Source organism: Solea solea, chromosome 8 (assembly GCF_958295425.1).
Source record: "Solea solea chromosome 8, fSolSol10.1, whole genome shotgun sequence".
Lineage (NCBI taxonomy): Eukaryota > Metazoa > Chordata > Actinopteri > Pleuronectiformes > Soleidae > Solea > Solea solea.
The window spans coordinates 14954856-15099034 of NC_081141.1; the positions used below are offsets into that span (position 1 = coordinate 14954856).

Genomic DNA, 144179 nt, shown 5'->3' on the forward strand with positions numbered 1-144179 from the left:
AAAAGGAATATGAGTATAGACACGTGTAATCATCCTAAACTCAACAGTTTATTTTCAGAATAAGGTCAATGGTCATGTGCCAGATATGTTGTGACTTATAACATAGATGTTGTATTAAACTACACGAGTTGGAGCTGTGTGTATATTTACAGTCATGAAGCCCCCTCAGGTGAAACCACTTCAGACAACTCTTGTCCTCACTCTCACAGAAATGGCGGTTATGCACCTAAACGTAAACTCTTACCTGCCGTAAAACAGAAAAGAGGAAGAACATCCAACTCTATCATTACACAGCAGCGCCACCGCGTGGACTAGGTGGGGCATCGCACAGTACAGTGACACAGCAGGAGGCGGAGGGGGGCAGAGAGCCAGACCGGATACTTCATGAGGGAAGAGGCCAGGGACAGACAGCCAGCCCCGGCTTCTCTTCTCTTCACCCAGATTATCCCTTATTCCAAGCCCCGGAGCCCGAGCAGGGTGTTGCGTCAGTGTTCGTAGGATGTCCCGACATGAAGGTAAGAATACAGCGGATCGCAGCAGACGTGAGCAGCTCGAGATTAGGGATGGAAACGTTGGTAGAGCACCGCCGGCTAACATTAAGCTAGCCGAGAATTTCTTGTTTTGCAGCCCCTGCTAGGTAGCGTTAGCACCGAGGCTGTTGTGTACGTTAATGCCGCGTGTGTGTGCGGACTAAGTTATAGCTGTTGCATATGTGTGTGTGCGACGCACGCAGTGGACGTGCGTGATCCAGAAAATGACCAGATCTACCTGACGTTGGCTAACTGTGCTAACTAGCCTGTAAGCTAACGTGATAAGATAGGTTTCATAGGTGAACGCGAGCGAGCAAGGTAAGGGGGTGGTGCCGGGGACAGGCGAACACAAGAGTGGAGCGGAGTCCGGATGGAGCTGTCATGTCGTCAATACTAATGTCAGACAGTTTTAGCTTGTTTTCGGATAAAAGTTGGCCCTCGGATCCGAGTTTCTTAAGCTAACAACTGACAAACCCAACATTAACCTCGTCCTTGTGGCCAACCTTGTTGGGCTTGAGGTTCACTGCTCGAGTGGGAGACAGTTACGGTTCAGCTCGTTGTCCCTTGGACAGTTAGGTGAGTTAGTCCTCAGCTGCTGACTAATTCGTCAGCTAGTAGTTAATCTCATAGTAGTTGGTTTACTGATTGGTTTGGCTAACAGCGAAGGTTAGTCAGGCCTGGACGGCCTTTATTTCTCATGCTTGTGTTGTTGACAACTTTGCTGCGAGTAGTGATCGAGCTGGTTGTTGCTTTGAGGTTGTTCCTGTTGTTGCTGTCATTAACATGACTGCAGCCAGTCTTTACCCGCTGCACATCAGGGTCTGATTTGGCTTTGAGACTTCACTGCCCGTAGCTATGAATGGATATACGGGGAAGTTAAAACAGCCTGGTGTCATGCAATACACCGAGGCAGCACGACTGTCCTCGTCAATCAAGAAAAGCATGGGCTTGAAAACAGAGGGACAAGTGGACTCTATATGGGACACTTGAGGTGAAACCTGCCATTCATAGCTGTGGGGGGACTTTAGTGAGGAGGATGGCCTCAGGCATGATTGTGTTTGAATGAAAATGGAAAGTTGGCAGCAACCTGTTCTATATAAGTCTGACAGCCAATCCTTAGTTGAATTATAGCTACAGGAGATGTATACACTAATATGCATGAACACTGTGGTATGCATATTTATCATAAGACTGATATGCCGTACCTTTTGAGGAAAACTTTCATCATGTACTCCTAGTAGAATATTTACTTTACACTTCCTGTTCACCACCACTTCTCTTTTTGACATACTTCTAATTTTAAGTATAAATTCATTTGTAAATTGTATTAGTGTTGTGTTGAGTTAAAGCCGTAATCTTTTATTTGACATATCACATAATGAATTTCTTGCTTACATTTTTTTTGTAAAATTGGTCTGATTTAATTATGTAAACCCTCATTGTTAACTTGTGTTGTAATGTTTACAGCGGACACTGCTGTAAATGATTAGGTCAAGGGATCTGTATGTTTATTCATAAAATATTCTGCAATAGAGGTTGGTCAAAATATTGATTCAGTGATGAATTGTCGTTCCTTGCTTGTGCAATATGATCATCGTAACACCAGGGCAAATATTGACATTTTGATTAACAAATTAAGACGCTCTAAAGTAAACAGTCTCTTCCCGTTTCAATGGGCGTCACTCGTTCATGTCTCCTCATGGTGGCGCTGAGGGAAACGTGGGTGAAAATTACATGGCCAAAGAAGTGGGAGTTTATGGCAGAGAAAGCTACATTAAGTGATGCCCCAGCCACGTTCATTATTGGTATCATGGACCATTTATCGTGTACCGCATTGTATCGCGAGGTACCCTGTGAGTCCCACCATGTGACATTTATGAAACACTGAATTGTGTATAATCTGTCAAACACACCCAGTCAAGCAAACCATAATAAGTCCACATGAACATTAAACATCTAACATTTCTTCTTCTCTTGCATGTTCACTTGTCCCTCAGGTGTGAGCTGCGATGCATGTTTAAAAGGCAACTTCAGAGGGCGACGATACAAATGTTTAATCTGCTACGACTATGATCTGTGTGCATCCTGTTACGAGAGTGGTGCGACGACGACGAGACACACCACAGAGCATCCCATGCAGTGTATATTAACACGAGTCGACTTCGGTAAGTACAGTGCCCATTCAGGTTGTGAATTGAAAAATAAAAAGGAGGAAAAACAGGATCAGATGTTTGTCATTCAATGTTTGTTGTCGCTGAGAGACAGATGTTCATATCCGACTGATAACCTGGCAAGAAAATACAGATGTTTTTGAGAACTTTGTATGAAGTCTTGCTGCATCTCTCATAGAACACTGAGTTTACACATTACACATAAAATGAAAACACATGCAAATCACTGTAAATCTTGTCGTTTCATAATTAAGCTGCGACCACTTGTGGTCTTTGGAAACCCTTCCCTCAGTGTCTTAATAAGTGTGAACAAGAAACAGTTGCAGTCAATCCTCTGCTCTCTGACAGAAGGGCTGCTCCCAACTGTCTGAGCAGTGATTCGACTTTAATCAGAGGAGATTTTGCAAGTGTGTTATTGTCTTTGCAGTTTTGGTTTATGAATACAGTGGCAGTGACAATGATTCAAATATACCAGCCCCTGTCGGACCACACTCACCATAAATTTGGTTCTATTAACTTTCGATCTGCTTGACAGAATGGTTTATTATGTCAGATAATATTTATGGCGGCGTGCATTGTGTTTATTTTTATGCATTGCTACTGTGAAATACGTCACTCTCCAAGCTTTCACACAGTGGACATACTGTTCTACAGTTTGTTGGGAAAACTGTTGTTGACGAAATCGCAACAGAAGGTGCAAGAAATTGTTAAATTTGGTGTGGGCTTTTTCCCAAGTTTGCTTGTTTCACTCACTGCAGTGTCTGCCTGCCACATTTGTTTACATCAATGTCAACTTCTTTACATTGGTTACATAATAGATCACAGGTATGGTTCTGTGGTAGTTTGATAAGCATCCTCGGTATGACGTCCTGTGTGCTGCAATCCCAGCATCTGAAATGAACTTGCTGGTAAAAAAAGAACTCTATTGTATGGCGACTGAATGTCCATCTGTTCTCCTCCAGACCTGTACTACGGCGGTGAAGCGTTCTCAGTGGAGCAGCCCCAGGCTTTTACATGTCCCTACTGTGGCAGGATGGGCTACACAGAGATCTCTCTGCAGGAGCATGTGGCTGCAGAGCACACAGAGACCTCTACAGAAGTGGTAGGTGGATGCTGAAGCCTCACACACAGACACTTATGAAGGTTGGAATATACAGTATGTTTGCGCAACTAATTCACACCTGGAAGCATTTATTTATGTTCTCATTTGGAGTAAATCGTATCTGAAGCGTCAGTATGTCGCAGTCAAAGCTTAGTTCTGATGTCAGCTTCTCACTGACAGAGGATTTTCATGCAGAAATTAATCACCGGAAAACCATTTTTTCTCCATGTTATGGAGTGTCTGCCATACAGTCTTTATGTGCCCCCCCCTGCTCAGAGCCGCAGTGATCATCACACTTACAGGCTGCCAATCAAATCATGCAAGAAGCAAAATTGCCAACCCAGACTTTGATTTGTATGCCCCCCCCTACCCCCCTCATCAAAAAATGAAGCAAAGGCAAGAGCTCATCAACTTGAATCGTGTTTTTTTTGCCTATTGTTTTGATTTGATTGCTCTTTTATGCAGCCCGGCTCCGTGGGCAGACAATGCGTTGTTTTCTACTTGGCATTTCCAAGTCAATTTTGAAACAATTGCAACACATTTCTGTGTGATTGGTTTCTATGTTGGGTAGCTCTACAGACAATCACGGACCCTGTTTGGCAGTGAGACGAACACTGGATGTCCCATTCCCGTTGATAAAAAATGATTTATTCTTGATTTAAATGCGCATCCAAAGTAAAAGATACAACATTGCAATGACTGTGACATTGTTACTGAGCTCCACTGTTTGTTGTTGTTGTTTTTTTTTCTCTCTGTTTATTGCTGGTGCTTGTGTGACGTCACAATTCACGCAGGGGTGAAAAAGACACCACAGGGCAGACCACTGGCACTAGTGTAACTATTGACACATGGAGTTTGATAGAGATTCACATTTAAATGGTGTTAAATAGGTATTTATATATTAGTATTTAATTAGTTTAATTAGAGTTATGTCTGACATTTCTACAAACATTTATCATTTACATAATAACAACTTGTCTTCTGTGGAAATCCTACAACAGACCATCATTTCAGATATCGTATGGGTTTGACACGTTATGGTAGTTAATCACTGTCCTTTGAATAATAACAAAGGGATTTTTGGCAAACACTTCCTGTTTTGATTCATCTCAGCTTTTTAAATAAAAAAAACAAGCAGTGGTTGTTTTTTCACTGTGTCCAGGCTACGACGGTACATCTCATGGCATTCTGCGTGGCAGCTCACAGCCTACTTCTTTAACATGTAAAAATCAATCTATGCCTTTTAGCGTTCCCTCACATCTGCTGGAGCTCAGACAGACACTGTCCTACGAGCTGCAGAGCTGGAATGTTTCTGAAATCGCAGTGCTCCGTGTGCAAACACAGCGTTTGTAGACTAGATATTTACCAATGTGGGTGTTTGCCAGTTGGAGCCGAGTCCTCTTGAACAAATGTTCAGTGTGCAGTGAAGTGTGTTGTAAATGACCTGTCCCCGCTGTCTCTTCCCGTTCTCCAGATCTGCCCCATATGTGCAGCGCTGCCAGGTGGTGACCCAAATCATGTGACGGATGACTTTGCTGCTCATCTCACACTTGAACACAGAGCACCCAGAGACTTGATATCCTTTTCAAGACTATAACCTGACTGAATAGAGAAACAACCTAAATACTGTGTGTGTTTCGAAAATGAAGCCCATATTTCAAGGTTTCTGTCTTAAAACGGCAGTATTGATTAGGTAATTCTATATTTTATAATAAAGTAGGCTTCACTCTGACTGTTCAGCTGCGTACACACTATTTGCTTGCAGTTGTTTTGTTTTCTTTAAACGTCAACAACTAAGAAATCCCAGGCCTCAGGGCGGTGTTGGCTCGATACATGGTGCTGACAGATACCACTAGTAAATTAAATTGGTGCGTGTGTTTTTTTGTTTTTTTTTATCTCTTGCCAACTGAAAGTGCAGTGACGTGACGCATATTTCTTCCAAATACAGAAGGCGGGAACAGTCGGGGTCACATTATGTAGTAATGTGCCAATGCAATGAGCGTGAAGGCTGCAAACTGTGTGAACCGCTCTGGTTAAAACAAAAACGGAATGTTATTCATCAGTTGATGTCGTTGAGTGATCGTCTGTCGACATAAATGAGAGAACTTCAAGTTATAAGGCAACTCGAGGTTTGAAATGGCATGATAATAATGCAAATAGACTCGGACGACTGATGGCTTATTATACGTTGTCTGTTTGAATACAGGTGGTGGAGAAAAAAAAACCAATATGCTAAATTGTAGTACAATGACTTAAGCTCCATAAAACGGTAACACAGTTCCTTAGTAACCAGTGCCCTGTAAGACCTGAACAAAAATGTAATAAATTAGGTGATCGGCAAAAATAGATTTACAATAGATACAAGCAAAAATCCAGGATACTGTGTTGTTTTCTGCTTCTAAATGGGAGCTTACACATTTACTGCATATTTTTGGTCGATTAACATTTTGACATTGTATTGATTTAACGTGTAATTATAGAAGATCAATTGTCAATCAATTGTGCTTCCGATATGTTCCTTAATGAGAAGCTTCACGACGAGTCCAGCGGGGTACGGCATGTGAGGAGGATGTTCCACCCGGGGCGCGGGCTGGGCGGTCCGCGAGCACGCAGGTCTAACATGCACTTCACCAGTAGCACCACAGGGGGGCTCTCCACCAGTCAGAGCTCCTCACAGAGCTCCAACTTCAGCAGAGAGGCCATGGATCCTATAGCAGGTCAGTCGCACAACACACACACACACGCAGAAGAACGTGGATAATACAGGACTCAGTCTCAGTCAGTGTGTCTCCATGATAACATCATCATTACAATGGTGCAAGATGTAATCACAGACCTTAAGTTGTGTAGTTAAGATGAAAGTGAAGGCCAAATGTCCCATTTTTCAGCGTGCACTTAAATCCCCCTCTGAATGAAGCAGCGGCGTGTGGGCAGAGTTGTTACCGAGGTATTCTTTCTGTTCATACTGTTCCCAGTTTTAATCTTGATGCAGTGCTTGGCATTGGCCACGTCCGCTCCAGCTGCGCTTTAATGAGGGTTTGTGTTCAGTGTTCCTCACAAACAGGCCACAAGCCTCCTCTTGAACGACCTGAATGATTCTAGCCGAGGCTGCCAACAATTCTACTGGTTGAGATTTAGCCTAAAAAGAAACCTCAGGGTCTGGTAACATTATGCACACGCGTGTCTTCACGTGCCACAGTTGCATTGTAGATCACAAGCGGTATAGCTGTCTTTTTTTTACTAAATTAATTGTTTGAAGCATTTTCTGATTGTTTCAGCTTCTTCAATGTGAATATTTTCTTGTTTCTTTGCTCCATAAAACAAAGAAATCATTAAAAAGTGAATCATTTTGTCAATATAGCATTGGCTTTTTGATCTGAAGCTCTTCTCCATGTCCTTTGTTGCAGAGCTTCTTTCCCAGTTGTCGGGGGTGCGGCGTTCAGCGGGCGGCCAGCTCAGCTCGGGCCCCTCGGCCTCTCAGCTCCAGCAGCTTCAGATGCAACTCCAGCTGGAGCGCCAGCAGGCCCAGGCTGCGCGTCAGCAGCTGGAGACGGCCCGGAACGCCAGCCGAGGCGGAGGCCGTGCCAACGCCATCCTGAACACGAATTCAGCCGCCGCCAACCCCAACCCGAGCAGCAACCACAATAGCAACGCTACTCCCAACCCGGGCCCACCTGAGTCTAACACACAGCACACTGCACATAGTTCTCAGTTTCTACTCAGCAGGTGGGACACTCACTTCTTCTTCTTTCTTTTTTTTTTTTTTTGCATGTACTTTAAATGAGACTGTGTCAATAAACTCTTTCAGATTTGAGCAGCTCTAGCTTTAAATGTCTGTATATCATATATCCAACAATTGTTTCTTGCTTTTCTTAAATTTCGCATTCTTTTGACAGGGTTAGGTTTCTCAGTACTTAAAAGGTGACTCAACTTTGTGAATTCAGTCACACAAAAGGTTTTTAAAACTGTCATAAAGTAGTTTTGTTTCGAGTATTTGAAATCTGGCGTCTCACTTCAGCCACCCTTTAAAAACTAGTGGATTTAAGGTATTTTAAGGTTTAAGTTAATTGATAATAATGTATGTTGTGGATGGTCGGCGTGTTATTTGAACTCTTCGCCCCCTTAATCTCTCTCCCGCAGGCTGAGCGAACCGCGGCTGTCCGAGGCCGAGCGGCAGCTGTGCGAGGCGCAGTGGGCCGACAGGAGCTTGTTTGTGACGGAGCTGCTGCTGTCCACGCTGCTGCCCAACCAGGACGCCGCCGGCGCCTCCTCCTCCGAGGACGAGGACGACTGTCACAGCTCGTTGCGGAACTTCGCTGACTTCGAGGCCATGGGCTGTGTTGAGGTCATGACCTTGGACGTGGCACTGGAGAACCTAAACCTCAAGGAGACAACCCCAGCGACCAAGACGACAAAAACCACGGCGAAAACGGCACCGGCGAAGAAAGAGCCTCCGGCGCCGCCTCTTTGATGACATGGCCACCTCCTCCTCCTTAAAGCACCATTGTTACTGGCTGACTGCTGAGTCAGTCCAACTGCCAATGGATGACAAAAAAGACTGCAGTTTTTTTTTCTCCTTCTTTTTTCTTTGGGCTTTGTTTTATTTTTATTTTTTCTCAGTGATTGTCATTTCAGCTCTGTCGCGCCCCCACTCAAACCCCCCCCCCACGCCATGTCTGTTAAGTTGTGTACATTGAATAAAATGAGTGAGACGAGAGAATGTGAGCGAAAGCGTGGTGGGTGTGTGCGCGTGAGAGAAAGAAACAAAAAAAAAAAACTATATAAATATATTATAGAAAAATCTATATGAACGTTGATAATCAAGTCCACATAACCCGTGTTTCCTCTAGCAGATGAGCAAAAGCGTAGTTAGCTGTCGTAGGAGACAAACACGTCACAACACTCACCCGGGGAGAGGAGGAGGAGGAGGAGGAGGAGGAGGAGGACGGAAACCTCTCCGGTTAAAAAAAAAACAAACGCTGCTGTGTATTTATAGTTATTAATTAAAGAAGTGCTTGGATGGTCTACCACAACTTAAGCATGAGCTTAAATCACCATGTGCCCATTTTTAACTGCACAGTCACCAGAAGGGGAGGCCTCGCTTTTCTTCAGACGCCCGAGAAACTGTAAATTATCGGTGCCGAGTGCCACTTCATTGGTATTTGTGTACCACACACACACACACACACACAGACAGACTGAGGACTGCAGTTTGGTTACATTCATGTCAAGTCTCACCCCCACCCGCCGCCGCCCCCTTATGTGACATCACATGTTTTGGGTCATGTGACCTTGCTTTATATCGACTGTGGACACTTTGAATTGCATATCCAGTGTCCCTTTGTGTACACTACAGTTGCTCTACATTAAGGCGAAACACAACTCGGAGACAAAAAAAAAAAGAGATGAAATCGTTTCTTCAAACGTGACCACGTTCAGGTTCTTTCTAACCTTGAAGAAACACAAACCCTGGTCTTCAGTCCTGACACGATTGTCTCGTTTTGTTTTTTTTCCCTTCTCTTTCTCTCTTTTAAGGAAGACCAGACGCTACTTTCTCAAGCTTCCCGTGTTCTGAAATTAATCTTCTCTCCATTACTCTTGAATGCAAAGAAAACTCACGTGACTTGAAGGAGAGAAACCTGTATTTCTCTTTTCATTGATTTCTCAGTCGAAAAAGATCTTTGTATGCCTCCACTGCTACCTGAAGAAATGCTATGTATGTTTTTGGCGCCAAATGACAGGGTAAACCTTTCAGTTTGGAGGACAATAAAAAATGTTTTGGATGGAAATCAACTAACCCAACCCTGCCCTCTGGTTTGTGTTTGTCCTGAATGCATGGTCACGTTCTCGGCTGCAGTGGGTTTGACGCACGCGCTCGAAGCACACGGACACGAGGGATGACGGGAGAATTTTAAACACGGTGGCTTGAGCTGTGGCGTCGCTCTTCTACAGAGCGATTGTTTTTAAATCGACGGGTAAAAAGCTGGTAAACTGAGCCTAAGCATCATTTTTAAGTCAACTCCAAGTTCACAACTGCTTTAACGGGGAGCTCATTTTGTGACTCTCAAAGGAAACAAGAGTCTCTGATGTGCAGAAGCAGGTATGAAGAATAAAAAAAAGGCACTTTTAATTTTAGCTGGACTTCAAAATCATCAGTCAAAACACGCTCTGAAGATGAATGCAAAAAAGCAGAAATAAAAACAAGCGTGAGCGATTTATCCAACGTGAAAAGGAAGTCATTTATCCCACGAGCTTGGTCGGCCACAGCGCTGGGAACGTTACGCGTTATCTGCGCTAACAAAAAAAACCTAAATAACAGCAGCCTGAAAGGATCTGACAGATTCTTTAAGGCTTTAAAGAGGTCGGTTGCCATAGGCAACCAAATGCATGCAGAGTGGGGGGAAAATGAGGCACGACATTAGATATCTAATGTTTCAAGGAAGCAACACTGAATGCATATAGCTTATCTACTTCTCATCTATAAAGTCTTTAGTACAGCAGATGATTGATACAGGACGCGTCAATAGGTTTGAATCAAATTTCTTTTTTTTCTTTAAACTGCAACCAAAACTATAATATATTATAATATAATATAATATATACTACCCCAACAATGTCCAGACTAAAGCTTTGACGACGGTCATTGCTGCAGATTTAGCTGAAAGAGATCTGCTCTCATTTTGAGACTTTTTTAACCAAACAGATCCTAGAGAGGGTAAAGGTCACGGTAACCCTTCAGAACAAACAAATCTCTATATTGCAACATATGCTATCATTACATTTTAAGCTGAACAATTATTTTTGACCCTTTTCTGATCTGACCACTTCAGCGGCCCCTCCTGACCAGAACAGTACCCCAGGTCATTGGAGTATGTGGTAGAGCTGTTCTACCACATACAAAAAAACCCTAAACAACTGCATAGAAAGAGCCACAACAAACACAAGACACATCACAGGTGAACATATGGAGTCTTTGTAATTTTAATTCCCATAATTTAGTTTAAATGCAGACATTTGTTTCACTAAAATCTTAAATAAAACATTACAGTACGATATATGCAAATCAGAAGAGCGTTAAAGATTTTTTTTTGTAGAAGCAGGCTACAGTTCCTAATGATTTTTTTTATTCATTCATTTCTTTAGTATTATTACTTTTAAATTCATCTATCATGGTTTTTTCTTTTTTTTTTCTTTTTGAAGGACTAGACAGCTGAACAGCAGTAAACAGTAAAAAGACAACACAGAGCTGTAAAACCTGCAGGGCCAGCCAAGGAGCACAGTCTATTAGAAAACAGCACGCCACACATCCAGATGAAGGTGTGAACTGATGCCACCTCCCCCCCTGCACCTCTGCCAGGAGAGGGCGCTATTACACGGGGGGGGCAGGTGGAGCTACATGACCACAGACTAAAGAGCAATGTAGTTGCACCTTCAGGTAAAACCCAGCTTGTGTTGCTCATTCAGGGAGAAAACAAATGGCTCGTCGTGTTTGTCTGGATTTTCTTGACATAACGGTTACGCAGTAGTTTCGTGATGACGTGGAAGAAGGAGGAAGAGAAGAAGAAGAAGCGTAGAAACTCCCTCAGTGGCAAGAACGCCACACCGCCCATTGATTTAAACACACTAGTTGAAGCTGACTGGTCTAAAAATGCTGTCCTTGCTCTACAGGGAGGGAAAGTGGCAGACTGCGCCATCTAGTGGCTGCGTTCATACGTAAATGTCATACAAGTCGTTGCAATTTCAGGCTGCCTTTGTTCTCGATACATGAATTAAAAATGCATAGAGGAATTTTACTTTAGTTCCGTTATCTATTATAGATAATAAGAGTCGACTCCTAAAACACCGTCTCTGCAAATACACTCTTTTTTCTTTTTTTAGATAAAGCTTAACGTATTGTAATTCAATTTCGTATAATTGCACATTTTTCATATTTGGGTTTTTTTGAGACTGCTCTTCACACTCTTCTTCCGTCCAAATGGAGAGAAGAGATGTGACCCCTAAATGTATTTAAGTGACAATATCAAAGACCTGCAGCTGCCGCTAGAGGGCGATGTTCACTTTCCCTTCCCCATCTTGAGCAGTGCATCCCCTTTGGCCTCTCAGGACTTGGAAAACATGGCAGAACAAAAAAAAATTTAAAAAATGACAGAGTTACAAAAAGGGCTCACAGAACAAGGCGATGATGCACAAACTTTATACTCACTGAAGACACAAACTGCACGAGCCTCGACTGAAACATGTGTCTGTCAGGGTTAAAATTGACGTCGATTTACTTGGAGCACGGTTTCTACTCGTGCTGAAGAGGAATTGATACCCGGCCCTCGTTGCTACAGTGGCTCCTGAGGGTCAATTAGATATTAGCAGTTATATTAAGTGTCATAATGACATCTGGGGGGAATTATGAGCCTTAAAGTTGAACCATTTCTCAATCATTCCCGTATAAAGCGTCTTCCTGTAAGAATTTGAGCGCGCCTGCTCTGTGTCGCCCCTCGTGTAACACACAGCCAACAGAGTCAAAGGATATGAGCATCAAGAGTCATCAAAATCTGCCAAAACAAGGACACACAAATGTCCACACAGTCCACACAGTTTTAATATCGACTTTGTCCACTACAAAGATTTCGCTTCCAGCGGTCCTGGTTTTAGCGAGACGCGAGTCCTGCTCTCACGGCCCATGATCAAAGCAGTGTAGGGAAACAAAATTACAAAGTGTTTTTCATCGAAAATTTGAAAAATAAAAATGGTAAAATTTTCAAAATCTGATCTACTCGCCACCCGACACTTCAATCTACATGTTACTGAGGACACACCGGGCACCGGCTCACCCCATTCCCCCACTCCCCCATCAAACCTCAGCGTGTCCTCCAAAGTGTCTGGAAGCTCATCCAGGTTAAAACTCAGATATGGTAGAAAAATATATATAGTCTTGATGAAATTTCTCTAGTTATTCTCTTCATTACTGAATTGCACCCATACATGTACGTAGTAGCAGTGTAAAGTGACGGGGATCATGATTCATACTACAAACAAAAACAATAACAGGTCACTGTGCACACTTGCTCTTTCTGGTTTTTTTTTTTTGCACTTAAAAATTCATGGTTAATAGATTTGTCTTTCATTGGCATCATTAGGCAACAGTTGTTTGTTTTTTTTTCTTCAGACACTACAATATGGTTACGATGTAAACACCACAGTATTCAATTATTATTTACCGTAACTGCACAAAAATAGAACACAATGTTACAAGGCAAGTGGTTACTTAAGCATAGATTCGTTCATGAGACGAAAAAAAACAAGAAAAAGTGAAATTAGGAAACGCACCACAAGAACAAAAAAAAAGTAACAATAATAACAATAATAATAAAAAAAAGCTTCATTTTGTTCATTTACAGGTCAGGTGACCCTGTTAAAAAGCTGGTGATGATCAGTACAATCCCGCCCCCACCGAAATACCAACTTATTCAAACATAATGATCCTAACTCAGAAGTTGTGTGATATTCTTGTGACGTGAGCAGCCTGAACAAAAACAACGAGTTCACTTGAACCTAAGACGCCACGAGTAACCGTTGTTTGAGGAGCTACAAGTGTGGCTGAGGTCGAATCCCCTGGTTCATCCATCACTTCTGCATAACTGGCTGAGTTTATAATACAAGCGTATTGTGTAGTGTTTTTGATACGACACCTTTGGAGGTCCATCAGTGACGGGGAGCCCTCAGTATGAGGAAATTACTCTTATACAGACGCAGATATGTGAACATTCTGGCATTTAATGGTTTTGTTTTTTTTTTATGTTTTGGCTTCTGCTGCACCTTGATATCGTTACTTGAAATTGGCAGGTTGGCATGGCAACGTCACGGCTTACTTTGGCATGGCGCGGCTCTCAAAAGAGCGACTCCGCGGCGCGGGAAACTTCCCGTCAACACTGTTCAATTTACTTGAATTGGGGAGGGAAAAAAAAAATAAAGAAAAAGTTATCTCCAGTTATTGTTTTAAATACTTTTTCCATTCACTATACATCTGCCAACTGCTGATATAACAGCCCGTCAAGTGTGTGTTAATGTGTGCGTGATAAACCATATTAATATGACATCATGACAAGTTAACGCACCCCCCCAAACACAACATTAAATACAATCCATGATCCCCTATTCCACCCCCAAACTCTTCAGGACAGTATTTACAGTACAAATTACAGTATAATACATCATTAAAAATATGAGATCCATCTCTAAAAACATAGGGGAGCTTCTGACAAAGGAAAAAAAAAAAAAAAAAAAAAAGAAGAATCTCGAGCAAATCAGGTTGCTACGGTAACGTGGAAAATAACTAAGTGGACCGACAGTGCCACCACCCCTTCTGAGGCATTGTTTCTTGTTATTTGGCCCCAGTTGTACCTGGTGAGCATTTGAAAGGTGAGATGTTGGATGGGTTGGTTGACCACACTCATCTTTTTTTTCCTTTTTCTTTTTGTTGTTTTTTTTTAAAGCAAGCTGCAATACAACAAATCACACGCAGTCAAATACGACGATATGTACAGTTGTTTTGTTTTTTTTCGGAATAATTATAAGCACTGGACCGACTATGCTAATGTTTGTCACTGGGTTTTGATCGTTTGTCGTGTGCAATCTGGATTTCTCATGATTTATCTATTATAAGAAGAAGAAATGGAGGGGGGGGGGGGGAATGGCTGCCACTGTTCCTCCAACAACTCTTTGTTAAACCGTTGTTGGAAATCTTGGTATATTTGCCTTATGTACAGCACGTTGAATGGTCCAGTGAACAGGATGGTTGCACATCCAAGAAGGAGAATGAATAGAATTGGATAAGTGAAACTCAAAAAAAGATCTCTGGACTATATAGAGCCAGGAAGCGTGTTAACCAACCCTCCTCACATCCACAGTACAACCAAGTCCACCTCAAACCTCTGCAGCTCCCTGCCTCTCTTCACCATCACTCTCACTTGTTTTAGTTTCCTCATTTCCTTCTCATCTGCACCAGCTACGATTTTTACTCAAGCCTCCCCCTCTCTCTCTCCCTCTCTCTGCCTGACTCACTTCCTTTCCTCCGGTGTTCTCCCTCCCAGCCACACGTCCTCAGACGTAGGGCAGGATTCCATATACAAACAGGGCCATGACGGCAGCGCTGAACAGGCCGGCCACAGGCACCGTGACGAACCACGCCAGGAAGATGTTCCGGAAGAGGCGCCAGTCCACTGCTTTCTTGGAGCGGATCCAGCCCACGGCCACGACCGAGCCCACCTGGACGCCACGGCCGGAGGAAAAGAAAGGAGAAACAATCAGCAGTGGAAATGTTTGAAGTGGTTAACTGACAGTGAAGAGCTGCAGGCATGTTCAGGCTTTCCTAATGACGGAGGGCAACTCACTGTGTTCCTGCTCGTGTTCTGTTTAAAAGGATCTTTTTTTATTCCTTTTAAATTAAAAACATGGTCATTTGACCCCATATTTGTCCCCCTTTATCGACTGTGTGCTTCCCACAGGAGAAGCGCCGTGTTACCGGATGGTATTACCCGTGTGTTTGGTCGGTAAACAGCGCGTTGGACAGAGGAGCTTTGTTGAAACGTTTACACAATCTCATGTCACGCGTTATTTTCCCTGCAAATCAGCCAGCGCGTGTTGCTGTCAAACGAGGACAGAGGCGCAGCAGTAATGAAATGTTTCAGGTACTTTGAGGGCAATCGTTATGTTTTCATCTGAACAGAAAAGCCTGTGCACAGCCTTCAGCTCCTCAAAACCAGCTCAGTCCAAAGTGACTGTTAGTTGGAGCAAGCAGGTTAGAGTAGTTACCGCTGCCGTGTTCAATCTGAGAGTGTGGAAGTCTGACCCTGGCAGCTCAGCTGGACTAAAAGTTAAAATACTTTGTGGAACAAATTCAATCGTTTTTAGTTTTTTTTTTCTAACCTGCAAATGTCAGACTTCCACAAATGCATTCTTCACTCACCTTTATAAAAAAGGAAAAAAAAATAAATCACAGTACAACCGAGTGACAATTACTCCTGGAGGACACATTTTTCATTCGTACATTGCAGACACGTCAAACACGTTGGAGTGGAATGTGCAGGGACTCGTTTCAGCTCTGACGACACCGCAGGTGGGTGGGAATTCAACTGGGTTCAATTTTCCTGTTACAACAGCCGGCAGAAAAAAACGCAAACACCTTCTCTCTCTCACGCTCACACGTACGTGTGACAGGTCAGGGGTGATGCGGTCATGTTTGTAGTTGAAAAGAATGACCGTGCCGTTAAAGGCGATCGCTGTAATTCAAAGACAAGTCTTCGTTAAGAACTATCCAACAAACAGAGCTGAAACGGCAGCGTGAGCTCAGTGTTTACGCTGCTCGCCGCCTGCAGAGCTTTTTGAAACAATGAGTCACTGTACACAATCAGACCATAGCGCTCCACATGGCGAGGCTGGGCATCATTTTGGTTTAACCTCCAAACAAGTTACAGGGGAAAAGAGAGAACATGTTGAAATGGTCACAGACGCTAAACCAAAATGGATGCCCATTACTTCTCACTCTTCTTACACACTCAGCCACAACGGAGTTGGCAGATGTTGTTGGACACGTTTAAAAACGTCAGTGCCACTTTTAGAAATTCCTTTCACTGAAAATCTCCTTTGCAAGTAGGAATGGGAAAACACTCGAAGTCCATGTAACTCAACAAATCTTAAAAAAGGTCAATTTCACTGTGTTATAGACACATTTTATGTGAACTTTTCATATTGTCCCATGTCCCTGATTACAGATGATCTTTTTGGTCGAACAACATCTGCCGCTTCCTCAGAAACACTAAATCAATCAAATTACCACGACATTAGATCTTTGATATCAGTACATTTAGCATTTGGGCAGAGCGGGTGATTATCCAAGGTTTTAGGGGGGAAAAAGAGAAAAGATTTTTGGAGGTGAGAAAGAAAATAATGTATGGATGGCAATGTTGATGTTTAGACAATTGATCATCAGCAATTAAAACACCAGTTTTGTGTCTTGTGCAGCCTCTCTTTGGACATCGTTCAGCTACAAAGTTAAACAAACTTAACGTTTAAAAAGGTATGTCACTTTTATTTTGAGCTATTATTCACACTTACATCTGACCTCAACCTTTCTCCTACCAGTCTCTGGTATAAGCTGCCTGTTTGGTAAAATTAGTGGCTGCTTGATTAAAGATTAAATATCTTCAAAGAGTTATTATTTTTGCTGTTTTTTACAGGTACACAAATTCATATATGATATATACATATAGATATATAAACGTACAGCACATTTACATATTTGATGTATCTCTAAACACCCTGCAGAGTGATTCTTTTTCTTATTTAAAAAAAATAAAAAAAAAATGAATAAGCTTTTTGGTAGATTTTCCCGCCACAGAAAAAACTGCACAAGAGGCAAAAACTTCGGGAGTTGGGATTGGCGATTGTCAGCGATTGTCAGCTACAGGTGAAGCGATGGAGTGGAGCTCATGGTGTGCTCCCTCTAGAACAGCTTCACTACCAAAGACTCCAATACCTTGCAGTGGGTGGAGCTTACTGGGATGCCCACATTTGATGCAACAAGCACCGTTAGCGCACTCATTACTTCAATGCAAAATCCGCTGTGAAGATAGATGAGTGGAGAGACACAGAGAAAGATGGAGGGGGGGAGGGAGGGAAGGGAGGGTGAAAAAAAAAACAGTAGAAAACAGGTGAGAAGGTTGGGTCAGGGGAAAAGGCTGTGTTTTCTGGCGGGGGGTGGGAGGGGGGTGGAGTCTGCTTACAGCCAAGCACAGGAGGGTGGAGGACCCACATACCAAACCATGCCAGTAGTGACAGGGCAACAAAAAATGGAAAAGAGTTGGTGAAATGAGGGAACAGAGGATGAGACATCATGTCGATGTTGACGCTGCTGCTGCTACGTCTTCCCGCCTGGATTCCGATGTTCCTGTAAAGAGCAGGGGAGAGGGGCTGCACGCTGCTGCTGATGCTGCTGCTGAGGGTGTGAGTTCTAGCGATTTTTACATGTTCAGATTATTCTGGGTTTGGTTTTTTTCCCCCTCACACTTTTGACGTTTCATATACTTTAAAAAGTCATTTCTAGTATCTGGGGAAAAACAAATCAACTGTGGCATTGCTCACTGAAACGCTTCTCTGCATTACTGACGCAATAACACACTCAAGGCCGCGCAGTTGCGCTGCACGGCAGCGCGGCCGTGATGTGGGCAGAGAAGATATCACAACCATGCGGATGTTCAGTACAGCAGCACGACCCTGAGTGTGATTTTGCTTTTTATACTTCCACTATGGCGTTTCATCCACAGACGCTTAGGGCAGCAGACTTAACCAGGAGCGCCGTCAGTGACAACTGTAAAATGTTCCACCGCAGAACCACATTCAGTCCACTTTAAAACTGATTTCACTTCAAAAAAGGTCAAGAACTGGCTGTAAACAATTGCAGCAACTTTTCATATACGCGGTCTCAATAAGGCCAGACTGTTTTAGAGCTTATGAGTTTTTATTTTTACTGTACACGTGTTATTCTTTATATCAGGAGATGTCCACTATGTCTCACTGCATTGTCCTCGATAAATAAAAATTGATTGATCAGTTTAATTAACTTTTTTTTTTCTCTAAAGCTGACAATAAGAAGCTACAACAGATAATTATAATATTTTGTTTTTTATTGAATCAAATATTTGGCTCTGCCAACAAAAATAGTTAAGCAACTGCACCGACTCCACCAGCATGTTGCCTAGCAACACAATAAGCATATAATCCTGCACACACAGCAGGTCATAGCTTGCTACTTTGATTCATGCATTTATTTGTCTGTTAAGAGTTGCTTTGGTGGTTTGTACGAATCCGTCTTATTTACAGCTGCTCTATCGTTTCTATCACATCTCTCAGTCAGTGGGCTCAGGTAACATTTTAGATCTGCAACATGTGTGTTCAAGGCACATCATAAACCAGCACGATCTCTGCATGTTTATATCTAATGTCCCGCTCTCCTGATGACCTTTTATTATTATTATTCAACTCCACTTTCAAGAAACAGGCCAATTATTTCATGTCCTTTTTTAAGAGTAATGCCACTATGTTGCCAGATCCCAGCAATGACATGATCATAAGTGAGGGGAATGCAAAGAGAGACAGAATTATTACAAATGGTGTAAAAGAGCCAGATTCAGAGGTGATTATAAACATGTGGATTAACGGACAAATCCACTGACATAATCTGAATGGGGAAACACAAAGATTTGTACTGAAGTATGTGTGAATGCGGCCCAGCGCCCTCAGAGGCAGTGTGAGCTCCCTGTCCCCTGGAGACGCCTGTGGGAAGGAAGTGAGAAACCAGCTGGAGGTCCACTCAGCCATACCTTGCAGTGTGTGGTACTGACAGGGATTCCGATATTGGAAGCCAACACGACTGTGAGTGCAGAAGCCAGTTCAATAGTGAATCCACTGTGGAGGAGGAAAGGGGGGGGGGGGAGTAGGGGGAGGGGGAGTGGGGGCAAAGAAACACCCTTCATTGTTATGTCTAGGAACGTGCAGCTGATGGCACGGTCTTCACCATATTCCATCCACATTAACCACAGTAAACAGGGTTAAATATGCTAAACGCACACGTACGCACACACACACACACACACACACACACACAAACACAAACACACAGTTTAAAGAGCATAGCTGTGTTATGTAAGCGAGTTTCTGCACTGCTTTGAGCTGACTCGGAGACACTTTGTCTAAGGCCGTGTCCCAATTCTAGAACATTATTCACACTTTGACACGGACCAGTGGGAACAGTGGAGGAGGGAAATCATTCCCACAGGGGAAAGAGTCACCGGTGGAAAGATAAATGGAGAGAAACTGGGTGAATGAGAAACAAGCGTGAGACTAAATCATTAGCTTCCACTGACATTACATACAAAATTATTTAAAAAAATAAAATAAAATAAAATAAACAAAAAATAAATGTGCGCCAGGTAGGTCGAGTAGGTAAAAGGTAAAAAAATATTACACACAACAGCACAATAATACAAGTAGGTTTCTTTACTTAATTCATGTCAGCTCTCAAATATCATCAAGTAAACATGCAAATACTTGGAAAAAAAAACCCTCATTGATTCAAAACCAGTCAGTCAAGTCTGGGATCTGTTTAATATTATGTGTAATCTGAAATTGGGAGTGGATTAAAATAGCCAAACTGGTATTTCAATCAGCCAGGAAGGAACAACAAACATCCCATGTGTATTTTATGAACTTTCTGTGTGAATGGATTACAAACATCACTGCCAGGAACTGAGAGAGGGCTGCTAATGTTACATTAGTTAAGACAAACAGTTTGGTTGTGACACCTTGTGAATGTTTAACTGGCGCCAGCTGGGTCTGGATCTGCCAATAGGGGTTTGAGTCCAGCATTTCTAGACTCTTCACGGATGCAAATTCTTTCAAATGTTAAATGGTCTTTGGTTGAGTCTGGGTGGGTTTGGGCACAGATATACGGACACATGTGTTAAGCTGTCGTCTTATTCTTCTGTGCCAAGATCAGCTCAAGTCTGGTCCGACTGACGATCCCATCAGCAGATCCCAGACAGTTAGATTCACAGCATCAATCCCTAATGTAGCTGAACATGAGAACTGCTCTAAATGATGAAGCTCTACATTTCAATTTAACTTTTTTACTGCTTTGATACACTGCGAGGAAACACAAGCGTTCCTATTCTTCCTGTACTTTGATTTATGGAAACAGACGCTGGAGAAAAGCAAAGCCTTTATAAAAGTGAAGCAGAGCTAATTTGTCTTAAAGTCCTGGCAGAAAAAAAAACCCAAAAACTAAGCTGGTGTCAGAGGAAGAGAAACTAAGAAAAGAAAGAAGGTGCACAGAGAGTAAAAGCGCACAAAAAGAGGAGAAATTAACAAAAAAAGCAGGGGAAGTAATTAGGGGTGAGTCTGACAACCACTGTGGGGGAAAGATTTAGAGGTGAGACACCTACAAACAAAAAAAGACACAGTGAGGAGAGAAAAACAGGAAAGACTGAAGAAAAGAAGAGGTGAGGAATGAAGAGGGTTAACCACAAAAAAAGGGAGATTTACAGAAGAGAGCAGGAAGGAATATAAAAAAGGAGGAGAAAGATGGATGGGAAAAAAAAGTGCAGACTGGTGTTGCTCTTTGTGGTTGGAGAGGAGAGGCCAGGATTCCCACTGTGGCTTTGTCCCTCCCTCCCTCTTCCCCTCTCTCACCCCTCCTGCTCTTTACCTCCCCAACCAGAACCCCAAACTACTTTGTGTAACCCTGTCTGATGTTTCTGCCAGGCAACACCACGCACGCACGCACACGCACATAAAAAAGTAGCTGGAACAATTAAGACTTTCTCATGCGTGCCAACTCCTTAACTGTACATTCACCACACAGAGAGCCTGATACGATACAAACATCCCAGAGGCACAAACACACACACACACACACTCTTCAGCAACGGTGTGGGAAGACGAGGACAACAGCACACAGAGAGACAGGCAGAGAAATATATCGATTTTAAGGACAAGGGAACAGCAGTAAGTGGCTAACCATGTGTGTGATGTTCATTGCTTAGGTTGTGGGTTAAAAAGAAGTTAAAACGACTTGGTTACGTGACGGGAATGTATTAAAATGACTTGTTATGCAAGCATGTAAAATGTGTTCATCTACAGATACAATAGTGTACACTGGGGTTATTATACAGAGGTCCAGAGAGAGGTCCAGATCAATGCTGCGACTGGTCAGAAAGCATTAATGTACCTGTGACAAAGCACTCCAGGCAACACGGCTGACACGGTAAAAGCGCTCCGTGTTGCCATCGATAGACGCCCTTCACTGTCGGCGCAGTGGGAAATGTCTGAGTGCAAATTGAATGGCAATTACTTGTTCAATAGTGTTTAACGGCAATATTAAATGAGCAGTGTGTGTGTGTGCGTGTCCTAGAACAGCTGGGTGCGCGCGAGCACTTACCGAGGAAGCTGGAGCAGCGGACGGACTTGTGTGTGTGTGTGTGTGTGTGTGTCAGCAAGTTGTGGCTCTTTGGAACAAGTGAAACTCTACATCTTGGAAGAGTTCACCTCTGACACAGTACAGAAGCCCCACTGTTCCACAACCACACACCCCCTCCCCCCCCCGCCCTCTCCCCCACGGAGACTCTCTCACCTTGAAGGAGTGATGGGAGTCAGGTCCTTGCCCATGGTCTGAATGACGCGGCGACCCCACACCCACAGCCCCAAGCAGATGCCCACGCCGCCGTAAAACAGCAGCCAGATGGGAGTGGTGGCATCCTGCATCACGCCGCCCTGTTCGTAGATCATCCACAGCGCCACCAGAGGCCCGATAGCGTTACTGCAAAGGTGAGAAAACAGATCTCAGCTCTACTCGAGTAGCTATACGATAGGAAATTAGATTAAAGAGCATGTTCAAGTCGTATGTTGCTACGGAATACAGATTAAATACAAAAATGGACAAAGTCTTCTGGTTGTGAAGTAAAGCCTATGTAGCAGTTAGCTTTAACTTAAATCCTGAGGAGTTGGTGTTCTAAATCACTAGTTTCAGTTAGGTACCATTCAAATCTTGACGCTTCTAAGCGGGTTTGTTTTGAAACCAGGATAACCATGTCCATTTTTATATCCATTCTGTGCTACTGACAAAATAATTGCATATGTATTTTAAATGGGACATGGAAGGGAAACAAGCAATGATTATTGAAATACACAGCATTTTAAACAGACCACTGTTCAATAATGGTGTTATCTGTGTTGCAAGCAGCAGGAGGCAGCACCTGACATCATTGCCTCCGTGAGCAAAGGACCCAAAGCAGGCAGTGAGGATCTGCAGGAAGTGGAAAAGCTGGAACACCTCAGGCTTGTCTTTCTCCTCCAGCTCCTCCTCTCCCAGGTCGTCCATGGGCTCTGGAGCCGGAGCCCCTTCTTCCTCCACCCCCTCCAGCTCTGTGGCCAGCTTCATCTCCACCCCTCCCTCCTCTGCCTCAATTTCTGCCTCGGCGACAGCGTTACAGTACGATGAGTAGCTATCATAGCGTATTCTCTTCTTGGAGTAGGACACGCTGTTGCTCCTGCCACCTCCCTCGCCCACCAGCTTTTCACTGTCGTCGCGTGACTCCGTGCGCAGGAGCGGCTGCACCGGCATACCGCATATCGCTGCCGTGTAGCAGGTGTAGCTGTTGTTGCGGCGCAGCAGGCGGTAGTTGTTGTCGCCGGGGCCGGAGCTGGAACCTGTGCGGTCGCTCTCATCCATGCGGCCCAGGTGTATTTTGTGAAGCAGGTCTTTATAGAGACCCGAGTCCTTATGTACTGTGTGGTAGACCTGGCCATCGCTGCGCATGGGGCCGTCGAAGCTGAAACTGCCATTTGAGACGGGTGACTTGAGGCAACCGTTGGTCATTGAGTGAGTCCGACCTGGGGGACAGAAAAGCAGACGTGAATTCAATTTCTGATGATAATCAAAGCAAAGGCACATTGATAGTCTCTTCTAATCAAGAGACATAAACGAGAGAAATCACAGAAGCTGCGTCCTAAAAAGAAAGATTTGAGCTAGGGGAGATTTTCAATTACATTTCTTGTTATAAAAGGAGGAAAATTGTATTTTATAATAACAAATGGAGAGATTAACTTATCTAGCTGTAGTAAATGTGGTCAAAGCTATGGGAAAGAAAAGGTTTTGAAAAAAATGGTTATGGTGATTTCAATTTTACCGTAAACCCGGCCGTTTGGCAGGATGGAGCTTCCATTAGCCAGGTTGTTGAGCTCTCCACTGGACTGACGGGTTCCGCCGCCCCCAGTGAGCGGCAACACGGCCTCATCTGTTCCCTTGGCTCCTGGAAGCTCCTTAAAGACGGGACTTTCCTCCTCCTCTTCAGGTATCTTGTCCAGGCTCTCGTCAGAGATCCGAGACAAAGCCTGCTCCTTCTTTAGACGACCTGAAGGAAAGCAAGGGATTTAATCTGTGTTTACCGAGTCCAATTATAGGCTGTAATTAAAAAAATGGAAGGAGTCTTATGGTTTTATCGGTACGGTCAACCAGGGGGCAACTTGCAAAAAGAATTGTGCGAAGGAAGCCTATGGCAACACAAGCCTTCTCTTCACTCAATTTATAAAGTCAGTAAACATTTTCCAGGGGAGTTAATGGTCTAAATCTCTAGTTTTCGCTCTTCAGTGAAATTTAAATTTGATATATTATGTTCCCATTTATATTGCACATATACAGTGCTATTATGTACATTCTAATTTCTTGTATGATAAAGTAGCATAAAGAAAAATGAGTAAGGCAAGACATTTTAGAATTTGGTGGAAATATATATAGAATTTGTTTTCATCATAGTGGTGTGTGGAACAATACTAAAATATTAATACTTTTGATGCCAGACATTTATGTTGTAGGATAGATTCTCATCTTTTAAATAATATATTTCAGTCATTTGGGGTAAATGTTCTAACTTTGTCTTTGGGTTGTCGCAGTAATGACAGGTTCTTGTTTATCCTCTAGACAGACTAACTGCTTTGCTCATGTCCATTGTTCGATCCACAGTGTATTTAATGTGTCATGTGCTTTATAGTGTTGTCTGCGTTGCTGCTGGCTTGTTTTTCCATTACAGAAACGATTCTTAACCTTGATCTGAGAGCTTTCCGCACTGCAGGCGATCACCCTAACCCCTTACATCTGGTCAAGCAGCTATATGACCAAAAATTCCAAGTGTCGCTGTGAACTCTGTATTGTGTTCCAGTTACTTTGCAGTTTTTTTTTTGTCTTTGTTTTTTTTTGGTTTTAGTGGCTCTGGCAGAGGCCAGTACGAAAACACATCCGTTGGCATCCAATGTTTGGTGTCAGAGCACAGAGTGTGCAAGCAGAGGCTGAAGCTCTGTTGTTGTGGGCCAGAAAGCTGGGCTTTGAGACGGCGTGAGAAAGACTTAACACACACACACATACACACTCACTCAGAGACAAAGACACACACACACACAAACACACACACAGGGAGAGGGAGAGATACGTACTTGCTATTTTCCTCCTCATCCAAGGACACACGACAAACCAGACCACAGCTGCACAGACCAGTGACCCGGCTAAAGTTATGAGAAAGATGGCCCACACTGGTAGCATCTCTATCCCGAGCACTGCAATTAATTAAAATTACACAGGGGTTTAAGACATTGATATATTTTAAAAGAAACACAAGAAAACATTTTATATCTTAAAATCCTTTTGATCCTCTTTTAACGGACTTAAAATACGGGAGAAGAGTGATTCTAACGTTCTCACTCTGCAATGTGAACCCTTTGGTAACTTTGGTGAGCAGGTATGAACACAGTGACAAGTGCAAGTCAGAGTCAAACAGCATGACCGTTGAACAGTGTGTTTCAAGGGCGAGCCAAATGAAGCTCTAGCATTAGGTTCTACTCTGTTGTATGCTTCAATCAGCGTTCCATTCTCATACTCCCCATTTTTATCTCCCTTTCAAGCATGCAAACCCCCAATAACTGTGTCAACAGCTGTTCTTATCTGTCCCCAAAGTGCTACAACGGATCTGCCTCATTCAGCAGGGCCGAACAATTCATTGCTTTAAAATTAAAAGTGCAATTTGTTTGCATGTACCTTTTACTGTGTGGTTTGCATCATGTTAAAAGACATGTCTGATGTAAAGTCCTGACCATGCTTTTCTCAATAAAAGAAAATGATCAACAATGCAATTAGCAAATTGCAGAGGCTGCAGTTTATGATATACCTTATGCAACACGGTTATAATGTGGACATTTTGACAGCTTCATGTGGTCACGCTCCATTATGTTTTTATTAGGCAGTACACAGCGATGATTAAGCTGAAGTAGGCCTTCAGCAATGAATCAACTGATTATTTATCAGTTACTAAATCAAATCGGCAACAATTTTGCTAATAGATGAAACAATTTGAGAGTTTCTGTAATTTCAGCTCCTTAAATACGACTTATATTCTGGTTTCTAGTTTGGGCGTGTGGTCATTTTAAGGTTTGAAAAACAATGACATGTTCCACCAAGCAACTAACTAAGCAACCAATTTATCGATTAATCAAAACAAGTAATGAGAGAGGAACTGATAATGAGAAACAATCTTTAGCTGTAGTCCTAAACAGAAGCTTGATTTAAAATTTTGTATCACAAATCAAATCGTAATCACAACAAAATATGTTTTATCCAAATCGTTCAGCCCATTAGATCATCTTGTTGCCATATTTTTAAATATGCCGCCTCCTTCAGCCTTAGTCCTTCTGCACAGCTGTTCCGCTCATCCTTCACCTCCCTAACACACTCTCTCTCTTCCAAGTCTCATCTGATCCATCATCAGTCTCACCAGGACTCTAACCACCATCACCATCTGGGATTTTCTAGTTTCTGCTCAGAAGATTTCATATCTTCCCCATGGTGTCACAGCTCCTAAAACTCTTAAAAAATGATTAGATTATTATTCCGTTTAATCTGAAATGAATTCATTTCTCATTCATTGGTCCCTCCTGGGCAAAAGTTACACAGTGCTCTTGTCACACCTTCAGACGGAATGTTGCGCAAGCAAATGTCATTAGCACCGTCACTGAGACCGAGATGATAATTTGATCATATGTCGGTGTCAGACTAAATAAACGTAGGCAACATCTGTCACGAAGAACTGCAGCTCAGCACTTACATGGGGCTCCAGTGTACATGATGGAAAACGTGTTGATCCCAATGGTGGTGGCATAGAAGAGGGGCAGCGCTCGCAGGCCATTAGGGACAGAGTCATCCTGAGGAGAAAATCACACATTCACTGCGTTACTAACACCTTAGTTATTTAAAACATTAAAAGAAAACTATAGGAGTGACGCCAGGATCTGTTGATACTCGACGTTGTGATATTAGTATGAAAAGAAAAAGGTATCAAGCCTTTACTACTCACACTACAATTTATTACAGAGGTTAGAAGTTAAGCTGAGGAGTAACGGAACTGTCAATGTTCATATGTTTTGTCTCCCATCTTTGTTGTTTTTTGTTGTCGTCATTGTTATTTTACATTGCTGTTTTGTGTTGCCATCAACCTGCCAAAGGAATGATGATGGAAATTAGGCACTGGCTATAATCTTGTATTTTTACATGAAAATGTCTCATAATGTGCCTGGTCCCTATTTCAAATAACTAAATAAATAATTCAAAAAAAGATATTTTTAGACAACGGTTGGTTTACAGGGGGCCTGGTGTAGAAACAGGACCAACCAACTCCGATACAAGAATCCAAACCAAACCGGTAATCTGAATTTCATTACGCAGCAAATGTCACCACAGTGCAGATACAGCATAATAAAATGATCAAGTATTCTGACTTGTAGCTATAAAGAGATTACAGAGTGACCGCAAAATCGTCCACCAAGTCATTAAAACAATAAACCTGCACTTGTGACCTCAGGATGATCCAGAACACTTTTCTCGTTTCCTGTTGTGTAGCAACAGATCTGCAAGTTATTGACCTTATCTGTGCTGAAGATCTCAGTGCGTACACAAGTACATGTGTGTTCTATTGTTTATAATGAGTCGCTCGGACACATTGATTCTGATTTTAAGCACAAAGGTCACATGATTGGACAAGAATGACAGGAGCTGGACGGGGAGCTCGTCTCTGCGAGTTCACCTTGCTGAGGATGAAGTGTCTGATGAGCAGGAAGAGGAGTCCAGACATGAGTCCAGAGAGCAGAGGGGAGATGAACCACGAAGCCACTGAGGAGGGAGGAGAAAATATAAAATCAGGAAATCATCAATCAGCATCACTTACCAACACACTCTCCTCGTGTGAACAATAGGTAGTGTGAGCGATGCGGCGGATCAGTGACAACACAGTCGCACACTGCACATGCATCCTCTGTGGCCCAGGCTTTCCTCTTCCACTTTATAGATAATATAAGCTGCATTTTCAGAGAGTGGCTAGAATTTAGGATGTGAAGTATGTAATGCAGCATATTTACCCAGTAAAAGGTGTCAATCCTTTTCATTAGAAATTATAATTAATGACAACTGATCACATGTGGTAATGCTTTAAAATGTTTCGAATCTACGGTGTTATAGAATATTGAACTGAAGCTCAACTTAAAAGTGATTATATTGCAAATCAAAGCACAATATCTGACAGAAAAATCATGTCTTAAAATGGCCAAGAAAGCGGACATGGCCAACTAAAACATTCTGCATCCAAACCCTACAGCAGGTGAACTGGGAATACCTCATTGTGCTTTTATTTAGTCTATTTACAATTGGAATATGTGTAATATTGTTCATATTCATATAAATAGTATGTAATGTAATGTCTAATACTGCATGTGTATGCTGTGGATGTACATTTGCAGAAATAGGGGTAGTAACACTGTAAATGCACACAAACTGGAATGGTTAGATTACCAATCTTTACAAGCTGCATCCACTGTACGCCCTTGGTGCCGATGGCCACCATGGAGAAACCGATGGTGGCGCCAACAATGCAGTGAGTCCCAGAGATTGGCAGTTTGAGGAAGGAGGCTATTAGCTGCCAGACAGCTGACCCTATGATCAAAAGACAGACAAAAAAAAACCCTCAGACATTTATCTTATTTAATTGGACACCGTTTCCCATGAGAAGAGCAGTTCTGGAATAAAAATACCACATGCATCATTAACTCGGTTTTTTCCTCAATTATGAGAAGCGGTGAGATGTTACTGTTTGTGCATTTTCTTCACAAGCAAGGCATCGTTAGAGAGGCTCTGAGATAATACTTCCACTTTACACCCTCATAAGACCTGGCACTAATTAACCTGTATTTGATGTCTTATGTAGGGCTGCAATAATAAAACAGGTTCTTAAACATAGATATTATTGTGTGTTTTTTTTTGCCCCTCTGACAATGATTTGCATATCTGTAGACATTTCAGGACGTCGTCCTTGTGGGTTAGGATTAACGAGTATTACAATCCCTGTTAGTTGCCGCCCTCTTCTAGAGTAATCTGAAAGCATACACCATCATCATCATCATCATCATCCTCAATCACCACAGACTAGCTCTCACTGGAGCTGTGGGTTTTAAACTTAATTATTGTGATATGGTAATTATGTTTTGGAATGAGGGATTTTACAACTCAACTCAACTCTGAGATGTCTGGTGTAAACAAAAAGAGAGCCGAGGACAGGTACCAACAACGACAAACAACAGAATCTTTTTCCCACCAGTGAATTCATTCTTTGCGTCTGTTATTTGAGTAAGTCCTCGGTGTCTCATTGTCAAAGCCCTGAATTAGACTCTGATTAGTGCATGATGGCTTGCACAGTGTTGTTTGTGCAACTATTGGACAAAATAATAACGTATTTCCCTGCTCTTATCATATTAAAAAACGAGAAATTCACTGGGTGATAAGTAAACACAGGTGGACTGGACTGGTTAGATGAAGAGCTAGAGATTATGAAAGGGACAGACATGTACAGTGACATAATGACCTCAGTGATCCGTCTTCTCTATAGACATAACAGAGTTGACAGCAGCGTGGACTCTGATCACGTCTGCACATGCACACCGTTGCACCAAAATGAACACTTACATTTCAATTTGTGTACTTGATAGCAGTGTGAATGGTAAACTAAGGATTATTTTCCTAATCGATTAATCTGTCGATTATTTTTTCAATTAATAAAAAAAATTAATGATTTCTTTGTCATCTAGAGCAAAGAAATGAAGACAATACTCATTTTAGAAGCTTAAACAATCCGAAATCTTGTTTTAATCATGAAAAAAGCTTAGAACCGATTAATCGATTATCAAAATAGTGGTCGATTAATTTAGTAATCGATTAATAATCAATTCATCGATAAATTGTTTCAGCTCTAATGGTAATAATAGTAATACATTGAAATACACCATCCAGGCAACTTGTTAGGTACTACACACATTCCGTTTACAAAACAGAGAAATACAGAAAATCCCTTTAAAACCTGTAAACAGCACATGTTTAACAGTTCTTCTGGGAAAAAATAACCTTTTTCCAAAACAGACAATGATATTTTTTTATGACAAATGACAAATGAATGAAAGTAGTTGTTTACAGATCTAATATATTCATCCAGTCATCCAGAAATGTGAAGTGGTGTCTTCACACTTACAGAAAATGAAACCTGACCTGGAAAGGTGACTCGGGTGCTTATTGAGACACGGTGGACATATTAATCTGTTGCTAGGTCAAGAGGTTGAAAACTTTATACATAATTATACCTCACTGAATATACATTTTGTCAACTTACCAACCATGGCGCTGACCTCCCCCGCCATGAGCACGGGCACCGTGTCGTTGTACAGGCTGACGTCTATGATGCCCTTCCGAATTGTCTCACCCACTTTGGCTCCGAGTAGCATGGAGCCCAGTGTCTCAAAGATGGACGCCAGGATACAGGCCTGCCTCAGTGTGACCACGCCGGACCCCACTGCTGTGCCGAATGAATTGGCCACATCATTGGCGCCCACGGAAAAGGCCAGGATGAAGGCAATGATGAAGCCAAGGATGACCATCCACAGATATGAATCCATATCCATCTTGATACTATTTCGTCACACAAAATCCAAATAGAGAAAAAAAAGTTTAAATATTTCTAAAAAAAAAAAATAATGAAGTGCTCTGTGCGTTTTATTGGAGGACTTGGTTAGTCCACTCCTTTTCTTCGTCCCCTGGTTGTAAAGAGTTCGAGGGGAGAAGCACAGCTGCTAACTAAGTGTTTGGAGCTCAGTCCAAAGATTGGAGACTAGTGATGGTGGGAGCAGGGAGCATTCCATAGCTTAGTGTGAGACAGGCTGTCTGCACGTTCCTTCACCTGCAGGAGAATGGAGAGAAGAGACAAAGAAAGAGATTAGTGTCATGAGCCATGATTACTCTTTTTTAAACGGTGGCTGCCATCTGACAACACCTCCCTGTTCCTTCCTCCAAAAACCAAAAACAACGGGGAAGGAGGGACTAAGACAGAGAGACACTAAGGCGAAAACAAAACAAAAAAACAAAAAAGTGAAGCACTCAGGATGAAGGATGAAAATGCAATGGTGGCTTCGAGGAAATAGGCATAACGCTGCAGGGAGGAAAGCTGAGGGACATTTCATGAGAATCACAGTTTGCACTTCAAAGAAATCAAATCAGACTGTGCTGAGAGCTTGCTGTCAGCAGTGAGACTAAAAAAAGACCACACTATGTAGAGTGAGATATGAGATGTTTCATGCCAACTTCTGACGAACCTGCATTTATTTGAGGTTTTACCTTTGCCACACATCCAGACAGCCTTCAACAGGAAGTTTAGAGCACTACAGCATTAGTCTAACTCTTACTAAAGGTAATTAACAGAATTACCAAGGATATTATAATTCACAGCTTTGACCCACTTCCTTCAATGAAGCAAAATAAACTCCACTCTATAATTCCGAAAGGTAAACGTTGACAAAGCGACGACAACCTGGTGAAAGTTTGCACGTCAGATTACATTGCAGTTACCCTTCTCAGCTTTGCTCTTTCAACCGCAGCGTGATGTCGTGCTGCTCACTAGGTGACAGTCAAAAGTTCAGTTTTGCAACAAGCATTAGAGAACAAACTAAAACTAAACCAGAGGCTTTGCTGCAGCACAAAGTAACAAAGAAGGTCAGCACGTGGATTTCAGTCCAGACTGCAATGCAGTAAGAACAACAGCAGTAACTGCTGCTCGAGCACTTCACCAAACTGCACTTCCGAGGGTAGAGTAAGAGTAAATGCAACTTCTCTGTGTAATCTTTCATCCATCCTACAAGAAACATCTCCTTATGTAGCCTTTAAGGGCATCAGGGGATTATAACAGGCATTTAAAGTGGAAATAGACACTTTCTATATCCATAACAATGAACTTAAAAGTATTGACCCCACTATCCATAATAGGTACTATGCCTGGTGCGTATTATTACACACCCGCTCTGAGGAAAAGTAGTGTGTCCTCCCTTACTCGCGCCTTACTACTGCTGGATCTTCATGAAAATTACCAAACAATAAAACACCTGGAAATACTAGGGACACAAACCCAGGGAAACAAAACAACCCTGTAATTAATCAATAATGGCTGCAGCCACAATTGAGCATGCGGTTATTTGTTGATCCAGTCATCGTTGTCATAATAAGGTAAGTCTCTAGTGATGCACTTGTTGAACCCATGTGTAGGAGAGTTGATCCCATCACATCCAATAGGTAAACAGGCGAGCATCTTCCCTGGTCGACGTAAAGCTCCACAAAGCTTATTTACATCACAGCCATAACAACAATTTTTAGCAAGAGATGGCAAGGCCACCAACACTGAAATCTCTGGTGGTCCTCCAGAAACCGCTACACCACAAATGACTTGATCTGGGTTATTTGTCCGCTTTTGTCTATGCCACATAATCAAAGTCATTTCATGAGAGTTAATGGGAGCACATTTCCATCTATGGTTACACCAGTTTTTAATGGGGAACATTGAATGTCAACAGCTTCAAGGCCAGACGAGTACATTCTCTCTGCATGAACCAACTCTGTGCTCCTCATCGTGTGGGGGCAGGCGCCTCCTCTCTGAACAGCCCGCGGCCAAGTTATGGCTCCCTCCTCCCAACCAAGAGCTCCATCTGGAACAGCTGAGGTCACAAACTGCCATCCCTTTATCCTCTGTTAAACCACAACAGACACACTCATAACTATATGATAATTTGTCTCTGGTCCTGTTCAGGCCCTGAAATGACCTCCCTAGATTTGGACATGGAACCTCAATAGATGATGGATATTATCAAATGATATTAAAACAAAATCACACGGGTTACTTTTCCAATTTAAGCATCTCAACAAATCTAATTTTTTGATACAGCAGGAAACTGAGCTCAGGAGCCAGGTGTTGCCAAAGTTAAAAGAGACGAAGCAGCAACCTTGACACAGATCCCTGAGGGGAAATTCTCTTTCCACCAATTTCCTCCTGAGACAGATCAGAATAAAGGATCAGAGCGAAGGACTGATGCCCCCCTCCATCATCAAGATTCAGAAACTCAGATACCGAACTTTCAGACTCTTTGGTTGAAAAGTCAGTAAATATAAGCCATTATCTTGTGTTGATAAGTTCAACCATGTTAATAACTCATGATTATACATAGAACTAGAGCTGGGAACATTATATCTTCACATAAATGTCATAGAATAATCTATGACATTTATGTGAAGATATAATGTTCTTCAACAGTAATATAACAAAGGTTATATGTATATTACAATAAAAGATCAGAAGGGTGTCAGTCAAACAGGTCACTGTAAATTGACAGAATGTGTATATCATTTATAGTTTACGCAACACTTTGAGACACAACTTCGTTTAATTTACATCAGATTTGTGACACGGTTCTGTTCATGAAGTTTACAACCACAATAAACAGATTCCTTCCACTTTCACTGAAGTGCTATTGTGATATCTACATAAGTCAATATTGTAAAATGTTATAGTGATAATATGTCTATTGCCCAGTTCTTCATAACAGTTGGCTGTTATACCTGTGTTACGTTTCCCTATGCACAGATGTTAAGAACTTCCCAAGTGGCAGCACAAGCCACGACCAATCAAATAATGCTAAATCAAATTAACGTGTTCAAGCTCAAACACTCCACCCCCTAAATGGAACTGTCAAACAAGGTGGTTCTGCCAGTTGCCGTTGTTTTCATGCTGCTTTACAATAGTCATGGGGAGTGAGAGCAGCATAAAGGACAAACAAGATGCAACTTGTAAATGTCTAATCGGAAAAACACGCCACCAGAAAATGATCAAACAAGGTCACCAGAGACCGTGGACACAGTCCATCCTTGAAATAGATGTGTAGGTGTGGGGAGGAAGGGATAGAAAGACGAACATGGGTGACTCAAGCGTGAGTGCCTTTTTTAAATCAGATCCACCATTTTCCAAACAGGGAAACTAGATAGGATAGCTGCACGCTGACACGTGTGTACTTTTTAAAGATCTTCAGTAACACATGAATGCTGGTTCACGTACTTCCACTCCTAGTAGTGCACATAAAAAACCATTTCCTCTGGTGCTAAAACATGTACAGTAGAGCCTAATGAAGTAGTGGTGAACTGGATACTCCACATATTGACTGTTGTGCTACAGAGGGAAGTCAAACAGTTCCAGAGTTCAATCCAAAATCAAAAGTGACAAACGGGCCTGAGATCAGTCAGAGAGAGAGACATATGCCACATGTAAACCAAACACGTTCCTAATACTCAGAGGAAACTTGGGCTTTATTGGTGTTTTGAAGTGGCAGGAGCTATTTCGAGCACTCGTGCTTCTGGAAATACAACACTCATTCATCTCCCCCAGTTATGTCCCCCAGAAAAAACTGCTCTAGAAAATGTGTGGATCCTTGATGAAATATTGAAGGAACAAGCAGGAGTACATAACGGCTTTGGGGGAGAGGAGCTTTACAGCTGATGCTCTCTACTAATGGACTATGAAAGCTAACAACAACTATGACACCAAAGCTCATTATTGTATGAAGAATTATTCACCACACCAAAATGAAAGACATGATAATTAAAATCCATCTAATCTGGAGATGATCGTTTTCTAATGCAAAGTACCACTGGTGTGTCTCATAACACTTGAGCCACTTCCTCCGTTGTCCGTCACTCTAGTGAGACGGCAGGAATATTTTACAAGAATGAACTATATTTTGTCATAAGAGAAAACCACAGCGCTTTCACGAAATCAATGCAACCCTAAGGACTTTGTTGATACAGTTACGTGTCCTTCCAAATGTGGGGACTGTAGAGTCAGAGCCAAGTTCTTCAGCTTTTTTCCAGTCATGTACAGATCACAGACCTCTGGACATTAACCAGACGGCCAAAAATAAACACAAGCAGGGCTTATGTCCTCGACTGGTTAGTTAGCAACCCTGACATGCTTTCTTTAGGCATTGATTTTTACGGGTTCAGATTACAGGTGTGTGATGCAAGCTATAAGTTGAGCTGATAAGACTTGAATATGACATTCAGGACATTAGAGGAATGTCGGCCTGCCTGCACAAGTTATTTGACTTGTGACTGTTAACAATGAAAGATTCATTGGGACCTTGAAACCGACAAAGATTCTGTACTTTTAATGAGTCAGTTTGAATATGAGCTGCAGCGATGTTACACAAACGCATCTGAATGTTATACCTTTACATATTTTACACATTTTTAGTATTAAGGAATAAAACAGAGCCATGAAATGACAAGAGGAGCCAGTGCCATAATGCAGATACACCGGCAGGGATCATAACTGCTCTGTGCTACCCAACCCAAGTAAAAAAAAAAAAAAAAAAAAAACACACTGCATAGTCCCAGAAATGAGGAAGAAAGAAAACAGTGGATTAAAGAGTGACACACTGTGGTTATTTAAACGTTGATTAAGCAAACATAACACAAGGTTTCTCCAAACAATTAATGAAAGATGATGAGATTGGGTGAAAGCAGTGCCAAAACTAACAGGGAGCAGAACAGAGTAAGAGTAATTATTTAGCCCAGCTGCCTCCAGAACAACCCTACAGAAGTCATTTCACACTTAATTATCATTTTTGCACAGAATAAAATGGAGTTGGTACAAAAGGAAAATCAATTAGTTCACTTGAAGCTGCTCATTTGACTCTGACGGCCAGTGGTTAACAATTCAATGTGGTGAATCAAGAAGCTAATCACACTCACATCGTGAGAAATATGTGATACACCGGCTGGACGGTCAAAACATGAGTGAAGTGGACCTCCTGGTTCACTTTTCAGCTCAGGTCGATCATTCCTGACATTCTGTAGTGACCGCTGTCCAAGGTGCTGAATGTGAGACCACAAGGTATAGCGGAGCTTTGATGTACTGTACATACTTATTACATAGAGTCCAGATAGATATCTAGCAGTACATTCGCTATGATTTAAATGCGCGGTTTGGATTATAACAACCAAACATTTTAACATTTTTAACAGTTTCCATTCATATTTTTCATATACTGTATGTACGTCATCTTGATTGTGAAATTCAAAATGCTAGAACCAGAAGTAACGTGGCTGCACTTTCACTGTATGAAAGAATGCCAAATTTCACACAGACTTCATTTTCTGGTACGACTGTGGCTCAGGAGCATCAGTGACTCAGATTGTCCACAATCAGTGTCCACAGATTGTGGATTGTCCACAGATTGTGGATTGTCCACAGATTGTTAACCATACGATCCCTGGTCTTGAGAAAGACACTGGCTTCAAAAGTATGGGAAAAGCCAAACATTTAGCTTCTTATATTCAGTGTATTTTAAAAGTGATGCTCAAAATAGGCTACAAAGACTAAAAAGCAGGTGGAGGTGAGGGGACAGTCTGTGAGGTGACATGCTCTCAGGGATATTACTGGCAGACACATTCTCTTCCAGTAGACACCAGGTGGCAAAAGGCACACATAATGAGGGAAGCGACACAAAAAAAACAACATGTAGAAACAAAACTTAATTAGGTCGTCACATTTAATCTACTGGAATGTCTAATTCTGACATCTTAAAAAGGCATACTACACATTTTGAAAAGAAAGATTTTAAAATACAACAAAAGAGAAAAGTTTGTTTTTCTTCTTCTACAATTAGCTAAAACACAGACGGTGAGCGATGGGGTGGAGTGAAAGTAACTTGGGTAAACGCTGCGCTGGATAAAGACGGACCAACATGAATATGTAAATCAGGGTAAATTATCAGCATCTGTAAACACACTGCTTTGACTCATCTGAGCTTTCACTACACAACACAAGGCCACAGATTTAAAAGAAAATAAAAATGTAAAGCTACAGTGAGTCCATACATCACTCTGCGACTCTGAGACCAAAAATGTATCTTTATAATGTACCAACTAAAAGTCACATTTACTTATCCACTTTTGTTGATCAAATGAATAATCAAATATTCATGCCCATCCCTAGTAATGAGCAGAAGAAAAAGTGAGGCAAGAAAGAGCTGCACCTTCACTAATGCGCAGCACCTCACAGTGCTGTATATCACAAGTTAAGCAGAGTACTTTATCTGTTAAAAGAATCTAATTACATTGGGTTGAGCCGTGTGCGGAGGAAACTGTGTGAATATGCGCCCGCTTTTCTCTGTTACGGTTGTTGTACAGTGCTCATTAATCTGCCTGGGATGCCACTGCAGCACAGCCAGAGCTGATGCAAAACACTGTGTCACGAGCTACTGTCTGCACTGACATGCAGCTGTAATGTCCACGCGATGATTCAGCCTCCCTCTCATCAGCTAACCCTGGGTTCCTGCTGAATTGGAACACATATGTAGCATCAGATAATGAGTCACGGCAACATCCGGCCAGTGCTGTGCTGCTGGCTCATTGTTATACCTGAAGCATACGCAACAGCAATCTTTGCCTCCAAGGACACATGATTCTCAGGTCTACCTAATGGTTTAACTGAGTCAAAAAAAGAGAGAGATGTGAAAAGACTAACATAAGACACAGATGGGGAAGTAGAAGAGCCTGAAATCATCTCCACTCACCTTCATGTCTCCTCATATCAGAAGAAGGAGGGAAAGTAGTGGAGATAAATGAATGTCAAAGACAAAATGACTGTACTCGGGAGAAGCACAGAGAGAGAGAGAGAGAGAGAGAAAGAAATGGTGGGTTATTTTAAAAATTGCTGAAAATAAAAATGGGGATGACTATGTGATTGATGGCAAATAAAATTAGGATGATCGAGTGGAAGAGAACAGCTTATGAAAGGAGAAGAGCAGAAGAGGCTTGGTGAGAAATCAGCAGGTTGTGGTGGTGTTGCAGGAGGGAGAGAGGGAGCAAGCTTGCACAAGAGTTACCGAGAGAGAGAGAGAGAGAGAGAGAGAGAGAGAGAGAGAGAGAGAGAGAGAGAGAGAGAGAGAGAGAGAGAGAGAGAGAGGGGAGGGAGGCAGCAAAGCCAGCCGAGTCTAGACTGCCTCTTAAAAGGAAAGTATCCACATTCACAGCAGCCAATGACGAATGTCGGAGAGGCAGAAGAGCGTCTTTGATTGGGTGGTTGTGGGAAGACAGGACAGATGGATGGAGGCAGCCGATAAGTCAGAGATGACTGATACCTGTGTGGGGACAATTTTTACGACCAGAGAAAAGCATGCGGGGGGTCAAGGGCATTATGAGCACAACAGCCTTCCCTCTTTTACTCTAAACTATGGTGGGCAATAAAAACATCAAATTCTTTACTATTAATCAACCAACGAGATTCTTGGTCGACTGAATTTGAGTCGAACCAGAGCGTATCGACTCATAAATCGACTTTACAGCCCTATACTGGACAGTGCAACCAAACTATTTCCATATGTAAAAACAACAAAAGAAAGAATATAACAGAGCATTAAGGCCAAAGAACATTTCTGAACAGATTTTAATCGGTCAATTTTGCAAATTTGCATAGAAAAGAGCATAGAACAGCAATGGATAGAATGTGCCCTATAGAGCTGTGGACGTCACGTGGTTCTGTCCCTGTCAGAGTTCACTGCGTACTTTAAATCCATGGACCGATTTATCGCGAAACTTATGATGCCCCGGCCGTGCGTTTTACGAGTTTGGAAACGGGTGGAGAAGACCGGCAGTATCCCGACATCTTCAGCTTCCTGATTGTGTTCCATTCATCTTACTCCAGAGATTAACTGAATGTTTACAACAGACTGGAGGGAAACAAATGGACGATATCTGGCTTTGTGACAAACATTCAACTCCGGTGTCTATCAGCTAAAGATTGCATGTCAGTTAGACAGAGTCCATTATTTACCGAGAGTGAACCACAAAATCCATTGCTGAAGGGGTTCCCATCTCTCCATCTTATTCTGCTCATTGTGAGCCTGTTTCATAGCAGTGATTCACCTACGCCGTCTCTCTGGATCTGTGGGGATCTGGAAAAAGTTCTCCTGTTGGCCTGTCTGACTGTTTTGGCATCCGGGGACACAATCTTTACTCTTCCGATGAAAACAGCTGGCAAAAGACAATTTTATTGCCTGATTTATGTGTTGTCTTGTATATATGTCTATAGAGTATCCTGCCAGAGGGCGTTATCTCAGTTGTGTGACGTTAGCTACCGGAGCTCTATTGACAATACTACGATCTCTGCTTTGGCAGATCATCAACATGTTCTAATCTTTCACGATCTAATATTGTCATATCGCCCATCCACACACGACACATAAAAACCTCTGGACAGATCAATATACTGTGCACATTTTAGCCAACAGTGAGACACTGAGCAACTGAGATGTGAGGATAAGCTAGTTACTGAATCATCTGTGAAAGAAAGGATGACTAAATGTTTTTAGAAGACTTTTCCCTGTGACATTACACAAACATACACCAGTATCTATGGGCCACTAGGGATGCAATGATTTGTCAACTGAGCAAAATCACTCTTTTATGGAGTGAGTCATCTCGCTTTGTACCCATCTCTACTGAGAGTTGCACATGCGCTTTAGCATAGGGATAAATCCTCCCAATCCACACACACACACACACACACACCTGAGACAACAAACACCTGTGTGTAATGTTTCCGCCAACAGTTAAACTAACAGCTGAGTGTGCATATTCGTTTGTTACTTTGCCGTCTATGTTGTATAACCAAAACTACTTCCACACGCTGCTTCTCAGATGCTTTGGTGCCATGATTGTCTGCTCAGGGGGACAGTTTAGCTTGTTTGTGTCCTCCATTGTCACAGTGAGTCAACACAACGTTGTCACATGTTGAGCAGCGTGCCTTTGTGTGACTTTCAGCTCCAGAAGGCAGAGGCTCTCGACAACACAATGACAAGTGCAGAGCACATTCACTGTAGGCTCATCACTGACGAAACACAAAGGTGAAGTCGAGAGCCCGCGTCTCTCTCTGCAGTTCTTTACCATTTACCGTTAACGCTACAAGAAGCATGAGAAGGAAAAATTGCACACAGAGATTACCACAGACATGAAGAAGAAATCTCCCCAGTCTGCAAGACAAGGAGAGATAATGCAAATTAGCTTGAATTGTGCCACAAAACTGTTTTTAAATGACTGTGGCATCATTTACATGGTTTTATAGGCATTTTTCAGACTTTACTCGAGATTTGGCTCGACCACAAACTGCAAAAACACAATTTCTCTCTTGCATTTTCTTCCTTAAATTCCACACAGTCACCGTCATGTTAACCATATGCTTAAAAACACTCATTACTCACGCACAAGACTGATGTCGAGTCAATGTCTGGGGCAGTTGAGATCCTTTCTTTCTCACACACTGTGTAAGGACTAGAATAGGTCCAGTAAAGTCATCTCTCCAGCTCTGTTCAGTGTGTTTTGAGTTCCAGTGTCTCTCACTCATTCCTCTCCCTTTCTGTCCCCCAACTGGTCCTGTCTGCTAAAAGGCCGATCTGCGTCAGCTGCACCTGCTGCCTCTGACTCTGTGCTTCACAGCAGGGGGGCGCTGTCTCCTGAACCCAAACACACACATGTGCAGACACACTGTACAGTGTCGAGATCAGTCAGCCTCCACAGGTGGGGGGGTGGGGAGGGGGGGCTGCTCAAGAATTACAGCGACAACGCGCATGACTGCAAAGAGCATGTTGCACTCGACGCCATCCTCACACACGGACTTCCATAAATCCTCTCACTCATTCTATTTTCTCTCCACCACTGTGAGTCTGCACCGCAGTACTAAGTCAGGTTGTATTGAGTAAGTCCTAACTAATCCTTCAGGTGGCTTCTGAAGGCCATTACAGGGAGGTACACACAGGTAGTAGGCAATCTATCAAGGATTCATACGAGCCTGGAGATTATCAATAGTTGTCGCATCAACCCTGCTGGCACAGATCCTCTTCCTGCCGTCTCCTCCACCATCACCATATTCCCAAATCACCAGGGAAAAATCTCACACCGCAATAATCTCGACATCCCGAGGCACAGATCAGAGATGCATCACACGGGTTAATTGTGGTTTTAACATATTTTTCCTGACATATTGTTTATAGAAAGAAAACAAAACACTAAAGCTATACTCTCAAAGAGTATTTACAGTGCATAAACGTTACATTATTTAACCATGGTTATATTGATATAAATAAAAAAATTATATCATAATATATATATTGTTTTGGAATGCTTGCCCAGCCTTTATCACAGGGCGCAACAACAAGGCATGCACAGCATGGAAAAACAACAGTTCTCTGTGTGATCCGATGTGTCTGCCACCTATCTGTATTATTGGTCCAGATTGTTTCTGCATAATTTGATCTGTAAAAGTCTCTTTACTTTATGTCTATCTATAAACAAATGAAAAAAAGGTTTCTTCATTCATAAAACCCAAGTAAGTTTTTTTCAATGTGCAGCTAAAATAGATTTGCCAGCTTTGCACAACTGTGCTATAGTAGAAGCAAACAAGGATGACAAAAATGCATCACTGCGAAGAAGCCAAGGACTGAAATAGTAAGAGCTGTCTTGTGTTTTATTGCAACAGTGTAAATGTTTTGGTTTATTATGAACCTGTGGCGGGAAAATTACAAAATGGTGGGTGACTAGATAATTAAAGGCTGGCTTTCACATACCGAACTGAAATTCATGGGGAACGTATACTGGATGATATAGTGGCAATACGTAAATAACCTATTTATAACTAGCTACTTATGGGTTCAGCTCCAACAATATTACCTTGAACCACATTGGTCGAAGAAATTGGATCAGATGTGAGACACAAAAGGCTACAATATCGTCCACAACACGAGCAAGTGTGTAGTACAGTCCTGTGCATAAAACCCAACAGTTCAACTCACCAGTTTTACTTATCATTTCCGATAAGATAAGACCTTTGTCATGCTATTGTCTGCAAAGTGAAAGACGCTGCCACTCTTTCTTCATCTCTCCTTCACAATTCACACTGCCAACTATTGTCTTAAATCTAGGGCCAAATAATAAAAAAAAGGACATCAGAGGGGTCAGTCAGAGTGAACGAGTATCAGAGTATCCAAGCCATGAACAACACTACAACAGGCGAAGTTACAACAGCAAACAATCGAGCCCCCCCTCTGGCTTTCAGTCTTGAGTAAGCCTTATGTTTAAATACTTTTTTAAGGTCAGATCTCTCTGGTTTCAGAGGAGACTGTGCAAGGGTTTGACTCTCTCACCCTCAATTGGCAAAGTGACTGAAGCGACTCCTCCCAACCCGTGTGTGTGTGTGCGCGTGTGTGTAACTGTTTTAAGTAAATGAGACAGTGCCACACTGTGAAAAAAAAGACAATAATACAATGAGAGAAATGTGAAAAAAAAAAGATCTATTAAAGCGATATAATTGAACATGATGTATTAATACCTTGGGGGGGGGGCGACAAGGCCAACATAGCAGCAACACAAAGGATACTGTGCTGAAAATAATACTTTTAGAAGGTCACAAACTATTACTCACCACTGAGAATAAACCATGCTCACAGCAGGATCCTAATTGACCAATCAAATTGTGCCTCAAAGATGACTATAAAGCCAACTATGATGGGGGAGGGTGTTGTGTTGTTGGCTAAGCTTCACATCATATGACTGCTGCTGACACAATAAAGCTTGATCCTTCACAAGAATTTGAAGGGCTTTTTAAGGTTGCGGTCCAGCTTTCTTTTACTTTGGGCCATCTGTGTGACCATGTTCCTGAGAGTCATCTTACCCTTGACCCTCTCTCTGTTCTCCTCTCGCTCACTCCCCCGCCCCCCCCTCCCCACACACACCCTGCTTCAGCCAGACAGTTCCAGTTCTCTTCCACAAATAAGTGTGGATACCTAAACGAGTCCCTTTCACCCCTGTCCTTCCTCTGCTTTGCTGCCCAGGCTAACCCTTCAAAACTATCTTTCTCTCATTGCCACTGCCAGAACCTGCAACCTACCTACCTTCCTTTTTCTCTGAGACTGGCAATCTACTACTGGCATGCTCTGAGGTATTAAATTGTGTTACTGGGGCAAAGTGGATGTCGGTATTAGTGAGCGCTGAAAAAGCAGCACAAAAACTGAGCAACTGACTGTAGGTAAAGCACAATGGGGATACATATATATATATATTCTCTTTGTTAAACTTAAGTGCAGATCAATCAGTGAAATCCTGATGTACCTTTAAAACCCTGGTCTAAAATGCAGACATATTGTTAGCAGTTATAATGGGTTTCCTGCCTCTAACTTTAGATTTATGAGGCAACTAAATACAAAAATGAAGTTGTATCAATATAGATATTTTGGATATGTCGGGTTTACATGTCTAGTGTAACAGAAATGATACAAAAATGGGTATCTTCTGAGCAAATTTACTTCAATTCATAGTGAATTTGGTCACAGTGGTTTGTCATCTTTGAACATTTGGGCCCCAAATAAAAACTACAAGTCACTTTTTATAGATATATATATATTTTTTTTTTAACATGTACATATTCTTCACTAATTCTCCATGTTCTTACAGTAAACTTTATCATCCACATTTAAAAAAACACTTGAAAAACCTACCTACTGTTGGAGACAGTTTTTAGATGCACACTGCCACTGTGTTAGTTTGTAAATGGGGCACATTTCATTGTCTTATACAGAATGAAAGTAGACATAATATTTTGACAATCGTAAACAGACAAAGAATCTCTGATGTTAAAATAGAATAAAATCCCAATCAAACAGTAAAATACAAAAAGAAAGGTTGCTCTGGAGTCAATTCATTATGATGACAGGTCTGTTTGAACGTGTCCACTAAGTTCTACATAGTGACAACGTTCCTGCCTCTGAAACAGCATGTGGTTAAGGACACAATTAGAAACCAAAACAGAGTTAAAAGTACCTGTACTGACGTGGAGACGGGCTCATTAATCCTGACATTTCTTATCTAGATAATGATGGCTGTCGTGACGCGACGCATTTCTTGTTCATTTACTGATCGAGCTGTTTATAGTAAATGACCACGACGACGTGTCACTGGAGTCTAATGAACATCTGCGACCTTGGATAGTTGTGTCCTCACATATAAGGTTAAAGGAGAGCACGGGGGGGAGAAGGAGAGAGAGAAAAACGGAGAGAGGTGTAGACCGAGGGAGAGAAAAAGACAGAAAGGGAAGGAGCGAGAGATCTCCCTGCTAAGCTGGATCTAGTGGCCTATGCCCTTATGCTCTTAATCCTGGCTTCCAGCACATGACCCAGCTAACAGTATTATAAAGTGCTTTGATTAGACCTGCTGCTGTGCGCATGCAGTGGTCAACGTCGTGGCAGTGGGGGAAACACAGGGGCCTGTGCAGGAATGCCGAGCCTGTGCACAGACACATATGCGTGTACATACACACATAAACACACAGTATTAGCCAGCATTTAACCCCGGCACGTATAGCCTAACTGTAGCGGAAGAAAAGGCACGAGGGCCGGCTGGATTAGGGCTGGGAGTCAGTGAGTCAGCGGATTACGCCCACTCTGTGATTCTAGGTAGATACCTCAAGTCATGTTCGAAAACGTGCCACAAGCTTTAGCAGGGAATGACAAGTCGCGGAGTGAGTGACAAGAATGTCAGGAGGAATTTCACATGACAACTTCAGCTGTAGGCCTTAATCGCATCAAGGGGTCTCACGTAGGGGGGGGGGAAGGTTATTCTTCAGTTTATTTAAACTAGAGCTGAAATGATTAATCGATGAATCAATTATTAATCGATTACTAAATTAATCAGCAACTATTTTGATAATCAAATAATCAGTTTGATGCTTTTTTTCATGATTAAAACAAGATTTCCTATCGTTTAAGCTTCTTAAATGTGAATATTTTCTTCATTTCTTTGCTCTGGATAACAAAGAAGAGATCAAGTCAATGATTTTGGTTTGTGGACAAAACAAGACATTTGAGAACATCATAATTTCCTGGTTTGACAAACACCGATCTACATTTTTTTAGGTTTCCTGATATTCTGAACACCAAGTGATTAATCGAGAAAATAATCGACAGATTAATCGATTATGAAAATAATCGTTAGTTGCAGCTCTAATTTAAACAGTCTCACTGACACTTCATTCATATCACACTTGACAGAAAAACTGACTGACAAGTTAAAAATTACAACTTCATTAGAATATAAATAATTACCATATGCTCTGATTTGTTTCTCCAATATATTAACTTAAAAAAGCCGTGCTTCAGTATTAAAATGAAGCTGGTCTGATGTGAAAATACTGTAAACTGCATTGAAATTCAACACAGCATGCCTTCACAATAGGGTATTGTACACTGAATTTCCTCTATAAAAAGGACAGCTTTTTAACAATGAATCACCAAGCAAGATCAAGTGACAAGACTCTAAAATCAGTGGCAATCTTCTAGGTTAAGGTTCTTCCTGGACATTTAAGGGAATTTGCCAGCGAACACGAGAGGGAAAAACAAGAGTGCGCCACCAACTGAAGCCAAACGTGTTGTGCCACAGGGAGCACGTGCAGTCAGTGGGTGCGATCCACTAAAACGTACGTCACGCAGACCACTGCAGACGCACACATCCACAAAGTATGACCTGAGCCCCGGTCCAGACATTCAACACTCAGCAGACGTGCTCCTGACGACAACAACAACAACAACAACTGACAAACAAGTGTTTGCAATACCAAAAATCACAATCTGGAATGCTGGACTAAGCAATAGCATTTTAACAGTCACACGTTGTTCATCTGTGCTGTTACAACTATTACTACATCTACTGAAGCCTGAATGAGTTGATATAATTAGCCATCACGTGTTTTCAAGGCTGTCTGCACTATTCAACTTCCAGTGGTGGTGCCGAGTTTTGCAAAAAAAAAAAAAATTGTTGTGGGGGCGTTTATGCCCAGACACAGATCTAATGATACAACCGGCTGATCCTGTTTTCCGCCTTCTATGCGCAACAAATTCAGTACTGCAGAGAACAGTCGGAATAAAGTCTCCTTATAGGCAAAATGTCTTATTATTCAGATTTTGTCCTACTCGCCTGCAGAACCACCATGTCAATTTTGACGCAGCTGCTGTGTTGGCCCAAGAAAGATATCTATGGGGAGAGAATTGTTGCAGGCCATGTGTGACATGTGCTACTTTATCTGTGCGCTGTCACAGCATGGTTGATTATGAGGTGACAAGAGGTCTGCTGGTATTTCTGTGATGAGGTCCTGGTGGGGAGGAGGGCAAGTTTGCCCGGGTCACCTCTGATCCTGTCGATACAACTCATTTCCTACAGATTTTTTTCCACAGATCATGTCAAATCAGAACGTCACCTTTAAACCACCACCAGGAGGCAAAAAGAGGCTCAACCACTCTGCAGTTTCCTCATATAACAACAGAATAATTTCTATTCTTAAACATTTTAAATCTTAACAAACCAAGTACAGCATTTGTCACAGCAAGCAACTTAATAATATAGTCTGGTTTACATGTCTAGTGTAACAGAAATTATACAAAAATTTACTTAAATTCATAGTGAATTTGGTCACAGTGGTTTGTCATCTTTGAAAATCTGGGCCCCAAATAAATATTAATAATAATATATATATTATAATATTCTTATAGATTTTAAACATATTTAAAACATTTTTATTGGAAACAAGCTATAGCATATACATGTTCTTCACTAATTCTCCACTGTCTTGCAGTAAAACGTTATCATTCACATTTAAAAAGACACTTGAAAAACCTGCCTACTAGATTTTATTTCCTCCATGAAATCACTTCATAATAACCCAGTTATTGCCACAGCATAAAACATAATATTATCATAGCACAATTAAATGGGATGGTCTCGACCTAGATGCATCTTCTTTATTACAATGTTCCGCTTCACTGCCACACACGAGAACATAATGAGACGTGAGCTGAAGCTGCATTACAACAAACAACAGTGTCTGCTGTCACGTGTTACTTTTGACAGACGCTTTATGGAAAACAAGCCATGAATGCAAACAACGCATTTCAGTTTCTTCAGAGCAGTGTTTTTCTGTGGGATAGGTCGACTCTATGTCGTTTCTAACAACAAACCTCTGTGGCACACGGAAGGGAAAAAAAAAACCTGTAAAGCAAAATATGGGCACAGCTTTTTCAGACGCCGTCAGTCATAATGTGCAACAATTAAAACCATGGCCTATGATTTGGAATAAAAATGAAATGCAACAGTACAGTACCAAACAGCAGGGGAAAATATAACGTGTATGTATGCAAGTGTTTACGGGAGTGCATGCTGACAGGTTGTGGGACTGTTGGTCATACTGAAGCCGTGTAAGCCTTCTCAGTATTACTGGGTGGTCGGGGGTCACTTCCTTTAGAGCCACAACAAAGCCAGAATGTTTGAGACATTATGAGGATATCATCACCTGTTCAGTACGGGGAACCCTGGAGATTTTCAATGACATTTAATCCATGTTTTTGAAAGTTAACTGGCCTGACGTTATCCTAGAAAAGCATCTTTGTTCACGAGGACAAACGCTTTACTCTGTACACTCAACTTTCAATGTTTCCTCTGGGGTTACTTTGTAGTGTGGGAGTATCTTTTGGTGACGGCGCTTTTTTCAGACACTATAGCAAAGTAGCTTTATGTTTGGACTATCTGTGATCTAAAGAGGACCAATTATACTATTTTCCAATTAAATTATCCTCGACTCGCAGTGAAAACCCTGATTAAATCTATATAAGAAAGCAGGAAAGATTATGCTCCCTTTAAAGCCGTCTCAGCTTGTTGGAGCTTAACTCATGATTCATCACACTGAAGCACAATAGTATTTTCTAACACTGGGACTGCAAAATAAATTAAATAACAATAATCATCGCAATATTATTGCAACAAAGGGTGGATAAAGTATGGTTATGCAAAGCCAAGACAGATTTGACCTCTGATTGTGTGTCTTTTTCTATCTGTAGAAAAGTTTAAATCCACAATAATTTGATTTTACTTTTGAGCAAATTATGTTTAATTTGTGACATTAATAATAATCCTAATTAATTGACTGCCAATTAATTTCTAAACTCACAGTAAAGCTTTTGCCCAGCCCTACTTAACACTAGGGTTGTGACCAATAATTTTTTTTTTTACTGTTAATGGTTGTTCAGTAAATTAAATGTCAGAAAAAGGTGAAAAACACTGATACTTACTGCCATAGATTAGCAAAGAAACTAAGAAAATACTCACATTTTAGAAACGGAGGGATTACCTTTAACAAACAAAACCCTGTAAAACTAATATCAAAATATTTAACAATTAATTGTCAATAAATAGTAATCTATTACTTGTTGCAGCTCCATTCAACACTAAAATGAAGGAAATCTTGTTTCATTTTGTTCACCAGTGCAGATCGGCACCTTTACTCTTCACAGCTCATGTCATATGTTCTTTCTTCCTAATTACTGAAACATTTTTGGACACAGTGATGACCTACCATTCCAGATATCATGTCTCATGACAGGGTGAGAATGTGCGACCAAGTTACCTCCACTAATGTCACTTGATCAGAACACCTAGGGTTATCAATAACAGGGGGTAAAAACTACACGCATGTCAGCAAGGATCTCCACTTACAGTGTGGACATATAGATGAGCTGAGAGTGCGATTGGCTGACTGAGCAACAACTTCTGTCCCATGTCAGATCACAACTCAAAACACTGTTGCGGTAACTGTTGCCACCTCTCCATCGGGAGGTCACAATCATTCAAAAAAAAACAAAAACAAACAATAACACCTTACAGTTTCTATATGTGCAGTCTGTTGTGTGTGCCAGGCAAATTGTTTGTCAAACTGAGTGGACCAAAATAATGTGTCAGTGTTTGTATTAATCCTTTAAAAGCACACAACAGAGCAATGCAGACATTTTAGAGCAGGGACATGAGTCATGACGAGGTCAAAGGCATTTCCTGTGCTTTTCACTCGCAAACCAAGTCATTTGAATGCATGGGACTCAAATCTGACTGCAGACATACATCCGTCCCTGCACCCGTGTGCACAGATTTCTAAACACTGCATAATGAGCACATTTACATGGGGATCTTTTTGTCCCACTGCTGACCCAGGGAGGATTTGAACCACTACACAACCGACGTGTTTCTCTGAAGGGCAATTATGCATGTTAGCCACTTCACCAACACAGGCCAAACAATCAGCAGGTCTATTAAGTGACAGACAAGCTAAAAGACAAATCATTATGAGCACATACCTGCATTTCACCCGCATCTTGAAAGGAGTCTTTTCAATTCAATTGCACAAAATGCCATTGTTCTACCAAGTTTATCCACACCCTGCAAGGTGGCCTCTAAATAGATACCACCACTCTTCATCTAAAAAAACTGCCCCCACCCTCCAGGAACACAGCTTTCTGAGGTGTCACATATCCACCACTCGCTCTTGTTACTAAAGGCAGTAGGGAGGCAGAATGATTTGGCTAGAAATAGCCGTGTCACATGAGTGTGTGCAGTGACTGGTCAGCCAGCTGCTCATCCTTACATGGAGCCCTGCCCCATTTGTACAATCAAATGCAAATAGGCGGTAATGTTATCAACATAGCAGCATGGACCGGTGAGGACAGGTCCATCATTTATATCGGACGCCCTTCTCTACACTCCAGTGTACGACTATTACCACACAAAGAGAACAGACACTTGAGCTCGCACCTGTTCAAACATCAGGCTCTCGACAAACTCTGAACTTCCAAGTGTAAGAAAGACACTCACATTTTCTCATGAAAGAAAATGAAAAACACGTGCTTTGTTTACAAGTTCGTCAGCACAATTAACCGAGAACAACATAGACACATAAAAAGTTTATGTTCACACTGAAATCACATCATTGTGCCTATCACTCTCCATGAAAGTGCACATTATTCCAGCAGAATGTGGCCTCTGGCTTCACATAAATGTCTACAAGTCTCAACATTCAGCTACTACTACTACTATATATCTATATATCTATATATATATCTATATATATATACACACACACACTACTATAGTGTGTGTAATGTGTAGTTTCACAGGACACAGATTTTCTTTCCACTTGTCAGAAGAAGACAAACTGTGTCATTGACATGACATTATCCCCAAAATGCCAAGAATAGCCTTTCCCCAAGATTCTTTCAGTATTTCCTCTCATACATTAACCACCAAGCATTTTCCAAAACCTCAAACAGAGCGCTGGCCTTAGTGGCAAAATTATGACTCATTAAAACTTAAGCTCTGTGCGCTCCTGGACAAATGTACATAAATGTGGAGGACGGGAAAATAATGTCCATTCTATCTCGCATAAATAAAACCACAATGGCTCACAGTTCACTGGTAAGCCCGTCATTAGCATAGTTAACACCAAGCCAGCACCCAAACAAGGGACTTTTTGTGTGACAGCGCTTTGATACGGACCCTGTGGCTTACAGAAGGCCTCCAGAGACACCACACAGCAGCTCTCATGGGCCGAGTGGCGCGCACAAACGAGGCCAAAATCACACAGCAGGTCAGAGACAACGACACCAGCACACACAGTCACACCCTAAATAGGGTAATGAATGACTACCTGTTTACATGTAAGGAGGTAGGGGTTTCCTTTTTTGAAAAAAAGGATGGTGCCATTAAAAGAATGGAGGGTTTCTTGTGTGTGTCATCCTCGGAAAAAATAAGTGTGGGTCTCTCGCCTCGAAAACAATAAAGACGGGGAAAACCAGCGAGAGGCCGCCTGCGCGATTAAATAACTGAGTAAGTGTTCACTGTACATGCTGATAACTGTCATGCAGAAACCCAAGAAAAACACCACAACTGTTCTGCAAATACATGTCTGTATAAAATCCAAGCAATCTAAGCTACCAAGGCAGTTTGGTCAGAGAAGAATGTAAGCTTACGTAACATTGGTAAAAGACAGACATTAGTGGACATTATCGGGCAGAAGCTTGCCACTAGACTGGATTCTTTGAAACCAGCAGCTTACATATAACATGTGTGCAAACCACATATTTAAGTGCATAAATGCTGCCTTAGATCTGGTTAAATGCAAGAACAAAACTGAACCGGTGGTTGTAAAGTAGACCAATTAGGAGATGAAATTGTTTGGATTGTTATCCCCGATCTATAAACGGTGCCACAACCCTGAAGCAATGCTGAATTTAAATCAAAGCACGACTACTCTGAAGCTTCCTCTATTTGTTTTCAGCCTCTCGACAGCAGGTGACATGCCAAGTGTGTGAAGCACTCTGACCCTTCCTGCTCTCTCCTGCATTTGATTTGACCTTAGTTAATTAAAAAGAAAATACATGGACTAAGCCATGATCTTACAAGGAGACACACAACACACACACACACAGCATGAAGACGGCCTCTCCGAGTGTCATCATGTGATGTTGCCATGGCAGAGGGCTCAGACATAACAGTGAGATTGTGCTCTGTGATTGTGGGCCGATCAGAGAGACAGACTGTTCTCTGACTGTGACACTGCCAGCCCCGGTGCCAACAGTCCTTCCGCCCACAGAGATACAGACACACCCACTGGCAGCAGGGCCTCTGCACGGGGCCCTACCGCCACGGAAACCAGAGCAGACTCAAGCAGCTTTTGTCCATACATTGCATTTTCTTGCTTCTTTCTCATGGCGGTCCAGGAGACAAAAATATGACTTCAACTATAAATGATTTGTAATGTACTTAAAGCTGGAGCTAAACAATTACTAATGTTCTAATTCAAATTCCAATATGAATTGGAAAGAAATGGAATTTATTGTTTTAAGTGCTATGCAAACCAATTCATATCTTTAAGTTATCACCTTGCATTAGAATATAGAATGACTCATCTTTCCATTACGCATTAAGTTCTTGGAAACTACAAACTGCCGGAACGTGAGGAGCAGGGTAGCGCACACACACCCCTAAAAACTGGTCTGACACAGCTTCGTCAGCACCTTGTTTAACCTAACAACATTGCACAATGCACACATGCTGCTTCCATCCATACAAAGATATCATCTGCCCTCCTCCACTGACTACCAGTTCTTCCAAAACACAATCTTAAGCTGTCTGGTGTGACTGCTGTTTAAACTTGCACCACTATGAGTCCGTTGTAAAGTGTTTGGATTTAAGGGTTAGCATGAAGAGAGGCTCTATGAACAGTGCGGTCTGAACTGTGGCTGAATCCCTGTCGCCACAGAACTGGGGATGTAGTGTGAATCACTCTGCCTTGCTTGTTTGTTTTTGTTCCTCAAAAGGATTAGTCGAAAGAGCAGGTTGAAAATATGTCATGCTTAAACTACGTGGATGCAAGAACTTTATTTATTTTATTTTTCCTCAAACATTCTGAGTTCAAAACAAGTTAGGTATGCTCAGAGGCTACTTTAAGAATTATTACATCTCAAATGTTGCAGGCACATGTGAAAGTCTAGCAAATTAAGTGTAGCAACACTTTAACACTTGAGAAATAAATAGCTACAAGTGCATGGAGTGAATGGAGACATTGTGCTTGTTACTGATGCAACAGCAGAACATTGTGTGTGGCACTCGCGCATAAAGGTGTGTTAAAAGAGGGAAGTCATTAATCTACCTATCTTATCATGATATGCTCCCATATCAGTCATATAGCATTTATGGCTACACATCGCAATCAGAGCATTTGGCTGCACAACTTCGTGAGTCCCTGCTGTGTACATTTTGTAAACAAGGCTTTTATGGTGGAAAGGGAAATATGAGACAGTGACAGACCCCAACATTCTTCTTCTGTCTCACTCCTTATCACAATGAGGAGATCAATCATTAACTCCCACACCCCCTCTCCATGTTAGATACGTGAATGCTACGTACTTTAACTGCTTCTGTCGGCAGTAGACTGAGATATCTTTATTGTGTGGCAGTTGTAATATAAACAAAGACTAAAATGTTGTAGAAAAACAAGACAATATAAGAATAAATAATAAACACATGACTATACATAGGAAGTAGCTCTAGAATGAATTAACAAAAACAAAACAAAAATCCATTGGTTTGTGATCTGCCACTTAAAGCCTCCGGATTTGCAGCATGGTATGCAGTATGGGGTTTTTTTTGTTTTAAACACAGGAGAGCATATCTGGACAAGAGGGTGGATCTGGAGAAGTGAGGATGTAGATATTAGGAAGCGTGCGAGGTAAAGCAGGTCACCGTCCTCAATCAAACCCAACTATGTTGTCATCCAAGGACCTATAATTTACAAAATGGAACTAAAATAAACGTTGAATCAAGTTAAAAAAAATAGCACCATACTCTCAAAACAATCTCACAAAACACTTTTTTAATTTTATAAAAATCGATGTATTTGCCCCCGATGGCTATTCATGATCATACAGGTTTCGAGCACTTCCACATTGGCTTCATTTTGGAAAACCTGCAGACTACGACAGGTTTTTGTCAGTGGGTGCGGTACAAGTCTGAGGTACACATTTTCACAGAAAATAAAAATCACTTTTAACATCCACAGACCTTAACAGCAAATAGTTGCAAGTTAAACGTTGGATTGTAAACACTCGCTGCTGCAGAAGGGGAAGCCTCAGGGACTCCAGTCCTACATGATGAGCTATCAGCACCCTGAGGCTGCCCCCTCTGCAGTGACGCAGCTTAAATTCAGTCTTGTGGCCCACTGCTGTGCTTCTACGCATCTTTCTCCTCTTAACACACTCCATCTATCCTTTCAAGTAAAGGTGGACATGCCTTAAAAAAACACTCATAGCAACAAGACAACACATAAAGCAGTTCAGGTATAATGACAGAGCTGGTATTTGTGTCCTCAAGCTGGTTTTGTTAATCGTTTTACTTTGGCATGAGTTACATTTTCATTTCCGGACTATGATGTTTAACATCTTTCACTGTAGTCCTGTTTTTGATTTTTTTATAGCCAATAACAAAAAAAACATATCTGGTGAAAAAAGAAAAGGAGCACCCTAAAAACATAAGACCACAGTGGGCCCCTGGACGTACACACACACACACCACCATGCACAAATTGGCAGCAGTACTAAGGTTGTGCCAACAGCGTAAATATCACCTTCTCTCAATTTTCTCACTTTTTTAACTTTCGTAAAGCTGCTCGACTTAATACCCGCTGCTCCATCTCACATTGACCTCATCGTGAGTGAACTGCAGCACCTGCCCGTCAAGAGATTTCCCCTCTGTTGACAAATCTAGATACAACTGAAGGTAACTATTCAGATATATTACAGTGTTATGTGGCTTAGGGGCTATTATAATATCAGGATGAATTCCCACTTGTACACAGTGGCCCACAGGGTCACCACTGTTACACAGCAAGTGTATATATACACACATGTAGATGTCAGATTTGATCATTTATGCCACACAAACGATTTAAACCACTGGTAGGTAAATAAGTTAAGAAGCCGTTGATGGAACCAGGGAAATGACCTGTGGATCTTGATAAGTTTAGGAGAGTCTGACCCCAACTTCTTGTTACAGGGCAAAGGGGTGGTAGTGTTTGTGTCTGACCACACTGCGCATGCGCACATGTCGACCCGCCTTAAACGGTGTCTGCTCGCGCGATTAACAGCCTTTAATCGAGTCAATGGCAGAAAGCAGCAGCACTCCTTGACGTTATTAATTCCTGTTAACGACATTGGTTCACAGCGTTCGACTGGTCACCAGATACCGTGGGTCTGAATCTGTGATACTCCTGTCGAACGTGGAATCCCACACACACACACACACACACACATACACATGCACGTGTAGCCGCTCCATTCACTCATTTAGTTGCACGAGAGCAGTGGCACCAGCAACGTGAACGCACTGAAACGAAAATGTGGGGGAAACGCAGCAACTACAGTGAAAAACACACAGAGCTAACGTTCACACACGGAGGCATTTCGACTTGACACTGTGTTCACACTCACCAGGCCTGTTCCTCTGTAAATACAGCCCGCAAACGACGCTCGCCACAAAGACATTCGCAACGAAAGTGGCTGAACAAGATTTAGGAAGCGTACACGCGTAAAGACTGAACACAGGGGCAGCTTCTTTTTTTTTTCTCTGTGCCAGACAAAATGTACTTACCAACGAAATTGGACACCACGAGGGGGAGAAAATGTGCTGTTCCTCCTCGCCTCCACGCCTGTATCACTGCCTGGGTATTTTCCCAGAACCGCACTCCGTGGGTTGCGTCGAAAATGTCACAGATTCCAGCAGTGTCTGTCTGCGCTCGTCCCCGCGAAATATGTTGCCCTCGGCTCGGCCGACTCTCATGCGACCATGTTGTGCTGAATGACGCCTGCTGCTCTCATCCGGGCGTTTGGAGAGTGAGCCGCCGTCTCAACCGACGCTAATGTTCTCTGTGACAGCTTTGAGATGGGGGGGGGGGGGGGGGGGGGGGGGGGGGAGTGGAGGGGTGAGAGGGCGCGCGCGCGCGCGTGTGTGTGTGCTGGTCAACCCCGTTAATGACAAAATACGATTAATGTGTCCCGAGGGAACGCTACATGAACAGGAATATGTAGGTACATTGTGTTCTTGCATGGATTTATTAATAATAATAATAATAATAATAGAAGTAGTATTGTTGTTATTTTGTTCAATATTTTCCGATCTGATACTGGCCAAAATCACTGCATCAGATAAAGAAAAGGAAAAACACAAGATAAATATAAACATCCAAAAACCTTATATTTCACATACGTGCTTTACTAAGAACATTTTGTAACATACTGTAATAATGAGGGTTGTTTATTTCTTTTTTTCTTCCTAGAAGCAGAATATTTGTTACACAGTTTGAAATGACTGATATTAGTATTGGTACGGTTGTGATATCAGTATTGAGAAAGAAAATGTGAGCCATCCTCAATGATTGTAGCATGTTTGGTGGTTTATATGCACATTTCCCAGCATTCTTTGGGTAATGCTTGCATTTGTTTGAATATTTGAGTCATTGTGGGTGTTATTTAGCACGTGCTATTAATATAATGTCTATTGTGTGTGTGGCTTCTTGCTGGGAGACAATTATTATTCGTACTGCTAATGTTGTTATTTTTATATTGTAATGTAAGCACATTGTTGACATAGTTAACTCCTAAATGAATATGCTTTTAATTGATATTGCTCAAATATAAAACAGTGACTGTGTGAAGGCAAAACACACTCACTGACTGTACAGTTTCCTGCTGTCACTGTGGATCAGTTTTCTGGTTAGAAATATGTGTCTCTGTACACAATCTGCCATTGTGGTGGAAATGTTTCCGTGTGACCTTGTTTTCATTGTGCGCATCAAAGAAACGTGCGTTGCGTGTTGAGGTTGTGATCACTGGCTCGTTGGTAACGTTGGACCCGTCTAAATATTGCGATCTATTCTGGCCGAGGCCACGTGCGCAAAGGCATAAACACAAGGCATGAGTTACGTAACCGGCGCAGTCAGTCAACATCAGGAGGAGGAGGAAGGGAGGGAGGGAGGAGGGGAGGAGGGAAGAGGGGTCGTTTGGAGGATAATTAAACCAGCCTCAACTTCATGATTTAAAATTCCAGTGTATACCATAAATAGCAACAGCAGGGATTTGTCAGTTTAACATGAATGTTGAATAAGCATGTTGATTATAATAAAATAAAACAACCGTCTATATATATATATATATATATATATATATATATATATATATATATGTATATATATATATATATACATATTACCAACCATTTCCAGTTTCATCCTTGTTTTTGACTCAAATATTTACAGATAAAAATACGAAACATGACATTCGGGATGAAATGATAGGCGTCTTCTCTGTGTGGGAATGTTGTGAGGATAATTTCCCTTTCCAATTGCTCTTGTTGAGACATGACTCCATTCAGCCTTTGTATGGTGGAGTGGAACAACTGACTCTGGCTGATTCCCCATACAGAGTTTCACCCACGCCTAGGTTATTGTTGCACACTGGACTGAACCGTCCTATAAATTGTCTCTACCTCCGCCACAGTAACAGACAAATGCAGACTGCCTTTAATTCATGCTGGCCAAACCTCTCTAAACACACTTGCTATCACAAACCCTGCATGGTCTTTTTCCTTTGTCATAATTCTGTGATATCTGGTAAGAGTCCAAGAGCAGATTTGTCATAGTGATAGTAATGTGTGAATGCTCACCTCAGAGACTATACAAATGATGAAGGATTGTGTAGTTTGGATCAAATGTGGGGCGGGGGGGAAGATGGCGGAGTACTGCTACCAGCAAATATACAGTTTGTTTTTGTTTTAAGCTTAAAACTGAATTGTGTTACATAAAAATACAAGCAAACGTTTGCTTCATTCAAACCATTGTCACATGTGACCATCCTCCCACTATAGCTTCAGCCATCTTTTTCAGTATTCTGCATTTTAAACTCTTCATCTATTGTGTTGATCTTGTCCGTTTTATTTCATCTTAACTTTTTAATTTGTCTGTTTTATTTTAGCTTAACTTTTGTGTGTTTGATTTATTTAATATGTAAAGTGTGTGTTAGAAAGGCGCATAAAAATAAATTATTATTTTTATTATTATTATCATCATTATTATTATCATTATTATTATTATAATTGTTGTTATTATTATTATTAATAATAATAACAACAATAATAATAATGCCGATTAAATCAGCTCCACACAACACTTGTTGTGTAGTGGTGAATTCTACAAACTTCTATTCAGAAGTTTGTTGGGATGCAGGCTACACTCCCTGCGCTGCTGCTATATATACACACAAAAGCTCCTCTTGTCAAATCTGATAGTATTGCTTGACAGAGCCCATTTTCAGATGAAGTACACATCATATAAAGGATTTCTGCTCGTGAAAACAAAGAGGCAGAATAATAACATTGACAAAAAAAAAACAAGCCAAAAAAAAAAAAATGGCTCAATGGTTGAAACCCAGGTCCAGAGATCTCATCTCAAACTGAAAAACATAAAAAAAAAATCTTGTAAACCTTTTTTTCCTAACACCAGCTCTTGTCAACCGAGAGCACAGGGTCATCATCTAGTGCCTCACATGTACAGTCTGCTCTCTCGCAGTCACATAACAAATACCACAGCTTCATCACAGTAACAGGAAATTGATCCTCTTTGTTCCTGCTTTCCTGGAGTCTTTTTATTCACTGTACAATCTGCAATAAGAAGAAAAAAATGTCAAGTCTTGTTCTGCAGCAGATCGCATGCATGATACAATGTCCTCCATGTCAGTGACTAATCCGACATCCTTAAGTGGAATGCATCAGCAGCATGGAGTTGCTTAATTAACCCGTGGGGTTGGCAAACAGACCATGTGTGTAAAAGCCATTCATTTAGTCAACGGCAGGTCAGCTTTTGTCACGCAGCATTATGCATACACTCTCTATTAGCCATGAGTTCAGGCAAGCCTTGTTGGGTGTGGTGTTTACCAGATTTTCTGAACACACTCCCACCATTCAAACAAACCTTTAGTCTAGATGTGCCTGTAATCTTTACAGCTTTCTAAGATCAACAAATGTAGTGATATGGATGCTTAAAATCAAACAACATTGGGTGTTTTCCACCTTCATCCAATCAATGTTTTTCATTTCATCAGTTGTTTTTAATGTTTAAAAGTGCTCTTTTCCCTCCCTTTACATATGCCCCTGACAAGCACCAACATGTTGGAACATGCAGTTACATAACCAGCACTACTGTAATATTGTTTGTTCCTTATTTGAACAGTAACTGTATCATAGTGTCACCTGCTGTATATTCCTTACACTGGTAACTGCAAAGAGCTGGTTCCTGTGTAATTTGAATAATTTGCTGCCATCTTGAGGCAAAACAGGGCATAGCTTTGACATGTCTATCTATCTATTTATCTATCTATCTATCTATGACAAAATAGCCTAATTTTACAAAAACTAAATGTAAAATTAAGTCTACATGTCACTTAAATATACTAGAACTGATGTATTGAAGAGTACACAAACAAATCCTCTAGTAAAATTCAATAAATTAGCAACAAAGAAAACGTGTATATATATATATATATATATATATATATATATATATTCATAGATAAATATATACATATGTATACATATGTATATGAATATCCACAATACAGTGTGAAAATTACAATTGTGGCTTTATGGCTTTATCAGGTTAAATGCACTATTTTTTACACTGGAGTCAGGGACTGCTTGAGCTGAGCTGTTGAGCTTTAGAGATAAAACAAAAACAATCTATGCCAACAACATGAATAGAGTAGAATAAAATAGAATAAGTATTTTTTTGTCCACTGGGGTGGAAAATTGTCAACAAAACAAAACACTCTTAATTTCAGTAACATTTTAAATCAATTCATGATAAAGGAAATTCATTTTCTACCATTTATCATCCACAGGAGTGTCACAGGGTGAGCCTGAGCCAAACTCAGCTGACATAGGGTGAAAGGTGGGGGGAAATACATCCTGGACGGGTCACCAGTTTATCACAGGGCACAATAACAGAGACAGACAACCATTCACTCTCACATTCACACCTGTGTTCAACTTAGAAATGTCCAATTTGCATGTTTTTGGACAGAATGTGCACACATGGAGAACATGCAGACTCTTGCTATGAGGCACCAGTGCTCGGCACTTTACCACAGTGTGGCACCAAAAGCAGGTGTTGTTTTTATCTCATTGTAAGATGTTGTTCAAAATATCGTTTTGGTGATATATCGTCGTCCTTCCTCGTGCAATACGATAATTGATACACCAGTGCAAATATCCATATTTTAATTAACAAATGGATGCGCTCTAAAGTAAAAAATTAAGTTCCTGCCAGTTTTAGTCGCTGGGCGTCTTGATGTCTCTTCCACGTTAAACGCATAGACTTTATGCACTTTGTTCTCCATGTTGCGAATATATAGAGAAATACTGCACTTTTAACTTTTCACAGACATTTTTCTTTTCTTCTAAGATTTGTAGAAAAGCAATTATTCATGATGAAAAAGAACAAACTGGTGTATTTACATTTTTCATCATTTACACATGTATGTGTCTAACATATTGTGGTGTATCGCTATATGATTGTCTCGCAATATATTGATTATCGCAGAATCGTTGCATCATGATATTATTGGCATCATGGACCATGCATTGCGTATACCGTGAGATTATACTTATATTATCAACAGATTGTGTATACAGTATGTTCATGATGAAGCACAGGTTTGCCCCTATGGTTATACATTCCTTTTTCATTCCAGATGCATGACACATTGATCCATTGATCTTTCCAAGGCACGGCTACACCTTTCCTGACTTTGATCTTGTTTTTATTGACCTTAGTGTTGGGAGCGTCACCCAAAGAGTTACTCCTGGATTCTCCTCATAAAAACACTGTATAAAAGTAATTATTCATTTACCGTTAAAGATCAACTAAGTGTGTGCAGTAAACTGTGTGTACTCCACAGTCTATCATCCATTTGTGTACAAACAGCCTATCAGCCTCCCTCTCGCGCGCACAAACGCGCGCGCACGACGTGCACACGCTTTACGACACACGCACACAAAGATGGCGGCCTCGGTTTCACCGCTACGCTCCTCCTTCAGGATTTGTAGCCCGTTAACGGTACACCATCACCGCTGTCGGGCCAAACTGCGGACGCACAGAAAATTCGAGAGTCAGAGAAGACATCTGCACGAGACGGCGACCAGGTAAGCGGCCCCACGTCCGGAACGTCACGGTCTCCTCTTGTTGTAATTCACGGCGGTTACAACACTTTGCAGAGCGGGATGAATGAGCGACGGCGGGGGAAGGCGTGTTTAACCGTCACGTGTCAGTGGACGGTGAATGACAGGGCGTTTCACCGTTCACGGCAGAGAGGGCAGGATTAACGGTCATCCCCGATAACTGTATCCCCGTATCCCCAAAATGTTGACAGTAAACCAATTACTCTGACACAACCTGCTGCTGTTTCACTGGTTGTAGCATTAACGACATCACTGTTCATATAATGGAAACTGCTGCTGCTGCTTATAGAGCACGGTCAGCTGCTGCTAAACTGTCAAATTCAGCAAATTTACACAAAACCATATGTTGGGATGCATGATATTATCAGCACGATATCGGTAGATATTGAAAGATTTATTATTGGATATAGGCAAACACAATCTGCTAATATGACTAATGACCACAACAGTTATACCTCCTTGACTTATGCAGGTGCCCTCTGCAACTATTATTTTATTTGACAATGATTTTGCTTTTCCTCATTGAAGAAAATTCATACATCGTCTGCGACATTAGTATGAAAAATATTGTGTTAATTTCAGTACAGAAGAGAATAAAAAGCGTATATCATTTTCAGTGTCGTTATTGGCACTTGATATCGGCATATTGGATATCTGCAAAAAGAAAAAAAAACTATCGTTCATCCTCAGAATACTGTGGTACAGGAAAGATGGTATCATTACCATGGTCACCAGATTAACTCCATTATTACTTACTGGAGCAGAACAGCAAGAGCTGAACACCCACCCCCCAGAATAAATAATGTTTCAACCATTCATTGGTAACATCATCATTATGCAATTGTTTTTTTAAATAATTGACCTTTACTTTACAACTGACACAATTCTGCTCTCAGAAACGGATTTTTTTTTGCTTTAAAATAAAATAAAAAAAAATATTACAGCCTGAGAATTATATATTCTAAGTAGATTAATATTATATATGTTATAGCCTAAGAATAAGCTGTGATTGTAGCCTTATAATAAGTGTACATTTGGGCAAGGGTGTTGCTTTATGGAGGCTGTGTTTTGATTTTTGAAGTAGAAGCTTACTAGACAATTAAGAAAAATGCAGGGCCGTGGTGCATGTGTGTGTGTGTGTGTGTGTGTGTGTTTTAATCAGTGATTTGGTATGAGCTGTCTTTATGATTAACAATTCCAGACATGCTGCTGTGGTGATTTCGGGGACAGAGTTGGCTCGTCAGCTTCACAGAGAAATCCAGCGTGATGTGGAAGAGCTGGTAGCTCAGGGCAACATGAGACCCCATCTAGGAGTGGTCCTAGTGGGAGACAACCCAGCCAGCCGTACCTATGTTAGGAACAAGTCACGAACAGCCAGCATCCTCGGTCAGTTATGAGCAAACACTATTTGCATACTTACACATGGGTGGACACATTTTAGTCATTTTCACACACAACTGCACATGAACATGCACACGACGGAATATGAATGTAATGTGCACATGCTCTCCAGGTATTTCCAGCGACACAGTGGTGCGGCCGAGCTCCATCTCCCAGGAGGAGTTGCTGGAGCTGATTGACAAGATGAACCGTGACTGGAGGGTCAGCGGTCTGTTGGTGCAGCTGCCACTTCCCGGTAAACGCAGATGAGTTTTCCTCACTGAAAGCAAAATTACATCCCACATATATAGTTAACATCTGGCTTATTTCATTTCTGCTCTTAAATGTATTGCCTTTGAGTGGCCTGACTTGAATACTGATTATTTACAATACACAACTGAACCTGCAGAATAATAGGCAAGTTTTTCTTAACACAGTTTGCTTTTTTCTTACATATTTGTTCTCCCCTTGTTAGACCACATCAATGAACGGGCCGTGTGTAATGCCATTGCTCCAGAGAAGGATGTGGATGGTTTCCATATTGTGAATATTGGAAAGCTGTGTCTGGACCAGAGGTCCATGGTGCCTGCCACGCCTGCAGCTGTCTGGGAGATCATCAAAAGAGCAGGTAAATGACCAAAACCTTAAAAGAAAATTCTATTCTCTGACCAGTATTTTAAGTCACTTTTTAATATGAGTGTGTTTTTCCTGGATTTCATTGTGCTGTGCTCATATTCAGTAGTTAGCTGCAGGTGACTGAAGATGACTATGGCCTGGATGACCGAGAACCTTCACAGACATGTTGTGTTCATATTTTCTTTTTAAATCTAAAAAAACGAATCCTCTAGAGCAGCGCTTCTCAAACCTTTTATACCAAGTGTCACCTGAGAAAATATTGAGCTCTCGAAGTAACTTCATTATGGCCAACGTTAAAATACAGTGGTGTAAATAGGCCGAGCAAAGTCAGCAACAGACTTTTCACAGGAGGCAGATTTATTCCCAATAAGATAATTTGCGCTCTCATCATCCTCCTCTTCCTTACATATATATATACTTCAGACACTGGTAAGAGAAATTAGATTAAGATTTTGGTTATTTATTTAGTTTTCTACGGTCTCCAGTCAAAATTCCTCCGCTCCACACTGATCACATACCCTGGTATATACAGCGTAAGAGTATTACTATTACTATTATGTTATTTCTATTACAGTTTAGCAGCTAAGATTAGATTTAGACAGAAGTTGTAAAAAAAATGACAATATTTGGTATGTTTTGAAGATATATTCACTATGTCATTGTGTTAAGGGTTTAGATTTTGGTTGAACTGTCTGTAAAATTATATTTCCTCACTTTGATCTTGTTTCTTTTATTATTTTTATAGAGTTACACCCCAAAGAGTTCCTTCTGGATTCAGTTTATAAATACACTGTACAAAAATAATTATCAATTTACCACAGACAGAGTGAAACAGTGTGTTCAGTAAACTGTGTGTACATCACAGTCTCATCATTGTATACAAGCGGTCTGTAGTGGTTGCGTTACTGATTCAACCCAGGAGAGGGCGCTGTTGTTCGCGTATGTGCAGGGTAAAGCTTGGGTTGAAGCTGACTGCTGGTTTGGTGAGGTCAGTTCATGTAACTGCTGTTGCTAAGAGATGTGACCGCTGGTGTCCACTACTAGAAAGCAGGGAATTGGAGACAATCGAGTAAGAAGGGCCCTTGATTGTTTTTGACTCTCAGAAAAATGTTCTCAAGTTCTATACCAGCCAATGACAGTGACAGCCTTTTGTACAATATGATGATGATGATGCCTCTGCATGGCACAATACTGGGCTGATTGGACAAGGTACTTTGATCGTCAAGTAAAGATCCTTTTCCATATTCACTTTATACAGTTCAGTTCATACTAATGTTTTTATGGATCGCCGCTCTCTGTCTTTAACGTCATATGCAACAAATGACCCATCTTTCCATCTCTGAAACACTGAAAGACCCTCTATTGTCAACTCTGTTATTGCACGTATTGTCAGTTGACAGTTGTTGCCATTGCTCGAGTAGCAAATCATTTCATTCTGAGGACCTGTGTACAGAGTAGTTGTAGTAAAACAGCCAAAAGAAGCACGCTTCATGTCCTTGAGGAGGTGCACGTGTGTCATTCTCTCTCTCTCTCTCTCTCAGATCAATTGATTTACATTGTGGTGAAAGGTTATTATGGAATTATTAATGAATAATGCCATAAAATCTTATATTTTGTAATCTGCTCCATAAAGAAAGATTTCCAATTAGATCTGAAAAAGAGTTTAGGGATTATGGAGAGTAATCCATAAATAAAGGCACACTGATGGTGTTAAATGAGTCACCCACAAATGCAGCCCGGTACCTTGATGTCAAACTCATTAGGTTCATCATTAAATCATGAAATAAATGAGCAAAAAAAGGTGTCCACCTATCACCTGTCCTTCTGCAAATAATCACCTCAGTCACTTCTGCGTTGCAACTGTCACGTGCGTGACACTGTGGTGCCAGACTGTGGCGCAGCTGGTAGATTATCCTTTCCCACAATATCGGTCAAAGGTGAAATACTGCCCTTGGTTCTGGGCATTTGTTTTTTTTAGTCAACCAAAAAAAGAAAAGAAAAGAAAAGCACATCTTATGTTTCTTTCCCCTGAAAATGTGTTTGTGCAGGAATTGAGACAGTGGGGAAGAATGTGCTGGTTGCTGGTCGCTCCAAACATGTTGGAATGCCCATCGCAATGTTGCTGCACACTGATCGTAACCATGAACGCCCTGGGGGTAAGTGCATGCTCTGTGTGTGTGTGTGTGAATACCAAATAATCCATCTTGGTTTTCCCTGAAGGTGAAACTTTGAGCATTTGACAGGATGTGATAGGTAAATGAAGACTTTAATGACTCCTGGCGTAAGATAACAAATAAATGCTGATGCACGTCCTGCTGAATGAGTTCAGTGAGTCAAGAAAACAAGGAGTGTGAAGGAAAAGCACAGGGCGAGAGATTTTGGCATTGAGAACCACTGGAGGAAACAATATCAGCCTTCCTTATAAGGGCATCACAAGAAGGGAGGAAGGTTGGAATGTACTGCGTAGATGAAGCAACAAGATAAGACTGACTTGCATTACTACTGTTACAGGTCCGATTAATGTTATGTGTCATAACTTGGTACTACAGCTCTGCAGAAATGGGATGTGTTACAAGATCCTTTCATGCCTTCACCTGCTACTGCTTTATCCTCCACGTGAGGGTCGCCCAGCTGGCATAGGGCGAAGGCGGGGTACACCACACAGACAAACAACTATTCACTCTCGCACTCACACATATGGACAATTTGGAGTGTCCAATTTGCCCAATCCCTAAATCTGCACCTGAAATGTGGTAGTTGCACAGCAATAGAAAGAATTAACAGTAGAATTTAAGCGCCAATTTAAAAAAATTAAAACAGTTTAGAACATTAAAAAAAAATTATATAACACAGTTAAATAAACGTTGGCATGTTTTAATCAACTTTTATTACCTCCTCTCACACACACACACACACACACTAGAAGTGCTTTGATGTGGTATGTGCAGTGACTTGCCTTCCCCTCCCTCCCTCTCATTCTTATCTTCTCAGAAGACCACCTCGTGTGTGTCCTTGCTCCACACGTCATTGTATTCATTGTCACAGCTTAGTTGGGATGCTGCAGGTGGTCCTCAAAAATCCTCGATAAAGATCAGGGTCAATGTCGTCATGTTCTCTGTCATCATTATTGCCTCACCGGAGGATGCATCGGCCTCTCCGTGTTCGGTTGCGCGACCATGTCAAAGAATGACTCTATTTTGGCCGAATTTTCAACTAGATATTTTTGACAGCTTTGAGCCCCCGATATGAAATATAATTCACCCACATTGTCTTAAAACCTTGGCTTGTAAAACCAAATGTATCTCGTATCTAAAGTGAGTGAGGAAACATTTTTTGTTTTAAATCTGTTTCCTGTCAGGAGATGCCACAGTGACCATCGCCCACAGATGTACACCGAGGGAGCAGCTGAAGGAGCTAAGCCGCCTGGCTGACATCATTATTGCAGCTGCAGGTAATTTCAGCCCAGAGCCCAGAGCCCCAGTGCAGCTCATTACTGCCCTGTCCTTTCACTCTTGAAGAAACCCTTTACATGGTTAACTCTGCACACAAACAGTTATTGTAAGTGTGTGTTAATCTGATGCCGATTTACTCAAATAATAGAAAAATCCCAAATTGAATTTATTTCTTGTTCTTAAATGATCCTTGATCATTTCATATATGTATATACTGTACATATATTATATATACTGTATAGATAAGACAGTTTTTTTTAATTTATGTTAGTTATGGTATGTGTTACATAAATGTGACAGTTTCAGGCTAACAGAAATAAATTGAGTTGAAACTATTTCATTTTTAATCCGACGTATTTGCCTGACTACACCGCTCTCTCTTGTGTTGTGATCACGACTACAATGAGCACATTAAGTCAAAGATGAAACACAATGTCACACTGGGAAAACAAGTAGAGTTTCATGACACACACAGTCTGAGTAACAACAGTATTATGTTCCCTTTTCACTTTCAAATTATGGGATTAACTCGTATTTTTCCTGTGGAGACTTTTGAAGCATGCGTAGCTGCTGCTGTTGTTTTCTCTTGAAACCCGTTATCTGCTAATGTATTATGTATTTGCACAGTTTAAATGAAGCAGATTATATATTAAGCAGAGCGAATCTACTTTTCACGGTGTCCCTGAAGTGGTGGACACTCCTTAAACCACAGTCAGGTGCCATTTCATAATGTTGGCACTGCCATATTGGGGGATTATGTTTCTTAATGCAGGAAGGAGGAATGATTGTGAAAGTGCTAACCAGCCCTTACTTGAAGTGATTTCCTTGGAATCTAAGTAATCAAATCAGATGGTTTAGTGTATTTACCTGGCGTTCTGCCCCACCTGTAGTCCTGGATTGAAGAACAATTTGGATCTGTTGCTACTGGAATGCACGACCATTGATCAGTTCAGGCCTACAGTGTCTGCTGAAGATCTCTTTTGTAATATGTTGCCTTTAAGGGGTGTCATGTTGTACTCTTATTTCAAATAAATGGGCTTTACCTGATGACTAACAGCAGCTCTCTGGGAAAAACACTTCACTTTCTTTCTTTGATACATTTACACTTCCTCTGCACAACCACACCACAACCATGATTAATGGTTATGAAATTGTGGAGGTGATAAGTCTCGGGGTGTAGTTTGGAGTTAATGTGTCTCTTCACTGGTGGCATTTTGTGCCGTTAAATGTGGTCCTTAATTGTTCTTTGACTCAGACACGATCCCATTGTTGAGCAACTCAAATTCCCAGCAGCCAACATCACAGTATAGTTATCAGTTCCCTCTGCCCAGACAGTCATCCCATCCTGTTTATTGCGAGGTGAAGTGGCACCTGTCACGGTTCTCCTCTAGAACCAGTGATTAAAGGAACACAATGTGGGATTGGCTCTCCCACAGTTGGTAAACAGTATTGTCGGTCATAAAATATACAGTATGTTGTGGTAATATTGGTTGATAAGCCCCAACAATACCAGTAAACTCTGAAGCATGACTTCTCACGTATACACATTCATGTCTTCGGACCAGGAACAGTAGCCTATTGCCGTCTTTCCACTACATGGTTCCAGCTCGGCTCACCTCGGCACTAGTGACTAGTGACATATAAAGCAGTTGTTTTTCGATGTGAAACAAGGGGGTGACGTTTTTCTGTTCCCCAATCAGCTGCTGTGGGTGGAGCTAGTTTACGTCCAGTCTGACCTTATTGTACCATTTTACTATTCCCAATGGAAACACGGCTTGGTGCGAATACAGGCGATGTAGACCTGCTTAGGCTTTCACAGAGGTGCCATTACACCTATTGTTAGTTGATGTCCCATTAAAACAATCTTGGAGACAAAATTTGAAGTTCGAAATCCATTAATGAATTAATTATTATCATTAAAATGTAGATGACAAGCATCAGTTTACTCACAATGGAAACTGCAGCACTCTTGCTGTTGGTCAGTAACATGTTACCAATGTTTATACAGAGATGGTAGCTATAGAGTTCTTACATGAAACAGCTCTCCCCTAAACATTTATACCACACCCAGTGCAGCTGTATGTGAGATCACAAATGTCTGAATCAGTTTAACGAGACAACAAAAGCGAAATAATTAGATAATTTGCGGGTAGTGAGAACATCAACGACATCTCGCGCTGTAGGTGTGTCCAATCTCATACAAACGTATGTACCTCAACAAGCTATTATGAATCATGGTAGCATCCTGTCTGCCCTCTATCCAACATGAAGGGTAACTGAGCTCAGGATGCAAACCTGTGCTGTATTTGCTTGGTGACATTTTGGTTTCTTCATAATGCAGCTGCAGCTCATGCACATGCATCACTCTTTCATGCACACAACCACAGTCCCTTTCCTTGTTTCTTATCACAGAGATGCACATCTTGACTATCTGCTGATATGATCCCATTTGTTGAGAGAATCCGTTTAACTTTTTAACACATTCTTTCCTCGGGCACAGGTGTTCCCAGACTGATCACAGCAGATATGGTGAAAGAGGGCGCGGCAGTCATCGATGTGGGCATAAATCGTATCCAGGACCCGAAGACGGGAAAACCCCGGCTCATTGGTGACGTGGACTTTGAGGGTAAATGTTTATATTTGAACAATTTCTAAAGGAGCAGTAAAAAATTAATACTGATATTAATACGTAGGGGTTTTATTTTTTTAAACGGTTAAATTACGGGTTAAAACAAAATGATTGGGTTCTGTGAATGGAAAGTGTTATTTTTCACACTGATCAGAATGCACTACTTAATATCATTGAGCTGTTTGACAAAATGTAGTCCTCATCAGCTCAAAAACATACGTTTTAAGTCTAAAGTGTTATTATTTGCAGGATTTTGTGCTTGTTATGTTGTTATGTGATTTTGTTATGCATGCACTGTACATTTACAATGACTTTTATTATGTTTTGTTTGTCTTAACGTCATGTGTTGGATTTGCAGGCGTGAAGGAGAAGGCGGGGATCATCACTCCTGTTCCTGGAGGTGTGGGTCCAATGACAGTCGCCATGTTGATGAAGAACACTGTGACGGCTGCCAGAAACGCACTGATGCATTAAACACAGACACACTATAACGCCATTCACTTTAATGAATGCTATAAGATACGTATGTATATGCATACAGTACACTACATACATACATTAAGTACACACACACACACACACACACACACCTTGCCAAATATCATACACACGTTTATTTCAGAATCCATGAACTCTGGACTTCATTCCTGCTGGGAAACCTATTTTTTACATGATTTATACAGTGTTGTAAATTTTTTCATTTATTTATTTTCTATTTAAGTTATTTATTTCAGAGTTTCCCTCTTTGTGACTTAAGATTCATATTTTTTCTACAGAACTCACTTTGGTTCATTTTTAAACATTCCAGAGTCACTGGAAAAAGGAATATAATAAAAACCAATTCTGCACCAATACTACAAATACTACTCTTCTTCTTTTAGATGTATTAAGGTTCGGTTAACTTTTCTAAGACAAAAAAAAAACAAAAGAGAGAAGCTTTTCTCAGACATGGCAGAGTTTGTCGTTGACTTGCATTTTAACATTCAGACAAAGTGTGCAATGTTGTTCAACAGCTAAGAAAAGTAGCTGTGGGAGAGAGTTTGAGACACATAACTAGCGGCTTTTAAACCACAAACATGCATGCATATGTTATGATAACATGTTTGAACAATAAAACCGCTGCCCATCAGTATGTCAGTTTGGCACTATTTTCTTGCAGCCGTGCAAGTCACAAGTCCTGGGCGGCTGCCCAGCGTAGTAGTACGGGCCAGAAAGTAGTGCCAAACTAATCATAGACATACCGATGGGCATCGATTTTATTGTTCAAACATGTTATCATAACAAATGCATGTGTGTTTGTGGTTTAAAACCTGTCAGGTATGTGTCCCAAACTCTCTCCCAGAACTGCATTTCTCTAGAGGCTCTAAGGGCTAGATCTCCGAACCTGAGCCTCGTTAAATGATTTAACAACACTAACATCCACTCTAGTCCTGGGGTCCGTGTCATAAAACATAATGTTCAAAAATCCAAACTATCCCTTTAAAATATCCAGCTCTGATGTTTCCAGGTATTCATGTGAAAGAAAACACAGTCACGGGTTGTACAGCCAGCTAAATATGCTATTTCTTTATTTATTTATTGACCAGTTTTTTGAACACTCTTAGGTACATGTGAGTGTTTCCGGAGTAGCAGTTTGTAGTGACCCCACTGAGGAAAGTGAGGCCTTCACACACACACACACACACACACACACACTCATAACTGTCAATGAAGCAACTATTGCATTTGAGGCATTTGAGTGAAACTATCAACCTTACACGGGATCCATGCGTGGGTTCAGAAGCCTTTAAAGAAGAAACCACAATCACAAAGCCTGTGGCTGATCACATGCCCCCACCACTATCGTCAGCATGTAGACCATGTCTGTGCACGCAGAGAGCCGGCACAGGTAAAGGAAGTGATGCGGACGGCTTTTTAGATGGGAATGCTTTTCATTTTTTTTACCAAACGTGCGGCTCATTGATTGGCTGTTTGAGTCCCTGCAGTGGTTGGGAGCACGCTATATAAGTTCGTCCAAAACCTGCTGTCTGTCACACGGCTTACTCGGAGGAAGCAAGGCTGACACCACCACATATCATTGACTGAAGATAAGATGTTTGCACTGATGAAAGGTAAGTTTCTCTTTTATAAATGAGAAATTTTTTTTTGATGATATACTGGACCTTTATCCTTAATTATACCAAAGCAGTTCAAACGTGTTGCTAACAGATGCAGCCCCTTCCAGTAAAGTGTGAAAAAAGTGTGTTTTTATCAGATTTCTCTCGAGAATAAAATACACTTTTCAGTACAATACTAAATAAACCAGTTTCCACAACTAAATCTAGTCATCAACATTCATCATTTCTGTCATTTACCACCATGTTTCCCCAGGCCTGTTCTCAGTGGTGGCAGTGCTGCTTCTCCTGACCACAACAGGACAATGTGCGACTGTGACGGACAACCTTCAGACCACAGCCTCTCCTCTTACGTCTCTGACATCTCTGACAACGCAGCGCAATGACAGTGAGTCCCATCAGGGTTCAGTCTGTATCGTGTGTCAGTGAGTGCTTTTTGAGTGAACGCGCCGATTGTCACAGCGACTAACGTGAGTCTTCCTCTCTGTAGGTGATACGGAGGAACCTCAGGTTCTAAGCATACACAGGTCATGTGAAGGTGAACATGAAGGGTACTGTGAGAACGGTGGCAAGTGCATGTATCCCCAGGACAGCGAGAAACCTTCTTGCATGTAAGATTAAACACAACAGATACGCGCACATGCTGGTTTGTGTTCACATTATATGTAATGTTTCTATGTGTGCTCCACAGCTGCACGTCCTCGTACCACGGGCCCCGCTGCCTCTTCCTCATTGAACCCACTCAATCTCGGCCCGAGTTGGAGAAACTCATCGGCATCACCTTTGGCGTACTCATGCTCATCCTGATCCTGGCCATCGTAATGTACTGCTTTGCCTACAGAAAGTGAGTATCAACTGTGTTCTGCTCAGGAGCACTGGATCGCTTCCAAGTCTTTACTTTGCCCCAGTACGGCATCTCTATCTAGCATGTAGGAGCAGAAAAGTGTTTGTCAGACTTGTTCAGACAAATGTTACACTTCAGATTCAGAATCACAGCCTGGCTCATGACAAAGCAGCTTTTACAACATACAAGGAAATGCATCCAAAGGGGGACCAGGAAAAAACCAAACAATTAGATCAAATGAAAAAGTCCCGGTTCACATTATTGCGTGTTAAAAGCAGCAGTTGGTTCAAAAATCTTATACAGATGTTTGTTTGTGTTCCAGGTGTATAAAATCATCAGCACCACTAATAAAAGCTGCGCCATCTGAGACATCAGTGTGAGGCCCACTGTTCCACCGTCATCATCATCATCATCATCATCTCCATCACCGTCAATACTAACCCACAAAGCAATTTTGACGCTCCTAATTTTGGACTTTCCACGTGTCGTTTTTCCACTTTCCTTTATTTATTGTGCATAGAGAATGGCACTCTTCAGTCTGATGTCCTCATTCAAAGCAGCCGATTCTGTGTCAGACCAGTTTGGCCTTTTTATTTTTGTATTTTTCTAACAGGGTAAGGTAGTAATGATTCCACTGTCCTTCAAAGAAAACTATCTGCCTATTTATTGTACTGTATAAATTAACTTATTGAATGATTTTTGTTTATTTAAGGTTTTTGTAATATGCTGATTAAAAAAAAAGAAAGAATATTTAACGTGTTGCTATGATTACCGTGGGTAAAATAAACACAGAAGCTTTGATAACTTATCATTTGTTATTGAGTGTGGAGTGTTTTTTTTTATTTGGATACGTATGTTGTGGAATTTGGAACATTTGATTTGCAGGAGATTTTGTAGTTCCATCACTTTAAAAACATCAAACAAAAATGAAAAACGGCTAAGAAGAAGAACTGAACAAACAAAGACATCAAAGTTTTTGAACTGAAACAAAGTTGTCAAACATTCTTAATTATTTTTTTTATAAAAGCACAAATCTGCATAAAGTACATTTACTCATTTACTACGACTGATACTTGCCGCTTCACTACTTAACTGCATTTACATATACGATGTAATTATTCTTGTATGTGCACAACATACAACAAAGTCTTCTATTTTATTTAAGTGGTAAACTTTAGTATCCGGCTTAAAGGTCCAGTGTGTAAAATGTAGGTGAAATAATTTTTTTCCCTTTTAATTATACTTGATTTTCAAGTGTACAATCAGCCTTTTATATTTATGTAAGCAGCTGGGTCAACTCTAGGGAACACACTATTATTTTGGACCACCATGTATTTACAGTAGCCTGCAATGGACAAACTAAACGTCTTTGACTTTGTCCATTGGAGCCAAAGAATCCAAATTCAGTGTTACATAAAAATCAAACTTAAAAGAAGTATGTTAAGGAAATATAATGAACCGTTGGTTAAGTTTGATACCAATTGGAATGCAGGTTAAAAACATGTTACACTTACATATATGAACGTATATGACCTATGAATGATAATTGCAAGTCAGCAACTTGAGTTTTTCTGTTTTTGTTTGCTTCTGTTTTGCTTATGATGCTCTTTGTAAAGTATGTTTTTACTTTGCGTTTCCTTTCAATCATAATATTAATATATGAATATGGGGGTGTTATTTTAAAGTGTTCTTTCCTGTTCCCAATGACTGAATAAAATAAATAATCTCAAACGATACGCTATCTTCTTCTTATACTTTACCTATTTTTTTTCATATGAAATACTGTACCTTGTAAAGATTGAAGTATAGCTAAAGTCTGACAACCGTGTAAATTTCCATCAGCAGCAGAAGGAAGGAGTGAAGGGTGACGGTGATGGGAGCAGCAGCTCCTCCTCAGTTTTATTTTTTTAGTTAGTTTGTTTTTTGTTGTTTTTTTGCTTTGCCTACAGGCGCTGACTTTTCAATTGGACCACGTTGAAGAGTGAAATTATCACAGGAGTGTGTGTGTGTGTGTGTGTGTGTGTGTGTCACCACACCCAGGATGATGGAGCCCATTGGTTTCTCCTGAGTATTTGTCAGGAGGGCGTTGCCTGCATGTTTTTTTTTTTTTTTCTGTATGTCTGTGACTTTTAATTTGCCATTTGGGAAGCGTCTCTGATACGCAGACTCTCACGGACTGACTGTTACCTGCGCACACCGCCATCCATCACCGTCACCTGAGCCTCGGCATGTCACAAATGTGGAGACACAAACCTCCAGCGCTCCTCTCGCTCGTCGGTAAGTCCTTCAATCTTTCAAGAGTCAGAGAGGGTCAAGTGTTTGAAAGTGCTTCATGGTGAAAGAACACTGAACTAACACTGAACCCACTGAACTAACAGGTACACTGTGAAAGTGGCTTTTACTCTACTACTAACTACTAACCCCTAACCATATGAATAAAACACACTTTTTAAATCTATATACTTTATTGCATGTATTATGGCACTTGTATTTTAGTGCTGCAACATAATTATACACTAGACCCCCATTATAGAAATCCTCCATGTACACAGGAGTAAAAGGTTTAAAGAGTAAAATGATAAAATAAAATAGAGTGAGTTAAAATTGAATAGAGAAGCATGACATTCCTTTCTGTCATAAAGTGTTTATACTTGGATTTGACCAAGTTAATTTTGTTCTTTACCACTTCATTACTTCCACATTTGCCTCTGCACGTTGAGCTAATTCCACAAATCAACCAGTGGTGGAGGTTTTGGAGACAGATGAAGGATATTTACAACATTCCTGTTTCATTGAGCTGACGCCCACACTGACACCTGAGCCGCAGAGATGCTGAGGGATGTTGGCAACAAACCCTGATAGGAATATTTCATATCATAGCAGCACACACACACACACACACACACACGCAATTCTCGCCATGAAGTTGTATCACAAATTTGACGAGGACATTTTTAATGACTTAATGCTCATTAAACCAAATGTAAAGATACGACTCATTCATTCCAAATTGCAGCAAATTAAGTATTATTAACAACATAAGAAAATGGAGAGCACTGAAAGGCTGTATTCCAGTGCTGCAACGGACAATTATTGTAGAGTAAGCGCTTGGTCCATAAAATGTCAAAAATGTTGATCAGTGCTTCTCAAAACCTGGAAATCCAAACCCAAACTATTCCAAAAATAATTCATTTTTGATGATTTCTTTGTTACGTGGAGCAAAGAAACCAGAAAAGATTCACATTTAAGAAGCTGAAAAATCAGAAAACTTGTTTCAACTCTTTAAAAAAAAAAAAAAAAAAAACTCAAACTATGAATCAATTATCAAAATAGTTGACAATTCATTTAGTAATTGAATAATAAACGATTAATCAAGTCATTGTTTCAGCCCTAATCTATTGGATGAAATAACTTTTAAAGTCATTTCAGAATGGAAAAGTGTCTCAAACATTTGGACCCCACTGTAGTTAAGCCAAATATTTTGAAATCGTGGGGTGAAAACCCCCAAAGAAATGGTTTACAAAATGAATCTGCGGCATCATAAGATGTTAATGTAAAGAGGAAAAACCTGTCACGGATTATATATATTATATATATATGAAGTCCAAGCGTCTCTGTATTTCCCACCCTATCTGTGTTTATTTTGACTGTTTCTGAGATTAATAGTTAATCCATCATGATAGCAGATGATAACCTTGCCTCATTCTACTCCTTTGTTTGTTCCCCTGCTCACACTTGCCCTTCAACAATACAGAATGCACCGTTGTATTTACTTTATTATTTATGTGTGGGTTGTGTTTGCAAGAAGAAAGTGGGAAAACTTTCTCAATTTTAATTCCCAATTCAGTTAATGTGAATCACCTCGATACCATCATGTCTCATTGGGATGAGTCAGAGGTTGGTGATGTCACTGGGCCAGTAGAACAGAGAATCAGAAACACCCAACGTCCACTCACTGACTCACTGACAACACAGGTATCCAGTTTGTCCAGGTACATATCGTGCAGCCAGTACTGGATGCATCCAGATTTATGTGTTTCTTTTTTTTTTGTCCTACTTGTAGGAATGTGGGCGTCTGCAAAATGCCGCATGTAAAACAGTCGTGCAGGCTGGTACCTGCATGTTGGCCGGGCAACTCAAGCCTCGCTGCTTTGTGTTCTATTGGGGACAGTTTACATAACACAGCTGACATCTCTCAAACAAAATGGGCTTTTTTCAATGTTTTGCTAATGCTGCGGCGTCTTATACAAAGAAAAGCAACAGAAATCCCATCATTCTGGTTGTTGTGGAGAAAACACAGAGGATAATACTTGGATCACTTGCAAGTGTCGTGTTGCAGGTGCAGATCACAAATCTGGGTCTTTGTTTTGTTGCATCTGCAGATGTCGTCTGCTTCAGGGCAGAAGCAGAAGCAGATTTTTACCAGTCAGTCAACCACTAATCTTTGATTTTCTGTGTGGTTTTGATGCCAGATCTCAACAGTGTGGTGCTTCTCACATATTTCACTCATCAAGTTTTCAATGTGCGACTGAGGTGTTTCGCTTAATGGTCTGAGCCATAGTTTGAACAGTTGGTAATATACCGATCACTTTAAGAGGCTGGTGTCGGTGCTTAGTAACACTGTAGTCGAGTATTGTTGTGACTCCTCAGACAGACACACAACACATACACAACCTTATATCCAGTGGAGCAGATGATGAGACAATATTCTTTTCTGCTCAACAGGTGTGATGCTGCTGTGGCCGTATGTACTGACCAAGAGTGTCTCATCCAGTCTGCACACTGCGGACAGCGCTTCTTTATCTGCAGGTATATGCACTCCAACAGCTGCTGTGATCACATTGGACTTGCTCATGTATTGGCTCCATGTGGTCCCACATTCCAAATGGAGATTATATGAATATTAGTGCTGTTTTTATACTTCCTTCCGTTTTATTGTTTGTTTTTAGGTCTATTCGGTCTTATGTTTTTATATTTTATTTATCTTTGTTTCAGCTGTTGTTGTTTTTAAAGTGCTTTATAAATAAAGATGGATTGGATTGACTCAGCTTCTGCTGTGGCCCTCAAAGGACATAGAACATAGGTATCTGTAGTAGTAGTACTAGTAGTAGTAGTAATACAAATAATAATAAAATGCATTAGTGTAGAAGAAGTAGTAGTATAAAAACTACTAATGTAAAATGTCATTTATAACATCACTGGGCTGGCCTTTGTCTGACCTCCTGCACCTATCTGCTTTGCCCATTTTTGTGTTTCAGAGCAGAGAGAACAGCGCCCTCATGTGGCGAAGCGGTCGACACAGACCTGTGACAGCACGTATGCCAACTACTGCCTGAACAGAGGACAGTGCATGCTGCTGGTGGACATCAACACGCATCACTGCACGTAAGATCCTCCGCGTGTGTGACCAAAAAAAAACTTGTTTATCAAAGGAAGTGAGGACATGCTTTTTCAGGGCTAAGACCTGGTTTTAGGTTTAGGGTTAGAATTGGGTTTATGTTTAGGGTAAAGGTTAGGATTAGGCACTTAATTGTGATGGTTAAGGTGAGGGTTTTTGGGAATGCATTATGCCCACAAGTGCTTGTGTTTATTCATGTCATGCCCCTCTGTGTTGCAGGTGTGAGGCTGGCTTTAATGGACCCAGGTGTGAGAACCTAGAGCTCGTCTTTCAACCAATGAGAGAAGAGCAGATAATTGTTACTGTATTCTGTCTGATTCTGTTGCTCATTGGTCTGGCTGGAGCTCTGTATTTCTGTTGCAAATGGTAAGGTTTTATTTATTTATGCTGATAAGTACACAAAAACACAGGACACCTTTTTTTTTTGGAATTTTCCCGATGTAGCTAGGAATTCTGGGACACCTGACAGTATTCACTTCAGATTCTGAGCGTCATTTCATTTCACTTACTCTCCTTTTGTCCTTTTGTGAATGTGGAACACGTTTTGCCACATTTTACTCCGTCTTCTCCTCATGTGCATCACATGTTGTTACCAAACAGCTGACTGACACAAAGGAACGCGCTGATGAACACACAGCCAAAGAATCAACCAACCTAAAAGTAAATACAATATAATATTTATATCACCATGAGGATACATGCAGTGTTGTTACTGTACTGAAGTACAAACTTCACATATCTGTACTTTACTTTGTTATTTATGTTTCTACCAACTTTTACTTTTCCTCCACTACATTTCCTCTAACTATCTTTGTTACTCGTTACTACCAAATAAAATCAGACGGAGAAGAAGAGTTGGTAATGTATTCAGTATTTATATAGAGCTAATCTTGATGAGCTGCGTTACACTTCAGTTTTGCCATTCACCCATTCACACGCCGCAACACGGGGGTTAAGTATCTTGCACAAGGACACATATAGACTAGCAGAGCCAGAAATTGAACCCACAACCTTCCAGTTGAAAGACAACTCGCCCTACCACTGAACTACCATGAGTACAGTAAATGTCATATACTTTAAGACTTGAGAGTTTTTACTTAAGCAATATTATAAAAAGTTACTTCAACTTCTACTAAAGTCACTTTCTGGTAAGATACTTGTACATTTAGGTACTTTATGCAAGACTGATTACATGGATGTCTGCACTTAATGTGAATTTACATTCAAATGCTACTAAAACAAAATTTACGGACTGTCCATGTGTCTGTCCACCTGTCGGTAATGATTTATTGAATCTAAGGGTTATCTGTCCCCTTTCTTGAAGGAAACCTCAAGCGTTTTGTTGCCAATGTTCACTTAAATTTAAAAAACAAACAAACAAAAAAAACAAGTACAAAGCGACTTTAAAGTTGTTGTTTGAAGTAGTTTTGACATGCATTTGTTCTGAAACTTGCATTCTGATGCGTTTTCATCTTGGTGTGATGCAATGCAGCTCGATAAAGTTTAGGATGACTCATACTCAGCCCTTTCATTATGTAAAAGCCTCCTGCATATTTTAAACGGAACCCCTCATGACATTAAATTGGCCTCAACATCCTGCTTCACTCATGCAGAGACTTGTCAAACCACAGACGCCGATTATGATCTTAAAAGGCCTATTCTTTCAACTCTATATTTGGAGTTTTTGAAGGGCGCTCGAGAAGCTATTCATTGTACTTTTTCAGTATGAATAAATGATGTGTGTGTGTGTCATTTTCACTTCAGGTATAAGAAAAACAGATTCCCTGCATCACTACAAGCGGCGGGATCACAGAGGAAACCAGGCTGTTTACAGTGTCTCCCACACACGCCCACTACATCCGCAGGAAAGGCAAACCAGGATTTTCCCGTTTCCCAACTGAAAGATTTCAACACACCATGATGTCACCTGATATGCCACTTTAGCCTACTCACACTACTGTCCCGCAAACGGCTTTGGATCAGGAACTCAAGCAGGCAGCTCAGCGCTACAGACATTAGAGCTCTCAAGAGACAGCTTTGTCTTTTGGTGCGATTATTGTTTCTAGATTCTCCAACTTACAAACAACACAGGAAAACAGGTTTTGCCCATAATGACTGTGGGTCCGGCCAGTTTAGATGTATAATGAACAAATAGGAAGGGGAAGAGTGGACCACCGGCACATCGATAACACAAGTGGTAAAACTTCCCATAGGCCCTTTCAGTTTCAGTTTTCAGTTTCTGAATGTAACCGTCGCAGTATGAGCACACCTGTGTCGGTTTGATTTACTCCAGACTCTGATTCTTGTCAGTCAATGTGACGTCATACTACAAAGAGCTCATCTCCGAGCTTCATTGAGGCGGCAGATCTTGAAATGTCCGCTTTATTTGCCTTAAAGACAAACATAAATCAATGTAGCTGCCATTTCCCATTCTCCTGAGACACAGCTGTGTGCTACGCGTTGCTTTTTAAATTTGGCATTTCTGCTTGGTTTCGCTTTTATTTATTGTACTTTGTATTTTGTTTACCTTTCACATCATGAGAAATGCTTACAAAACTGCTTTTGTTGTCACCGCTGCTATAGAGTAAAACTGGCCACTGAAGGTACCAGTCAATGTTTTTGAGAAAGTACTCTTTTGATAATTTATAAGTGTTGTCTACACCGGGATATTACTGTATCTATTACTGAATAGAGGATGCATTATTTAGGTTTTGTGTCTCCATGCCTTCAGTCATACTTCATTTGTTGTGACAGTCTGAAGGTTCCTGCGCGGCGTCTTCACATTCTTCCACATTTTTCCTCCGTGTGATCAACCGTTATCAAATATGCACAGACGGGAGTCCAAATATTTCACAACGACTGTCATGTCTTGCAGGACATTCTAGTATTTTGCAGTGTCACCTGTGCATTCATGTATGTAGTGAAAAGTGTTTAATGGAACATGAATAAAACAAATGCATTTTCATGAGTCACTGACTCACAAATGTAAATTAAATTGTCACAGTAGTTAAATATTGGTCAAGTGTGTAACGTTTTACAGTTAGTAGACGTGAATCACCCTGGTGAGATAAGGATTGTGTTCTGTGCGACAGCAGACATGAGTCACAACAGCTGCAGGAGATTCACTCCTTTGAGAACCTTGTACCGTATTGTGCATAACGACTAATAACCACTTAACTAAACTGAGCTGTAATTAAAATGATTATAAACGTGTGCTCGTCCTGCTTTGACAAGTCGGAATGTATTGGCTGCTCCAAAGGAAACTTTTTATCTTCAAACTACAGTGACACATGGTGGTAGCAGTGGAAAAGTGCACTTAGGCCCATCATGACCTTTTCATTTTCACACACCTGAGCAAAAAGTACTCGCAAGAATTGGTGAAATTCGGAAATATGTCACAGTTCAAAGTTCACTCGTTTTTATGAACAAAAAGAAAAGAAAACTGGTCTATTTTGTGACTTCTGCACAACTATTGCTACTTTATATCAATACTAAAATGCGACAACACATAAGCTATACCTATATACACATACCCCAGGATTTCTATATGAGGATAGGTCTATTATTCCCACGGCAATTACCATACCATGGGTGCACCTGCGGGAAAGATCCGCGCCGCATGAGCACTAAGGGTTAAAGTCAAATTCCATTCGATTTTGCTGCATTAATGCATTTCCTCCCAGACAGATGTATGGTGAGTCACAGGGGTATATTATAATATTTGTAAAAACAAAAGAAAACCTTTTTTTTTATGAGCTGCAATGAAACATTTAACACGTTTGACAACTTACTGTTTTCAAAAGGGTTCTGATGTGATGTCATGATGATTGGAAAGCCACTAAAGTCAATGACTCTTTAATTAGGTACTCATTAGACGGGAGACTATTATTAAGGAAGGAAACTACGACAACAAGAGGCGCTGGCCCTAGACACCAGCTGTCAGCCACACTCTCTCAACAGTCACACATAGAACAACAAAGGTGAACTCCAACACTCACACAGTAGCAGACATTGTTTAACCTCAAGGTCATATAGGACCTAGTCGTATAGGTTAAACACCTGTTTTTTTTCCCACCAGTATGACAGAAGTCAAGCGACCTCTTGGATGAGAGGTGAAACATCTTCAAACAGAACCCCAGTTGCCTGCAGCTAATTACACAAGATGACTGTGACTCGACTGAATGATAACCTTGACAGACATTAGACAGTAGACTAAAGTTTGCTGACTCTTAAATACATTCACACAATGAGGCGACGATGATTCATGGTGATAGCTTTTGTTAGTCTTGTTTCGCACGAGAGTGGTGCACGGACTACATGCGAAGCAAACACACGTTGATCCCTTGGATTAAACAACAATGACACCCGGCTTATAAAGTTTCCTATTTCATTGTTGCATATATGTCTCTTTTTATAACCCAGTTGGCACCTTACCCATAATTGAGAAGAGCAGATCAGCATACAGAATAAAAGCATTTAACAGGATTTTTTAAATTTGTTTCATTATTATGGTTCGAGCACCAGGTGCGGAGAACCCTATTGAAACTTCTTATTATTCTTCCTCGAAGTAAATCGCCTTTTTGAGGCCTTTCCCATTCCCCAAAACTCATGGATTTCTGCGACCGCATCAGAGCTGGTGTAAATTTACGCCTCAGTGGTTCGGGAAATGTGCGTAAAAAATTGATAGTGGGCGGAGCTTATGAAAATGAAAATTAGGTGACTTTCTCTGGTGTTTCACGTACATGAACGGAAGTTGATACTTATGTTAATCATGTCAGGACGGTCATAAAAGTCAATGATGATGAGAACGGGGCCGGCCTAGTTGGCGAAAATTTCGAATTTCTCGCAACACACAACAAAACTCTTATATGATGGAAGGTCGGATCTCAACCAAACTCGCGATGCTAGATGATGGGCCAGTGGTCAAGACGTCTATGTAAAAACTGTCAAGTTTGAAAACATCGCCTCCTGGTGGTGGCAAAAAACTAAAAAAAGTTACTTTACGATTTCGGAAATAACTTTTACAGAGATTATCGTATTCAACTTAAAATTGGTGAAAACACTCAAAACACATGGTAGATGATGCGTGCTGAATATGATGGCAGATCGTATAATGTGGGCAAAGTGGGATTTTTGCGACAAAAAAAACCAACCAAACTGCTACAACTTTGCGAATCAAGGTCCTATCTGAACCAAACTTGCTAGGATTGATGATAGTCCGGCCCTGAAGAAGTCTATATGAAAATATTCAATTTCGAAAACACTTCACAACACCTTCAAACTTGGTGAGGTCACTGTGGACAAGTAGAGGATCTACAGTTACTGCAAGTTTTTTTAAAATGTCACATGGCGTACGAGATAGGGGTGCCAAAGTTGGTGATAATTTAGATTTTTCACAACAGACAACGAAACTCTTATAACAACCAAACTTGCTATGATTGATGATGGGTCATTGCTGAAAATGGTACATTTTGAAAACAGCACCTCCTGGTGGAAGCAGAAAACACTAAAATAACAAACTGTTACAACTTTGCAAATACTGGTCCAACGTGAACCAAACTTGTTAGGATTGATGATAGTCTGGCCCTGAAGACATCTATATGAAAATTTTCAACTGCGCCCCCTGGTGACGGCAGACAGAATTACGCTTACAGTTTTAGATGCTGCGATAGATATGCGAGACCCCAGACCCATCCTGAACATGTCCGTAAAAGATTACCTCCCCACAGGAAGTAGAAGCACGAAACAGGAAGTAAAGTGTAACATTGTCCGATCTGCATGAAACTTGATATGCGAGTCAAGGGACCTTCCCTGAACACGTTTACGGACACGCCTTCCACCCAACAGGAAGTAACATTGCGCAGGGATGCCACTGAAAATAACTAGTACCGCAAGCGGTGAATGAACGGGAGATGAGCTAGAGGCTATATGGCTAATTTTTAAATTACTTTGTTCTATATAATACAAATAATTAAAACCAACTGACATTTGAGAACATCATTTCCAGGTTTGAGAAACAATGATCAACATTTTTCAACATTTTCTGGTCCAAGGAATTGAAAAAATAAAAAATAAAAAATCAGCCCCCTTCTCCACAAAAGCATCATCAAACAACCAAAATGTCAGTCGTCTCTTCTTCCTGTCAAATTCATGATGCACTGGATGCTGATACTGGAAGAATCGTCTCCTCACCCCTCTCTCCACCTTGGGACACCAGTGTTTGCAGCTTGCAACAAGCCACTGACTTCTTTGTCTACCTCTCAGTTGTCCCAAGTCTGATCTTTACTTTGGGAAACATCTTGTACATCTGTGCCTCACACTTTGGTGTTTTATTTAACTGCTGAATATTTTCCTGCACTAATGTGTGGAGCATTATCTGGCTGTGATTCATCACATCACCTACCTGAGGCTGAGACAGTCAGAAATATAAGCATTGCATGTGTGGCTGCTCATATTGCTGCTGGTGTTAATGGTACTGCAACACTGTTCAAATAACTATTTGAATAGCACTTTTCAAAACAACTCTACAAAGTGCTTTCCATAGTCGAAAAATAAAACCTTTAAGCGTAAAATGGTAAAGACAGAATTAAAAGATAAAACGAAAAGCCAGATGAAATAAAATAGTAAAAATACATCTGTAGTTAAAAGAAGGCATTTTAAAGCAAGTAGTCTAAAGAATTCCACATCTTTAAGTTCAAAGCACTAACTTGTCAAAATAACACTCATCACAGAAAAAATACAAGTCAACCATAAAGTTAAGAAAAAAGTTTTACTTGATATAAAGAAGGCAATAAATACAAGTTTTCAATGTCTAATATTACAAGCTGAAAGTAGCAGTGTCTGTATCTTAGTGTGGTGATGCATCACATGTACAGTGTTTTGTCATGTGTGGTTGTGGGTCAGTAGGGACGGGGGGGTTAAAGTCCATTTAAAAAAAATCTAAAAAATCTCTGTGACCATGTCCTGTTGGGCAGAGTGACGTAGCAGCCATTGAGGCATGTATACAGTTTGGCAGGGTCCAACATCTAACAAAAAATAAAATAAATAAGAGTCAGCACACTTTAGTATTAGGTAAATATGGATTAAACATATTGATTACCATCTGAAAGAACGTACCTGAAGACATCCCGTGGGAAAGGTTGGTTCATCTTGGGCGAAGTCCTAGTCGTAGAAGGGTCGGTTCATCTTGGGCTAGGTTATCACTGCAGGCATCCACAACGGGACTTCTCCAGGTCGTGGTGTCCAACATGGAGTCCTCTGATCCAGGAATGTGCTGCAGCCTTCATCTCTTCAAAACATGGAAGAATTTGATCAGTCACAAGAAAAAAAAAAAATAAGTAAACAAATGACAAATCTTCAGGTAGCTCACCTGGTCCAGTGTGACAGGTTCTCACATCCAGTCAGAGCTTACCGATGGATGCCCTCCCTCACCTATACCTGCCTTTCCTGTCCTACACTGACAGTTACAAGCAATCTTTGGCAGCCATTTGGGATGATGCTAACCCCAACGTCTTGGTTGGGCTGCATGAAAAACTGTAAATCTCCCAGTTGCCCAGACAAACGTTCCTTTCTAAATTCCGTAGCCTCGCCACAAAAAGGTCCTCTGCTGAAACCCTCATTTTGCTAAGCATGAAATCAATTCCACTTTCCTGTCCTCAGATCTCCTTTTCTCTCCCTGCAGCCTTTCAACAGCCATTGCTGTTGTAACATCTGCAAGAGGCAGCAGTTTCACAATTCAGAGCTTCTTGTGTGTTTAGCAAGATGTGGCACCAGAGTATTGACAAAGCAGACACCTGAAAATGCTTGACCCCAATTTAAACAAATGCTTCACCATCTACAAGTGATGTGATGTGATTTACACTACAAACCTGCCGATTCCAATCCTTTGTTTCGGAGGAAGTTAAATGCATATCACGACAGGCTGAGTCACAAAATCAGATGGATCCTTGTCTGATTTTGGAAACGGCACAGCCATGGTATGCCACTCAGTCAGGATCCGTGGCCAGATTTCCTCACACACAGAGAAGAAGGGGAAGGACGAAATGCCTTACCATGTTACGAGTCGACTCAATTTACCTTGTTCTCTGTTGTGTGAAGAAGACCCAGCTCATAAAATCTTGACTGATTTAAAAATTGAGCAATTAAATAACTCAAACATCGATGCTGTTGGGTCATGCAGAGAGCTTGCGATCTTTTGCATGGTTTCCCAAACATTTAGAGGTCAGGTTACTGACCCCAAGAATGTCAAATTCAATGATTTTTTTTCTTTGTCCTAAACTGATGAACCATTTGGGTAAATTAGATCAAGCATTTAAAAGGTGTTTACATTGTTAGTACTCTAATGAGACTTCTTACCCAACACATGAAGACGCAGTGAATCAGGATACGGCTACCTTTAGCAGATGCAACAGCAACAGTGGGTGGTGGAAGGCTGCAGGGAGAAAAAAGTTTGATATGGAGACAAGTTGGAGGAATCATTTAATGCATAACTCAACAAGAGTTAAAGCGGAGAGAAACTTTAGGGTAAGTATACAAAAATCAGGAGGAACTTCGCCAACACATCTAAGAGATAGCAGTTTCTCATGCAACCAACCGAGACATTGGGATTAAGCATCTATGACACTACAAGCTGCCTAAATTGTGAAATTTTAAAGAAAGTCATGGGTAATAACGGACTACAGACACTTGTTCGCTGAAATAGCTAGTGTATGATGAGACGTTAACCCTATGCTCTATCAAAAATCCCACTAAGTCATAAAGTCCTATCATTTCAACCAGCTGCCAGCTTTGCAAATAAGAGGCAAAAGACCACTTGTGTTTACACGTTTACATGATCACTGTTAACCACAAAGCTCCAGACACCAAGTCAATCCAAAAAACAAATCAAATAACGAAAAATAAATTAAAAAGCTGCAGCTGCTCACTCCTGCTACAAGAGGGTACTTGAACAGTCTTTAACATTAAGCCAAATTCTGTCTGATTTCTGTCTGAATTCAGCCCACAGAATAAAAGTTTTATTTCACGTCATCGTAGCGAAAGATAAAAAGTAATAATAATAATAATAGATTTTATTTGTATTTCACTTAAATAATCCGAGTTGTCTCTCTGCCAGGTTTGTGTCCTCCTAAAGAAAAGAAACGCGCTCTAATCCTGCAACCTACAATCTGATTTTTGAAAGAAACTATGCAGGATAGCCCTGTATCCCTAAGGCGAGTAACGCATAGTTTTGCAGGGGAAGATAAAAATCCCCTGCTGGGAGGCCTCCCAACATGACGCGCAAAAAGACTATGAACACAAAAAGGTTCAACTCCTTTAGAGGGAAATAAACTTGGCAAAGTGAGACAAGTCAGCATTAATATTGAATTTGATTTCAGTTAGCGACTACAAAGGCTGATGGCAGTGCGTAAAGTTTAAGACTTAAACAGATATCAAAAGTGTGCCAACAAATGCCAGATTTAAAGTATATCATAACATTATCCATGGGCTGAATAACACCTACAATCTAATGTGACTACACTTGCATATAAATCAAAAGTTTAGCTTCATAATCAAAAAATCAGGAACCAGTTATCTTATCAAAGCAATTACCAGTTGAGAATAAAAGACCTGGTATAGCTCATCATAATCAATAACTACATTTTTACAGCACTTTGAAAGAACTTAAGACAACTTTAGACAAGCTACAGTAAACTTTGATGCATTTACTTCGGGATTCATCAGCTTCCACATTTGGCAACAGTCCAAGTTGCAACTATGATTATTTATATATATATATATATATATATATATATATATATAGTACCATAATTTCCTGCAGAAATCAGACACCTCAAGACTAATCAACTTTAAAATCATCCATATAAGACTAAAAAAGTGACTAAATCCGACACACAGGACAGACAGATACCATACACACAAGACAGACGGATACCACACACACAAGACAGACGGATACCGCACACACACGCGCGCACACACGCACGCACACACACACACACACACACACACACACACACACACACACACACACACACACACACAGGTCAGAGCAGGTATAGTAATGGCACAGCGGCCAAGCAAGAAAGAAAAACTGCACTTAACATTTGAAATTTTAAACTAAAACGCAATCTAATTAAGATGGACATGCAGGGATGTCGGTGCTCCTCTTGACTGATGCTAGAAGAAAAGTACAGGTTAGTTCACTTACTGTGCATGGACGCGGAAGGCACCCATGTTTGTCTATGTAAAATGACTATACGCGCAAGGCCACACGTACAATGACACAAGTAGGTCATGAAGGCGCGGGCACAGTTAGCGATCATGGCCTACTTGCATTAAGGGACGTATGGCAATACAAAGGCAATGGCATGGCTGCCATCCAAAGCCAGGTACTGTGTTTGTAGATCACCAGGATCTATGTTAACGTTCTAGGGCTAACAGTAGATTAATGGCCACGATGGAAAAGAGAGAGGAAAAAAAAAAAAAGGCACAACGGCCAAGAAGTCTAAGCCTTGTGACAGAGCGTACAAGGCACAACATTAATTGTATTCCTACCATCTAACTTTAACTGTACACCAACATCCATTTAAACCTCATTTAAGATCTGGTCCTCCAACATCACTATTTTATTGCTAAAGAAAACAGTTCTAGTTGATATATATTTTTTTACTTTTAGAAGTAAGGAAAGGCAAGAGAGCCAGGACAGATCGACACGGCGGCCGGAGGAGCGATGGCCCGCGGCCTGCGTATCAGTTGGAAAGAAAAAGTGTTTAAGGGCACAGAGACAAGGCAAGAAAACGCCTCCATTGAGAGGCGTGTTTTTACCTTTGCATGTAAGTTAGTTAGCTGTGGGCAGCTAGACTAGCAAGTCAGTTGCCGACACCTAAGTACCTTCACTTTCAAAAATACACAACACACAAGTTTTTTTTTGTTTATTCCCCTACTCTGCAAACCCTACTACACATGGAGGCCAAGACAGTAGCCCCCAGAGAAGAAATAAAAAAAATATGGACTCACCCTTTGTAGACGGACCTAAAAAGAAAATGTTAGTGCATTATAACTTATCAAGCATCTAAGCCCTTCAAGACACCATATCTACTTTAATGTGAACTGCTGAACATAATCATATTCTCAGACCATCTTAACTTACCAGGCATCTCAATCCCATTCATTCAGAGAGAGAATTTCAAACACTCCATCAGTAACCTCATTCTTTCAAATCACTCGCTCAGCAGTTCCACAAAAATATAACTAACGAGGACCAGATTTACATCTTACAAATTCAGACCACCCAATAAAGTGGACAGGAACATACAAAACCAACCTGTGGCAAATGCTCCATGTAAAACCCTCAGCTATTTGACAGATGGAAAGCAGGAGAATAAAAAGAACGTGGCCATGATGCACAATGCAGAGAGATGTAGGCACAGCGGCCAAGAAAGAGTGGGGACACAGCGGCCACCCAGAATTAAAGCATGACACCTACTATTTGACGATCTTCATGAAGATCAATCTGGGGGGAAAAAACAAACAAATAACAAAAAAATGTTTGAGTCCAGTCTCCAGCCTTGACAATGTTCAAGTTCATACTGGTGTAAAATAACTAGGTAAGGTTTTCTAGAATGTGGTTGTATGAGGTACAGACATGGTTCACCCAGCCTGAGATATAAAGACTCACTTTCAGTGAAAACATTTCTGCCAGCACAAATTCTATTCTAAGGCCCCGTTGACACGAGGGCACTTGCTGGTAAAAACTACAAAATATTTTATCGGAAGTGCCTTTCATTTAGACGGTAACAGCGTTTTGGGGGCTTAAAAACACAAAAATCTGAAACCACCCTCCAGAGTGGAACACTTGAATACGCTCCGCCGTATCGTCTCCGTCTACACTGGCAAGATGCAAAACACTGCTCAGATCTGCTCACGTCGCGTATGCGTTTACATCACATACATGCGCCAGTACAGGGAAATAAACAAACATGTCGGATTATTTCCATGGGACGGACCTTCAAGCTGCTCTGGCAGCTCTAATAAACGTACAGGAGTCTTTGCACGAAATGTAGAGGATATGTATAGATAATATTGCCATGATTTGCTTTTCGTGGAGAGGAAGGAAGATTCTGCACATGCGCTGATACATGGTGGTGTTGTGTGATAGTGTATCACAGCGCTACCTAGCCGCCTGGCATAGCATCACCGTATGCATGCAGATTTCCTCCCAAAAACGCTTGTCTAAACGCGGAATAGAAAAGTGAAGACGCGACGCCACTTTAGTGTCTTCTGTTCAGACCGTCATCATGTAAAACGTAGCCTAACAGTGAAACAAAGAAATTAACATAATCACAAGTGATGTAGAATAAAGTTGATTAAGATTTAAGGAATGCCTTTTAAGTTCAAGTAAAGAAATGTCAGTAGCCACACTCTTTAAAAACACAAAAAAACTTATATTATACAAGTGTGATTAAATTAATATGATATATTGCCATCAGTTAAATACATTATGAAAATGAGCCATAACATTTTCAATGACGTAGTAAATTATCTCTAAAGGTGTTACTCACCTTTTTTTGACAGCCTCAGGCTTTTGTACATGGCGGGTCCGACCAGGTCTCCGTGAGCAGGAAGCAGGTTGTTCCTTAAGAATAAAAAAAATAAAAAGGTTTGTATTTTAATGACTACATTAAAAGTTTAGAATTATAAGAGACATGTATAACCCTGAATCTGTTTTTAAACATTTATGATAATGGATTGGTTTTAGTGTTTGAGTTTCAGATTTTTTTTATTTTGTTAAATGTGAATATTTCCTAATTGCTTTGCTCTATTTAAACAATCATTGAAAACAAATAATTTAAGAATATAACTGAATTTAGAAAAAGTGAACAACATTTAACATTTTATAGACCAAACATGAAAATAAATCAAAGGTTAATAAAAACAGAAATTAGTTGCAGCCCCATTCAAACCAATGATTTAACTGCTGTAACCAGACAAAACGGCTGCCAATTTAGATAACAGCTGACAATGAGGCACAGCTTGAATATTGAGCTAAGGCTAATATTGAGCAAATAAATTAAGCTTATATAAGTTAAGCATAAAATGAAGCACAGCTCGCAACAAGTGTGGTCTCTTCCCAATCAAAATTGTGTACTTAATGAGCTAGAGTAACATTTTCATCCAAGTGACCTGAATTCCGCGCTGGAAGAATAACATGTGTCTATGTGCAGCGGCAGCGAGACAGGTGTGAGGTGAATGCCCAAGGACCGTCTGCAAAGTGCGTCTCTGAAAACACAAGCTTGACCAAAAAAATCAATAGGTTCACTGCTCTTAACTGTAGTGCTACAGAAACCACCTCGGACAAAGATGTACTTCCCCCCCCCACACTACACCTCTTATTTTGGACAATAAATGATTTAAAACAATTTTGGTGAATTTGTATTTCAAATAATTTTCAATAGCTTTTCTACTGTACATTGTACAGTCACCAAAATCACCTCATACAAAGATGACCTTCCCATGGTCATACTACAGCTCTTATTTTGGACAAAAAATGCTTTTAAACAATTTTGGTGAATTTTTATTGCAAATAATTTAATAACTTTGCTACTGTACATTGTACAATCACCAAAATCACCCCATGCAAAGATGACCTTCCCATGGTCATACTAACACTCTTATTTTGGACAAAAAATGCTTTTAAACAATTATATGGAAATTTTATTTCAAATAATTTTCAATAACTTTTCTATTGTACATTGTACAATCACCAAAATCACCTCATATAAAGATCACCTTCACATGGTCATACTACACAATGGAGCCCTAGGAGAAATTTATTTTTTATATATAAAAAAAGAAATATACATGACTAGACATGAAAAACTATTGAATTACAGTTCAAGGAAAAGTAGAAATAAAGAAAATGGCTCCCAGTTACAAAGTCTCTATGTTTCGGTAGTTGAAGGGCAAGGCCAATAAAGAAAATGTCTATGCATTGCTTGAAACAACCAACTTCTCTCAAGGGAAACACATTTCTCTGTTACCTGCATATGACTGTGTTAATTATATAATTTATAATTATAAAATTATAATTTGTCTTTATTAATCCCCCTTAGGGGAAATTATTCTCTGCATTTGACCCATCCTAGAATTAGGAGCAGTACACCAACAACCAGAGGGTAGAGAATGTTCTTGTGCATATGGCCCAAGAAGGCCTCGGTCTGGGCAGCACATGGGTCCTGCTGAAATTATACAGTGAAGAGATGGCAGAGGCCTGGTGGCCCAATCCATTACAGCTTTTACTACAGGACTTGCATTCCCATTCATTAAAAATCATGCTGTAAGGTTACCTGTAACTACTGACCTGTTACCTAGAATTTTGCTATTATCAAATACACATTATCAAAACCATTATCAGTTTACTGATACTATAAAAGTATTTTTGTCTCTATCCAGTTCAGTTGGGTTGTTGGTGTAATATACTGTAAGTACATTTATCATCTATAAACACAGAAGTGTATTTGGCTCCCTTTCTTTTTTTAAATTAATTTACACATTGAAATTACTACAGCCACTGTTAATTTTGAAGCTGGATAAGCTGACTGTCAATCAGTTAGCACTCATTTTTACCAACAGCTGGTAATTTGTAAAGGTACTCTTTTAACAACTTGAATATTGACCACCCCAACCCTAAAAAGGCATTCACAGTTTTTCTGATGTTATATGATGACTGCACCTTTAATGTAATTTGGTAAAATAAGTTCATCCTTAAAAATCTGATTTGAAATAAAAATTCATCAAAATTGCTTTTATGCTTTTCTCCAAAATGAGAGTTGTAGTATGACCATGGGAAGGTCATCTTTGTATGAGGTGATGTTGGTGACTGTACAATGCACAGTAGCAAAGTTATTGAACATAATTTGAAATAAGAATTCCGTAAAATTGTTCAAAAGCATTTTTTTTTTTGTCAAAATAAGAGTTGTAGTACAACCATGGGAAGGTTATCTTTGTGTGAGGTGATTGTGGGGGCTACTGGGAACTTGACAAAAGTCACTCACCATTCTGGACGGGCCACCAATCTGGACCAGGTCGAACACGCCATCCTGGAGCGCCATGCTAATTTTTTATACAGGAGCTGATGCAGCGACCACCTTTTCGGCGTCTGACGTCACGCCGCGGTAGTTTACTTTTTTTCTTCTCTTTTTTAAAGTTCCCTCTTTCTTTTTTGAGGTTTTATGGCGGTTGGTGCATTACCGCCACAAGTTCTCACCTCCCCAAGTAGTTAAGCAGCAGACACCTTCTTCGCGTCTTTTTTTTTTACGTTCCACAACTGGTGCAGCTTCTCTTCAAAGTAACATCACGGAACTGTTGGCTGATTGAAAAACACCTGCGCGAAGACGAGCAGGTGTGTTCAATCTCCTCTTTATGCGAGAAGGGTCTAGCTGCAGACCCGCAGACCACTCAACGAAACGCCCCTTTACTCAACGAAACGCCCCTTCACTCAACGAAACGCCCCTTTACTCAACGAAACGCCTCCTCACACTCAACGAAACACCCCCTCACACTACCCGACACTCTGATTGGCTCTCAAGAGACTGCGTCTGAAACGTGATGAAGTTTACGTTGACCGAGTATGAAGAGAGAACCCGAAAAAGTAACACGGTTAAAACACGGGAAAATAACGGAGGAAAAGGTAAGAATAGATAAAAAACACATTTAGATATTGAACACTGGATGAATAGTCATTATTTGTATCCATTATATCAATTAAGTGCGGTTTATTAACCAGTTATGTCTGCATGCTGTAACGATAGCGATTGTAACAGCAAGCAAGACAGCGATTTTCTCCCTTTTTTTCTTTTTTTTCCTTTTTTTCTTTTATTTATATGTACAGGTTATAGCATTGACAATATAACATTGTCTCATTTTCAACCAAGAAACGTATAAGATAAACTATATGATCTCTATATATTAGTATTTATCTGTTTTTTAATCTTTAAATGACTCTGATAAGTTGCACACAGCTTTGCTCATTTGAAAACGTGTGACCTCAGTTGTACAATTGTTAAGATAAAAGATTTGATGATGAATAATATTTTTCATGTTTAGAAATGAGAAGTTCTGTTGAATCACAGTCAACAGTGTCATTTGATTTGATTTATTTCAGTTAGCCTGCATATATTTTAGAACAGGGAAAGTCTTAAAGGCAAATGCAGTCCAGTTCATTACTACTTGATTCTGGATTAAAAATGTTCCCATGTTAAAAATACAAAATACAATTTTAATTTACATTTTCTCTTATAGAGCAACACTACGTTCAGTGAAGGAGCAGACCCTGAGCTGAGGAGATGCGACTCGGACACTTATCAGTGTCCGATCTGCACAAAAAAGGGGAGCTATGCAAAGCTTGTGTCCCATCTGCAGGGACACCAAAGGTCAATGGTGGAGTACGGTGGTAAGTCCTAAATTATCAAATATTTTTTCATTCCAACGCTGAAAGGCTTTAATTTCCCCATGAGCCTTATGTATTATTAAATGTGATGTTATTTCTGTTTGTCCTGACCATGGATAACTGTGACCATCAAACTATTCAACTCATCCATTTGAGTATCAGAAACTCAAAATAAGTAAAGTAAAGTAAACTAATGCTGGAGCCATTTCATCTATGTGTACTGTACTTCATGTGTGTAGAATCTTAAGTCAATGTGTATTTTATTTTCACTCTTGTTGAGAATTTAGATATTGAGAAAAAGTTTCAAGATTCCTGCATTTTTATAGATGCCCCTGATAATAATGATTGTTCTCAGAAGTAATGTAACAATTTGCCTCTCAGACAGGCTTATCTGTATATCCATTTAGGGCAGTGATGTTACTGTGGCCAAACAAGTTGCCAGCCAGGATGACACCTCTTATCAGAGGAAGTGCAAATAATCAGGGAAAGAAAATGTCTTATTCAAAGTTCTTAATCACATGTATTCAGTGTTGCATATTATGTGTAATTTAATTTTAGGAAAGGGCCCAACAAGCCCAACAGAAGCGACGCGAGGCACGTTGTCTGTTAACCAGTGTAATCACAGAGGATCAGGGCATGCTGCAACACCTTAAAGTGAGTGACAATGGCATTTAGTGTGGTGTTTGTGTATTTGTATATGAATACCCAAACTAAAATCCTATACAATTTTTATAGAACATCATCACAGGCAACACGGTGTCTCCTTGGGCCAAGAAACAGGACAGGGTCATCCTTCTTTTTGAAGATGATGAACAAGTGGACAAAGTCATGCACTTCTTGTCTGAAGTACTCGAACGTACTGAGACAGACAAGAGGTTTGCAGATCCAGTGGCATTCGTAATGGATGTACTTTTGCCAGAGGTGAGATCTCAGACACTGACACTGATTTGTAGACTACATGTTTTATGTGACTGCATATGTCTGTCTCCTTTTAACACATGGTCACTGTCTAACACAATCTTAAATCTTAATCTTCATGCCACAGGCAACAGTATACGCCCTCGGAGCTGTTCACTCCATCTCCCTGGACAAAGCCAAGGAGATGTACATGCGTGGCACAGAGTTTGACTCAAGGTAAGCCGGATAGTTTAGGAAACTGTTAATCCAATTTTCAGTTTATATCTTATTATGTATTTGAGTGTCTTTAACGACTTCATTATTTTGCTATATCATTTTGTCTTGTCAGCGAGATAACCCAGCTTGGGGAACAGCTTCAGAGCCACATTTCCTCAAAAGCGAGGCAGAAACTGGATAGCTTCCTGAGCAATTACAAGAAAGCCTTGGAGTCTGAGGAATTCCTCAGGCGCCTGTAATCCCTGGGTAGTGAATGTGTCTGCTGGATAGTCTGTTGTGTATAAAATAAAGAAAATATATCATTCATCACTTGTATTCATTACATGGATTTGAAAGTTATACAACTTTCTGTGCAGAATCAAGGGTTTCAGTGCATTTGTTTTACTTTCATCAAAAGACCTACTGATGTCCAACTGGCTGGGTTTGATTCAGATACCAATGTTTCACATATCTTCCTGGAAATAGGTAACATCTCCTTAATGACATACTCAGCAGATCTTGTCTACTTAACTTCTGTCTACCACCACCACCTGGACCACACCAGCACAGAATTTTAGGAGGGTTTCTTTCAGGTTAAAAACCTGATCAAGTAGACTTTTATTAGTTCTAATTGTTGTTCTGTCCAGTTGAACAACATGTCAAACTACAGACTAATAAGACATTCAATAAATGTAGGCCTATATTAAACACACCTTTTTGTAACATACAGGTTGCCATGATGTTGGAAGTTTGCAAAAACAAATGAAATTATTCAAAGTGTGTGTTCAAAGTGGAATTTGTGATATTATATTGTATAAACGTGATATTATATTGTATAAACGTGATATTATATTGTATAAACATTGTATAAACGTGATATTATATTGTATAAACGTGATAATTATATTGTATAAACGTGATAATTATATTGTATAAACGTGATATTATATTGTATAAACGTGATAATTATATTGTATAAACGTGATATTATATTGTATAAACGTGATAATTATATTGTATAAACGTGATAATTATATCACATAAACGTGATAATTATATCACAAAAACGTGATACTATATTGTGTAAACGTGATGTTCAAAGAACTTTTCCAATCGGCATTTATATATTTTAGCAGTTTGGCTATAACATTTCATACTTTACAAAGTGACATTAATTATTCACAAATTTCACAGAAAGTACATTTCTGTGTTCATAAAAGTCAACACGAGTTTTTATTCTTCTCTATTCCTGTCGCACACCGGGATAAAAGTCTCTTGTCAACAAGTGTCTGTGAAATACGCGTGTGTAAATAAAGTTTCAATAAAAGAAGACGTTATCACGTTAGTAAACGTCATCACGTTAGTAAACGTCATCACGTTTCAGACGCAGTCTCTTGAGAGCCAATCAGAGTGTCGTGTAGTGTGAAGGGGCGTTTCGTTGAGTAAAGGGGCGTTTCGTTGAGTGAAGGGGCGTTTCGTTGAGTAAAGGGGCGTTTCGTTGAGTGGTCTGCGGGTCTGCAGCTGGACCTACTTGCTTTATGCTGCTGCTGCTGCTTCTTCTTCTTCTTTTCTGAGGTTTCATGGCGGTTGGCAAACAACGATTTGGTGCATTAGCGCCACCATCTGGTATGGAGTGTGGATCGAAACGTTGATCTAACTGAACTATTACTTAAAAGTAAAAATAATAAAATAAATAATAATTATATATATATATATATATATATATATATATATATATATATATATATATACAGATATCCATACTACAAAACACAAAAGAACAACAACCTATATATGCATAACATGATGAATGGATTCCTCCTGCCCACAGTGGTCACATCTGTCTGTATTGTGTTTATTGATGAGATATAATGTCTTGTTCAATCCTGTATGGCCAAATCTGATCCTCGATATTATATTTTCCTCTTTCCTGCTTCTGTCCTTGTGCCTAGCTGCTGGCACTTTTCTTTGGATACTGTAAAACCATCTTCCTTTCCTCTCTCCTTCCATTGTTTTTGCCATCTCTCCTTTAGTTTTTGTTTAATGATGCTGTTGACGCATTATGACTAACGCCGTTACGTAACGTCGTTACTTTATTCAGTAACTAATAATGTAACGCGTTGTTTTTTAAAATTCAGTAACTCCGTTTCCGTTACCAAACGCTGAGTTCCTTTTGGTGAGGTTTTACAACGGCACACAGTTCTCATAACATTTTAGCAATCAATAAAGTTTAATTCAATTGAAAAACAAGCACTTGTCGCCCTCTAGTGTCCCACATGTAATCAAACACGCGTCATGAGGAGGACTGGACAGGTCAGGGCACGGCATGATGGCGAGCGAGAGGGGAAGATAAGTTTCTGTCCATTTCCCAACCAAACTTCCTATGATGGATGATGGGTAGCTGCTGAAGACGACCATGTTGCAGAAAACGGTACATTTTTACAACAGTGCCTCCTGGTGGTGGCAGAAAATACTAAAACAAAAAAAAACTGTTCCAACTTTGCCAATCCCGGTCTGATTTGAACCAAACCTGCTAGGAATGATGATAGTCCGTCCCTGAAGCCGCCTATTATGTGAAAATATTCAATTTTAAAACAGCGCCCCCTGGTGACAGTAGACAGAATTACACTTACAGTTTTTGATGCTGCTCTAACAGGGATCGTTGTATCCACCTGAAACTTGATATGTGAGACCCCAGACCCGTCCTGAACATGTCTGTAAAACATGACCTCCCCTCTATTTGCTGCGCAGTCATCAGTGCAGTGCCAGGTACCGGGTTAATCAGTGACACCAGCTTAGTCTCTGCATCCTCATTAGTGCTTCAATCAGGGTTAATGAGGTTTTACTAACACCAGATTGAAGTATTGTTACATGCTCTCTGTAATGAACACACATAACTTTACTGCTCTATTTAACACACACACACACACCCACAAACTCACGCGCGCACACACACACACACTGGTTTCTGTGACTGCATTGGTTTACATTAATTTCTTACTTCATTCCTATGGTTAAGGTTAGACTTACTCTAACCACAATCATAATTACTACTGGCTTAATCCTAACCCCTAAAAAGATGTCTTCACCTTAAAATGTAGTAATTGATGTTACGGGGGCTTGATTTTTGTCCCCATAAGGAAAACATGTCCCCATACTGTGACTGTGTAAACAGATTTGGGTCCCCACAACATAAGGAATACCTGCTACACACACACACACACTCACACACACACCATGTGAACCTGTGAATAAACATGTCAGAAGTTCAGGATATTCTGCTATAATCTCTTCCATGTGCTAATCTTAGGTAAGGTTAAACATCTACCTATATTGCAAAAGTACTACAAGGTTACTCATGCAGTGAGTAATGTGGTTCTGGGACTATAAGCTGAATCCTTGCGTGTCCTTTATCAAAACAAAATAACCACGTGGACCATGCATACATTTGTTTTGCAGCTCTAAACAGGCAGCCACATTCTCTGTTTTATTTTTTGTTTTTTTTTGTTTTTTTTTTAATTATAGGCATGCTACAAGCATAACTGTAGGGGTGGCAAAATGTATTGGATGGATTAGCTTAAAATCTGTAACTTGTGTAATTACATTAAATGTAATAATATTGTCAAGGTGTACTAACTTTACTATGAACAGTGCCCTGGGTTAATGTACTGTATGTTGTGATTTGGCGCCATACAAATAAAGCTTGTGTGTAAACATTTGATCCAAATAGAAACGTGTATCGCACTTGCCACACATTCACATGACATATCCTCAATGCCATGACACATAATACGAGCAATATACGTAATTCTACGCCTGTTATAAACAAAATGTGGTGGAATGGGATGGAAAAGTTCCTAACATTCTTGGCAGGCTTCTGCCGGATTCCAGCGGCGCACGGATGATGGGACAACCTCTGTCTGCAGACATAACAACATAAGCAACACACCCTTCTGTGCCGCTTCCCCACCCATATCACACGCAGGCTCCTCTGAGTTACAGTGGACCAAAATAGTAACCTTTTTAATTAAACAACACGCGCGTAATTAGACAACCTGTTGTACAATGCAAAGCATACACTTAGCACAACGTACAACAACAGATTCGGTGTGTTTTTCATCTATAAGCGGATGATACTAATTATCAATCACAACAATGAGACGCACTGTGTGTGTTACTGTTGTCACTGTCGTGCCATGCCGGTGTAAATTGCAGCGGGCTGCAGCGAAATTCACGTTATCAAGGTCGCCACGTGAAAAATGTGTGATTCACTGTTAACAATATTCTCCAAGTTCTCTGGTTTCCTCCCACAGTCCAAAAAATTTGATTGGAAGTGTCTCTACGTTTGACCCTGTGATGGACCGGCAAACTCTGTGAAAAGCCTGTTTGACAGTTAAGACTTAGAATGAGGTCTAGTTTAGTGTCTGAGTTGGAAATGAAACAGTCGTGATAAAGTTGTAAGGACCGGGGCATAGATTATGCCAATGTGTGTCCTGTGTGTCACAATGGACTTGAGGTGTAATTATGGCCTTATTCATGACCACAGAGGAAGCAATAACAATTAAAGAAGCAGGGACGAATGTCTCTGTGTGTTTGAATGTGGATGAGGAACAGGGCAGAATACATTACACTGCTTTAACAGCAGAAGTGTCGTCATGTTGGAGAACATGGGTGCAAAATGTGTTGCCTGGGGCAGATTAATCACTGCGCACGCACACACGCACACACACCCTTTTTTCTTTGAGAGGCAGGCGTTGGTCTATAAAAGCTACACCCAGTAGAGGTAGAGGGCAAAGCACAAAGTCACACTCACACTCACACTCAGACACGGACATACACAAACAGATCAGCGCAGGACTGTCAGAAATAAAACACTTCCTGGGATATGAACGCTCTCGTCCTTACCTGTCTCCTGTGCTCTGGTGAGTCTGGACTTGTACTAATATTCTGTGTGTGTGTGTGTGTGTGTGTGTGCAATCAGTGAAAAGGAACAAAGTTAAATGTAAAGTGATATGAGGATGGGGCTGCAAGGAAGACATGGCTCCGCAAGTGAGGACATGTCAGGCGGGAAAGAGCTAAGGACTTGTTTCAGTGCAGCGTAATTCATTTCCACTGTACTGTACAATAACACCAGAGGTCAAAATAGTTCTAATGCCTCACAAATGTCAGTATTCACTATTGTTCTCGTCCTGTGTGATGATGCTTTTACAGGTTGTCTTGTTCTGAATGTGGACTGGTTGTACTGGTTTTATTGTTAATACATGTATCCAATTTTGAAGCTCAAATTGCTGTCCATAATTGATGAGTCACATATAATGGGTTATGACGTTTGAATGTTAACAGCCAAAATAAGTAACTAAGCAACCATCGGCACCTGGTACAAGAAGAATGAATGTAATAAATTGCAATATCTGTGGCCTGAAGTGAAACTCCATACCTCCTTCTAAACCGCTCCTTACTTTTATATATAGTCTTTCTTTGATCTGATTTCACTCATTAATCCGATTCCGTGTCCTATTGGTTTACAGTTGTCTGCAGTGCTGTCGGTGTTCAGGGATCTGAGACCACATACTCCAGTGAATTAGCCAGAGTGACGGGGGGTCCGGCCTCTGGGGAGGGCCTCCACAGTTTGCGAAGCGACGATGATGAGCTGGAGATAGATGAAGAATTGTCAGGAGGGGACAGTGAAAATTTCAGCAATTATGGTAAGACATTTGAACCAAAATGCTGAATAACCTCAAGCTAAGATACTCAAAACATTCAATTTGAGATTAGTATAGAGCCGATGAAATAAACTGTGGTTTTTATTCACATAAACCTTTATGAACCTATAAAAACCATCATAAACTTAAGTCGCAGTTTCACTTGCCATTTACAGAGCTACGTCCCAGTAAAGATGAGAAGAAGAAAAAGAGGAGCAAAGACAAGAGGAGGAACAGGCACAGGAGCAAAACTACTTCTCTCAACCCCGAACACACCGTCTTAACAAGTGGACACACGCCGACTTTCGGCTCCACGCAGGATCCCTGCACCTCCACCCACCTGGACTTCTGTATTCATGGCTACTGCAAACACATAGAGGGTCTGCTGGAGCCCGTGTGCATGTGAGTGTAGCATCAGTTTATTTTGGATGATTCAATGTGGGTGAATGTGGGTTTTTAAAAAAAAACAAAAAAAAACTTAAGATTGTTCTGATAAATCCAAAAAACCCAGCTACATTTGAATATGTAATGAGTGATTATAAGAGATACTGTTTTCTGTCTTTGATTGACACATGAACTGCATTTTTATGCACATTTTGTGTGAGTAAACCTCCACATATCAGACGCCTGGTTCTCCATGGTGACGTTGCTCTCTTGCTCTGCAGATGTATGAAGGGTTATGATGGGGAGCGCTGTGGGATCCAAACTCTGGAGACAATTAAAAACAAGTCCACTCCGAGCACTGACACTGAGTTGGTGCAGATGGTCTTGGTCATCATTGCCGTGGTCCTGTCAGTCATCAGCTGCACCGCCATCCTGCTCATGACTTGTGCACAGTGAGTACCCTAACCCTAACCCTCATCTTAAAATGGAATGTAACAGAGAGGAACGCAAACAGGCAATGAACCAACTCTCATAGACGTTGTTTCGCCTGTATTTGTTTTTTGTTGGCTCAGTTGGTACATGGGTTGCTCACCACCTACACAACACTTTACCATACTGATTATGAGCTTGCTCTCTTTTGCTTCATTGTCACCTTTTTAAATGAGATAAGAGCTGATGTGAAGCATGTGGAGCTAAAGTCATTTCTTTTGGATTGTTTGATCAACTTAGTGAGCACACATGTGGGCAAATACCCACGCAGAAACACCTTCTGGCACCCAGACATACTGACACATCAAAGGGCACATAACACACCCAAACACACCTGGAACTATTGCTCACTACCTTCAAAGGTCTCAACATTCCCTAGAAAATTGAAATCCCACTAAGGATGTGTGATTTGGGTCACCTCCCTCTGTGAAGATCATTTCATATCCAAGTATCATTACTCCATATTGGTTACTCATGTGTATTATAGACCACGTAAATCTGCCATGTCATTGCAGATGTTTGTTATTAACTGAAGCTGTTACTAGCTTTGTAATTTGGGCTTGTTTTTGCAAAACTACAACAGGAAAAAATACAAAAACCTAAATGAAATATAAAATGGTCATTCCACAATACATTATGTTGTACCGATAAGTTTCACTATTAATGTTATCGCTGACGCATCGTGATTTATCACTGGAAAATGCGTCACGTACAGAAAACAAGGTTTGATCATACTCTTCTAGTGCCACATCACTGAAGTTACTGGAATGTGGGACAAAGTCAATAGTCCAAGAGACTGCAAGTACATACGTCAGCAGTAGTGCAATTAAAATTCAGTCCGAGCCATAAATACTGAGGTAGTGAGAAAGTACGAGAGCGAAACTACAACAACAACAACTTCGTCAGAAATGATTGCACAACAAACACTTAAATCTGTATATACTGTATGTTCTCTTGCTGTTTATCAACTTGACTATGGTCATCAGATAATCTCAAAATGTGTTGTTTTTTGTTTTTTTTTTAGTTACAGGTCACATAAGAACTACCTGGCATCCTACCTGGGAACTGGAGCGGAGCAGGAGAAGCTACAGAAACCTGCTGCTGATGTCGTTGTGTGAGGCTGTCGAGTCACGATCAGGTACATATGTCAGGACTTTAAACTTTTGATTGACTTCATAAAGAAACATAATCAACACTTATGTGTACAACTACAGTGCAGGGGCAGGCGAGGGCAACATGCATTTATGCTGTTTTAGCTAAAATAGAGTCAGGAAGTTTTTGGGTTTCTGGTATGGATAGTATATATATATATATATATAATTATGGATGAATGTCTTATTATTTCTGTTATAAAAACATTGCTAACAAACCTATTTAGTATTATATTCCATATCACCTCGCTGGCAGCTGTGCCTCAGCTACACAAAGTGTTTAAAAGAAGGTGAGGTCGTGGGCCATGTTTTAATTATAACATGATATGAAGTGGTGGGCTGCATGTGGCCAGTTTGACCCCTCTGCCTTGGGCGGTCAATCTAGCCTTAAGGCTTAAATGTTCCCCTAAAATAAGATGGTCTATGCCAGTGATGTAGTCTTTCTTAACTCCTTAGAGGGCGGTGTCTGTCCGTGTGTAAATGTTAATGCAAACAGGAAAGAGTGGGCTCAGAGAGTAACAGTTGATCCTGCGTGGCTGTTGTTGTTATTATTGAATGCTGGGATTTGCATCACGCAAAGCGGAATCCTCAGCAGGAGAATTAGCAAGGATTAAGCAGAGGTGTCTCGGCCTTGCCCATCTCTGCATTCCAGCGTAAAGAAAAACCACACGCTCGACATGTTCATGTCCAGACAATAACAATACTCACACGTGATGACTTCATTTTTTAAAACTCCAATTATCCTATTTACATGTGGTCAAATCTCACTCAGCGACACACGCGTGCAGATTTCTCGTGTTTAGCGCACGCACACACAGGAAGAAAAACAATGCGGCAGCACAGCATGCTCATCATGGCTGACTCACATACACAGGCCACAGTTATGATGGTATCTCTGCTCTTATTATATTTCTGGTGTTTCTTTTTTATCGATTGTAATTTAAAATGTCTGTTGATATATCGGATAAAGCTGTTGGATTAGTTTTTTCGCTTAAAAATAAAATGGAACAAAATGTTGCTAATACTTACAGGGGCACTCAGTCTTCCCTAGAAGACATTCATTGTGTCACATTTGTTTCACAAACAATAATGTCATAAAGATTTCAAATAAAAGGATAGACACTGTCTAACCATCAAACATTATTGCATTATTCTTGATCGTGCTCTAAAACCAAAATCCATGGACTTCTCATTTAAGCCACCACAATATATCAGATTTGAATCAGTAAAGTGATGACAATTATTAATAGTTATAGTGGTCACTTGATGCACTCGATGAAACTTGTTTTCTTTAAAAAAATGTGTGTGTTTATGTGTAAGCTGACCTTTGACCTCTATGTCTTTTTCTTCAGCCTGGTGCCTGACTCAAAGAAGAGGAAGAAGAAACAAACCAGCGGGGTCTTAGAACCTGACAAAGAAGAAGAACTCATAGAGAGTGCTTCAATAGATGCTGTGTAAATAGACATGACTTTGTTAGAATGTAATTTATTTAGTGTGATTATTTATTGCTATGTATGAGTGTTGTTATGCTATTGGTATCATGATGTGTATTCTATGCGAATGCTGCGCATTCGGTCCTTTGTTGATCTGTAGGTTTGGTTTTTATTTATTGCAACTCCATTGTTTTAGGTCAGAGAAATACTTTCCATCTCAGTCAAGGAAAGTGGAATGGACTGCCAATAAAGTGCCATTGTGCTCTATGAAGGTGTTTTTTGTTCAAGTATCTGAGTGTTTACACTCCCATCTCTGGAGGCATCTCGTACATCAGCAGCTCGCTCTCACAACAAACACATACAGATAAGAATAACACTGATCATGACAGCAACACAAACACACAAGAGACAAAAAAGTCTTTTATGGTGTATTTGTGACAGGCTGGAATTTAGGTCAAGCCCCACCCCCCCCTCGCCTCCATGTGTTGAGGAGCAGCAGTGAGGCCTGGTTGTGTGCAGCTTCCTAACACGAGGATTCTTGTCTCATAGATCAGCAGCAGGTTTCACAGTAGCTAGGCAAGACAATGGAGGTGCTGGGTGCCACTTTTTTGGTTTTCTCAGTCCAGGCTGCAGCAGGATTGATCCACTCGATGAACCTACTTGTGAGTGGACTTCTTTTGCCACAGTCATATTTAGGGGCCTTAAATGCCAAGTTCACACTTCACAACTTTCAGAGTGGGAGGATGACATGATGTCTCGTGACGGCGGGTCTCTGCAGTCGCTGTGAGTTCACACTGCGAGTTCTACACATACTACACAATCTTTTACAAGGAGGAGCCACTGATTGATCTGTCACATCACAAAAACAAACGTCCTGCATGAGACGAGGCTTAAAATAGGTTCCATTACAGTCCTGTTTGTGATCTCTGTCACTTCCTAAAAGAAGTCTTATGTTTTTGTTTTTTTGTGGTGTTTATCATTTGAGAGGGGGCATTAATGACAGGGGGGCATTAGAGAAACAGAAAAGGACCCAAGCTGGACTCAAATCCAGATCACAGTAGAGGGCCTCCACAACGTCAGTGAGCTACCAGGTGAGCTGTACAGATGCAGCCCTTTTGTGTTCTTGTTAGGGTTTGAGACACTGTCACCTTGTCCTGCTCACTGATTGGCTGGAGTGGCTGGAGTCATTGCAGACTGGGACTACATTTTCAGCAAGATGGAAGTGAATTTAATTTATAATTTCATTGTGATCACATTATCAGGTGGAAAATCATGGAGTGCCAAACAAGAGGGACCTCAATGACACCCTTAAATGTATCTTTGTTCTTTTATTAGACTCTCTACAGCAGGTTGTGGTCAGTTAAAATTTCCTCAATCAAAGATCCAGAATGTCATAACAAGTTAAATTAAGCTTAAAAGGTTAAATATATTATTATATTTGAATATGTGCATCAGTGTCTGTGTCAACACCTAACTTTCAAACTAAGGACAATTACATTATTTTTAGGAGTGGGTTTTTTACTCACTGTTGTTTGCACAGGGATGAAGCTGCATGCCAATAAAAGTCTCATTGAAAAGGAATTTGGGGAACTGAAACAGAGGAGTGCTTTTACTTTGAAACAGGGACAGTTGTGTCCCTATGAAACTGTGGTGAAAGTTTAGTCTCTCTGTCTAATTTAATTTTTTTTGCATGATTGTCTCACTCATTTGCTTGAGACTCATCTGAAATGCATGCTGCAAATTACCGACCTATATTCAATCTTGCCTTCCTTTTCTAAAATCCTAGAAAATGTAGTAAATGGTTTGTTACAAAATGGGTGGAATAGTAAAGGGCAGGCAGGTAAGTGGCTATGGTAGGAGTTGAAGTTGACTGGGTGGCTGGATGTCTGTGATGACACAGACTGAGGAGATGGAGAAAAAAGTATCAGCAGTATCAGTTCCCATAATGCGACCATGTAAACAGATTTAGGTCCCAACAACATAAGGAATACCAGGTACAGTTACAGCAGAAACGACAGTTGCCTCAGCACTATGGGGGGGCAGAGCCTTCAGCCGCTCTGCTCCCCAGCTCTGGAACACACTACCACCTGACCTCCGTAACTGTGACTCTCTCCACCCCTTCAAATCAAGACTCAAAACTCAAAACGCCTACTCCCTCTAACCTCCCTGCTTTTACCGTCACTTCCCTATTTTATTGTGTTGATTTTATGTGTTTTTTGGTTTTATCTAATTGTGTAATTTTAATTCATTCTGTTTGTAAAGTGTCCTTGAGTGACCTGAAAGGCGCTTTTAAATTAAATTTATTATTATTATTATTATTATTATTATTATTATTAATATCATATATCATTAGTCATCATTAGTTAAAGTTACCACCAACCTTCTCTTGGCCTCAGATAAATGTCTAGTCTCTATACTTGCCCTGTTAGATCTTGGTGCTGCATTTCACACCATTGATTGTAATGTTCTATTATGGGGAATCTTGGGATTTTAGTGCCCTCTGCTGGTTTGATTCATACCTATCTCATAGATTCCAGTTTGTTCATGTCAGTGATAATGCCTCGTTGTACACAAAAGTTAATTATGGAGTTCCACAGGACTCAGTGTCTCAGGGCCTATACATCCTTCTATAGGATATTAGAAAGCACAACATATACTCAGGGGAACATGAACAACCTGCTAGTTATGCTGCTGTAGACCTAGACTGAACTGCTGTGGTGCACTCCCACTCACTCCCTCACACTCAGGATATAAATATGACTTTATTACATGTCATTAACCTTCTTTCTCTCCATAGCTTGTGTATTTCCTTCCTCCTCTCTCTCTCTCTCTCTCTCTCTCTATCTCTCTGTCCTCATCTTGCAGGTGACCCCTGGGCTGCAGGATCCAGTTGCAGGACTATTATTATTATTATTATCATTAGCAGTTGTAGTAGTAGTGTTATCATGATTATGCTATGATTAAAACTGATATCAGTATAATTTATTTTCAACTATCTAGCTGTGCCGCTGCGTGGGTTAATTATATTGTAGTACCATAAACATGTCATAACTGATTCAGGACTGTCCTGTCTAAACCTATAACTTAGTGCAACTGTTATACAGTATATGCTCCTGGTCTCTCTCTTCACCTCCCTCTTTCCTCCATCTCTCCTCTGTCCCCCATTTTTCCTTTCACCCCAAACGGTCGAAACATCTTTGAGTCTGGTTCTGTCAGAGATTTCCTCTTGTTAAAAGGTTTTTTTTCTCTCCACTGATGCTTAGTGTCAGCTGTTGAGATTTTGAGGTCTTAATGACCTTTACAGTGAAGGTGTCTCCCTGAGTTCACTCTTTGTGCTTTGCCAACATAAACACCAATTCAAAGTGTGAACCATTCCTTTGTGTCTTCCTCTGAGAACACATTTACACAATGAATATTTGTCCTATAACCTTATATTTGGGACAATGTGATACAATGGCCTCTTGTCCCACAAAGACAGTGACTCACCTGCCACAGGAAACAACAGTTTCCTGTTACATTCACAAATCTGGGAGTCACTGTGTGTGTTGCGTCACTTCTGAGTAAAAGGTGAGGCAAGGTGGGCAACACATCCAACAAATACAGGTGATGCAAGTGTAGGTAAACATTTACTTTTGCGAGCATGTGAGCTCTTGTAGTTGTTACCACTTCAGGAAATTTTCTGGCACAAACACTGACCTTGTCAGGACCCGTAGTCCTCAAGGGGACCAAAACCTGGTCCTACTGAGGCAGAAGCTAATTTCTTTTGATTTGATAATTAAGGTTGGGTATTAACATGTTATAGTTAAGGTAAGGGATAACGCTTTGTTAAGGCTGTGCAGGTGAATGGAAGTCAATGCAGTGTGTGCACACCTGTGTGCATATGTGTGTGTGTATGATCACCATGGTAGAGACGGCTATTTAAACACAAGACAGAACCCTCATAAACACTTTCTCATTCACCTCTTTGAAAAAAGAAGAGGAAGTTAATAAGGGCGTGGTGACACGTGATAGTTTCGGTGGGCCTGTGAGCTTTAGTGAGTGACCATGGAAACAGAGTAAACACATGGGCAGATTGTTGGTCAGCAATAATTCATTTAGCGCTCTAATGAAAGACATGCTGGAATTTCTTGGGTGTGGTAACATTTTTTTCCTTCACCTTTACAGAGGAGCAGGTCCACTGCCAAGCAAATGGTTTTTTTCCTCTTAATTTCTCACGCCCAACTTCTGTTTCTGACACAGGTTGTCAAGCAAACACTTTTATTATTATAAAGGACAAACTTTCCTAGAAGTATCAGGGAATCAGGAATTTCCTGAATTCTCTTTCGAGAAAAAAAGCTGTAATATTATGAGATCATTATTTAATTAAATGTATTATTATTATTATTATTACTAAATAGCAACAGAGCGTAGATGTAACCAGCAGTAGCCTTGCAGTCGAGCAGTACCAGTCAAGTCTGTGTGATTCTTTCTTGCCAACAGACGGTGTGGACTTTGGTGAAACCTTGAACTTTTCTTCAGCATTATAACATTATGCACTTGGTGATTTCCAGTGCCACATTCAAACATCCATCCATCTATTTTCTACCACTTTATCCTCCACAGGAGGGTCGTGGGGGGAGCCGTGCCAATCTCAGCTGACATAGGTCAATAGGCGGGGTACACACTGGACACAAGGCCATATAGGGACAAACAGCCATTCAACCATCCACTCTCACTCTCACACCTATTGTCAATTAAGAGTGTCCAATTTACCTAATCCCCATATTGCATGTTTGAGAAAAAATATTGCTGCAAGGCAAGAATACTAACCACTCACTACAATGGGCCCCACATTCACCAGTACTTTTATCATCAACTCAAGTTAAAGTAAAAAAAAAAGTAGCTTGTTTAAATAAAATGTACTCTACTTTAATAACAAAGTTGGGGTTCTTTCTTGTGCAGTGCAACAAGGAAATTCTAACAAAATTGTTTTTAATTAAAGGCGACATAGAATGCTTGTATCACACATATATGTTAGTTATGGAGGTCTACTTACATATATTAACTTGTTTTCATGGTTAAAATCCTACTAATCGCTGCAAACGAGCCAATCAAAATATCTCCTCACTGACGCTCTCGTCAGCCGCGCTGTTTCAGACCAAAACCACACCCCCAGAACGTGGACTGTGTTGTGATTGGCCAGCCAACGAGAGCTTTCCTACTGTCCTGTGATTGTACAATTTGTTACTATTTGTACAATACAACACTATTTTCTCAGCAGTGGCTGAACTGTTGTTCTGAAACGTTAGGGTTTCATAAACGAGGTAATGACGCAGATACACACACACAAACGCAGCGTTAATTGGAGCTTCCGGTCTATGTGGGCTTTAAAGGAAAACCTTTACAAATTAAAGTGCTGACAAAGTCAAACATGTAAACACATAATGTATTAGTCAAAATGGGTCAAAGGTCACAAATGATTTAACTTTCTCTTGACTTTTTCAGGTCAACATTTTTTACTCAGTATCGGATGCGAAGTACAGTGACTCCAAAAAAATATATACTTTAGGAAAAAGTAAAAGTCAAATTTCAAATTTACAAAGTACACAAAAAAAATCAACCGAATTAATTCATTTCTTTCCAACTCTGCCAGGTAGATACTTTCTCACAGAGCAGTCATTTTGTCCATCGTTCCTCCTGATACATCACCAGAATGTTGGGAAAATCAAATCACTTTTTGGCTTTTGCAACATTGTGTCACGCACGTTTCTGCACGTTTTGTTACTCAAGCTATAGTGAAGTGAATGACGCAATATTTGTGTGGGACTTGCTCTGCCTCAATTGCATCAGTCAGTGTTTTGACTCTGTGATTTATTTGTATAACTTAATGCTTCATTTATTTGGTAACCTAGGTAACCAACTAACCTAGTTCACTTAAATGGTGCTTAGGTGAAGGTCAGGGTTAGATATTGACTGGTTGAATGGTTAAGGATATGGGTGATACTTTGTTTAGGCTCTCCAAATGAGTGGAAGTCCATGCAGTGTCCAAAGAAGACTGCACAAACCTGTGTGTGTGTGTGTGTGTGTGTGTGTGTGTGTGTGTGTGTGTGTGTGTGTGCATGTGTTTGTTGGGGGCAGTTCATATAAGTGGCTGCTGCTCGTTGTTCTCTGTTTCCTTGCATCCAGCTCAGCAAATACATCAGAGAAGCAGCTTCTGTCGAGGCGACAGCTGGGAAACAGAGACCGACTCCACGCGATCGCAAACCTGCACAGAAACCAACCTTGAAATAAAGTAAGTATCAATATTGTCAGCGGTGTTTTGATATATAAGCGTTTTATGGTTTGCTCCTGACGAGACCTGGATCCATTTTGCATTGTATGTTTCTTTTAAAACACATGTATGTGTGTTGTGTTCTTTGTAGCTGTTCACGTTTTGTTTTTTTTCCCCCCATTTTCAATCAAATGCAAATTCAGCCCTCACTCAGCCAAACCACACAGTGTGCTGCAGAGCAACCACTGAAAATGAACTGAATTTGCATTTATCTCATGAACGTCTGTTGAAATCAAACACAAAGTTCATAGAAGTAAATACAGTGTTTTTGAATCTGTGCTGTTGTGTGGATGTTCACCAGGATAAGCAGACACAGAGAGAGAGAGAGAGAGTATTTAAAAATATTTTGAGAACGTACATTAGTGCCACATGATGAGAGGCACTGACTCACCGCTGAATTTAATTAGAGACAAAGTATTAAAAGTGTGGGTGCCCAACAATATTAATGACATGCTAACCAGTGTAAACGGTCCGGTGTGAGTCAAACAAATACACCCACATGCTCTTACTATTATGTTGGTATGACGAGCCATTAACTCTCCTCAAATGATCAAGCAATTCATTGATGCTCTTAGTTCATGACTAATGTGTTAACATCTTCAGGTTTTCTTTCAGTTCAGTTCTCTTCAAACGTTGTGTATTAATCTGATTTAATCCCTACCTAATTTAGTAGTGCACGGGATTTTCAAAGACCTAAGTATTTATACATTGTTCCCTCTTTCATATAAAACAGGCTGTATTCAAGCCTTTAAAACGTACTTAATACAGTGTAATGACCAAGTTGTTACACCCTGTGCTAGTGCGATAATAAATATTTGAAAACAAATTAAAGAGGCAGAGAGGAACATTAGAAGAAAGACATTTTTTCTTACATCCAAATAAATAAAAAAAGTTTTCCTTTTTTTGTTTAGCTCATCACAACTCATCAGACAGCGACTCCACCCGTTTCCTCTTTTTTTCCTTAAATTTCTATCATTTATTTGCATAATTGTGTTGCTCTCGGTGTAAATATAGAGGGCGAATGTAAATGAATGTTTTAATATTTTGCATCGGCTCGTCGTTTATTCAGCGTCAATCAGTAAAAGCCTTAAAGCTCAAGAAAAAGAAAACAACAAGGTCTGTTAAAGCAGTGGGTCAGTACATGGCTCATCCAAGCATGTCATTTCCCGTGTGTGTGACCAGAACGTCCTTCAAGATTGGAGACATGTCTGTTTTGTTTTTTTTTAGTAGTTGTATATTTGATTTCTCCCACACTGACACTATAACTTTAATCATGTCAGAAGTTTATTGGCAGAAGAGCAGTTACATGGAGAACTAGCACCACACGTCACACGCTGTGCTCCAACACTGTAGCAGTGGATGGAAATGTGCATTTAACTAAAGTTTCTTTTGCAATATTTTGGCGCTAAATGTGCTTTACAACTTCATCCTTACAACAACCTTATATTCAAATTCCACATTTCACCCTATATTTACAAATCATATCTTTGCCATGTTTCCGATCATCGTCCTCTCACACATTCACTCCTTTACTCGTGCAAATGCAACAGTGTACACACTAAATGTGTGGCACATGCAAACAACAGAGGATCAGTCCTTAAATGGCCATACTGAGGGGATCATGAAAGCCCATATAATCAGACGGGTAGCCGTCCATGCAGGGACCGATAACTGATCTTCACAGTACAAAGCTCCGCAGCCTCTTTTCATGTCACTTCCATTGAGTGGAGGGTCACAGTGTGAGCTTTATAAAGTGGATCAGTTAGTTATTCAAGGATTCAAGGGACTAAAGAGGACAAAGCTGAGCTCGCTGCAGTGCCACAGACTCACGACCAAAAAAAAAGAAGCAAAGGGAGGTGTCATTTAGAGCTAGAGAGACACAGAGAGAATAATAAATAAATAATAAATTCATCTGCTGAATACATTTGCAGGACATGGATGAAACGTGAACGTATGCAAAGGGGACAGTATGAGAAAAAAATCTTCTCATCACACGTATCTGTTCTCATCAACATTTCAACATCTTTTCCCATCGTGTACATGAAAAGTCAGTGGAATGTAATGTATACATTAAACACAATAAAATAGTTAGTTGCCAATCTATTTCCATGTATATATCACCAAAAACATTATAACATTATTAGTTTTGTTTTGTTGCACATGCAGCTCTCACATTATTATCTCAGACACAGAAGTGAGGAAATTAAAACTGAAAAACTGTAAAGTCAAGATCCTGCATGACTGGAGCACAGACTCCGTCTGACACACAGTCACTGAACTGAAATATGGCAGAAATCTGTCACTAAATACACCAGACTCCTCTTAAATGTTATGATTTTAGACATTTCCTTGGTAAATGATGGAGATTTACCAAGGGATTTCAGGATTGTAAAAGTCTTTTTAACTGATCTGCACTTCGGCATGGCTCGGTCCGATTTCTGTGTCTGACGTCGCGCTCATGGCTCTTCCAGTTCCGCCACGCTGACCAATCAGTGGCCGGCAGTCTGTCGACGGCACGTTTAGTATCGGCTCAGCTCGCTTGGAACGCCGCCAGAGCAAAAACAAAATGTCAGGTTAGCAGGTACTATCGCTAATGGAAAAGCACAAACAACCAAAACGTGCCGAGTCGAGACGTGCTGGAACTGTGTCGTGAAAAAAGCGCCAATAGTGTTGCATGACGGATGCAGCATACAAATAATGTTACAACTCTGTTCAAACAGAGGCAGAATACTAACACAAAATCAGCAAAAGTCACATACTGCAGCTTTAAATCAACCACATGGAGCTCAATACTTACTACTGTAACTTCGGCGCACACAACAACACTTCTCTTTCCCTCACTAAACCCTGTTTTTGTGACCGCGCTCTCTGAGTCGACAGCATGAATGAAGCTTGTGTTTCCTATAGGGAGCGTTGAAGTAGGATGCACGTGTTTCTGTGTCTCCATCTGGATGCTCCCACAGATGACTTCCCACCTCTGCCTTCTCATCCTGTCCAGCTTGGCAGTTTCATCCCAACTGGGTGAGTCCATGGTCTTCAGACTGCGAGTTAGTCCAGCCACGATATGGTCTACTCTCAGGTTTACTAAAGGCCACTTAACCGCACACTTACCTGATCCGTGTCTGTCTGTGTGTTCCAGGTATGGACAATGTTTTCTTTAGTCCCCAGGACCAAACAGTCAGGGAAGGAGAAGGAGTTTCCTTCCAGTGTGTGTCTGGGGAAAGTTCACCTCCTGCGAGCATCTCATGGCTCAAAGATGGAGAGGAGGTCACAAGAGGTCGACAGATTCAGGTGCGCAGGGACGGACATTTGACATTGGGGTTCTGTGGCGTTTATTTCATACGTGTCTCATGATGTCACCGGTTAAACAAACCTGTGCAAAATGAATATTCATATTCGTTTTTTTTATTGTAATGTTCCGTTGTGTTCACTGGTTTAGGGTGAGTTTGGAGGTGGAAACCAGAAGAAAACGTCCGGTACTTTGCGTCTTTTCAATGTCACATTAGAGGACGACGGCATATACATTTGTGTCACTCACAATCCTTTACTGAACATCAGCACCAAGAGCAAACCAGCTACACTAACGGTGCAAGGTGAGCACATATACATAAATCATTTGTTCATGCTTTCTTCCACTCATACACCTGCCATTTCACATATTATTCAATATGTATATACTGTAAAAAACTTTATTTGCAACCAACATTTTGGCAAAGGCAATGCCAACAAAACCCAAAAATATACTATATTTATTATCCAAATAGTGTATGATTGACTTTCTGTCATTTGAGTCTTTGCTAGAACATTTGCTATAACCGAGTCTATAAAACTTAAAATCTTAAAAACTTAAAAAAGATTACTGATGCTTTATATCATAAAAATGACTCTCTCATTTTACACACTAACGTATCGATCCTCTGATTGTCCATTTGTCCTGCAGGCATTCCCAGACGACTGCAGATCATCCAGGGCCCTGACAACATCACCGTCGCCATGGGAACAGAGGTCTCCATGCACTGTACTGCTCATGGCTTCCCCGTTCCCATGGTGCACTGGTTCAAAAACGGCTGCCACCTGACAGACTGTTCAGCCCTGTTCAGCCTGCAGAACAATGGACAGCTGCTCACATTCAGGTCTGACACTGCACCAGACAAGACGAATATTAATCACTTAGCAAATTTGAATTGTTATAATAACGATGAATCGAGATGCGCTGAGTTTATGGTTCATATGGACAGAGCACATGTCAGAGTGAAACTGCAACATTGGACATGCTGTTGTATGTACACCTCAAATATATCTTTATGTACTTTTATGTTTTTTTTCAGGTTAGAACGCATTGAATATGTCGTCAGTTTATTTAATATCTTGGCATGTGACTCAAGAGGTGAACGTCAGAGTAAAGCATTTTCTCATGCGACCTGGGGCGACCACTGAGCAGGAGGGGGCCGGTTAAGTAAAAAATCCCAAAAAAATACAACATGATGATGGGAAAAAAACAACATAACAATGCTGTATCATGGCATTGTAATAACTATCTCTGTGACGATATATTTGCCCGAATTTCAAAATTAAAGTGTGTTGCTTTACAATAAAAACATATTCATGACGCAGTGTGAATCTAATGATTAAACACGAAACGTACAGAAATACTTCATTATGACTTGATATTGGAGGCAGGCCGCGAGTTTGGGACCTGTGTTGTAAATTCTTCTGCAAGATAAAGCTATAGTTTGGTCTCACAAATCGAATCAAATTGAGGGTAATTATTGCAATTTTGCTGAATGCAAAGATGGTATTTGTTGCTATCAGTTCATTAGGTAAAGCTGAATACGAGCAGTTTTTCTCAGCTTTTGTATTTTTTAATTGATCTATGTGTAAATATATCACCACAGTTAAAAATTAATAAGTCACTACAGAATATTTTAAATAAAAATTTACATTACATCTGGGATCGGTTAAACAAGTGCTAACCCATCCCAGATCACCGTCACGTGTGGCAGTTCCGGTTGCATGTACTTTAACCTGTATCTGTTTTTACCACCATAACTCAGAAGCTGTTTTGATCCGTTCAAAAAAGTTTTTTATGATTCATACTGATATTATTCTTCAGGCATGTGGCCAAAGAGGACGAGGGCTTGTATCACTGCGAAGCATCGAACCAGAAAGAAACAATCAAGTCCCAACCAGCCTTTCTACTAGTGGCTGGTAATGTGTTTGACATCAACCACAGATTTCATTGCAGGATTATGTGTGTTTTTTTTTCCCCGAAATAAGTTAGAAATTTAGGAAATGTATAGTTTCAGCTTTGGACAATGCCATTTACAACAACTTAAAATCAAGTACTTTTTTTTTTTGCCCTATTAAAAAACACTTTATTCACAATTATTTAATCAAATACATTTGTAAATATTAACATTTTGACTAACATTTGAATTATTTTATAAACTGCTTTAATAATTTAATCTATTACTGATTTATACATCTCTATGTGACCATTTCAATATCAAAAAAGCATTCATCTGTCTCTGGCTCAGAGACAGATGGAAGAGGAAATAAGACAAACTAAAGTCCAATTAATAAGGAAACATTTTTGAGAGCTGCTACACTGTATACACACACACACACACACACACAGTATGACACATATTGTGTTTCCAGAAATGGACTGGAGTTTTGCACAGCAGCCCATGAACCTGACAGTAAAGAGAGGTGAGAATGTGACAGTCACATGCAGACCTCCATACAGCAAACCAGCAGCCCAGGTCACCTGGTTCAAAAACAACCAGCCTCTCACATCTACAGCTCATGTAACTCCACTGCCGAGTGGAGACCTCTACTTCTTCAGGTGCGTGTGCATCGTATGTATTGTTTGTATGTATGTTTCCCCATTGATGTCGTTGTTCTCTCTGCAGTATCCAAGAGTTTGACAGTGGGAGCTACTTCTGCAGAGCCTCCAACATCCACCTGAAGAGGTTTCTCACCTCTAGACGAGCAACAGTAACAGTCCTGGGTACGACCTTCTTAGATAATAAGGATTTCTTGTGGCCACTGAGGGAATTTTCTTCAATATTTTCTTCAATTCAGCCCCTCCATCAGTGAAGGTGTGGCCCCAGCTGCTGACGGTGCCTGTGGGTGCTCGGGTGATGCTGGAGTGTCAGGTGTCTGCAGGTCATCCTTTACCCTCCATGAGCTGGATCAAGAGAGGCCACTCCAAGCAGACTGGAGGCAAGGTTGCTCTGGGGTAAGTTCATGTGCAACAGGGGCATTTACTAGTTTAGTGTCCTTGGCAGAATTAGCTTTACATTTTTCTGTACAGACTGAGAAATACCACTCTTCACATCCAGTCGGCCAGGAGCTATGATGAGGGCGTGTACGTGTGCGCGGCCTCAAACCCGCTGGGTCAAAGTCATGACAAAGCTACGCTAAGAGTCACTGGTAACGTTTTTTCACCGCTATTAAAACAAAGCACAGTTTAATTCACCACCAATTTCCTCAATCCTCAACAAAAGTACACTTTTCTAACAAATACAAATATTAAAAAAGATAACTTTGTGTTGTAAAATGACACCTGAACATCCTAAAATGCAGAATATGACAGCAAAAATGTTTCTCTTGTGCTTTTTTTTCCCAGTGAGCCCCATCATAGTGACCTTCATGGGTCAGGTGAGCTGCCGGATCGGGACATCGGTGGTCCTACCGTGCACAGCTGTGGGGATTCTTCCCATCACATACACCTGGAGCAGAGACAAAGCAGAGACACAGTCTCCTGTCGGTGTCAACAGGCGCGTTGATGGTGAGCGGCTGTAGTGGCGCCGTTAGGAATTATTTTCATCAGCAAATACAAATAGTTGAAAAAGCTTAAAGCGTTTCTGTTTCACTGTTGTGCAGAAAATGGAGCTCTACATATACTGAGTGTACAGTGGGCTGATGCAGGAGAATATTACTGCACCGCTGAGAACCGAGCAGGACGACATCAGAGACTCGCCGTCCTCGCGGTCACAGGTATTCTGACAATAATTCACGGTTCATTCGTGAATTAGAAAGGGTTCAACTCCTTCTGGCTGCTGTAGACAGAACATTACATTCTTAATGTCTCAATCTCCTATTAAAATATGGATATTTTGATGTGCACTACCATGTACATGTACACATGGCAAATTAGGTTAGTTAAAGTTGATAAAAAAATCACATTTTATCACATGTATATTCAATGTGTTCTGAGGAAAATAGGTTTGTAAACAGACAATTAGTTGTGCAACTGTTCTACAGGTGATCACTTCATTTTTTTATTTCTTTTGGATTGTCTTTCATTTTGTCTTTTGCCCTAAGATGAAAATCATCCAGCTGATAGAGGAAAGCAGATAAGCCTGGTTTTGACTGCTGTGAGTTAACATGTTGTTTTCACTGTGGCTCGTGTGGTGACGTCAGTGATGGAGAGACACTATATATTAACCCAAATACCTCAGTGCCGATACTATTCTATACTAAGTACTACTTAGAAGCACTTCTGAGAGATAATGTTCTACTTTAAGACATTCAGAGAGAAATGCTGTACTTTGTAAACTCATTTTGTTATGTGGAAAAAACGTACACATACAGTAAGCTCATCGACTATGGTGCATTGTGATTCTAAGATCTGTGTTTCTGTCTTTGTAAACATTAAAAAAAACATTAATTCACACATCCAAATTACAAAAATGAAAAAATAATATTGCCATCACCTGCATCAGCCTGTAGGTGCATCCTGGACTGAATAATTGTATTAAAAGTAGTTGAAATTAGCTGCAACAGCATTTTTACACATTTGTACATTACAACCTAATAATGTCTTACATGATTATCAATCATTAGGACAATATTCTGCATCCTTCAGCCTAGTGCAAAACATTGTTTTGCTAATAATATTGGTACAGTTAAAAAATAAATAAATCTGCACTTGCTCCAAAATCCGTACATTTTGTGTTTCAGAAGCTGTGAATGTTTCTTGTATGTGTGTGATGTTTAAAGTCAGTTGTTCTGGTAGTAATGGTCTGTAACATGCTCATGTATAACACTGCTTCAAGGTAGTTCATTTATGTTAATGCCAAATGTTTCCATTTTGTATCTAAGATGTTTTTTTTTTTCCTAGATCACCGACACTGACGGAGACACACCAGTTTCCAGTGATTCCTTTGCTGAGCAACATCATGTGCAGTCACAGCACAAGGAAGCCACATGTATGTACTTTTCAACAAGTCCTGAAATGTAATAACTTAAATAATAATATTTGTAATAACTAACAAATTCATTTTGAAGAGGGAACAAAGTTAAACTGTAAAAATGCAACTGATTCAGCTTAACAAACATACGACCACGTCTACTGGTGTGAGATGTTACAATATGATGTTTTAGATTTTATTTGACAAACCACTTGTAAGTCTTTTATTACTACTTCAGGCACATCATCAGCCTGTGATGGAGCTTCCACAATCCCTACATTTTCAAGAGGAGCAGTTTCTGAGATGTCACCAGAATCAACCAGCAGTCCAACTCAGCCGCTACTCACACAGATCGCTCACCCTATTTTGCCACCGCAGTTACTCCCAGACACAGACCCAGACTCAGTAGACCCCCACACCGCACAGCTACGGCGGATTGGTGCACCGCGTTTCATTTCACATCGTGGACCACCAGCCATCACAGATCCTGTCACTGAAAGTCAATTTTACCAGTCCGACCACAAGCCAACCTCAACACTCATTTCTCAAACCAAGATGGAAAACCCACACCATCCACAGCCTTCACCGACCCAATCGAAAGATCTTCACACTCATTCTCAAGAATCGTTTATTTCAAGGTTTTTACCCAAGTTCCGTCTCGAGCCGCCAACAACCCAGCCTCTGCTGCCTTCCCAACAACGTCCAGCTTCAGTCGCCGCGTCTCAGCCGTCCCATGTTCACAGTCGGCCCTTCACAACCAAACCCACTTCCTCACAACCTCAGCTATCTTCAGTGCAACCACTACAGCCCTCAATCTCAACCATCGACACACATGGCGAGATCTCCAATCTGATGACACCGGCCCCTGAGTTCCATGTCGTCCCACAGTTGAACCAGTCTGAGCCGGAACAACTAAATGAGACCCAGCAGGGTGACCCAGCTCAATCAGCCAAATCAACCAATGACACTGAGCTTTCAGAGTGGCTGAAGAGGAACACATCCCAGTCACCGATGACCAGTAATGATCCCAGGTAGGTCATATTAAAGTAAACGGAACAATGGCTATTTCATGCTACTAATGCATTTAAAAATGTTTGGTGTGTGCAATTTAGGAAGCAGACATTAAACTTACAGAAGCATGAATAGCCTTGCATTTCCGATTTGTATGTGTAATGTGGGAAATTATTATTATAATTATTCAATTAAATTATATACTAGTGGTGCCTGCCCCACTGGTGCCCTTTTAATTTTCGCCCCTGCCCTCCCAAATGTCTGTGCGCACCACTGAGTTTCACCATTGGACGTCACTAACCCTCACTGTGTCTTTCAGCATGCAGGTACACACCTCTTATCGTAAGTGTGGGTCATTGGAAAAACTTTGCCTTTGTAAGATAGTGTAAGGTGATTAAAACTTCCGCTGTTGATCAAAAACATTTACATTGTCTTTTATTAGTTAGCCCTGAGTGATTCAACGTGGCCTTCAATGAAAGAGGGATTAGAGCATTGCTGTGTGATGTATGGTTTGTCTTTGCAACTTTCTCTCTGCATCTTTTGCTGACAGCTTACAGGAAATAGTCGGGGTTGGTTTATTGAAAAACAGGAAGTCAATCGGACTGTAAAGTGTTGTGCTACAGGGACAATGTGCAGCTGTTGCATCAGGAATCAAACTCGTGGTGTGCTCACGGTCGTCCATTTTGGGTCTGCACGCAGAAATTAATGCCATTTACATTTGCGATAAGTACATAACGCTGACCCTAATTGATGTCTGCAGACCTGCAGATGCAGAAAGTATGAACTGGCCCTTTATGCACCATTAATGTAAAAAACGTGTAGCGAGATGTCACTTCTGCTTGTCCTGTACACTCCAGAGTGACCCAGCCGTCATGGCTGCCCATGGTGGAGAAACATGACATCCCTATTGTTGTGGGGGTGGGTGTATCCTTGGCCTTCATCTTCATCACTGTTATGTTCTATTCTGTGGTCCAGAAAAATCCACCTGTACCCACAAACCGAGCAGGTCAGAAAACCAAATATCAAATATCATGACACTAAATTCTGAGCATATTCAGAGCAAACCAGTTCGTAACAATTTCTTCAAAGCCTAATTACGTGTCCCCCAACAGCTCAGAGAAATCTGGGTGTACCTGCACGAAACCCTGACCGCCGTGCTGCAGGACGTACGTATGAAAACAGGTGAATTCACTGTTACTAGGCAGTAACACGCTGACCGCGCAATTGATCATTTCAGCTCTATATGTAAACGAGACATTAAATCCGAGCATCGTGTTCCTTGCACAGAGCTTTTGAAGATGACGACTGCGTGGCTGTGATCGAGCAGAGTCCTTACACGTCAGACACCCGAGCCCGACCTCCAGGGCCCAGTCTGGTCACAGTGCAGATGGAGCCCTCAGCTGAGGATCTTCACGAGGATACACAACTGACTCTGGACAACCACTCAGTCTCTGTGGAGACTTATCATGAGGCCATTCTAGACACAAAGGTTTGATGACAAACACACACATGTTGAAACATCTGCAGGTTGCAGAAACTGGGGAAGAAAATCTATAAGAGAGTGAGGAAAGAATATGTTTTCCCCTCAATCAATTAAAGTACTGGTCAGCTTTTGTTTTCATGCCAAACTAAGAGTCATTTTATACAACTTAAGGTTTGTTGTCCTTGCAATTCTTAAATTATTGCCAAAAACAGATGATACAGATGTAGTATTATTACATGTTACATTACATGTCATTTAGCAGACGCTTTTATCCAAAGCGACTTACAATGGAATTGAGTACAATCAGCCAGGGGTGGAGTCGAACTTGCGACCATGATGTCTTTCACACACAGGGTACCGGTCTTAACCACTGAGCCACTCCACCCTAGTATAAGTGTTGCTTATGTGCTAATAGTTATAGATGAGTTCAGCTGAGGCCACATGTGCTTTTAATTGATGTCATACTTCTTTCTGCTTTAGTCCATTTGTGCTGGTGGAATTCATGCGCTCATCATTGCCCAGTTCAGATCACATCCATCAGTCTTGATCCTTCTAATCCACGCCAACCATCATTATCACCACCACCAGTGTCTGGAATCTAAGGGGATTAACCTAGTTGCTGCACAATCCTAATCTCAAATTTTCCTCCAACAGAATGTTCAATGCACTATGAATATAGATATATAAGAAGTGTATTCTTAAATATTTCAGATTGATCCTTCCCTGGAGGAGGAGAAGGGCTGCACTATGTCCCAGCCCAACATCCAGCTGCAGTGTGCCGAGGACTGGACCAGTAACAGAGGGGACAACCACAGCCTGTGTCAGGATCCTTTGCCTCCTCCGTTGTCCTTACCTTCCTGTTCCCCTTCCCCCTCTCCTCCATCGAGGCGTGAAGAGGGCCTGCACACCTCGTTGACCCTACAAAGTCCAGAGCAGTGTGCAGCACCGCTCCACCACAGCCTCAGCATCTCACATGGCAACCCTCCCCTGCTCCTGTCTCACCACCTCTCCTTGGGTCTCACTACGGTTGCTGTTGATGTCCATTTTTACCCACCAGCCACTGCTTCAGCGGCAGCCGGCACCAGCACCGGCACCCAAGTCAATTCAGTCCCTCACTCCACCTGAAAACATCTCTTCAGTCCTCCATCAGTGAACAATCAGCGACCAGATTTCACCAGTGTAAGCCTCTGCATACTGTATGACCAACTACTGTATTTCCAACTCTAATTAACTCTACCAACAACTCTAACTATAAATCCCCCTCTTGATGAGAAATAAATAATAATTTCTGGAGAATCCAGATTTTTCCATCAATCAATGTCCACAGAAGAAAATGGAAAGGTGCTGATGTTAGTGTCTGTTGCTATTTGATACATAACAACATGCCAGGAGCACTGAGGTCCCTGCAAACCAGTTTTATATCACTGATTGTGTGCAGATTAAATCAGTGATTTAATCTGTATTTCTAATCTTTACATAGAACCAGGTTATTTTTGTACCAGTGTGCAACATTTACAAGGAAATATACAGTAATGCCTATGTTTGTATACTTCTTATACGTGCTTTAAAATAAATAAATAAAATCAACAGTTTTTAGTAGCCTTAGAATAAGCCTTCTTCTATATGTACTGCAGTTCCCTTGCACACTTGTGAAAGGGATGGTTGAGCAGAGGAGACCTCGATTTGTGACAGTCTGCAGTCTCCCCATCAGATGCCATATCATTTTTACACACTGGACACACTTTAACCAGCAACCACAGCTTCAGCTTCTCTACTTAATGCACAAACACTATATGGTTATTTAAAAAAATAATATTTTTGTTAATATGTGTTTTATCATAGTATTACTTTGTGTGTTGGTTATTAACAGCTTTACCACAAATAGTCTTGTTTTTTTTATTGTTTATATCTTAATTACTACTCTATTAATGAAGAAAATGTAAATGTGTTGTTTTGAATTTATTATTTATGTAGAGGACAAGTCACAATTTCACATTATATAATTTATATGTCAAATGTGTGGTACAGTAGCATGTAACAGCCAAGGATACATTTTATATTGCAATAATTGTAAAACAATCTGTTTCAACGATCCTCTCGTTTCCATATAAGCTACTTGACTGTTAAACCTTGTTTGAAACCAAAGGAGGGTAATACTGTAAGTGTTGGATGAATATACACTGTAATGACAATACAGCCAAAAGCCCTTGGTGACAATTCTGTATGTAAACATTTCTCTGTGAGCTTTTATTTTCAAAATAAAACATGATTACGTTAACTAAACATGTGCTTTATGATAAAAATAATATTAACTGTTGCACCTTAAAACTCACGAGGACAGAATGTGGATGAGACAAACGATATTAATGAAACTTGGTTTCTTTGTTAAACGGCTTCATAGTTTATCGTTTACCATCTTATCACTCAACATTTGTAATAGAGGAATATCAAGAGCATGTGTGTTGATTATTCAGTCATCTTGATGAGAATGAATGAATGAATGAATGCAGTCTTTCGAATGTCATGCTACTCAGGCGACCTCTAGTGGCCATGAATAGTTCTTCAAATATCCTTAATAACTAACCAACAGAGGTCAGTAGAACCACACATTCTGTCAGTCTTCATATGGACAAGCACACAAATAAATGACCTTAACCAAAATATGTTTTATGTGTCTTTGCAAAAGGGATATAAAATAAAAACACAACTAATTAAATGGGAGAATGACAATGTATGTAATTATTACTATTTACTTTTATGCATATTTCACTTAATAACCCTAACCCCATTTTAAAATAAAATTTCAGAAAATTACACATTTCTCAAAGCCCAAACTCAGATCTATTTCCGTCAGTCAGTTGTATGGCCATCATGTTTTTTGAATGTTTTTTCAAACACTGTAATAAAACAGCGTTAAAATCAGTGGCCTTACAAAGATACACCATTCAATACAAAGCAAAACCAATTATAATATAATCATGGTGTCTTTAAGTAAAAATGCCAAAATTGACACTTGGTGCTTGGTCATTATGACATTAAATTCAAAGAAAAGAAAAAAGCAAGCAGATAACTCTAAGGACAGACCTTTGGCACACATAAGGCAGAAAACAAGGCAGGCATTGCTGGTACAGAACAATATTATCGATACAATTATTTAGAAAACAGTCACATACAGCTGCTGTAATCACACCATGCGAATCAAAAAGCAGCGAACATCACAGACCTTACCTTGTGCAGTAAAGTTACTCGTGCAGACCTACACCTATGCAGACATTCTGTTTCCATGCAAATCCAGCTATACTTTTTGGACAAACTCAAAATTGTATCATAGGTCTTTTGGATAAGTTAGATTTAAGCTGTAGATCAGGCCAAACAGGAGTGCACACACCCATTCACAAAATTACCTGAGACCCTGAAGCACTTCAACGCCCTCTATAACGGTACCGACATCCTCAGGTGGATCAGTGTCCACTGCTCCCTCATGCCGAATGACGTAGACTCCTATCATCATATCCTCCATTTCTCTCTTTGCACAAGGATCAAGATCCTAAATGTGGAAGAATGATAAAAAGAAAAATGTTGAAGTTTCGAATGCATAACTATATTAAATGTCACATCAAAATGTTTATATAAACCCCAAAGTGTCGTCTTGATGTTTTGTCTACCATTCCAAACCCGAGGCAGACAAAATGTCAAAATACCATTAAAAAATATAGGAATATTTATTATTTAACCATCCTCATCTCCACAGGTAAATTTGGACCCAGAATTTTGTATCATTTCACTCTCTTGTCAGCGAGATAATTTGTTTTAATAATTTGGAAATGTTTGCTATTTTCCACTGGAAGGGAAGTGGAAGTGCAAAAATATTTTTCTACCCCGAAATAGAAATACATGTGCATTGAATGTTTTAATTTGTAATGCTTCAGTAATTGGTTTCAGAGTTTCAGTTTCCACATTTATAACCCAAAGAAAAACAGACATGAAAGGAGATTATTGGTCATTCATCAACCAACACGCTCTGCAAATCTGAAATTCACAGTTGTGCACAGCTTTCAAGTTCCTTCCTTTTTAAGAATGTACAAAACCTACACAAATGCAAATGACAGTAAGGTAAAAAAGTTAATGATTAAAAGTAAATAGGCTAAACAACACAATAATGGTTAACTAGGTCACTCATTTTAGATGAGCAAAAGTGGAAAGCTAGCAAAATATTGATGTTTTTCATCTTACCATAGCCTATACCATCAGTCCAAAGTCAAAAATACCCATCAACTGGTATAAAACAAGCATATTTTAGTTTGTCATTTTTGATTTAGTCATTAACTTACCTGGATATTGATGGATGGCCGTGGATTATGAAGAAATCCGAGACATCAGAGTAAAAGTCCAGAACATGCTGCCTTCAGCCTTGTTCTTACTGAGCATGTGCAAGTACCTGTGGGAAACGCCCTCCTAGGCCTGATGTACATCTTAATTAACTTGCTTACATAAATTATGCTCATTATTGTTTCTTGATTACAACAAACGATAAAGTTAAGTACATGCTTCATTTGAATCCAAAACACAGAATTATTCAATCATTTCAGTTGAAATAACTATTTAATGCAAACAACACCTGAGTTTCATTTCTTTGAGTGTGGTCATTTCTAATGTTAGCTTTTGCCCACAGTTTGAACCTGAAATCAAAAGGAGGAGTAGGAAACGTCAGACTTTTGTCAGGTGTTTATGTGACTGTGAAATGATGTGGCAGTGCTGCCTTGATCTGTCAAGGTGCTTTAGAGGCATTGTTTATTGTTGAACTTCCACTGCAGACCTGGGCCTCTTCAACTTTCCAGACCCTTCACATACACAAAAACCTACGTACATGTCTCTCAAACTGTGGCTTGTGAGGCCAATTTTAGTGAGTCGCAGATGTGTCTACTGTACTGTTTATACTGGTGAAGTTTGATTTTTGCATTCAACAGCACCTCTCTGCTCTCCATGGACAGTGTGCTGCCAGACACACAACCACAACCGACATAAGCTCAAAAATGTGGGTTGCAACCTAAGGATTCAGCATAAATGCACGGGTCCCCCAGCTGGATTGTTTGTCAGGTTTCCATTAACATGTATCCCTGAATATAACCATAAGTTTTGGCTAAAAAGAAAATGTGCATTTTGATGATGTAAATAAAGAGCAGCAATAGCTGTTAACATCTGGTAGAGAAATGCTGTAATTTCCACCTCAGTCCACTCAAACCTCCTTTCTTCTACTGTATCTGCCATCTCCACTTCCTTTCTAATCGCCCTCTTTATTCACTTTATTTATTCATTACACTTATTTGTACCTACTTTTTATTTTGGGTGTTTCTATGCACAAATCTTAAATGTACATTCAAACAGACTGATGGAGAAGAATCCACTGCTAACGATATATAAAAGGAATGTAAAAAGTATGTCTTCCTTGAATGTAGTCCGTTTATTGTTGGATCTGTTTTAGTCACATGATATATTTTGACCCTCATGACCCACTGTACCTTTCTTACAGTAGCTCGATGTGCATCATCTCTAAATTTGGCAGCCAGAGAATTTAGATATTGAAGCCATTTTACCTTTTGGGACATTATATCATGACCCTTGGATTATCCAGTCACTTTCTATTGAACATTTATTCAATTTGGACTTTTTGTTCGGTCATAAAATGTAAAAAACAACAACGGAGGACCCAAGTAGTAGTTTTAAAAAATAAATTAAATGAGTCAAATTAATCAAAAAGGCAAACTCAAAGTGAAAGAAAAACAACATGGAACAGAAATGAATAGTAGAGCAACAGAAAGCACTGAACATCATGACACAAACAAAAACAACCAACAAGGATACATGAGGGAGTCAGGGGCAATCAAACACAGGTGAGACAAACGAGGCACAGGTGCAACACATTGAGGCGGGTCACACAATCAACAAGGAAGACAGCACAGGAAGTCAAACTAAACAAGGTACACGCAAGGAAAAACTTCAAAATAAAACAGGAAGCAAAGGAAAAAAGACCTGGATAATCCAGAGGTTATGACACATCAAGTTAACCACAGTGAGTGTGGTCACCTTTGGCTCACCTTCAGATTCTTGTGCATAAACTCAAACAACAGCTGAAAATGATGTAACATGACAGTTCACAGCCATGATCAAGGTCCTATGAGGCTGCACATAGACAAAATGTAGGTCTACTTTTAATGTCATGCAAAACTGCTACAATGTTAACATGCTGCTGCTAGGCAAATAATGTAATATTTGTTGTTACCATAGTAACATGATAAAGATCACTTTCTGTGAAAGACAACATGGAAATCAGTGTTTTAATGTCAAGAAATAGGATATAGTAGTCACAGTGGAACAACGAATGAATCTCCAAATAAATGAAAACTCAAGCTCAAGGAGAAAACTTAGTGGATCAATACTAGTGTTTCATTTGTCTGCATTATTCAAACGTTGCGACATACCACACTATCAATGACCTTAAGTTATTTTAAGGTGGAATTTAAGAAGATAATAAACAAAAAAACAAAATAATCATGCTCATATGCAACTGACATTTTATTTTAACTGCTCCAGACAGTTTCCTGCTCTATGGTCAAAAAACGTTGTGCCTCTTTCACAAACTGTATGTACACAAAAACCTCAGCTTAAACCACGTGTACACATGTGCTCTATCTCTTCAAACTAATTCAGAACTTCCTTAGACCATGTGTACGCACAAATGTTTCCCAAAAAGGACACTAACTTAGTTAATTAATGCATTTAACACAATCTTCAACTATATTATTGAGATAGTTTGCTTAGTTTACATATTAAAGTATTAAAATTACTCGTCCATCATTCTGGCCTACAATTTATATTGTTATTCATTATTACAATTGTTTGCAAATGCGGCTTCAATTTAAACCTTTTGTTCTGGTTGCATTATGCTCATTAATTACAAAATACACAAGGATTTACAGATACCATCTTGGCAATAATTATGAAATAAATGACCTGATGGTTCTTTGTGAATATCATCACTTTTCCCCCTCATTGCTTGAACAAATTCTACCTCATAACGACTGTTTAATAACTGCTCCAGCCTCACCCTGAGCTGTGAGATGTGCTGTTCCCCTGTCTCCCTCATGTTATCCTTTTTTTTTTCTTATTTCTGGTCTGCAATGTCAAACTATTCTTATTTTAACTTGCACCACTGTGCCTTTTTTTAACGTCCACCTCTGACAAAGTCTTTTTTTTGATTTCACAAGACATCTGCTGTTGTGCAATTGGTCTGTTTTTCACCTTTTCAGAGCCATCTCTTAAAACTGCTGCTTATGTCTTCTTCTATGTTCAGTGTAATGCTCTCTAGTGAGTTAAATAGGAATGGCAGCTTGCAGATTTTAAAGTCTGTCAATTTCACAGGATTCGGATTCACAAACAAGGCAGTAGGGACAACATTGGAGAGCAAGAACATTTCTGAGCACATATTAGTGAATGAGACCCATTGATTTCACCAGTTCTTACAAGTACTTTACTGCAAGTAAACTTTGAAGCCAATTAATACTACAGATGCCGTAGTCTTAAGATCACCGGTTCTTTTGTCTAAATTGGATTATGTATTATGTCATCAATTAAAAAAAAATGTTGTGACTGATTAAGCCATAAATCATCTACTGAATATTCATTAAAGTTCAGTTGACGGTTTCCTTGGTTTTGCCTCGTCCTCATTTCGCGGAACATGGAAGCCCACGTATGGACACCACTTGGTGTTGAGACACACCAGCTTCTTCAAAGTGGCAGTTTTCACTATGTCGAAGCCTGTTTCTCCTCCAAATGTGCTCGGTTTCCAGTACTGAGGGGAGCAGAGTGGGTTTCCCATCAGGCCTTTCAGGGAAAAGGGGGCACCCATCTCCACCATACTCTCACCAAATATACCATCGGGACGAGTTTTCTCCAACAGGACTCCTGTGTAGAACTCTAAAGCATCAATGTCCCCGTAGAGTTCCTCTAAACCTCTGGCCATGTCTTTGTCATCTGTGGAAAAGAGGAACATGTTGGCAATACATTGATAAAAAAAGATGACACCACAAAATGACTCTTTCTCACCAGTGAACTCGTCAAAGGAGGTGTAAGGCTTTAGGTTAAACTTCTTCCTGTATTCATTGAAGGGCTGAACACGTGCTGCTCTGGACTCTTTGATCACCATTCCTGTCACTTTGAGCACAGCTTCATGCGTGTTGTGACCTCCACCAATCTGACAAAGAGGGAAAAAAGTGTTATTTCAATGAAACGTAATGTCCTTAAGGTAACAATACTCACTAGTCAATGTTACTGCAAATTTTCCCATCATGGGACTTGTGAAGATTATCTTATCTTTTTATGAAAAGGAAGTAGACTCCGCTTTAATATAGATGAGTAAAAAAAAAAACCCCAGAGGTTTAGGTTATTTTAAATATCCGTTGTGTCTTTTCACTGGAAGCACAAAGGCCTCTTTCTCTGCAATAGTTTAGTGGACTCATAATAGGAAATACATCCACCTATTTGTTTAATGGAGGACAGGGAAATGCATGATATTTGCCTATGCCATAACAATGATGTCATACTATGGCATGGCAGAGTTATTAGTTTGGATACTGGGACACCAGGAAATTAACGATTTTAGCCACCTAACAAACTGCAAAAATCTACACCAGATCGAAGTGGTAGAAGTATACACTATCTGAAGAATATGTCTGCTGCTTTATCCTTTCCCACTTTATCCCTTGGACAGATTCTGGATTAAAAACTTTTTAAAAATGTGTTTTGTACATGGCATTGCTTTGTAAAATGCTTGCACACAAGTCCATGGAGAAAATTAACTCAGCTGTATTTAAAGACCCCCACGGAGTGGGGGAGAAGTGTTGTTTTTAGTGGCTCTGTGTGTCTGTCTGCCTGTCTGTTTGTGTTTCTGCACTTTCACTTGCCAATATGACCAGAGGCCGACAGACGCTTGTTGTGTGAATGGGGTGAAGTTTGCCATTTCTGATTGCCTTGTTTATGCACTGTTTTGCCATAATTTTTCAGACTCTTTTGTTCCTCTTGATTTCTGTTTGTGCATTATCAGTTCTGCCTCATGTTGTTCTTTCTTTGTTTGCTTAATGCCATTTACGTGTGCTACGTATATTGCACTTTGTTTGAAAAGTGCAATATAAATAAAGTCTGATTGATTGATTGATTGATAGATAATCAGCCAATAAAGCTATCAAACTAAAAATACTATGGCTGTATTTGTCCTCAGGTTAACAGTCTCACCTGTCCTGCAGGTTGACGAGAGAAACCATCCACCAGTTTCTCCACACCATAATGCATGAGAAGCGAGGTGTTGTAAAGAAACTGGGAGTACGGGATTTCATCCCCGTCGATGAGGAAGCTGTCGGGCATCAGCGGATGCCAGTGGTAGAGGTGGCAGAACTCCAGGGCAATTCGGTTGCTGTACTGAAAACGCACGTTGAAGAGCAGGGAGGGATCAAACTTAAGCTTCAGGTGGTAGCCGCTCAGCTGCTGCACATACTCTTCGATGATGATGTTGATGATCTCCCCTGGGTGGCAAAAAAATTATCACTTGATATTACATGCTCATTCCATGTTTGGATGTATCATTGAATGGTTTAATACTGAAGAATCCAAAGACGTTCAGCTACAAACACATGTGACAAAATAAACCAACCAATATTTGACATATTTGGCAAAGCACACATTAGCTGCCAAACATCACTTCATGTTCATACTCGTGGGGCCCTCACCAATGATGATGAGTCTGCTGGTCTGGAAAAGCTGTTCATCGTCCCAGGTGGGATGCTCTGCCTTAAGGATGTCACACACCCTGTTGTGCTCCCTCAGCCATATGGTTGCATACACAGTGAGACCCGGCAGGAGGCCAAATATCTCGTGACCAATGACCAGACGTTGCTGTGCAGGCAAACCCTCGGGGTACACCATGTGCACGGGGACCTCAGTTACTGACGGGGGATACATCTCACCATTCACTAACTGAGACAAAACAAACACATCATCTGTTAATAGTGTTGTTTGGGGTGTGTTAAGCTGTAATAGCAGAACTGAAGTCACTCAGAAACAAGATAGAGCGTGCTAAGAGGAAGTTGCCTCTGAAACCCTGATTACAAGTCTAAGAAAGGAAAGCTAATGTTGTATATGCTGTCAGATAGCCTATGCAAAGTAGGTCTCTCAGTTAGTTCTCAGAAACAAATAGGAAGTGAAGACTTTAAGCATTCACGTTATTTAAGGATAGCATAAAAATAGCATAATATCAGTGTGAATAAAGGAGATATAAGCTGCTTATTATTATTTTTTCATCCATCTATCTGTATAAAAAAAACACATGTACATTTTATTACCTGATATTTCAGTTTTCCATCTTCATGAAGCCGTAGTTGAAGCTGCCGCATGAGGTTTTCTCCATAAATTTGACTTGCATCTACCTGAGTGAGTTAGAGAGAAACACATTTCCTACATCCATCCATTTTCTATCTTTCACGTGAGAGTTGTGGGGGGGTGGGTGGAGCCAATCACAGCTTGCGTGAGGCAAAAGGTGGGATACACCCTGCACAAGTCGCTAGTGCATTGCAGGGCCAACATATAGAGACGATAAAGTGGTCAATTTAGTGTGTCAAATTAACCTAATCCCCAAGGGTTAGGAGCCAAACTGATGACCTTCTTGTCATGAGGCAACAATGCTAGCCACTGCATATAACCAACTGTCATAGCATATTTCTCCACAGGTTATATAGTAAATTGTTAAATTATTGTAGAAATGATGGTTGTGCCTGCCTGCTGAGCACTCATAGTTAGTCTGTGACTTACCCCATGTCCTAAACCCTTGGTGAAGCCAACATGAACTCCATGGTCAGTCTTGAAAAACTGGTGGGTAAAGTGCTGGGCCATAAAGGCAAACATCAGATTGGTTCCCTGGGGGTCGGGCCTGAATTTGGTTCTTTTGAAGAAACGTTCCATCAACACTTTCGGATCGGGAAGAACAGGTTTACCTGTCAACAAAAATGAACGCTGTGTGAACTCGCAGTGAGTAGCAGGGGAACAGGCCTTTATTTTGGTGAAGCTTATGGTTAGAGTGAGGGCTCTGCTCCCTATTTATGACGAGAGTTATGTCCTCAAGTTTCCATTAGGTCATACGTTGCACTTACCTTTCACTTTGTATATTGTTACATCTACAGTACATTAATCACATCACATCACATCACAAACACATTTTGGTTGGAAACCCCAAGAACAGCCACGAGTCCTCTTTATGTGGGGTCTACAAAGTCCCCATTGAATGATAGTGGATGATATACTGAATTTAAGCTCTCATCGTTGCTTTGCTGTAACATTTTAAAAGTGAGTGACTATATAATGTCCTATAAAATATGCAATTTACAGTTTAGGTCTCACCTTTAGTTCCCATGGGCAAAGGGCAGTCTTCAGGTACAGGAGGGAGAAGCCGGGTGTAATAGGAGATGTTGTTGTAAGACTCCCAGTTGAGGTATCCATATTTGGTATTGTAGGTGGGAGGACTTGGAATGAGGTCACTTCTAACTTTAAGAGAGGATGAAAAATATTTTTTCAGTATTTTCTGAGCCTTTATTAGAGAATTAGAGCATGACCGCCATGACTGGACATCTGATTAATATAATAAGAACAAATGGGTCTAAGTGAGACAGTAAATAACAATAATAATAATAATAATAATAATTTAACTACACTTGAAAAATCAACATTTTACTGTAAACTCATTGGGTTTTCTTGTCAACCACAGTGAGTCAAAGTGTGAACGTACTATAGAGACAACATCTAGCATTACTTTATAACAAAACACTTCCTCTTGTGGGCTCCATGTGTGATCTTTCAGAATCATTTCTCTTCCATTTTGAATGACTGCTGTGCACCACACATTAACATTAACTCATCATGTCTGCTCTAAAATAAGACAAATAAAATATACAGCATCACATCAAATTCCAACGCGACTGATATGAGGAAATAGACTTTAAAAATAATAATTATTATTATTATTATAACAACAATAATAAAATAATAATAATAACTATTATTACGCCTTTCATGAGACTTACTTGTCAGTACTATTCGCATGATGGTATCTTGCAGGAAAGAGTTGTTGACCATGTACCAGAGCCACTGAAAGTGGGTGAGTAGGTAATGAACTGCCGCGGGACTGGGCTTGAGCATGAGATAAACCCTGGTCCAGAGTGAAGCTACACATACGAGTAGAGACCATATGAAAAGAGAGGGTTAATAATAACAAGACACATGGACACGTCTTCATTATTTGTTTAAGGTACTGTATATGTAGGGAATGTAAGTCATCAGTATATTATATTATACCATAATGTAATTTATGGCCTGAAAAATTCTATGTTTTGTGCCCGTTGTGGCAAAAAACTGCCACAAACCCAATAATGATAGAATAGTTATATTTGTGAATTTCTGTTTGACTCTAGGGTTCTGATGGCCCTAGGGAAGAAGTAGCTCCATTTGTGCGAGTCTTGATGATTCCATACCACTTTCCAAAAGATGATGGCTACGATTGGAAGGGTTAGATCAGGGAGCAGCCAATGATCCTCTCAGCTATATATATGTGACCCTCTGCAGAGTTACACTATGATGTCCAGTATTGACACTTACAGTGGGACACAGAGGATCTTATAGACACAGCTGGGTGTAAAAGGACCCACAATTACACACTGATGCAAACACAATGATATAGTTTCACTCACGGACAGTGCAGTTTTCTCCATAGAAGCCAGTGCGAGTGCAGTCACATTGGTAGCCGCCTGTACCAAATCTCACACACACCCCTGAGTTCTGGCATGGGTAGTAACAACAAGGATTTACTGCAAAAAAAAAAGATGAAGACATCTTGCTGTGAATTGATTGAATAATTGGCATATTGGCAAACCAGGAGGAGCCACCAGACAACCAGCAACCAGCCTGGCACAAGTCTTACAAACATAGAAAAATCTATTTTCTTTCAGAAAAAGTTGTGGCACACAAACCATTTAAGTTGAAGTCACAGAGAAATCAATCCATGCTTCAAATAACAGTATTTGAAGATCTAAAGCTAAATACAATGAAGGAACTGTAAAAAGCTGTGGCCTAAAAGGTCCATTTACAATTCATGTGCCTACATGAACAAGGAGCATTGGACCTGTCCCACTAGCCCAAATCAAACTGCTTGTACCAGGAACCAATGTGAAAATTAGTAAAACTGAAAAAATAAAATAATGGTTAAACTTTGGTTTCTTTTAACTTGTTTGAGACAGAGGAAGAGTTTATTCACAGGAACTGGCAACTCAGATACTGCTTCCCACACACCATGCTAACCACCACCAGCCTATATAGACCAAGTTCATTTGTCTCTGCAGCTGAAATATGGCTTCCTGTCCCCTGCTCACACTTGCAGACGCAGAATTAGATAATGTGACTTTTTCCTTCCCCATTAGGTTTGGACAAGATATGACCGCCAAACTGTCCCAACCATATGTATCTGTTTCCAGGCAAGCCCAGGAAGTACATGCATTTATATACAGTAGATTACACGTACAGACAACTTGGAACCAATCCAAGTAAAAAAAATATAAAAATAAATAATTGAGTCACTTAGGGAAGAATACAGACGTTTTACCCTTGTTTGCCTATGATTTTGGTAGCTCTACACTTTTAAAGCTGCACCAAAGCATTTATAAGTCCAAAGTCAGAAAAGGTATAGTTTTTTTTTATATATTGTTGCATATACCTTTACTTGAAAAAGTGTTTATGTCTTCCTTCACTGTTTAGGATAGAGATATCATACCTATAAGGACATTAACATGAGTTTAAGCAGAGTTTAAATACACTTAAACCTCCTAATCTACCTCCCATCTTTGCATGTCCCTGCTCTAATTTACATTAGATTTCTAATGGTAATATTTTTTTTTTATAAATTACTAATGATAATGGAACATTTTAAGTGTGTGTGTATATATATGTACACACACACACATACATACACACACAAATTTTAGACTGACTCTCCCCATATAATTATTAAGAACAACCTAAAGCATCTGAACTTTACTTAACACACTTGCTAAACTGTGCTTTATCTGCTTACCAACATTTGCGTCACCAGCACATGACGAGATCTCCGTCAGCAACAGGATGATAGGAATCCAGATGGAGAAGATGCTAAACTCTATTCCACAAATACATAAAGGGTTGAACATCATCACAGCAGGTGTAAGAAATCATACTCATTGAAAAACAAAATCAAATGTGATATCACCTCTCATGATCTCCACACGTGGCGCACACACAACGGCGGATGAATTTAAAAAAGATCAAATGAATTAATCAATGAAAAGAAAAAGAGAAAAATGTGCATCTCAAAGAGGACTCTCTTCTTAATAACAGTAACTGACAGGGTCTAACTGGCTTTATCAGCTTTTGTGAATGGGTGGAAACAGTTTCCTTTGCTTCCTCTACGCTGTCATCTATAGATTTGAATATTTAGCCCAACACCAAATATTTTTGATTTGAACTCCTCATGATTTTTCTCGTCTTTAACCTATGTAGTGTCTTTGAAATGTAGATTTGATTAAATGTTTTTTTTTTTTTATGTGCCAATCATATCATTAGAGTACTAAAGTAAAAGATACAGTAGTGATGCTCAAGAAATGCTCCGCAGTGCTTTATCGCCACCTGCTGGCAAATTGAAATATCACAAATGCTGATAAATACTATATAAAACAAACCATACCATTTCAAATTAAATACAATTTTATTTACAGACAATAATCTTAATGAATCAAGAATAACTATATCTGAACATCTCTTTCATCAGCACATATTTTTGATTATTCAAGATATGTGGATGCAAATTAAATGCCGCAAAACTGGATTGTATTAATGTGTATGACTCTTCTTTGTCCTATATGTAGAATAGAATAGACCTTTATTGTCATTTCTGCTGTCTGTTCATATGATGATGTAGAATAGAAAATTACCTGCAGAGGTCAGCAGACTATCACAAAAAATAACAAAGACACAGAAACACTGACACACCTGGCAGTTGAATATGATGTGGCAGAGCATGACAGAATTAACAAGAAAACTGTTTGTTTGCATCTCAAAGGGGAATACATTATTTTTAAACCATTGATTAATTATATTAATCAGTGAGGTCATAGTGTATCAAACCTTTAGGATTCAGTTCAGTAGATTGCTTCTGCCTGCACCTGCAAAATGGTTATCCTCCTAAAATGCCCATAAAATGAAATTACAAAAGTGACATTCATGAATGTAACAGATGTCTATTGCACATGAGCTGTGGTGAATGTCATGTACTTTCGGTTTAGGCTAGATCAGAAGATATAGTTTCGCTCATGGAGGATATAATTGACATGGACAACAGTTAGGAAAGAAGTAACACAAATATTTATTGGCAGGAAGCCACTCTTCAATTTAACAAAAATAGTTCAGCTATGACTGAATTTACATTTTTTTCATACAACAACAGAATTTATCAATAACAATCTCAGTTGTAAACAACAGCAAAACAAATGTAAACAGGGAATGCTGTTCAAAGTGCAAATGAAATTTAAAAAAAAGGCCAAAAGTAATAAACAAAGTCCAATAGAGTCCAAAAATTAAGTCAACCGTCCAGATAAGTCAGTGTCCACAGTTTGTCCGAAATCAGTGTGTGTATTAATCCTTTAATGTAATTGTTCATCTAACCGGGTAGTGTGATTTTGTTTCTTATCTGTATGATGTGATAGATGTGCTTTCTCCAGATGCTCGAAGAAGCTGTTTCGGAGGTCACACTCTCCAAGCATGTAAGCCGGTGCTCTCCTCCACGTTCTAGCTCGCCATCAGAATCCATTCATATACAGAAAAAAAAAAAACCTGCATACAGCAGGTGTTTTCCTTAAGGTCTATTATTTATCTCTTTTTTTTTAACATTAATCTATATCAACTGTACAGTATATCTTTCTAACTTAAATCAATGAACGTAAACCATTCACATTGACAATGTATTATATATGGCTATAAAATAAATGTTTACCCACACACAAAATGGTGTGTATATGAAACATTTTTAAATGTTCTTAACTTAACCACCGCATAGTGCACACAAATCATAAATTAATCATGTTCAAGAATGATTCATTGAATTACTGTCTCTAAATAACCCAAATGCACACAACTGCATGTGTTTTAGCTCACAAAACCAACTCGTTTAGCTTTGTAAAATTAACTAGCATATAGCAATAGGTCATCAGTACACGGTGTATAGCAAGGTTGAACTAGGTTAATTGCTAACACATAGCACTAGTTCGATTAGCAGAGATAATTATCCACACAGAAATACAAAATTAACCACATTCTCAAATCCAACACACTCATATATACCTCCGGTTGGTTTTAAACATTTTCTCAGAAGTGTAACAGCACATAAGATTGATATATCAATGAAATAAGTGAGTAATTAGCCGAGGTCGGCAGCCGTTAGCATGCTATGCTAAGCGCTAATGATTACTACTCACTGGAGTTTTCCCTCGACAAAACACGATAAAATGACCCAAAACACCTTCTCCTAGGTGCGGATACCTTTCAGAATCAATAACTCGAAACAAAATAATGTTATCCACTCTTTATCTAATTATCAGCATTAACTTGCTCTCGGTCTTGAAAAAAACTGACAAGCCCGGGAAAAAAAAACAAAGGAAGTGCAACCGTGACTAGCGCTTGTGTGTAACTAATGTGCACCCTGCTGGTAAAAATGAGAAACTACATCAAAATACAACTCATTCAAACTGTATAGCTCAACATTGTTAAACTCTTGGTCACCAGCAGAGGTGGAAAGAATACTGAAATATTCTACTCAAGTAAAAGTACCAACATAGTAAAAGTACTGGTCTAAAAATGTACTCAAGTTAAAGTAAAGTAAAATAGTAGAGTAAAAGTTACCTAGTTACTTTTTTTTTAAACACAAGGTTGGTCTTTCTTGTGCCATGCAAAAAGGACAAAAAGGGACACAAATCTCACATTGGGTCAAAGGTCACAAATGCTTTAACTTTCTTATTCCCTCAGGGATTAATAAATGCCAATTCACCTGTCCTCACCATTCACCTGTCCTCATCAGTCACCTGTCTGTCCTCAACATTCACTTGTCCTCATCATTCACCTGTCTGTCCTCACCAATCACTTGTCCCTATCATTCACCTGTCTGTCCTTACCATTCACCTGGCCTCTTCATTCACCTGTCCTCATCATTCATTAATTAAGGCAACATTTTTTTTTTACTTAGTAGCGGATGTGATTTAAAACGTAGCGAAGTAAAGTACCTCCAAAAAAACATACCTAAGTAAAAGTTAAATTACAGATATACACAAGTAACCAATGAAGAGAACAGGTGTTCACCCTGTCTCTATTATATTTGCTCAGAGTGAAAGTGCTGGTATCATGATCCTGCTGCATCTTTATATCTTTAGTTGTCAGGTTCTGATATCGTTCCATAAAAGCAGTACTTGAGCCAGACCTTGAGCCAGGATTTTTGCCTGTTGATGTAACTCCTGAGTAATTTCATACATGCTGTAGCAATTTTAAGTCTATAGCTTGTCTGTAAATGTCCACGTGAAGATAAGTGATATCTTAACCGAAACATGCTCAGCCAATTCTTTTAAACTTTACAGATGTCTCAAATTGTTGCACTCTCTTTGAAGGTTCCCTATTAAGTTACTGGATATGTTGTTGGAAGTTAGAAAGTCATTGAAAGTAATTTGTAACAATGCAATGCCGTCCACGGGGTTTGCCCATCACATTTGTTTTAGTCTGGTACTTCAAATCTCCTAATTTCTCAGTCATTTCTCCTCCATCGCTTTAACATCATCATCTCTGTGCAGTACAGTATCTTTCCATATTTAAATTGTATGATCTCAGCTGCTCCCTGACCAGACTGTGTTGTCTTTTAAGTTTTGTCAGAATGTTTACTGTCCAAACAAAGAGACAATATAACCAGTACTGACTGTATGACATTAAATCCTTTTACCACCATGGCCACAGATATATTATTTTTCTGAATACATTTTAAAACATTCTCACAGACGTCACACTCTTTTTTTTTTCTTGCGTTGTTTATTTTCCAAGTTTCACGACTGTATATGCAGTCGATTACTCTTTACTGGACGTTCACTGTGATATTAATGACCCATGTGAACTGCAACTTCAAACTGTTTTTGGAATTACATTCGGTTTCCTATACATGATTGATATGAAAAAGAATGGGACACATCAGGAACTAATTATCAAATCATCATTTCCTGCCTCACAAGTGCTTGAAAAGGACTGCTATGGGTTCATAGATGTACTGCTGGCTGCCATGGTCTGCCATGCAGGCTGAGGCTCAATGCTTCCTATAGCATTCCTGGTAATTGAGATCAGATGCGCCTCTGAGTGGAACCTGGACGGGGAGTAACCTGGAAGCATTTATTTTATGGAGAATATGTTTAGTTAAGCCGTGCTCCCGCTCCAAATGAGCCCCGGTTTGGGTCTGGTGATGAATGCGATTGGTGAAAGCACTGAAGGCTGGTTTCTGACTTCTTCCTTCCCCTGGATCAGGTTTCAGATTAGCAGACTTCCTTTCCAGTTGTGCAACAAGACAATCCAACTGTTGGAGAGGCAATGGGTGTACAGGCAAGGGTGTCATGTGTTATCTCAGATGGGTTTTCTGACAGAGCCACACAGCAGTGGGTCCTCAAACAGCAGGTACATGAGTTAAACCTGTTAGAGGAAGCAGCTGAGTGTGGAGGAGGACCGATCTCCTCAGGAGTCACCTGGTGGTCCATGCACTCTGGCAGTTTAGGAAGTACACTAAGACAGTCTACTAATAAATCCTTTGTTTTTATGACACTACTTTAACTGAACTAATAGGGTGGATAAAATGATATCTCCAGGTACATTGCAAAATTCAATTTTATGAAGGTAGAATCAGGATTAGATGTTTTTAGGTATAGATGTACCTAATAAACTGCAAACGGAGTGTAGAGCAGTGGTTCTAAATAATTTTCTGTCATGCCCCCCCTAGAGGGGAGACATTTTTTCACGCCCCCCCCTAAATTGAAATACTATTGAGAACCTGATAATATTTATTTATTTATCTATCTGTATAAACCACTGTATGAGTTGTCCCACCCTGCCTCTCACGCAACAATTGCTTTGTTTTTGAAGGCCTGCACCTTTAGAATAAAAGAGGTGAAGTGTGTATAATTCCTTATGTACAGAGACATAATTAATAAAAATGAGTAAAATCAACTTTACAGCATCATTAAATGTAGCTTACCTGTAATATAAATGAATATTATGAAAATATGACAGAGTCCACTTTGCATGCCCTTAATTATAACTTTTAGTTCAACACAAATTTTATTTCTGCTCCTCACTTACATCATTGCAGTGAAGTATCAATCACCATTCTCCTAATTCTCTCATATACGGGACATTAAATGTCCCACACACTGGACTGTTGAACTCCTCCATCAGTTGTCAAAAACCCCAGCACAGATCACTGTAAAAAAAAACACAGTCTCCCACACTGTAATGTACTCACTCTCCACACAGACCACATTTCTACAGTGTTAAGTGTGCAGTGTCCAGGCTCCTGGACCTCAAAACTCAAGAGTGCATGAAACACAAACACAGGTTCCATTCACTGCTGACCATCCATCAGTGTATGACAAACAAACTGGCCAGGGGCAAACCACGAGGTCGAGTGCGTAAGAATTAGTGACATCTCATGGTGAGACTGAAGATTGTAACATAGGACTTCACCAAGCCTGTCAGGAAACATAATCTTCACATACCAGAAAGGATGTTGTCCTTACAGGCAGCAGCAGAAACAAAGCAAGGCATAAAGTATAAAGTACATATCAATTCTTAAACACATATTTCTGAATAGAATATTCAATTTCCACTTAAAAATAAATAAATTCAGAGTTTCGCTGTCCACAGTATCTCACCATGTTGCACTTTTACCACACACTCTTGCACAACATGTGCAGCAACCAGAGGTGCTCTTTTCAAAATAAACACAGAGGTAGCCCTGCTCGTTCTCCAGGTTATAGATCCTTTCCAGCACTCGTTCCTAAATCACCTCTCTGTTTTCCTGTCCCATCTTCCACACTTCCCTTGGCTGACTGCAGTATGAGCATGCCCGGCACCAGCCACGTCTCCTTGACACGCTGCTGCTCTACACCCCAGAGCAGCTAGGATCAACAGGAGGACAGGATATTGCAGTCGGCATCAAAGTAAACACACAACGTGTCCTGCACAACTAATATCCAAGCTGATCCGATTTGATGTGACAGTTTAAACCCTTGAACTCAGAGCTGGCCTACTGGAGGAAGGTGGCTTTGGAGGAGGTTGGGTGGGCCACGTTGCCGACCTGAAGGGTTTTCCATGATTTGGAGCTCCATTCACCTCTGATTGCTCGGGGTCACTGCAGGTGAGTGCAAGTGGTCGGAAGGAAGTCATTTTCCCTCTGGAGGTTGTTACCTGATTGGGTAAGTAGCTGATCTCTGACACTGACCTGAGTCCACGAGCACATTGAGCCGAGCAGTGAGGCAAAGAGCTGGGCCTGGAGACGGAGGGTTGAATGACATCACACAGAGGTATAACCGTTTCTTCTGCTCGTGAAACTGAACCCTGCGTGTTGGGATTTATTTACTTGCTGATTATATGTATTTTCTTTTTCCTCGTCGTCCTGTCATCGTCTCGTCCACAACTACAGAGGCAGCACAGAGACACAAGGACACACTGTACAGAACACAGTGAAACTGAGAACTTTCCTCATCAGTAACACAACGTCATTGTCATCACGAATGTTCTTTTAATAAAATGTTATTCATTTTAGCCAAATCAATGTATATGTTGTTGTTTTTAATGGTGCTGACACTGGTTTTACTTCGTACCAATTCATGAATTCATGAAATCCGTCGCTGCTAAATGTCAGTACTTGAAGGTGCATCTAAATAAAGATAGTGACCTGAATTCTGCGTGAGAGAAATCAGTGCAGCTGTCACGTCCGAGCTAAACCAGACAGGCTTTTTGTTTTTTATGAAGCGCTCAACATACATAAGCTTGTATGTGTATGGTTTTTTTTTCGAAGTAGCAAAAAAAGGGAACCATTTTAACTCCAGTACACAATTCAAACTAGTATTAACATAACTGTATTGATTAAAAATGTAATGTAACAGTATCCAACTCTTTCTCCCATCTGGCATTCTGCAAAGATTATTTATTTTAGCTACTCTGTGCTGGAGGATTTATTTATTTATTTTCTGTTCTTTTTCTCCTGCTTTCTGTGTTCTTTAAAAAATAATAATGGATTCCCTTAAGCAAATGTCATAAATATTAATGAAATTAAATAAATTAACGAATTAGTTTTCATTATTTGTATTGTTTTATTTGGATTCATTCTCCCTTTTTCTCTTTCGTGAACAAGGTTGTGTTCTTTCTTTTGTTTGACATAAGACCAAATTAGCATTAATAACAATAACAGTATCACCCATGCTAAAGAGAAAACAGCCCTTTAGGCATGTGGGTAAATATTTATGTTTCCATGTACTAAACGAATGCACATGGAAATAAATTAAATGAAAGGGTTCAGAGAAGCTGCCGTTTGTGTGCTTTGCTAAGTGACAATACTGTTTGTCATTTGTGTTAACAATAACCATCGTTAAAGCAGAAAAGCGATACTTACATCTGTGTATCTGTGTGTTGTTTCTGGATGTAGTCAAATCAGATGCGTGTAATTTAACCGTGCTCTCACTGGCCACTTGAGAGGTTTGTACTTTCACCTAGCAGAGGAAAAACATTAGCTCTCTTCCTCCCTCCTTCAGTGGAATCGATCAGCTGCTTCCTGGCTGTAAATAAAGAGGCATACTGTAATCCACTTGATAGATATCAAGCAGAATACAGCAATCAGCTGAAAGCAATTTGCATGTCTGTGCTCGAGCCAGCGGTTCGTGATTTTCTCTCCTGTCATCTATCATAGACCACACGTTTGGGCCAAAATACACAATACCCCCAAATTGCTGTCATATGGAGTGCAAGCCCTGAAAAAGCCCTTCATTTTTCTTTGTCTGCACTTCAAATAAACTTGTATTTGTTAAATAACTGAAGAGGGTTTTTTCTTTTTTGTCTTTCTCTCCAGTGCAACTTTTTTTCAGAGAGAGGGATAGCGTAATGTGCCATTTCCTTTGTTTGTTGAAAGCTTGGCTGCAGGACTGTAATTTAGATGGGTTTGATCTCAGAGCCTATGCAGCCTGTTGATTACTGGATGGTGCTGAACGGTGAGTCTACAAACAACAATCTGCTTCGGCATCAAGGTCCCGTACAGAACACTTACAGCTTTTCTGTAAAATACTGTAACCTATGTTCATGCATACAGCACGAGGAATATAAATAAACATATCGGTGGACACTTCTGCAGCTATTAGGAAATGGCATGTCATTGTTGTCGCAACGATTTTCTCATACAGTTATCACTGGTTGTGATTTGTCTTTTTGTGAATTTCAAGACCAGTTTTGAACCTATTTCACGCTAAAATGAATGGGTAAACCTGGGATTTGTGAACACAAGTGAACCTGCCAAAAGAAACAAAAACAAAACACCATTCCCACAGCAATTGGTTGGTCTGTGCGGTGGTTACTATTTTGTATCTTTCACCTCTGGTCCCACTTGAAATTGACTGATGATTTACCTGTAGGCAACTGGACTTGCTTGAGCTCTGCAGAGTATAGTTTCACGCAGTATTTATTGTTTCGTATTTTCACACAACAGCGACTCTGAGAAAAAGTGTTCTTCTTTCCTCTGCTGCATTCTTACAACAGTGACAAAACAGGAGCTGCTACGTCGTTTGTTTTCTGTTTTTTTTCTCTGCTTCCATTTTGGTTTCAATTTTCAGACATGGTGTTACATGCAATTTTTTTTCTGTAACTCACTCGCTCATGAGTTAAGCTGTTTATTTTGAACAATATCAGTGATGTAGTATCCTTGTCCACAAAATTAAAACTGTGATGTTTACTTGACAACAATCACTGTCAACAGATCAGAACAGATCATACTTGATCGACATGATCCTGTTAACTGTCAAGTGACAGAATAACCAGAGGTAAACAGTCCAATTCTGGTTCATGATCTTTGTGTATAGCTTAACTATATACTTTACTGCTTATTTTCAAATGAAAACAAGATATTTTTTCTTGTTGAATTTTGCTTGAATACAAAGTTAGTGCTTCAACAATGACCAACCCTCAGGTGCGCCTCCCGTGTCATTGATTACGAATTGGTAGGGAATACAACGTCACACAATGGGCAAACTACAGTTTCAGTCATTATTTTCAAGCTGTAGCTCTTAAAGAGACTGACCTCAAACTCAACTTATGTCAAACATGGAACA

At 40.3% G+C, this 144179-nt stretch overlaps 9 protein-coding genes and 2 long non-coding RNA genes across 17 annotated transcripts; 7 read left to right on the forward strand and 4 right to left on the reverse strand.

Moving 5' to 3' along the window:
- Window positions 1–345: 345 nt before the first annotated feature.
- On the forward strand, window positions 346–9600 carry LOC131464573 (E3 ubiquitin-protein ligase KCMF1-like). The gene is made up of 7 exons (XM_058637134.1): window positions 346–515; window positions 2528–2695; window positions 3664–3803; window positions 5278–5379; window positions 6340–6520; window positions 7211–7529; window positions 7944–9600. Exons 1-7 carry the CDS (start codon window positions 500–502, stop codon window positions 8272–8274), a joined length of 1257 nt encoding a protein of 418 aa, XP_058493117.1. The 5' UTR covers window positions 346–499; the 3' UTR covers window positions 8275–9600.
- A 3550-nt stretch (window positions 9601–13150) lies between these two features.
- On the reverse strand, window positions 13151–55137 carry slc20a2 (solute carrier family 20 member 2). Of its 5 annotated transcripts, none has more exons than XM_058635448.1 (11): window positions 54859–55137; window positions 30098–30661; window positions 28234–28374; window positions 27473–27558; window positions 26498–26594; window positions 24837–24956; window positions 23537–23761; window positions 22604–23240; window positions 21982–22167; window positions 17332–17416; window positions 13151–15062 (listed from the first exon to the last, which is right to left on the reverse strand). In XM_058635448.1, the coding sequence occupies exons 2-11, from the start codon at window positions 30384–30386 to the stop codon at window positions 14898–14900; spliced, it is 2031 nt and encodes a 676-aa protein (XP_058491431.1). In that variant the 5' UTR covers window positions 30387–30661; window positions 54859–55137; the 3' UTR covers window positions 13151–14897. The 5 variants fall into 5 exon arrangements, with proteins under 5 accessions (XP_058491431.1, XP_058491430.1, XP_058491432.1 ...); XM_058635447.1 differs by lacking the exon at window positions 17332–17416 and adding an exon at window positions 19175–19259; XM_058635449.1 differs by lacking the exons at window positions 17332–17416; window positions 54859–55137 and adding exons at window positions 19175–19259; window positions 54699–54770.
- An 83-nt stretch (window positions 55138–55220) lies between these two features.
- On the forward strand, window positions 55221–69465 carry mthfd2l (methylenetetrahydrofolate dehydrogenase (NADP+ dependent) 2 like). 2 transcript variants are annotated; one of them, XM_058635234.1, is made up of 8 exons: window positions 55221–55291; window positions 61697–61881; window positions 62009–62131; window positions 62351–62503; window positions 64560–64667; window positions 65870–65962; window positions 68464–68589; window positions 68951–69465. In XM_058635234.1, exons 1-8 carry the CDS (start codon window positions 55278–55280, stop codon window positions 69064–69066), a joined length of 918 nt encoding a protein of 305 aa, XP_058491217.1. In that variant the 5' UTR covers window positions 55221–55277; the 3' UTR covers window positions 69067–69465. The 2 variants fall into 2 exon arrangements, with proteins under 2 accessions (XP_058491217.1, XP_058491216.1); XM_058635233.1 differs by lacking the exon at window positions 55221–55291 and adding an exon at window positions 60148–60459.
- A 1169-nt stretch (window positions 69466–70634) lies between these two features.
- Window positions 70635–72358, forward strand: LOC131464189 (epigen-like). Its single transcript, XM_058636548.1, has 5 exons — window positions 70635–70703; window positions 70963–71094; window positions 71197–71317; window positions 71398–71550; window positions 71873–72358. Exons 1-5 carry the CDS (start codon window positions 70685–70687, stop codon window positions 71928–71930), a joined length of 483 nt encoding a protein of 160 aa, XP_058492531.1. The 5' UTR covers window positions 70635–70684; the 3' UTR covers window positions 71931–72358.
- A 1314-nt stretch (window positions 72359–73672) lies between these two features.
- On the forward strand, window positions 73673–79917 carry LOC131464109 (proepiregulin-like). The gene is made up of 5 exons (XM_058636407.1): window positions 73673–73827; window positions 76276–76359; window positions 76809–76935; window positions 77168–77314; window positions 78713–79917. The coding sequence occupies exons 1-5, from the start codon at window positions 73779–73781 to the stop codon at window positions 78867–78869; spliced, it is 564 nt and encodes a 187-aa protein (XP_058492390.1). The 5' UTR covers window positions 73673–73778; the 3' UTR covers window positions 78870–79917.
- Window positions 79918–83743: 3826 nt separating this feature from the next.
- On the reverse strand, window positions 83744–86661 carry LOC131464263 (uncharacterized). Its single transcript, XR_009241154.1, has 3 exons — window positions 84318–86661; window positions 84065–84236; window positions 83744–83973 (listed from the first exon to the last, which is right to left on the reverse strand). It is a non-coding gene; the product is annotated as an uncharacterized LOC131464263 (long non-coding RNA).
- A 264-nt stretch (window positions 86662–86925) lies between these two features.
- On the reverse strand, window positions 86926–92361 carry LOC131464203 (uncharacterized). The gene is made up of 3 exons (XR_009241150.1): window positions 92002–92361; window positions 89509–89582; window positions 86926–88460 (listed from the first exon to the last, which is right to left on the reverse strand). It is a non-coding gene; the product is annotated as an uncharacterized LOC131464203 (long non-coding RNA).
- Window positions 92362–92379: 18 nt separating this feature from the next.
- LOC131464202 (PWWP domain-containing DNA repair factor 3A-like) lies at window positions 92380–94835 on the forward strand. The gene is made up of 6 exons (XM_058636565.1): window positions 92380–92636; window positions 93248–93398; window positions 93954–94049; window positions 94131–94316; window positions 94441–94529; window positions 94642–94835. The coding sequence occupies exons 2-6, from the start codon at window positions 93342–93344 to the stop codon at window positions 94766–94768; spliced, it is 555 nt and encodes a 184-aa protein (XP_058492548.1). The 5' UTR covers window positions 92380–92636; window positions 93248–93341; the 3' UTR covers window positions 94769–94835.
- Window positions 94836–99310: 4475 nt separating this feature from the next.
- Window positions 99311–103934, forward strand: areg (amphiregulin). Its single transcript, XM_058636564.1, has 6 exons — window positions 99311–99430; window positions 100037–100213; window positions 100387–100612; window positions 100876–101046; window positions 102108–102221; window positions 103587–103934. Exons 1-5 carry the CDS (start codon window positions 99394–99396, stop codon window positions 102199–102201), a joined length of 705 nt encoding a protein of 234 aa, XP_058492547.1. The 5' UTR covers window positions 99311–99393; the 3' UTR covers window positions 102202–102221; window positions 103587–103934.
- Window positions 103935–109852: 5918 nt separating this feature from the next.
- Window positions 109853–122873, forward strand: LOC131464195 (uncharacterized). The gene is made up of 19 exons (XM_058636556.1): window positions 109853–109938; window positions 112885–112998; window positions 113117–113268; window positions 113417–113570; window positions 113918–114110; window positions 115091–115185; window positions 115639–115825; window positions 115893–115990; window positions 116065–116221; window positions 116297–116415; window positions 116612–116773; window positions 116869–116982; window positions 117310–117362; window positions 118109–118196; window positions 118417–119209; window positions 120047–120195; window positions 120302–120371; window positions 120477–120678; window positions 121384–122873. The coding sequence occupies exons 2-19, from the start codon at window positions 112929–112931 to the stop codon at window positions 121795–121797; spliced, it is 3270 nt and encodes a 1089-aa protein (XP_058492539.1). The 5' UTR covers window positions 109853–109938; window positions 112885–112928; the 3' UTR covers window positions 121798–122873.
- A 3661-nt stretch (window positions 122874–126534) lies between these two features.
- On the reverse strand, window positions 126535–137424 carry ptgs1 (prostaglandin-endoperoxide synthase 1). 2 transcript variants are annotated; one of them, XM_058635252.1, is made up of 11 exons: window positions 135005–137424; window positions 134834–134914; window positions 133458–133574; window positions 132795–132935; window positions 132115–132258; window positions 131530–131711; window positions 131064–131147; window positions 130452–130698; window positions 129961–130247; window positions 128776–128923; window positions 126535–128703 (listed from the first exon to the last, which is right to left on the reverse strand). In XM_058635252.1, exons 1-11 carry the CDS (start codon window positions 135009–135011, stop codon window positions 128354–128356), a joined length of 1788 nt encoding a protein of 595 aa, XP_058491235.1. In that variant the 5' UTR covers window positions 135012–137424; the 3' UTR covers window positions 126535–128353. The 2 variants fall into 2 exon arrangements, with proteins under 2 accessions (XP_058491235.1, XP_058491234.1); XM_058635251.1 differs by having other exon boundaries at window positions 134834–137424.
- Between the last annotated feature and the right edge of the window lie 6755 nt (window positions 137425–144179).

Coding starts and splice junctions, on each gene's coding strand:
- mthfd2l (XM_058635233.1), top strand. CDS start 60,317: ATGGCGGCCTCGGTTTCACCGCTACGCTCCTCCTTCAGGATTTGTAGC. Junction 61,882..62,008: donor ACGAACAGCCAGCATCCTCG/GTCAGTTATGAG, acceptor CATGCTCTCCAG/GTATTTCCAGCGACACAGTG. Junction 62,132..62,350: donor GGTGCAGCTGCCACTTCCCG/GTAAACGCAGAT, acceptor TCCCCTTGTTAG/ACCACATCAATGAACGGGCC.
- LOC131464573 (XM_058637134.1), top strand. Junction 2,696..3,663: donor ATTAACACGAGTCGACTTCG/GTAAGTACAGTG, acceptor GTTCTCCTCCAG/ACCTGTACTACGGCGGTGAA. Junction 3,804..5,277: donor CAGAGACCTCTACAGAAGTG/GTAGGTGGATGC, acceptor CCCGTTCTCCAG/ATCTGCCCCATATGTGCAGC.
- LOC131464195 (XM_058636556.1), top strand. CDS start 112,929: ATGCTCCCACAGATGACTTCCCACCTCTGCCTTCTCATCCTGTCCAGC. Junction 116,222..116,296: donor GGAGGCAAGGTTGCTCTGGG/GTAAGTTCATGT, acceptor TTTTCTGTACAG/ACTGAGAAATACCACTCTTC. Junction 117,363..118,108: donor TAAGCCTGGTTTTGACTGCT/GTGAGTTAACAT, acceptor TTTTTTTCCTAG/ATCACCGACACTGACGGAGA.
- ptgs1 (XM_058635251.1), bottom strand. CDS start 134,948: ATGATGTTCAACCCTTTATGTATTTGTGGAATAGAGTTTAGCATCTTC. Junction 132,259..132,794: donor CATGCGAATAGTACTGACAA/GTAAGTCTCATG, acceptor CCTCTCTTAAAG/TTAGAAGTGACCTCATTCCA. Junction 128,704..128,775: donor CTCCTTTGACGAGTTCACTG/GTGAGAAAGAGT, acceptor TCTTTTCCACAG/ATGACAAAGACATGGCCAGA.
- LOC131464109 (XM_058636407.1), top strand. CDS start 73,779: ATGTCACAAATGTGGAGACACAAACCTCCAGCGCTCCTCTCGCTCGTC. Junction 73,828..76,275: donor AGCGCTCCTCTCGCTCGTCG/GTAAGTCCTTCA, acceptor TCTGCTCAACAG/GTGTGATGCTGCTGTGGCCG. Junction 76,936..77,167: donor ATCAACACGCATCACTGCAC/GTAAGATCCTCC, acceptor TCTGTGTTGCAG/GTGTGAGGCTGGCTTTAATG.
- areg (XM_058636564.1), top strand. CDS start 99,394: ATGAACGCTCTCGTCCTTACCTGTCTCCTGTGCTCTG. Junction 99,431..100,036: donor TACCTGTCTCCTGTGCTCTG/GTGAGTCTGGAC, acceptor ATTGGTTTACAG/TTGTCTGCAGTGCTGTCGGT. Junction 100,214..100,386: donor TGAAAATTTCAGCAATTATG/GTAAGACATTTG, acceptor TGCCATTTACAG/AGCTACGTCCCAGTAAAGAT.
- slc20a2 (XM_058635448.1), bottom strand. CDS start 30,386: ATGGATATGGATTCATATCTGTGGATGGTCATCCTTGGCTTCATCATT. Junction 24,957..26,497: donor CATGTACACTGGAGCCCCAT/GTAAGTGCTGAG, acceptor AATTAATTGCAG/TGCTCGGGATAGAGATGCTA. Junction 23,241..23,536: donor GCCAAACGGCCGGGTTTACG/GTAAAATTGAAA, acceptor TCTGTCCCCCAG/GTCGGACTCACTCAATGACC.
- LOC131464189 (XM_058636548.1), top strand. Junction 71,095..71,196: donor GACAACGCAGCGCAATGACA/GTGAGTCCCATC, acceptor TCCTCTCTGTAG/GTGATACGGAGGAACCTCAG. Junction 71,551..71,872: donor TACTGCTTTGCCTACAGAAA/GTGAGTATCAAC, acceptor TTTGTGTTCCAG/GTGTATAAAATCATCAGCAC.
- LOC131464202 (XM_058636565.1), top strand. CDS start 93,342: ATGCAAAGCTTGTGTCCCATCTGCAGGGACACCAAAGGTCAATGGTGG. Junction 94,050..94,130: donor GCATGCTGCAACACCTTAAA/GTGAGTGACAAT, acceptor CAATTTTTATAG/AACATCATCACAGGCAACAC. Junction 94,317..94,440: donor TGGATGTACTTTTGCCAGAG/GTGAGATCTCAG, acceptor TTCATGCCACAG/GCAACAGTATACGCCCTCGG.